The sequence below is a fragment of the Centruroides vittatus genome, unplaced genomic scaffold (assembly GCF_030686945.1).
Source record: "Centruroides vittatus isolate TY-2023 unplaced genomic scaffold, ASM3068694v2 contig_2311, whole genome shotgun sequence".
Taxonomy (NCBI): domain Eukaryota; kingdom Metazoa; phylum Arthropoda; class Arachnida; order Scorpiones; family Buthidae; genus Centruroides; species Centruroides vittatus.
Genome location: NW_027121447.1, coordinates 178,672 through 280,319, shown reverse-complemented (window position 1 = coordinate 280,319; position 101,648 = coordinate 178,672). Strand labels below are relative to the sequence as shown.

Here is a 101,648-nt window from a genome sequence, read left to right as displayed (position 1 = left end):
TAGGCCTTTATAAATATTCTTATTACGCGGCAAGTTAAATAATTAAATAATTTTTAAAAATAGATATAATCCAATTTATTAACAACAACGCGATATTTATTTTTACCTCTACTCATCTGGATGCGAAATTCCTATAATGACGTCAACAACGTATTTTCAAATTCGTCGCACGTGACCGGAAGATTATACATAGCTTATTATTTCCCAATTTTCGAAGATTTAATAAATCGCTAAACTGGCAAAACCGACTGACAACTAAATATTTAATCTAAAATTTATATAAAAATTTTCCAGATTAGTTCTGATAGTAATCTCTAAACTTAAATGGCATTGGACATCCGCCAAACTCGGTTTATTTCCATTTTATATTCTTACTTCGTAGTGAAAAATTTCCTTTATCCTTCGTGTTAGATTTTTAAAAGATAAATCACGTACGTGTATAAATATTGGTTTTTTTTAAATATTTTTCTTTTCGGAATTTTCGTCTCGAGCGAGGAGAAGAAGAAGAAAAAGGAAAAAAAAAAAAAAAAAAAACAAGGGCCGAGTTCTTCGCGAGATCATTGACATTAACCAAAAACTCATTTGGTATTCTAAAACAGAAATGTTAAAGCACTAAAATATTGTTAAACTATCAATTCATAATTCACGTAACTCTTACGTATCGTACTGTACATTAATTTAACCGTCTTACGAGCTCTGACGTTAATGTACACGTCACTAGGTAAATTTATACATTACAATTATCATAATTACGACCAAGCGAATAATTAATCTTCGTTTGCGATGGATAAAAAAAGTTTAAGTGATTATAATGCTAGAACATAAACTACTTATACCTACGTAACTAATTACTAGAAATATTTTTAGTATATTGCTATTTTAGTCTATATTTTTCGATAATAATGGCTGGCTTTTATTTAAATTTAGTAAAATATTTTATTGTTGCTATTTTTTAATATATGTATATTTTTAGTGACGTAGGAAAGTCAATAATTTTTGCATTGTTAGATATGTTACGTCTATTTAATACGCGACACCATTGGTCACTTCGCATTACGTCATCCGTCTTTTAGCATTATAAAATTTTAATTAACTTAATCATAGACATCAAATTTATATTGAAAAGTATTTTAAACATTTTTACTTTAAAATGATGCGTTATTAATGATGGCATTTCCAAATTAATAATAATAATAATAAAAATACATTAGTTTTCTAATGAAAAGATTTATCGTTAACATTTATTATAAAAGTTTAGACTGAATTTGATTTTAAATAATACATCTGGAGAATGTTTACACAGATGACATTGCATTCTACAAAATGCTCGCGTATCCTATATACAATGTTATAATTTATCAATAAATTAAAAAAAAAAGAGAGAGAGAAATAAAGCGTAGATGTTTATAATATCGCGATATTTATTAAACAATATAACGAGTGTATCTGGTTCGGATCATAACTTTAAAAAGTGTTTAGAATGGCGGAGATATAACGTTACTTAGTTGTGAGGAAAAGAGGATCCGGTATATGTAGAGTGAAGCATCGTCTTTCATTTCCGTTTTTAAAAATTTCCATATCACATTTTTGTATATATTTAATTTATGGTCGAACAGGGAGGTGTTATAAAACGTGATATGGAAATTATATGTAGATATAATATACGGATATATTCATTTTATAATATATACACCAACTTGTACCGTTCACATAGAAATTGATAATTAATATCATTAACAATTACTCAACTGCAATGTAAACGAGTCAGTCTAATATCCATTAAAAAAAAAAAATTATTAAATTACAGAAATGGCGGAAAGTAAGCTTTACACTTGTTTAACTAAAAATATATTTTTTATTATTTAATACGATACTAACAGAATCTAAAATGTTGATAGAAATGATTTCCATTTACGTGTTACGCATCGAAGATCCCAGGAAAAAATTCTAAAACTTTTTTCTGCTATAAATAACTTTCACAATAAATTTTGATATTTTACCATTGCGAAACATAAATAATTATAATTTAATGGAAAAAATATACATATATATTATGTAGGCCCGAGTGCTACATATGTATATGTATACAGTAGATTTTAACTGTTATTAAAGCACGTCTACTCTCGGGCAATGTTTTATATTGTGCTAATTGAATAGACGTTATTGGGAAGAATAGAAGTGTTTATAGGCAAATTATCGATAGTCTTCGATTAAATCAACGTCGAACTTTTAAACTAGATCTTCGAAACAATAGTTATAAATTCGAAGAAAGAAAATAAATTTGTCAGAATTGTCGCCAGTGTTTTTGTACACGTCGAGAAAAAGCCCGTGGCGAGATAGGCGATGCATGCATATGGAAAAACTCAACAGTGAGACTTCTCCAGTCTTCTCTGAATTGGATATATAATATTTCAATCGTCATATTATTCTATGAATAAATCCAAAGTTTCTTCGAATGATTATTCATTTTATATTCAATAATTGAAAAGTTTGTAGGCGTATCGATTATTTTTGTGTAAAACATTTCTTGTTTTTTAAATTTGAGAGATGTGACAGATCAAAGACTAAATAAACAATGTTTTTTTTTTTTAAATTATACTAATTACTATAAATGAAATATTTTTACATACAGAAAAACAGCCTATATTGTTAAGCTCGAGTTGATTTTTAATGAAGTAGTTCTATAATAACGAAGACATTAATAAGAATTTATTTATTAAAGCATTTAATAGTTAAACTACCAAAGGACGAACGCTTTAACAGTGGTTCGTATATTCGCTTTGGGTTCGATTCCCGCTAAGGTTTTCATACTTCATGCTTCTCACGTTTATCGATGCGACTTAAAAATTTCAGGAAGCGGAAAACGGGTCAACGAGCAATATTTTCCATCGATTTTCTTAATAGATTAGAGAAGAACCATTTAAAATTGTAGAACACAAAAGAATCTTTTCTGAAGGAATTAGATAAATACACAGTACTTCAGTCTTATAACGGATGTTTAATTTAGCTTAACTACGAATTAGACTGGGTCTAATCACGATAAGACTCGATTTTTTGGGAATTCGATAAGTTAAAATTAACGAACTCGCCATCCATTTGTAACATTTAGGCTCAAATTTTGAATTATAAATTAAAACGGATGTTATTTCAAGGCGATATAATTAGGATATCCTCAAAAGTGTCCTAAATCAAACCCGACACTCATGTTTTAAACATTCTTATACAATAGACAAGTTATGCTTTCAATCATTTGTATTATTTTTCCAATTAAAACAAAGGAATAACAGGTGGAGAATTAGATCCTCTATAGACCGGCAATTGGAATTATTTCTTATAGAATAAATTCGAAAATTTAAACTGTATATAACCAAACAATTTTGTTATATATCCTACTCTCTCGTTCCTAGTAAAATGATCCCATCAGACGACGAGATTAGATGCGGTTTCGTGCTCGTGAACGGTACATAAATCTATGTTCATCTACTCCAGTACACTACATTCGTCAAATCAGGGTATCGTGAACTATGTTTTAAGCCTGCAGCAAATGTCGAAACTGGTAAATTAATGGTAACGACAATAATATAATTCTCTCGGAGTCAGATGTAATCACTCGTATACTCGATTTAAACTTTCCTTTAGCAGGACTAATACAAGATCTAACAGCAATGGTGTGTTATAATTAAAAATAACTTTAATATCCACCCACTTATATGGTTTGCAATTTTCGGTGAAGTTTATACAGCGGTTACTTCGCGTTTCTTCATATCGAGATATAAAAACAATCATTCATTTACACTGTTCAAAGGTTCTCTCTCTCCTACGTGTCTGGAAAACGTAATCCTTTAGTTTCCTGTGATTATGACGTCATTAACGATTACCACTATACACGGAAATGGACAGTGACGTCATTTCACGAAAAAACTCGACGTGCAGCGTTTCTTCGCCGTTTTTGAAATACAATAGAACTAATAAACGATCTCATAAATTATGTTAAAATGCCAAACTTTTCCAAGTTTTAACTGAACAAAATTACAAATTTCTTTCATCGTAACTACTTTTCCAGTTTCGAATAATTAGTATACAGTCAAGTAAAGAGCAATTAATTACAGTTTAGAAAATTAGCAGTTAGTAAACCTTAATTGATTACACTAGAACCGTATCTAATTCGGTTACGTATAGATTTAAGATAATTTTATTAAGAATTATTTAAAATCGTATTAATGGAGAAGGGTTTAACTTTCTATTAACGGGCCAATTACAGGAAGTAGCGTCTCGTTTGTCAAGTGCATCGACCTTTCGCCATGTTTAATGAAGACTTTGTTCATCTCGGACAGAAATAGGCCATTGCCATTAGCCATCGTTATAATCACGATAAAAGATTATTCTTAAACTCTAAATGACTTCAAATGACATGTATGCGCCTCACTTATTACGTCTGTGTTTATATGCATTATATAAATTTACTGCAAATTTCCAAAGGCAGACATAATTCATAATTCTATAATAATAGTTCTAACAGGTAACACCTTCTTTTAGCCATCACGATCTAGAAGAAAACCGTACCAGTTCTGTACCAGTCTTCCACATAAACAATTTTTTCCCCCTTCAATACTGGTTGTATATATGCCATCCAATCGTGTAGTGTGTACGGCAGATGTAAATATTGAAACAATCGATGTAATGAACTCCGTTTAAAAATAAACATTTGCAATATGGCAATAGTGACATTGTTCGGATTAATGTCAAAGAGCGTGTAAAATTTATTCTCAAACGAAGAAATATCACAAGCTTTTACACTATGTCACTTCAACTGCATTAATTATTGATACTTTTCAAATTTAGTTTTGAATTCACGTATTTTACCATATTTAGAGTTCAGGTTTGTTCCAAGTTTTAAAAGTAATCACCGTTTCAATTAAAAGTTTAAAATCAAAATAAACAATCAAGTTATAAAAATTACAAAATTTAAGTTTTTTCTCTGACATTGTTTTAATATTTAATAATATTCAACTAAATATCTGCTACTTTAATTTTGTTATTCACATTTCTCTTAATGTGAATTAATTACTTCTCTGTCATGTGCTGTTATTTACAACTAAGTGGGACATTTATGGTGAAGACTGGTAGTGGTGATGTGCACCACTGACCATCCATTTGGCATGTCAATATACTTGGATTATTTCCAATTACATTATATAAACTGTTGATGAATAAACTAGATTAAAATGATAATAAAAATCATGGCAAATTGTTTAATAGTTTTGATTTCTTGTTCTTACTTGTTATAAAATTTTTAAATTGTATATTAATTGATTGATATAAAATAAGCAAAAATAAATATTTATCAAATAAAATTATTTTATTTAGTTTTCTAATTATTTTATTCAAAATTTATCAAAAGGGACAATTTCTCTTAAAATTTTAATGTCAAACAATTATATCCTTCAAACAAAAACAACATTAAAAACAAAAAGACATGACAAATTAATTTTTTTTTAAAAACTGGGATATAATCATTTAAGTAAAGTTTTTCCTTAAAAAAAAAAAAAAAAACACTAATCACCGTGGATATTCGAATCAATTATATTACAAGCCAATATACAATTACATAAAATCTTCCATTAAACCCATATTAGTGAAATTCCCTTACTAAAACAGTGGATTAAAAAAAGTAGTGTTGTGTTTTCTACGTTTCTTCTTCACAATTCCTTCTGTTTCCAGTATATTTTCATCATTTCCTAAAGTGCTTTTTGATTCACTTTCTTCAGTTGGAGACAATCTGTTAAATAGAAAATAAAATTTAGTGTTTGTATTATTAAAATTCATTATCATATTTGTACGTACTGGAATGGTTGAACAAAAGTATCCTTTGTAGATTTGGAATTTTTATCTTGTGCTGCATTTCGTTCACCCGACGAATTAACATTGAATGTTGTATTTAGCATTGTTTCTCCCCCACTTTCCTATTATTAAAAAAATATTACCATTAATTGAATGCATTTTAAAATAACTGCCATGAGTTTTTGTTATTTGTATATAATATTACAGGCAATAAAGATTCATTGGTTTGAAATTTGAGAAACATAACTGATTACCTGAGATACTGGGGAAGAGGATTCGCTGCGATTTGTGCAGTTCTCTTTATTGCATTTACAATTTCGAGTACAAATTTGATTACTTCGTCTACAGCCGCATACTTTGCTTCGACATTTACCATTGCAATTACATTTTCTTTTCTTTAAAAAAAATATAGAAAGTACATGAATACTAATCATCTTTGTATTTAACTTAATAAAAGTTAAAGATAACAATAATCACTGTAATCAACCAAATATGGAAAATTGAAAAATAACTGATGCTTTAAACATGAAAGGGTACAAATTAAATTCAACTAAATTATTTTTGTAAATATTTTTATTGATTAACAAACATATATTCTCTCTCTCTGTGTGCCATATCAGAAATCCTGATGTCGGTGAGCACCTGGCACAGGTTAATAAGTAGTTACTAAGGCGCCGAGGTGTATCCTGGGGGAAGTTACAACCAGAGTGGTTCTCTGTTGCCTTCTCTAGTGCGCAATGTTACGTGAGGGAAAATGCCTTCCGAGAGGTTTTGTAAGGGAAAATGGCCCATATTCAGGTGTTACAAACGTGGAGAAAACCCAGAAAACTCCATGTGGCCGGCCCGTCCGAGCGCGGTGTGAACCCGTGACCGAACTCCCAGTGTTAGCGACAGAACCGTCCGGCCACTGGAGGGAAAACATATATTAAACAGGTTAAAATATATAAGTAAATATCATGGGGGAAATTAATACTTCAGAATTCAATCTTTATTAATCTTAATGATGGCATGCAAGAATAAGATCTTGAATTAAGAAATAAATTGTTGATTACAATTATTTACTTATCATCTTCTGAACTTTGCAAAAATAATAATGATTAAATTTCTATAAATTAAATTCTTTTGTAAATTATAATTTATTAATTAAATTAAAATTACTTTTTTGAAACAGATAATACATGAATTATAATTATCTTTTTGTTTGTTATATTTAGATTTTTTTTAAAGCATAAATGTTCATTAGTTATTTCATCATAATAGAAAATTATTTTGGCAATCTGAAAGTAAAATAATTCTTCTTATGTTTATATTACAATTTATAATGGAAATGTCAAATAACATGGTTCATTAGTTACTTTATCTGTAAACTGTTCAAAAAGAACAGCTTTCGTATTAAATTGTTATACTATTGTTAAATGTAACAGTTGAAATCGTTCAAGACAAATAAATTGATATGAAAACAGAATTTTTACATATTGTGTTTACATATCAATTTACTTGTCTTCAACAATTAGTGATTTCCGTGTTATCATTTGTAACACAAAAGTAAAATGATATTCTACCAGTTAATGTATCTGTTTTAAATGATCAAAATGTTGACAATTTATTATTTTGTATTTAATATTTTAAAACTCTTGAATACAATGTAGAACTATTGGGTAATAACAAATATTTAAATTACTGTAGTTGATCTAAATTCATATCTTAAGTTTTTCTGCAATTTATGTTTGTGTTCAATTCTTACCCGTTATATTGTTGTATATGTATAAGTATAGACTAAGTGATTAATATGGGCATTATTCACAATGCCTGGAATATTTATCAAGCTGCATGGCCATTTTAGTCATTATTCATAATAGCTGGGCAATATAAATAATGCCCTATTAATCACTTGGCCCATAACATAATAGTCTTGTATGGCAGTGGTTCTGAATCTGTGGCCTGTGGAACATGGGTGCTCCGTGAAGCCACTTCAAATGTTCCACAAAAAAATCAAATATACAATTAAAAATTGTTGCAAAAGAAAAATCAATACGTCAAATAATTTTTGTATGGGAATGTAATTAGCAAACACCAATGTCGTCATCTACTAGACTGAATGCGCTTGATTTCAAAAAGGTTCGCCACCCCTGCTTTAAAGCTGATTAATTGTAAGGTGTTCCGTGGAAAACAATGTGAAAGTTTAGTGTTCCCCGACTTCAAAAAGATTGAGAACCACTGTTGTAAGGAATTAAGTATATATTATATTATTAATAACAATAGATAGAATAATGCAGGTTTAGAATTTAATCATCTAAAAGTTATTACACATACCATTACAGTATTGAAAGGTCTGTCCTACATGTTGGAAAAAGCTTATTATACAACATTTATACAATATTTGTATCATTTTCAATTGAGATAATTCTACATCCAAAAGTAAAGAAAATTTGTACTCTTTCTAACAAAATTGGTAATATGTAGAAGCAGCCATATTGTTGAAGTGATGAATAATTGAGTCAAAACACAGTGTTCTTAGTGCTGACACTGAAAGCAACTAATTGTTTTTCTGACTGCTGTGCACCAAAATCAGTTCTTTTAGCAAATAATCTGCACATGCATTAATGTACTTAGTTCATTTACTTTATTGAACTCATCTATATAAGAAACTGCAAAATAATGAATGATTTAATGCTCCATTAAGATTATTATTTATATTGGGTTGTTCGGAAAGTCCATAGTAACTTTCCAAAGTCAACAGTTGGAACAATAGATGAAGCAAAAGTTATTAGAATTGTAATTTTGTAATATTCGTTGACTCACAACGAATATTACAAAAATGATGTCTGTTACATTAAAAGTCCATTACAAAAAAATCCATTAAGATTATTTAAAAAATCTTAACAATTTTTTAAAAATGGACGTTTAATGTCTTGTGAAAAAGCAAGTTGCATTTTTGACATTTGTTTCTTTTATTGAAAAGGCAAAAATACCATACAAACAGCAAAAGAAATATGTGATGTTTATGGTGACAGTGCTGTAACAGTCAGCTGTTTCAAAATGTTTGCTAAATTTAAGGCAGGTAATTTCAACCTTGAAGATGCTCCATGCTCCAGAAGACCAGCTGTTATTGAAGAGGACCAGATCAAAACATTATTGGATGACAACCTTCATTACACAGCTTGAGAGATAGTAGAGTGAAATCATTGAACAGTACTGTATTTCAACACCTGAAGCAGCTCAGATATGTGAATTATTACAACATTTGGGTACCTCATGACTTAACAGAAAAGAATTTACTGAATTGCATCTCCATTTGTGATTCTCTTCAAAAACAAAATGAAAATGAAGCTTTTCTGAAACATTTAGTGACAGATGATGAAAAGTGGTGTAAGGAACCAAGTCCAAGCGTTATTTTTATTTTACTTTTATTTTGCTTATTATTCTATTTTTGTTTGGGGCTTATGTTTTGTTAGGACGAAGGTTTCCTCACCATTCACCTTCAGTAATTAAAAAGAGAAGAAATAAAACCCAACTCACCGACGAAAGAAAAGCGCCATAGGACTCACGCACATTTTCGCTCCCCGAGCGGCAAAGAATAGGTCCGCACCGAGAAGAGGGGGGGGGGAGAACCCACAAGCACGAAATAAAACTCGCTAAACCTTAAGTAATAACGTCCCGGAAAGAATTGTAAAAACAAATAATGTAAAAGGTTAGTGAGTAAACTGTCGGAAAAAGGGCTGCCAGACGATGAAAAACGTTATTGTTAGCATTTAAGTATGTAAATGAGGGGAGTGACCGCATTCAGAATTGTGACGTCACCTCACACTATAAATCCCGAGTCTCAAGTGAAGACGGAGAGGTGACTTCTGATAGCAACGAGCTTGGTGAGCTTCGCAGCAGTAATAGAGAGGTGTCCGATAGGATCTCGAATAGTTCCAAGGTGATTTGAAGTGATTCGAATTTGGATCGACAGTCTGAGAAAGTCTTGAGAGTTTGAGGAAATAGGTTCCGAGTATATTGAGGTGACGATTAGGATCTCTAGTTTATAAGAATTATTGTTATAAGTTAAGCTTTTTGGTTTTGTCGGATTCCCAAGGGGAATAGTTAAGTTAGATATAGATTTGGATTGAGAATTGTCGGGTTGACTTTGTTGAATTTCTTAGAATAAATTATTGTTTGATTTTTACTAAATCTTGTACATAGTTATTGCTAAACGACTAATTAAATCTTTGGTTTTTTTCTATTGACAAATATTGTCTTTATTTAATTCGGTGCACGCTTAAAGTCCAGGCCTGGCACGCTAACGCGAATCCGAGTAAAGTACCCGGTAGGTTAACGGTTGTTTCCGACACGGTAGAGTCGATAATCGTTGTAAACTAAAATAGTACTTTACAGTGGATCATTTATAACAGCATCAGCCAAAAATGATTGTGGGGCAAGAAAAATGAACCACCATTAAAATCTCCAAAGCCAGACTTCATCTGAAGAAGGTCTTGCTCACTGTCTGATGGGATTGGAAAAAAATTCTGTACTATGAGCTACTTCCACAGACTCAAACAATCGATTCTGGTAAGTTTTGTTCCAACTAGATTAACTGAAGATGACAATTGAAGGAAAACATCCAGAATTGGCCAACAGAATAGGGATTGTATTTCATCAGGATAATGCTAGACTGCACATTGCACATTTCTTTACAAACACACAAAAAATATTGGAACTAGATTGGAATGTTTTATCCCAATCCCCATACTCACCTGACCTTGCCCTGTCAGACTAGCATTTGTTCTGGGCTTTGCAGAATTCCCTTTGTGATGAAAACTTTGAAAGCTTGCAAAACCCACATGGGAACAACTTTTCGCAGGAGAGTTCCACGAAGAGAGTATTATGAAGCTTCTCCATAGATGGCAACATGCCATTAAAAAACAACCCTGAATACATAACTGACCAATATAGAAAATGCTTTTGTCAAACAAAGCTCTTTTAGAAAGTTTGTTATATTTAGATTTCATAAAATCAAATGAAAAAGAACTTCAATTTTTACGATCAGTAGATGAAAATAATTTACAAAAACAAATTAAACAAGAGTATTAATATTTTTAAATTTAAGATATAAAATATATTTATTTTGAGTATATTTTCCTATATCTTTTTCTTGTACTTTACTAGATACTTTGTGATTACTGTTTTCTGCTTAAAATTTAGTTAATGTCAAGAAAAAGTTATAATCTGTTTTAAGAATTTTATTATATTTTTTATTTTAAATGAGAATTTTTTAAAACTTATATACATTTACAGAACATGTATTTTACCTTTTGAATTCTTTTTAAGTATGGAGTACGTATCCAATCAGGATCATCATCATTTTCATCATGTTCACTTTCAGGTTCGGAGGATTCTATTATTACATTCTCTACTTTTTTCTAAAGTAAGTAAAATCAAAATTATTAAAAATATGTTCTGACAAATAAATTTACTTATAAAATTTTTCATGAATCAATATTTTTATTTAATTTGAATCTTAGGAATTATCTAATGAATTCACTTATTGTTAAATGATTAAGAAAGAATATATATTTTAATAATAAAATAATATATTATTAATGCATTTCATTGTATTCAATCACTCACACACACAAAGTTAGCAATTTCATTTTGCCAAAGTATTAAAAAATAGTTATACAAGTTTTCTTTAAAAGCTTAGTTTCAATATTAGTTAAAAGCTTAGTTAACTATATTTTCAGAGTTGTTTTTTAGACTTAGTAAAACCAAATCAGAATTATTAACAAAATCAATCTTATTAAATTTTAACATAGAACAAAACAATTAAGTTTTCAGCTACAATTTTCTGTTTATGATGATATTCATCTCTGTCAAAAAACTGATTTCATAATATAAATATAAAATTTGTCCATTTTTCTGAATTGGGCAAAAACACCAGTAGACATTAAAGATGAACTTTGCCATTTCAATATGATACTGAGACAGGAATCAGAACAAAGCAAGCAATGGATGGAAGAAAGCTGAACACAACTAGAAAGCTCAAATGTAAAAAAAAAAAAAAAATTGTTTCTTCAACATGCATCATGTGCACAAGGAATTTGTTCCAGGTAATCAAATAGCCAATGAGTTTTGTCTCATGTATTGGACTTTTCAAAAAGCATATGTCCATTGTCTTCGCTGTGAATTGGTAAAGAGTGATTAGATTCTCCATCACAATAACATGCCTGATCATTCTTTGTTCATCAAATGTAAATGTTTGTCACAAAAACAAATTTCAGTGATTCAATATTCACTGTACAATGCTAATTCTGACTATGCAACTTTTCCTGATTCCCAAAGATTCATTCTGAGTTAGCAAAAGACTGACAGAGACTTCTGCAATATTTCCATGGCCAGCATGAATCATAAAGAAAGATCATAAATTTTTTATGTTGAGAAGAAACTATATTAATGTGTCGGTACATAATTTTGTGTACATTTAACTAATAAAGCATTTATAATAAAATTTTTATTTTTTTTGCAAACATTATAAACACGTTTTCACTTAAATATTACAATTAGGATATAAAGTCGGAAAGAATTACTGTTTATTTAAGCATTAATTTAAAAATATCAAATTTATATTTTATTTTCAAACATTCTAGCACTGATTTAACTGTAAGAGATTTGAATTTATAAAAGTTTTAAATATTTAACATTTAATAAATTATTCCATTTGTTTATAATGATGATAAAACTTCATCTGACTACAATATAAATATTGATTATTGACATTATATACATGATGCTGAATGTGTGAAACAGAGCTGAAAATTGTATTAAACAGCAACTTAATAAAAAGGGAAAGATTATTTTGCAATAAAACAGTTTAAATAATTAATTAATATGATGTAAAATAATGAATTAAATAATTGGTAAGAAATAGAAGTGAATTACAGATTAGCATTGCATTCATCAAAAGATAGTATTCAAAGCAATTATTGTTATTAATACTAATAAAGAAAGCAACTCTCATGACAGAGGATCATAATTGAAGCAGGAGAAATATCAGTTAATAAATAATAAACTTATAAAACATTTATTATTACTTCAAAAATTTTGAAGTAATAAATGAGAATGATCAAGACTAAGATATTACTGATCTACAATTTCAAAACTGCATTAAAGAATTCTGTAATGATTATTAATGAAAATAAAATTAATGATTATTTTTCATTTAATTTCTTTTATGGTAATTGTATGGTGCTTGTAGTAGTTTTATCATTATCTTCATATATGGATTTTTTCGTCCATTTGATTTTTATTTCTATTAATTAAGATTTTTGAGATCAAATTTAAACATACACTGTATATATGTTAAGGACAAAGTGATTAATATGGGTATTATGAATAATGACCAACAAAATTGGGCATTGTAATAAATTTCAATAATTTATCAAATTGACTGGTCATTATGAATACTATTATCATCTAGTCGGGCAAAGTGATAATAATACGCTGAGGAGCAATCATCCAACATACACTAGCCAATCAGCACTTGCATATTAGTTGTGTGTGCGTATTGTGTTTAGTACCGAATTTGGCAGCGGTCACGACTATTTGTGCTCTTGACGGATTCCTCCCTGAGGGGAGCCACTGATTGTTTAATGTCACTAGTTATTTATTCATGGTAGTTCTTGAACACACATATCGATAACTAGTATGTATCAATATCTAGTGATGTTAAATAATCGGCAGCCTGCTGGCAGCTCCCCTCTGGGAGGAATCCATCAGGAGCACAAACAGTTAAGACCACCGACATGATTAGTGTTGCCACCAGTCTGCTTTTTAATTCGTTGTCCGGGTTAACAATTTTGTCTGGGATTTCATAGAAATTGTGAAATTATGATGAAACAAAGTATTGGTAAATATTTTTATAAATTTACTTTATTTTAACAGTAAAAGACTTCACACTCTCACCAAAAGTTCATTCGCCATCTTATGACCTTACACTGACGTACGTCGCAACCTGTCTACCTTCTTCCCCCTTGCTTCTCAGCTCTTTAAAGTTAAGTTATTTTATTTCTTAATTTAAGTTGCTCCTACACAAGTCCCTAACCGGTTTAGAACTGGCATGCATGTTATTCTTCACATGGTAAAATAACATTGTGCATGCAACAGGGACTTCTGTTCAAACAAACCTGACCTGCTGTCCGGGTCAGCAATTTTGAAAAGGTGGCAACACTAGCCATGATGGTGCACATAGATAAAATTTTACCATTTAATTAATATAGTTAATAGTACTTAGTTTTAAAAGATTACATGTTCTTTTTAAAATACTTTGAAATAATTCACAAAAAATAAATATTTTTAAATGAAATAAGTGGAGTTTTTTAATCAAATTAAAATGTCACACAATTCGCAATACGCACTCAACACGATACAATCGGCAACTCAGAGTTCCAATTGGCTAGCATATATTGGATGATCACTCCTCAACGTATTATTATCACTTTGCCCGACTAGGTGATAGCAGTATTCGTAATGACTGGTCAATTTGATAAATTAATCAATATTTATCACACTGTGTGCCCTTTTTGGTCATTATGAATAATGTCTGATTAATCACTTTGTCCATGACTTTGTCCATTGATTTTATATATATATATAAATAAAATCAATATATCTATAATCAAGATGGGTTGATGATAATAATAATAATAATATAATAATAAGCGCAGAGTCCAAATGGTTAAAAGTTGAACGTTGAAATTTGTTACACAGTTAGGATATGCCACGAGAATGCACACTAAGAAGAGATTTTAGGAAATTCCCCCCACAGGGGAGGGGGAAAGAATTAAGGCTTATCTTAAAGAACTCAGCTTCTACTGTACTATTTTAGATGCAATTTTTTGTTTTTAACTGTATTTTAGAAGGGTACCATGTGAGGATGATTCCTTAACAATGAAGTGTTAAGAGAAAGCGGCATGCAAGATTTACAGGTGCAGATGCAGTTTTTTGTGTTTTTGCGGGAAATCAAACATATTTTTAGACCCATCTAAAAATTCTCTAATCAGTCTGGAAACAGGGGGACCTAATTCTTGCATTCTGTGAAAACAGGTAACATTGGCTATAATGTAATAATCTTAATCTTCACTATCATTACTTTTTGCCCTAGCAACACCGGGCTTATCCGCTAGTATGAATATATTCATCATGATATATTGTTCATATCAATATTTTTAGATTCTAGGCTTATTACAAATCAAAGTAATGAGAAAGAAACAAAATCATAACTATAAGAAACCAAAATCATAAATGTATATTTTTATAACTTGCAAACAAGTAAAAAATAAAATAAATTATTTCTAACCTTTGCAGCACCTGATTCTTTAGGAAAAACTTCTGGCAAAAGTGAAGTTCTAGATCCTTTGTATTTTGACACTAATAATTTCTATATAATAAACAGTTTCTGTTTATAAATTGTTATTAAATTTTAATCACAACTTATATATAGCAAACATACCTTTTTCAATGCTTCACATTCATTTGATTTCTGTTGAAGTTCATCATATAGATAACTCAACCTAGTAATTTCATTTTCCTATTTGAAATAATTCATTTTTATTTTATTAAAAAGGAAGAAAATATTTCTAAGTTTTAATAAAAAAAATTCTTTGATAACTTACTTGAAATTTAATTCTTTCAATAAGTGAAGACTCAACATCAGAATGACTAGTGGTTAGGTTTGAATTAGATGAATGTTGCATTTGTTTTAACAAATATAATGTCTAAAAACAAATTATTTTAATAAAGTTAAATCATCAAGTAATTTACAATAAAAAAAGCATTACCTTATCTTCATGTTCTCTTGCTTGAGAAACTAATTCTTCTTGATGTTTCTTTTTCATTTTTTCAATTTCTTCTTTCTGTTCTTCATTAATTTTTGTTATATCCTCTAAAGTATTTTGAAATTCTCTACATTTCCTTTCTGATAAAAACATGTCAATTTTAGCAGTAACTGCCTAATAATAGAATAGAATTTAACTGTAAAAATTATAATTTTCACACTTAAATAAATTATATAAATATAACAAAATTAATTCAATTAAATTATTATTAGGATTTGTCTTACATTTTCAAATAACCATTTTAATGCACATTTAGTTTCTACCATGGAATTCATATTCTCCCATCTATGTTTTGCTTTTTCATCTAAATTTTAATCAAAATTTTTTTATTGAATTAAAAAGCATATTTTGCAAAACAAAAAATTTAAGTACAAAGTCAATTACTATATTACCTTGATCAACATCCAGTATTCTCTGTTGCAAATCAGCAATCTGAGCATTACGTAAATCCAAGTCTTGCTGCAATTGATTTATTTGTTGTTGTTGATTTATCACATCAGGATCATCATTTGTTTTCTGCTATAATAAAATTTTAATAATTTTCAATACAGAAATTCAATATCAATAAATATAGGCCTGTGACACAGTAATCCCACATGCCTATGTTAAGGACAATAGGCATAATCATCCACTCTTTAGAGAAATGAGGAGGGAACTCATCAATTATATAATAATAAATTTGTAACATTATGAAATATTTAAAACATTTACATTAGAATTTTGTTCATCTGGCACCCTCTGAAAAGTAGCTGATAATCTGGAATTGCCTGGTAATTTGCAAATTAGAATTTGAACATGTGGTGGCTAAAGATTTCAGAAATAACATGGTCATTAGTGTTTTTGTTTTAGCTTTTTCAATCAATCTTAATACAGTATAGTCATGCTCTTTAATCAGTCTGAAGATGTATGCCTATGCCTCTTCAAACTGATTAGAGCATCTGTAAACAAATCAGAAGCCTATAAGAAGTATAAAATGTATGACAATGTTCAGATCATATATAGACTATTGAATTTTGCAGAATATAAAACATCCAGTAATTAATGTTTTCAATAATCTAGCACCATTCCGGTCCCAAAGAAACCCTATCAACAAACTTCTACAATATTGCACAAAATCATTTGAGCATATTTAAACACATCATCATTAAACTAACAAGACTCAAACAGAATTTCAAGCACCAAATTCAAACAGAATCTTTGGTATACTGTATTGAGCTTAGGGTTTCTCCTGGCTCATTTTTACCCGGGAAATCCCGCAAATTTCTTAAAAATTCACTTTTTTCTCTTATTTTGTGTTAAGGTTGAGGAAATTTTGCAAATAGAAAAATAGAAAGTATAATTAACTCAAACTGTCAGAATACATTTCTATTTATTAATTTTAAGCCTGCTTATTAGCCGTAATACTTTTTAAATTTTTGCTTATTATGGCGTGTCACAGTTTGTCAATTATCAATATGTAGACTATTTGTGACAGGACTCTGAAAATTCTTTGTCAGAACCTGGAATAATTGTGTTTATGCTGTCTTAATTTTTAACCATGCCCAGTAGCTTCAATAACTATTATGCCAGGTTGTGCAAATTGGACAAAGATACAAACAAGTACGAAGTTTTTCTTCATAAACCTGATTATTAAAGCCAAATGAACTGCCTGTAAGCTTGAGTTGTAAAGCCAAACAAGGCTGTAAGCTTGATGCTGCTATTAAAGCAGCTGAGGTAGATAAATCAAGAATACTAGATGGCAAGAGAAGTACTTTAATGCATCTTGAAATGAAACTAGAAATCTTCCAGGCTACAGGTGAAAAAATACATAACACCTGTCTTCTCTTAAATGCATTAAAAGATGATTCCATCCACATCAATTGAATTGGAAAGGGCATTCTCATCAGCAGGAATTTTCATTACTAAAATAAGAACCAGATTGAGTGATTGGAATATTGACCATTTTTGCTTTTTAAAATCTTATTATAAAAATTTACAATACCTTCTAAGTTAGAAGTTTGATCTGTGTTAATTTTTTTTCTTTAAATTTTCAACTCAAAGGCTTTTTTTTGTAAAGTTTTCAATAAACTTTAGTAAATTTTTCTATTTGTGAAAATTTCTACATAATTCAAAAGTAATTTTTTATACAAATTTTACACAGCATTATTATTATTATTATTATTATTTTGGAGGTTGCAGAACATAATAAGTTACTTAAAAATGAAATTATATCATTTGATTTTAAGATTTATTTTATACCTTAAAAATAATTAATTATGTCCTGGGAAACAGTTCACTTTTTCCCAGAACCATGGGACAAGCAAAAGACCAGGAAATGAGAAACCCTAACTGATTCTATTTACAGACTGAATTTTTACTCCATTGTTATGATTTCATGGTGATTTCCTGTTTGTTTTCTAAGTTTAAAGTGCATTTAAAAGAGCATAGATTTTCAACAACTAATAGTTATTCAGAATGTAAAACATGATAATTAAACAATTCCAAAAGTACTATATCAAAAATACTTCGTGATGCCACAATCAGTATATGCAGTATTTTGAAGTGTATTTTGTAGAAAATTCATTTTAATAAATAATGGCTCTCATCATTTCTACATATTAAGTGTAGTGTTTTAAAGGAAATCAGACAGAATTGCCATTTTTTACTTAACACCAAACTAAATTTAGTTTCAAATCAAATACAGTTGAACACTGTTTACATATCTCTCAAAGGACTGGACAAAAAAGAATCAAAATACACTATAAGATGGCAAAACTAATAGTTTGTCATAAAAACTCATAGTATTAGAACTTTTAGCAAATGTTTTAATACTGATCATTTATTTTACATTTTTATTGCACATCTTTTTTTAAAGTTCTAGTGTTCATCATATATCTGATGAACAGCAATACATTTAAACATGATTTTCATCTATTTAAAACTTAAATAACACTAGTAGCAGATGGTATATGGTCCTCTACAAATATATATTTTTGAATGTCCATTGAATTGAAAACCATTAGGAGTTTTATGTTAGAATCACTAAGAAAATTATATATCGAAATAAACTTGTTTTATTAAAGGTATTTTTCATTAACAAATTATTTTTCTGTTATAGGACACCATAAAAGTAGATTTCTACTCTGATATGAATTCTGTAATTTTAATGAATAACAACAATTTTGAAGTAAATTCATTTCTTGTGTTTGGACAAAATTAATTGTTTAAACAAATCTCATTTTATCAAAATCAACAATTTAGTATAACAAATATTTCATTGCCATGCTTTTGTATTGTAGACAGATGAAGTTAAGATATTTCAGCAAAATTTCTCTCTCATTGAATTCAACCTGTTTAGATATAGTTTCACTATTCCTGTCTAAACTATTTTATACTTTTTCTGCCACCTATATTTTTATTATTATTGTAATTTATTAAAAGCTGATTAATATTGTTTTATGTTACTGTTAAAATAAAAAAACTGAAATGATATCAATTTGTATTAAAAGAAAAATGAACAAACACATACACTGTCCACTTAAACATCATGTTTCCATATTCGTTGATGTCTAAATAGTGACTGATATCTGAACATCCTAAATACAACAGTGAATGAATGAATAAATGATTTGCCATTGGTGCAACTACAGCAAGTTTAGTAGGGTTTATACAAAAACCAACTTTTTAAAAAACCAGTTTTGAAATCTCAATTTTTCTACGAAACTGGTTTTTACCCCAAAAATGGAGATAAGGGATATTTACAGTTTATTTTAAAACTTTTGAACTTATTTAATATTTATAACATTTCAAAAATATAACAAAATAAAATCGACCAAAACAGTGTCTACACAAAACAACAAAAAAAATGCTAGAATATCATATTAAACTATAAAATTTACTCCATCGAAAACCATAAAGAAAAAAGAATAACAATGAATGCCTACAAAATATTATTTTATTTCTTATTTTTCCTAAGAAAATATGATTTTAGAAAGCAAAGAACGTCTATAGATCTGTTGCTTAACAGTGTCCTTATTTTGCACATAAAATCTCCAGAAATAGAAAAAACTCTCTCACTTTCTACTGAGCTGGGTTTGCCGTATTTTACGGACTATAAGACGCACCTTAATTTTTAAGCAATTTTTTAAAAAAATACCTATAAGATGCTACGAACTATAAGACGCACCTGAATTTTGGAGACAATTTTTCGAAGAAAAAAGTGCGTCTTATAGTCCTAAAATACGGTAATCGTCTTTAAAGCGTTAAATAATAAATCTAAATTTTTCATTCTTCTGTTTGTACCCTCTAATACTAAAAACTCCTTCTTTAGTGTCTTAGGGCTGGACGAAGTCACTTTTTCAAGTTCTTAAAGATATTTATGTAATTGATCTCATGTGACCTGATTTTGGGGGCTCTAACTTGTAGAGGTATGGTTCCTTTGACTTTTTTGCTCTTATGGATATGCTCTACAGCTCTGATAAGGTCCCAACTGTTCATTCAGAGCGTGAATTGAGCCAAATTGGATGCTTTTTAGGCGTAAAGGGATTTTTTTGTTTTGTAATTAGTTTTAGGAAACTTAGTATTTAACAATATTTCTGTTTTATGTCAAAATGATTTTGTGTCAAACAAAATCATCTCTGACACACATTTTTAATCAAATAATTAATTAATTTTTATGTTTTAAGTGTAGGCTCAAAAACTGGTTTTTTACTTGGAAAAATTCGGTTTTCAAATTATACAAATTTCTTCAAAAAACCAGTTTTTCAAAACTGACAAACCCTAAAGTTTAGTACCAGTATGATGGCATGCAACCTTATTCCCAAACAGATGTGTTTCAGTGATTCAGAGTGGTTTGGCAACTGCTGGATAGGAAAACAGCACTTTTTTTTGCTGTGGGGCTGCCTAAAAGCATTGGTATATCTTGCATACCAAGCAGTGCTGCAAGATGTGGTGAACTGGAGATGCATACAACAGGCACATGAAATGGTTACACCAGAAATGCTACGCACAATTCATACCACCACAGTTGACTATCTGCATTTTTATATTGCCACCACATCTTTTTCATTTTGAACATGTTCTCTAGCAAAATAAAAGATTACTTTTTATATAAATTTGTGCAATGATGACTTTTTTCCTTTACAGTCAGATTATTTGTATGTTATGCTGAAAGTGATTCCTTTCAGTTAATTTAGCATTGTTTCAGTGCTAAATTAATTGAAGGGATAAATTAACTTAATGAATGTGTGCATGTGGTTGCATGCACACATTCATCTAACGCTGAAAAGATCTTTACCTCTGGATAAGTGCTTAAGTGTACAGTTAATCTACATTATAGAAAGTATTGAAAAATAAATTTACAGAACATTATATAGCTAGATACCTGTTTCATTTGTTGAACTTGATTTTTTAAATTATTTAGCTGTTCTGAGATTGATTTTCTATCTTCAAGAATATTTTGTAAATGATGATCTGCTTCTTTACTACTAACAACCAAATCTAATTCTTGTTGTAACCATTGCTATTTGATAAAGTTAGTATATTAAAATTTCTTAAAACCTATGAAAAAAATTTCAACCCTATTCATTAATTTTCTTACCCGAATGCGATTACCCATTCCTTGTAATGTTTGATCTTTTTCTCTCTCTCTACGTTCCGAAATTGCACGTTGTTGCTGCATTGCCATTTGTAGTTTTTTATTAGCAGCTACAGCTTCTTCCATTTTTCTTTTCAACACATTTTTTTGTTTGGTGTAAATCTTTTCCATTTTTACTAATTCATATTGTCTTTTTCTGTCTTGTTGTCTTAAACGTGCTAATTCTCTGTCTTTTTCTAATTTCCATTGTCTGTATTTTTCTGCTTCTTCTTTCATCTGTTTCAATAATCTAACACGAGCTTGTTTCATTTCTTGAATTTCTTGTTGAAGAACTTTTACTTTTCTATCCGCTTCTTCTTTCATTTTCAGCATACGAGCTTTTTCTGTCATTTCTTTCTTTAATTGACTGATCTGAACTTCTAGTTCTTGCAATCTTTTGCGACGCTGTTCACTAATTCTAAAATCAAAATTTAATTTAGAATTTTACATAATTTAAATAATATTAATATTTTTATAATTACCTAAATAATTAATAATGAATAACTAAATTTTAATTATTATTTACTGTAAAATGTAAAATTTTTCACCATCATAATTTGTTGTTAATTTATAATTTTAACCTGAATTAAAGATGATATAAGTTGTAGCTGAGAATTTAACATAATTATTATGAACATTTATAGTTAAGATCATTTCCAATAAAAAGTTTTAATTACATATGGTAAATTGTTACACCTGGTACTTCTTTTTTTCACATATGCAACAAAACCAGAATATTTGCCTAGCATAGCAGGAGCACCATCAGTATAAACTGATCCAATCATATTATTTGGTATCTCATGTTAAAAAAAATATTTGACATGATTAAATATATCAACTAACTCCTTTTGTAGTTACATTCAATGGTTCACAAAATAAAAAATTGTTCACTGCTCAGTTTCATGTTGTGTTTATGGGTTATTAACTTTGAAATGATCTTGAGTGTAGTTAGGGGACTTAGCCCCTAACTACACTCAAGATCATTTCAAAGTTGACATAAACTCAAAAGTTCAAAAAACAGGCTATCATCATCTTATCAATATTTAAAAATTAAATTAAACTTAATTTTACTGTTAAGACTTAAGTTTTTATTAAATCCATCATAAAATTTTGAAGAAAATATTATATATGTTTTACAAATTGTAAATTTGTGTTGTATGGCAAAACCATTTCAAAGTTGACACAAAATAAAACATTCAGAAAGAGTCAAATCAGAAGTTTGTTGGACCACCTTTGGCCTGAATTACATGAAGAAGTCGACTTTGCATACTGTTAATTAATTTATGAATGATATCCTGCCAAATTTCTGACCAAATCTTAAATAATTCTTCTTTGTACAATGATAAAGATTTTCTATGGCTAAGAGGAATACAGCGGTTTATAGCAATTTGTCCCACAGATGTTTTATTAAATTCAAGTCTGGTGACTGCAGTGGTCATTCAAGAACTTTGATATCATTTTCATTGAAATATTTTCTGAGAAGCGATGCTGTATGTTTGGAATCATTGTCTTGTTGAAAGACAAATTTATTTATTTTCAATCCCCATTTTCCTTGCTGATGCCATTAAATCATCTTTAAGTATCTGTTTGTAATCTACTGCTTTCATGCGATCGTGAATTTGAACAATATTGCCCATTTCAAACCCCGAAAAACACCACAAAACCATTATGTAAGGTGAGTGTTTTATTTTTCCCACAGCTTTATTTTTATCAAATGCTTGATTTTTCTTTCTCCAAACAAATTTCCATCTTTTAGCATGCAACTCTTGTTTTAACTCATCACTCCAAATAACACGCTTCCAAAACTCTAGGGGCTTGTCCACAAATTTTTTGGCAAAAGTTAATCTTTTCTTCTGATTCACTGCTGAAATTATTGGTTTTCTACAAGCCACTTTTTCATGAAAGCTTTTTTATTTATTCTTCTCTTAATAGTTGAAACACTGGCTTCAAGCTTAAGCTCTTCTTTTATTTCTTTAGCTGTTATAAAAGAGTTTTTGGTGGTCTCACAGAAAATCATGGCATTTTCTCTTAATGTTGTGGCCTTAGGGTAGTGTCCCGTGGTAAATTTCTCACTGTATTGATATTTAAATATTTGTCCACTATTTTTCTGACTCCTCATGATATTTGATGCTTTTTTGCAATAATAGGAGAATTGCCATTTTTTTCTGCTCATGTACTACATCTGCACTCTTTCTTTAAGACTCAATTCTCTCTTCTTTAACATACTCTCTTATTGATACTAAAAAACTATTTAATTGACAACTCTGGAAATTAAATTTTGTGTTATAACCAATTTGAAATTAATTTCTTTCTGTATTTCTGTATGTTTCCTTTGTTGTTAACTTTCGATTGATACAACAATATATTACTTATCGCTCTTCAATTGTTTATTGGTGAAACAAACTAATCAGTTATCTATTGTTTTATGTCAATTAACAAGGCTATAGCAATATGCAGAGTAGTTAACAGATCAGAAATGGATTCTTTTCCTTAAAATGTTAAAGAAAAACAATTTTTTCAGTTTTCAACTTTGAAATGATCTTGACTGCATATTGGTAAGTTTTCTGTGGTGGACCTCACTTCCAGCCATCCTCCTGTTAACTTAACCCCAAGTAATTTTTTTTTTGCAGTTTCATTATTGCAAATACTTAGGTCAAGAAATGTACATTTTAGTTGCTAAGATGCATTCTTTTTATCATCTTCTCCCAACCTAACCTCACCAATCTCCCATTCCTGAAAAGCCTGAGTAATGCTGGGCACATGCAACTGGGTTGATATATATATATATATATATATATGAAAGTAGTCCCAAAAGTAAGGTCTCCTATTTTTTAGAAATACAAAGAAATGTTTATTTTCAATATATTTACATCATTTTAAAGCTTGAACATTTATCTATTTTTCTACATAATCGGCCATTTCGGTTAATGCATTTTTGTAGGGACTGTGGCAGTTTTTGTATGCCCATGTCATACCAGCTCGCCGTCACGTTGTGTTAATCTGATTGAAATTCATCACCAATTGATGGAAGTGTATGGCGAGTTGTGCTTGGGTGTCAAAAACGTCTGCAAGTGGTGTAGAGAGTTTGCAGCTGATCAGACTGAAATTCATGACAAAGAAAGAAGTGGGAGACTGTCAATTTCCAACAAGACAGTCACAAAGGTTGAGCAAACCAGGTGTGAAAATTGGAGGATCATTCTGGATGATCTCTGCATTTTGGTTCCTAGGGTTTCCGGAAACATTATTCACAGGAGTTTAACAGAAAAGTTGCAATATTGAAAGGTGTGCGCAAGATAGGTCCTGTGACATGGTGGCAAGTTGGTATGACATGGAATGGACATACAAAAACTGCCACAGCACCTACAAAAATGCATCAATCAAAATGGCAATTACGTAGGAAAATAGATAAATGTTTAAGCTTTAAAATGATGTAAACATTATTGAAAATAAACATTTCTTTGTATTTCTAAAAAAAAAATAGGAGACCTTACTTTTGAGATTACCCTCGTATAAATATCTCTTAAACCCAATAGTTATATTAAACCAAACAATGGCTAGATTAAATAGGGCTATATTACAAATACTATCATACTGGCAATGCATTTGCTAAGTTTGATATAATTTTGAATTATGAACGAAACAATTGTTTCCTACATTAGGTCATATTGAATATCAATAGATTTTATCACACAAATCTGACAGATAATCATTTCCACTCATCATATCTTTTTTTCTACTATTACTACTATACTTAGGAATCCCTATTTTATTTTAACTTCATATATAGTTTATAATGATATGTTTATTTTCATAAAAAATAAATTTTCAAAAGAGGATTTCCTTAATTAATTTCCAGTTTTTAAACATTAAAGTTTAATATTTAAAATCTGAAAAAATTAATTATTTTTTATTTAAGTAATTAGTCACTTAACTCTAATTTCAACTTACTTGCTTGTATTATTATTTGTGTGGACAACTTTCAATTGATTAGAGAGTAGTTCTTTTTCTTTTTGCAATTTACTGACTTCTTCCTCCAATTCTTTCAAACAGGTCTAATATTTACAATATAATATATCAGTTTAAAGTAGTTTTAAAATAAAAAACAAATTAAAAATCATAATACTAAATATTTTTAAAAAAATACTTTTTCATTTTATTACAGCAGATGCTGCTTATTAAAATCATATCTGTTGTTATCAGCTTGTTGTTGCAATCACTTTTCAAAGTCCCAAGACATTTGTGTATTTTCTATGCAAAACTTGTTTAGAGTGATCAATTTCCCTAACTGATAGATACATTGAAATACTTACTTCGTACTGCAGTCTCATTACAGCCATTTGTGAATCATTTTCTTTCATGCGGAAAGCAAGATCTTCTTTTAAAGCAAGGGCATGTTCTAATTCTTGAAGCTCTCTATTCATAGCTGCTTGTCTTAAGGTTGATTGCAACTGATATTCATTTTCCTCTGCATTATCATCATTTTGCTCTTGTTCAACTTTATCATCATCATCACCATCACCATCATTTCCTGTATCCATATCCTAAGGAAAAATATCATATACAAGTTATACTGCATTTACATGCAACATTTATACTAAACATTATAATTAAAAAAGTACATACTTGTTTCTCTTTATTTGTGGGAGAGAAAAGTGAAAAGTCACATTTTGTTGTTTGTTCAATCTAAAATATAAATAAATAAATATATATATATTATATTAATTTTAAATATAAATTTAAAATTTAAATTTCTACTAAGATACATAAATTAAATGCTACTAAAATATCTAAAATATTTCATAAACATGACAACTTTTAAACAACAAAAAATTATTTAGTTCTCATAAAAATTGTTGATTAAATATATGTCAGTTATTTTAAATTTAAATAATATTACATAAAAAACACCGGTAATTATTCTTTAATTTGTTCAAAACAAACTACATGAAAACACATACAACAGACCTAATAATTATTTTAAATATCAAACAGTTGGATTCTTTTCAGGATCTTTAGGGCTATTAAGTAATTTGGCTAGAGATAAATGCAAATTGCATGAACGCAATAATTTTCATTAATTTCATTTCTTGTTGAATTTATTTGGGCATCATATTTTGACATAAAAAATAAACTATTTATGAAACAAGAAATTAAATATTCTATTTAAAAGATATATAGCATAGTATACGAAAAAAAAAAAAAAAAAAAAACTGGCAAGGGCTACTGCTTGATTTTCCTGGCATTTGAACAAGAGGATAAGGAAACCAGAAAGTCAATTTTTATTTTCAATTATATTACAATGTAAAATTCAAAATAACAACAAAAACTTAGGAGGGGTAATTTTGTTAAATTATGAGACATTTTTATTTATAAACAATATTTGTTTAGAAAACACAAATACATTAAAACAAAATTAAGAAATTATATGTGGCGCCATCTATCATAAGATTTTTTAATTAAAATTTATTATATTGTTATTAATTATTTTAAAAAGACAAAAGGGTAGAAGGAGTTTTAAAAACATTATACTAAAACATTTAAAGGAATATTCATGAACTATTTTGCTATTGTTACATCAATGATTAATATAAATTACTGAAAATATATTCAATTATAATTGAAGTACTGAATTTTATAAATATTAGAGCATCTAAAATAAAGACTTATACATAAAACTTTTCTACAATACTTATATAATATGAATATGCAATTTCTTACAAAAAACTGGTAGCAACAAAATCTAACATTTAAGAATACTGATTATTCAATAAAAAATTAATTATTAACTACTTAATGCCCATTGACGACTATAGCCATCAAGCGTGATGTAATTAACACACAAAATACTTACTTGAAGATTGACAATTCTGTCTTGAAGTTCTTTAATAAGTTCTAATTTTTCTTGTAATTCTGGATTATTTTCAAAAGCTTCATTGAGTGAATTAATTATCATTCTACAAACAATTTTTGAAAAGTGTATAAGCATTGTCAAATATAATTGCATTTGTTTAATAACATCTTACAATAGTTATAGACTACTATTAAACTATATTAACTTTTACTCTAAATTTTATTTTCAAATTTAAAAAATTAATGAAATAATTCCAGCAAGCAGTAATTTTTAAATTCAAAAGGATAATGTCAAAGAATAACATTCATTCAACAAAACAATTCAAATTACAGACTACTAATTAATCGTCATTTATCACAGTCAAACCCCATTATATCTTTTTAAAGGAAACTGGGAAAAGTATTATACAAGTGAAACTACTTTCAACTTTCTTTCAGTAATATACATACTCATCTTAAAATTATGGTGGAGCACAAATTAACACTATACAACTGAACTTTTATGTGTAATTCTTAACAAAGAAAATTCAATTTATTATGTATAATACATTTGAACAATGTCTAAAAGAAAAAGTAAAACAGTAAAATTAAGTCATGTACTTTTAAAAGTTGATCAAGTTTTGTTTGTGTCTTGTTTTTTTTTTGATAGACTTGTGGTCACCTATTGGTACAGTATGTAATGTCAGTTGTCTCCTGCCAAAATTCCAGTCACATGAAACAATGAAGAGTGATTCTAAAGGCTAGCTCACACTGACAGTGAACAGTGAAAACAATGAGAAACCAGACAGAGTGATTTTTATTTGCTTAGCAAAATTTGTTCACACTAAAAAACATGGAAAGCAAAACTTTCAATTTTGGACTGGTGGAACAATTTGCTAAATGAAAAAATTCATCAGCAACATGTTACAGGTTATTCACTCTATTTTTTTGCAATTGCTATTAATGTGGACACATGAAGTGGATATATATATTCACTGATCCACATCATAATAAAATATAAACATCTAAAATAATTTAAATACTATTAGTTTGTAATAAACTTATTTTAAGATTGAGTTTCACCTGAAAACAAATGCATTATTTGCTTTTTTCTAGTTAATTTAATTCTTTTATTTAACTAATTCTTATATTATCTGAATAACTGTTGTAAAGTTTTTTATATAATGTGAAAATGAGCTTTAGTTAAAAAATTACAATTTTGTTTCAAACTCATCTGACATATTTATTAATGAGAAAAAAAATGTATTAGTTTAATTAATGCATTTTAAAAATGAATTATTCAATTAATGCATCTATTATCTTAAATCTATCTTATAAAACAGAATTTCCCAAACAAGAGTCAACAGACCAATTGCAGTGTGTCTGAAATATTTAGAAGATAGCTAGTAATGTGTGTTTATTTTCCTAAAAGTATAAATGTGACTGAAACCAGAGGTGAGAGTTGCACTGCCACAAGATATGTCAACTTTTAAGATAATTAGTGTCATTGAGGGAAATGATCTAATCTCAGTCAAACAGAAAGGAAGTTCCTTTTCTCTGGTTAACTAAACTTGAAAGTAGAGTAGAATTTAATGATTGCTTTGAACAAACAAATTCTCAACATCTTTTAATATTATAATTAAAACAAAATTAAATAAACCTCCTTTAAATTGGATAAAACATGTCAGATGGCTTCCAAGTTCTCAAACTAGCAAGCTAATATACAGGGTTATTCATAAACTACATAACAGATATCATATTTTTGACAAGACATAGTCTTGTCAAAAATATGATATCTGCTGTCAACCACTGCACACCTTAGAGGTATGAAGGAGTACATGTCAGGAGTTGCAATTTGGCACAGAGTATTTGATGCACAAATTATGCACACATAAAATAAACCAGTCTTGTAGTCAGGGTACCGAGAACTGAGTCAAAATAAAATACGAAAAGCCGAGACTGTTTCTACAAACAGGTGTGAGTGCGAGATTTGTGCATGCGTTGCTCACACTCTCCGAGACATAGTCTTGTCCCAAAAACAGCTTTGCCATTTTACTTGTTTAACTTTAAAAATAAAAGTAAATCCTCAAAGTGTCTTCAGAAATAGTACATGTGCATAGTTGCTGTGATTTGTCACTAGGAGACAATAGTAACAAATATGGCACTAAGCATAATCAGTCATTTTGTGTGTTGGAATATGCAAGTACAGTACCTTGTCCATTGTGACTGTACAGTGATAATTTTGAGCATTCCATGAATTCCAGAAGAAGCCACCTGTATACAACAACAACCTGAAATAGTATGTAAAATTCCAGGATAAAGGCTGTAAGTGCAATGCTCCTCATCCCAGATGTCCAGGACCAAGTGAACTCATGTGACTACGAAGATTTGTTAAGAACACTGTCTTTATGCCCTTATTACTTCCTAAACTCCAAGAACTATGTGACCATATTAATGTAGCTGCAGCATTGGTTGATCACAATATGACGACATGGTGTTTAGAAAAAAATAGCTTATTAACTAGCTTATTAATCTGCTGTATCAGCAAAAGAGAACACATTGAAAATTTGTGACTCAAAAAACTTGAAGAGTTTATCTTTATTTCAATGTAAAAAAATATAGTATCTGTTGTGTAGTTTATGAATAATAAATTTTAAAAATATTTAATGAACTTATGAATAACCTTGTATATATTAGTATAATTATATAATGTATATTTTTGTATAAATAATGCATAATAAGTAAATAGAAAATTTCACATTTCAGCATTTCATAATTAGCATTGTAACTTCTTTATAACAGAAGTTACAATGCTAATTATATACAGTAGTATTTTTTGTGTCAGTAATTATAAAATAAAAAAAATTACTATCAATACCTTATTTTATCTTTTATTTCTTCTAATCTTTGAAGTAGTTTATCTTTAGTCATTTCAGCCTAAAACAAAAGAAAAATATGTTATATACAATGTTGTTAAACTTCAATTTAATCCTTAAAAATAATCTTTCATACCAATAAAGCTTTTTCACAAAGTTTGGTAGTTTGATCTAATGCACTTTGTAATTCTTTTGCTAATCGTCTATTTTCTTCTTCCAACTTCTTATTTTGATCTAACAGAATTTTGAAGTTACTCCTTTTAGAAGACTCTTCTAAACAATCTATTCCACTGGTTGTATTGGCTTGTAATAATTGTAACTGGAGCTGTTGAACCTATTAAATACATTTTAAAGCATTTAAATGCAACTATATTATTAAATAAAATGTGAATTCTATTCATATAAATTAAAATACTATAATATTTTCATAATTTTATGAATGTTAATTCACAATAAATTTGATATAGTAAAAGTATCATCATTAACATAATATACATAAAATGTCTTCATTAAAAAAAATCCAGCAAAAAATTGCATAATGTTACTGGTAAACTCATTTAAAATTGTGTTGGCACCATCTGTTATGATATTTTATTAAAAAACTTATATTATTAATTGTTGTTATAAAATGGCAAAATTCTTAATTTTGAGGGTAGAGATGAATTTTATAAAAAATTGCAAATGCTAATAATGAATAAAATTTTCATTAAGTCCAACCCCACTTGAGATATGGCACATGATACCCCCTTTATCTCCTCACTTGTTGATCTTTAACCACCAAATTTTAATAGCATCAATCTCCCTAATATACAAACTTCCCTGCAAAATTTCAGAAATTTTCAACAAAAGACATGCGAATTATTATGCTTCAAAGTGGATGAACAAAATTGTGCCATATGCCCATACATACAGAAAAAACCATATTTTTTCCTACATTTCTCATTTTTTCTAGATACCTCAAATTCAAAAATGTAAAAACCTGGGGAGGTCATACTTTCCCTCTGTTATTTTAAAAGACAAACAAGGGAAAGTAAAAACAAAAAAACAATTATTCATAATCATATGAATAAATATATTAGGATAATTTTTATTTTATTCAGTTAAAACACATTTTTATATTCTTACTGTGAGATATTGAGAAAATGTGTTTAGAAACATATTGTCTAAGACATGAGTGAGATGTTTCATGAATTCCAGAGTCAATGCTCACTATAAATACCATGTTTAATAAATGTATAATTGCTATCCATATAACTTATAATAATAATAGTAAACCTTTCTGCATTATACCCATAGATTGAATAAGAAAATAAGTATAAAAGTGATTAAAATTATTTATTTATTATATTATTGCTTTTCTAATTCCCAGGTTTTGGTGACATTGCTCAGTTTTTGGAATTTTTAGAGACCCATGTTTCGAAAGATTACATAAAAATTTAACTTGTAATGAAGCTTCAAATTTAATTTCAATAATTATATTACACAATATATCAAACTTATAAGATATTAAATATTTCTTAATTTAAAGAATATATATATATATCCTCATACAATCATCAAAAACATTTAAACAGAAAAAATATCCCAGAACATTAACAAGAACATTTAAAATTATTATGCATATTTAAAATATACATAATGAAGTCACTGTACATGTATGTACATATGCATGCACACATATACTCCATTTAATTCAGACAGATGTGTAACAAAATAAGAAATTAAAAAAAGTAATAAAAAACGTTTGTTTTAGTATTTATAATATACAACATGTATTGATAGCTTACCTAATATTAAGTTGATGCCAAAGAGAGTAAAGACTGTACTACATTCAAAAAGAGAAACTAAATATTAAATTACTAAATTCTCTATTTTTGGTAATTTTTTTTTATTTGTTCAAATACAGTCAAACCTGTTTTTATGCAGTGGATAGGGACCGCATTAAAAAAAAAACGCATAAAAAAAAAATCGCACGAAACTTCACGAATGGCTGTAAAAAATAGTTTTCGCAACACAATTAAAAAAATATTTTTTTTTATGCGGTCAACAGGGACCGCATAAAAAAAGTCTCACATAGAAAATAACTCAAAACTGTACGAAATAGAATTTATTGACAACAGATGTCAGCACTTAACTGCATCGTCTGGTCTATCGTCTGTTTTACATATTTTTGTCCAGGTGGTGTTTTGTTGACTTAAATAGTAAATTATTTCATTTTTCGCATATTCATGCAATAATATTACTATAATAAGTGCATTTATGCTATAATAAGTTTATTTAGCTATAATAAGTCAACGTGAGACATGACGAATCGCACGAGACTAGTCGCCAACTATACCGCACAAATAAAAAATCGCACAAATTAAAAATTTGCATAAAAAAAATCGCACATAAAAACAGGTTTGACTGTACTAAATTGCAACACAATGGTTGTAGAAATAAATCTCAATTTAAATTTTTTAAAATAAGTTGTTATAAAGTGAAAATTAAAACTGTATTAATTTTTTATAACATGTTCATTCTTTTTGTGAGACAAATAAAAAAGATAAATTCAACCTTATTTCTTTCATACTTTTTTTTTATACATCTGTCTGAATATTCAATGGAGTATATACAGTAGAGCATCGATTATCTGAATACCAATCAACTGAAACCATTCCAATTGGCAAATTCAAATTTCTGCTAGTGCTATGGCATTGCAGCACTCCCTCCCTGCCAACCTAAACTGTAGGTCTACTTTAATGTACTACTTTATATACGGTATTTGTAATTCGTGTGATACAAAATATATACAGTACTGTTTTGTGTTTAATATATTTTTCGTAAATGATCAGTTATCCGAACAACCCCAGTCCTGAATTGTTTCGGATAATTGATGCTCTACTTTATACATATACACAACATTTAAATTACTTTTAACAAATTTAAATTCTATATTATAACAAATTTTTGATTAAAAAAATTAAATAATTTTGGATTTAAAAAAAAAACCATTTAACAGAATTAAGGTTTAGATTATCTTTCTATCTAATAATTGTTCATAAAATGCAATTATTATTGTCATTTCCATGGGGTTATCATATTTTAAACAAAAATTCAAATGTAAATAATTACTATATGATAAAAATATTTACAGTGTTTATAACTTAATTAAAACAAAGTCCAGTTTATTGAGAACAAAAATTATGAATACCATAATAACCAATGGTCTCAAATGGTCTTTCTTCAATGTATATACTGTACAAGAAATTTTTTAAAATTTTGGTAGAGATGAATTACTGTTCTAAGACAATACTTTAAAAAATATTCTGCATCAATATTAAGAAAACTGATAAAATTTCTGAAAGCTGATTGTATACGAACTTTTGACACAAAACTGAATGTAAATTACTGTAATATGATATTTTGTCTTATATAACAAAATATCATAATACAGTAATTCACTTTCACTTACCATTTATGGTCAATAGTTTAAATCTCACTTATATGTGAGAGTTAAATTATTGACCATTAATGGCATCAATGTCTTGATTGTCTAGAAAGGAAAGTTATATGTTCCTCAAAGATTTTAATAAAATTATATGAATAAGTCTTGATATGAACCTATACTGAGCAAAGGGAAAAACCCCACTTCTCAAACATTTTCAAAAAAATACCAAGAGACAAAAGTTTTGTGGAACCTTTCTCTGAAAACCACATGACTTGCAATACATGCCTAATTTATATTTGAGATTGCTGGCTTCATGTCACAATTAGTGAATTTCTTTTTCAAATCAATGTGATTTTTACTTAAAAGTATAAATCACATGGATTTATTCATTTTGTCTATTTTCTATTAAAAACATGCACTTTCTTTCTTGAAAATACATTTTCAGTTAAAAATAAGTTTAAAGATTCTTACATTTGTGGATTAAGATTATTATGAATAATTTGACTTTTTAAGCACATACAACTAGCTTCGTATCACATTGATTGTTATAACTAATAACTTTTTAATTGCTTACAAACTTATAAGATGCTCAAGATTTTTTCAACTTCAAATTTTCTTGAAAACAATTCAGATGCATACTTTTCCCTCTGCTAATATAGGTTTATACTAAGGCTTAGTCACATGTACAGTTTTATTGACATTTCTGAAAATCATATCATAATAATCTTAAAAAATGAGGTTAATCTTACCAATTGTTTTAGATGAGCTATTTCGGCACCATGAGAGTCTATATTAATAATTGGTTTATTTTTTATTTTTCGTGCTCGATCAGCATATCTCAATGTATTAACTGTTTCATCTAAATTGAAATCAGCTGGACTTACACATGCTATCATGATAGTATGGCTATTACCACCAAGTGAATCTGTTTATAAAAAAATAAATTTATAAAAGTAATATATATTTGTTAATCATCACTTGTTTTAATGATAAATTAATCTGATAATAGAAATGAATAAAATAATATTAATAAACAATACTAAATGCTATATTTTATGTATATATATATATATATAACAATAAAAAATTTTAATATAATGAATAAATTTATTTAAAATCACTCTTTCAATTATATTATTTTATAATAAAATTTTAATTATTAATTCAATAAATGCTTAAAATAAATCAGAATGTTTCTGAGTATTGTGTTTAAAAATTTTAACTCATTTCTACAAATGCTTAAAGTATCACTACTTTGTCACTATTAATAATTGTCTTGAGGACTAGATAAATTTCATTAAAATAAAATTGTTTATCAAAAAATATCAATCTATTGATTCTCTGTTGGACTTCAACTAAAAAAATACATTTTTACTTTCAAGTTTGCAATCTATTACAGTGGAGTATCAACTACTTGAAAGATTGACTTCTGAAATTAAGAGCCGCCGCAAACTAGCACTTTGCAAGAGCAAAATGCTAGCAAACGTGCCCTAGCACAACCGATGACGTCAAAGGCTCCGCCCCTCTCTTCTTGCTCACGTGGTTTTTCCTTTGCTAGAGCAGCGATACGAGAGTACTCTCGCTGTTCACAGAATTCAACAACGAGAGCATTACGCTAGCAAGAGAGAGCAGCGGAAAATGGATGACTACATAAACATGCCACACGTCGAAAAAGAAATAATAGAATTTTATTGATGTATGTAAATTACATGATTAATACATTCAGTATTGAAAAGAAAATTGTATAAACGTTGTATATTAAAATAGTTATTTATAAATAGGCTTAAGCCTAGTTAGGCTTAACTAATAGGCATATTTTTCCCATTCTGTTTCAAAGTTCGGAACGAAAACTGACAGATAGGTTCCGTTATAATAACTGACGGAACGAAAACTGACAGATAGGTTCCGTTATAATAACTGACGGAACGAAAACTGACAAGTATAGGTTATAATAAAATCTTTGTTCTATAGCCAATCCACATCTGGATTCCACGTCATGTGGACTAGTTACGCGAGCAAACGTTGTGTAGTTTGCGGCTGCTTCGTGCTCGAGTAGCTTCCCTAGCAAAAATGGCCCATGGCATCATGGGAAAACGGCGGGGCGTGGGAGCGCGACCGAGCCTACGCTAGCTCTCGCTTCCTGTAGTTTGCGGCGGCTCTAATACACTCTGAAGAGTTTATGTAGCAATAATTGTTGGCAATATTCTGTTGACTCTGTATTGAGCTATCTTGTTAACAACATTAATGTAAAACAAAACAAGATAAATAAGTTCTTTTAAAACTAAAATAATTTTAAAGAACTTTAAGAATTTAATATTAAGTTTACTGTTATGTATTTTGCACTTTTAATTCAAAATTCAATCAGTTATAGATTAAAATGAAAACCCAATGTTTGTTTTTAATAATTAGTTGTTTGTTATTTTTTATCATTTGTATGTATTAATTTCTATATCTTAACTATATTTTACTATTAGAATAAAAATTACAGTAATATTTTTATTTTAAGGTATTTGTCTTTTTATTCTTTCCCTACCAAGTGTGATCAGTTATCTGAAATTGTTCTACACCAATTATTTTAGATAATCAATAATCTACTGTATTTAACTATACATTGATATTTCTTTCACAACGAATAAAATTTAGGATGACGATTTCATTCACTAATGAATTTTCCAAATTATAATTTACTCACGTATAAGACTATCTCACATATAGGATGAGGTGTGATTTTAAAGATCAAAATAAAAAAAAATTAGATTTACTAATACAATTCTAATTTTATTTCATTTAATCACAAATAAAATATCAAATGCACATAAATACACACATTGTCCAGCAAAAATTACAGGCATTTAAACTTTAAGGAAAAATCTTGTAAAATCGAAAACATAATTTATTCATGCCTAGTCTTAACAGTCGAATCCACTCTTCGTTGATTACACCTATGAGCTTCTTCAAATTCTGATTTCTGAATAATCATCTGTTTTCACGTGGGAATAGATTAAAACTTATATTGGGCACCTGTGTGATTTTGCAATTTGAAATTGGAATTCAATTCAAAAGCTTTACTTTTCTTATTGCTATTTATCTTTACTCTTGACAATACACAAGAACGATTCAAACGACCCAGATAAAATACTTTTGTTTTTAAAAACAAGAGGATGAGCATCTGGTAAAAAATGCAAATACACGGTTCACAAAAATTATTGAAAAAACACAAAGAATCCTTTGCTTGCACATATAGGACAACCTAGGTTTTTGAAGCAGTGAAAAATGAATAAAAACCTAGTCTTATATGCGAGTAAATACAGTATGTTGAATTTATCATTGTAAACTAACTTCAATCCATCATCTCACTATTTGTTAATACTGATTGATAGAATGAGAAATTTTTCAATCAGAAAGTTTTCCAGGAATTTTACAGATTGAATTCAATTGAAATAATCTATTCTAGAAATTGAAACTGGAAAAAATATTTTAAAGTTACAATTATTATTTGTAATTTCAACTTTTAATTAATAAAGAGAATTTAAGTTAAATGCCCTAATTCTAAAATAATCAAATTATTTACTACTTGATAGAATCTCATTTAAAACTTTTCTTATCCATATCTAACATATGAATTATAAAAGATCTCAAACAGCCTGGATTTTAGAATGTTGCTGTATGTTATTTTCAATAAATTAAAAATTTTTAATCTAATTATGAAACTTAATTTAAACATACATTTTAATAAATGAGGATTCATATTATCATCATTGAATGTGATATGAAATATTTTAAACACTAATATTTTGTTTATCATAATGATACAAAAAATAATAGTGTCTTTAAACTTGTAAAGTTAATACTATAACACTCAGCTGGCCATCGCTCAACCCCAGCATGGTACATATATATATAAACAAACATCACAAAACCTGATATATTTATAAAGCCAAACAACCAGCAGATTCTATCGAGCTACTTTTCCTCAATTAATCACGGAAAAGGAGAGCTATGTAATCTGGTGGTTATTTGCTTTTATTACTATAAACACTTTGTATATTACATTATTGAAAAATATTTTCACATTCTTGTTGTTAATAAGTAAATTTCAATTTAATTAGTAATTGCTTATATGTTATCATTACACTCATATTTAGAAAAATGAACAAAATCATTCGTTAGATGTGATCAGCAATTGGTCACTCAAAGCTTATAGATGTAGTCATAGCACTTCATTTTGTTGACAAAACACTATTGAGATATTAACTTCATCAAAGCAGTATATATTATGCATTAAGAGGTACAAATGGTTTAGAGATAAAGTAGCTCAGAGATCTCTGTTAAATGAAATAAATGTAATTTTATACATTAATAAGTGAAAGATTTTTGGCATATTTATTAGTTCTCATTTGAAAATTCTGAAAATTAATGAAATCAGGAACAATTCTATTAGCATAATACATATATAAATTTTCTGTCATTACAGATAAACACATTTTCCTAACATGCTAATTTTATAGTAATAAGTCAGCAAGTCCTAAAATTCAGCTGACAAGTAAAATACTGATTTTTTCTGATCGAAAAATTAAACATGAAAATTTTCAAGCTCTTATAATTAGAATTAAATGAATACTGTAATTATAGTTTCATATGTTGTTAAAATTTTATTACAATTTTCACTCATTTTAAAATTTAAATAAGATTCTTTGAAAATGAATTATGCTTACCTTGCAATAACCTTGTTAACTTTGAATCTCTATAAGGGACATGAGAGCTTTCATTGCAAAGAGAGCTGATAACATTTCCAAGAGCTAATAAGCCTCTATTAATATTGATTCCTAATTGATATTATAAAATAGGTAATTTAATATAAAACACTTATTGGAAAGCAAATAAATATCTATTACCTTCTTTTAGTCTCTCTCCTTGAGCACCTGTCTTCTTGGCTCTCTCAGAACCAGCCAGATCAACAAAATGAAATTTAGCATAAATAATATCATCTGTATCATTATTACACTGTTCTAAAGTTATTGTAAATATAGCATGGGACCTAGATGAATTAAAATTCATAGCAGTAGCTGCTGTAGTTCTAGTTAAGGTTCCTGTTTCTAATAATTGCATTGTTTCTTCCAATGAAGATGCTATTGTTTCAGTTAAACCTACAATCTAAAATTTACATTATAAAAAATTTATTTTTAATTTCAATTAATTAAAAAAACTTTTGTTATAATTTTCATACAAATTAAAATTTGCATGTAAGATACTAATTCTCATTAAAACATCAAGATTAGTATGTGTCTTACTCAGAACTAACTAATATTTCTGTACCTTGTTTTTCAATTATTTGATTTTCAAATAGTTTTTTTTTTATTTAGTATATATATTTATAATAAATATAACATTTCTTCAAAATATTCAATTACATATTTAAATTTCAACATCCACTTATATGTTACAAAAATCAATGTTTTATTTCTAGATTAAAAATTTTTTCAAGTTCTTAGTCCATTGAAAAAAAAATAAATAAATAAAAACAAAATATAAAAATAAAAACATCAATTTTACTCATAACTGAATCCTAAAACATTACAATCTTGAATTCTGCAATTTTAGTGGACAAAGTTTCTATCTTATATCAAATAACTATATAAAAGCTTTTATAAATCAAATGAATTCATCATAAAGCATACCATAAATTTTTCAAAATAGATATTTATACAAAATAATTAATCAAAACTAATTATTAAAGTGATTAATTATCAAAATGTAATAGAATACTTAATATATTTTAAACTTACTCTTATGCTACCATCGAAATTCTCCCTAATAGTTATACTATCTTTATCTTTGTTATTATTTAACAGATCAAAAATTTCTTCTTTGTAAATCTGAAATAAAATAAATTGATATTTCAGTTAAAATAAGAAGTTATAGAATACAATTTAAAAAAGTTAAGTTTTTAACATTTTAATAAAGTTTCTTAAATTCTATTCATTCTGTAGAATATACTTTTATAGGTTCCAGCCCATTTCATCATTTGCACAAATTTAGACAAAGATTGTCAACAAATATACAAAAGCATCTAAATTTAAGGTGATTTTTTTTACTTTTCAGAGCATCTTATTTTATAAACATTTAAATATCACTTTATATTAAATTATATTTCTAAATAGATAAACTTCTTAAGTCATATTATTTTGGTGAAAATATTGGATGAATATAAATAAAAATTATCAATCAAGAAATATTTAAAAATGAACATGGAAATAATATATTCACAAATACATATATATAACCTATGTGAAAATACAATTAAAATGTATTTACTGTAATTTCCTGTGTAGCCAACAAAAATTGCTATAACATAGCCAGATCTACTTTCAAATTGATTTTAAAACAGTATGTAACCCATGGGTTACACACAAGAATTACAGTAATTTCTACCAGAGTAATAATTTTTTTATGGAAACAGAATACGTTAAAAAACTTATAAGAGCATTTTTGAATCAAATAATCAAAAAGTGACCATAATTTTATTAATCTTCTAAAAAGATATGGTCATATTAATTATCAAATTTATAATTGTCTGTTCCAAATGTGGATAATTTAATATTGGTCAGCCAATATTAGTTAAAGAAATCTTTAAATATTTTTGTTTTTAATAAGAGGATAACAATAAAACAATCATTCTTAATGAAATGATTAAAAAAATAATAAATATTGTATTATTTTTCATTTTTTACATAAAGTAATTGTGATCTATGTTTTGGGCTAGCACACTTTTCCCAAAGACGGACTTATCACATAACAGAATGACTCTGAGAAAACAATTTGCAGAAAATTCTTTGTATTTATTTTACAATATATCATTACACACAACAAAACTTCCCCAAACAGGAACATTTTAACCAGGACAAACTTGAATGAAAGTTTGTACAATTCAATGTAACCTTCTTGTGAGGTTTTTATTATGTATGTATGTATGTATATATATATGCCTACAAATCCTAAAAATGGATCTGATTAAATGGATATTAAGATTGAAGAGGAATCTGTTATGTCCAAAAGATATATTGTAAAATAAATACATAGAATTTTCTATAAATTATGTCTCTCAAGGTTATTTTGTTCCATATTTAATCCAGTGTGATAAGTCCAACTTTGGGAAAAATCTGCTAGTGCAGAACATACGAAACAAGACAACAGATAAAAAGTGATCAGGAAAAGTAATTGGGAGTTAAATTTAAATCAAATTCAGTAATAATATCTCATAATTATACAATAACCATAATTAAAAGTTGTATTAATCCTAATTTTAATAAATTACAAAACTGGAAATTTATTGTTTTGTCTGTATTGATTAATATTGCTAAAGAAATTTTAACAACACATTCAGTAACCCAATATACTTATAATGCCAAATTTTTTTTTATGGTTATTAGTCAGTCTTTATACAACCCAATAAAAATCCAGTAGATCATTTGAAATTTTCATATTATTTAATTTGTTTTGAATATAATTTTAAAAATCTCACCTCTAAAAATGAAATTTTTACACTGCATTTAGCATCAGTGATTTCATTGATGGTATTAAAAATATCTTTAACAGCACGTGGAATAATTCCTACATTTTCTTCACTTTCCAATGCAGAACTTGTACCCATTGTATAAGTTTTTCCTGAACCAGTTTGCCCATAAGCCAGAACAGTAACATTATAACCTAAAATAACAATTTTTAATCACTTATTTTAATTAGATAAATTACACCTAAATTATTTTATTTAAAAAAAAATAATACCTTTAAATAATTTATCTATTAATACTGATACAGATTTATCATATACATGTTGCTGTGAGACTTCTGGCGAAAAAACATAATCATAAGTAAAAGCTTTATCAACTCCAATGACAACTTGGGGTTCATTTGGAATAAATCGAATACACGACTGACATCCTTCAAGAATTTCTTTATTAATAAGAGGTCGGCAACGAAGGGCCACTCTTACTGGAATGACTTTATCTTCTTCAGGCATTACTGAAAAAACATTAAACATTAATAAATATTGCAATTGTTAAGACCAACAGAAAACTTACAATTCTTACAATAACAACTACTAGGGATTGCATTACTGGTAAACAGTTCACCAGCAATCAGGTTTAAAAAAAAAATGCATTGGTAAATATACTGGTAATTTGATCATTTCTGCCTGTAAATTTGGTAAAAAAAATAGGTAGACATGTAATAATTTTTTGAAGCCAAATATTTGTTTACAGATTCATATAGCCTATTAATATATTTATATTTTTTTACACATGTATATTAAAGATAGAAGAATCAAACATTTTTATTTAAACCATAAAAGTAGCTTATATGTAAAGTGTAAAGTAATAATCTAATAATATGTAAAGTAATAATCAATTGTAAAGTATCATATTACAGCATTATCTGGACAGTTTGGAAATCTGCTTCTTAATCTGTAACACCTAGAGTGCAATAGCAATTTTAGTTGACAAAATTGGATACATTTATTTGAATGTGAAAGTTTGCACTTATTGCTTTTTAAACATGGTAACTAAAAATTTGCAACACACTATTTTTCAGGCAATGAAACTTTTGCATTTCAAAATAAGAAAATGGGAATTCAATAGGTCAGAGCATTAAACAATTACTAGTGTATTCATTTTTTCCACTTGGAGTCAAAATTTAAAAATTACTGGTAATGTTTTGAAAATTTATCACTTTACCAGTAATAAAAGTCAATAAATTTGAATCCTAACAACAATAATTCTCTTGTTAGTCACTAACTTGTTGAAGTGAGAGTTTGTTATATAGTTCCAATGAACCATAGAGCAAAAGGAGCATAAGTTTACAGGCTTATGCTCATGCTGGCATTGCTCTATAAGTCAGTAAGGTCACCTATTCCTGTAAGATCTATGAGGAGAAATAACATAACCCACAAACAATGATTCAGAATGGATACCTGCTGAACTGTGTTTGTTCCCTATGTTAGAGACAACTGATTTATAAACATCTGGCTTTAGATATGTAAGCATATCCACCTTTATAGATAGAAAAAAAATGAAACATTTTGACATTTCTTAGAATAATACTTGCCCAGGTTGCCTAATCTGTAAACCTGCATTCATGGGTTAGGCAGAGACTCACATTCAAAAAATCTGCCACAATCTCACTTGGCAACCAGTGGCAAACAGCACTGGTTGCCAAGTGAGACTGTGGCTATTGCATTACAAGCATAAAGATATTCACCAACTCACATACACACAACATGGATAACATGCACCGACCTTGCCAAAGTGCTTCAGCAGTAATCCAGTCACTGACTACAAAAGCTGGGAAACTATATGATTGGATAAAGAGGACTCAAGTGATGAATGAATTCATTCATCATACCATCTATACCATCATAAAACTAGAAAGATATATGACAACAAATAAATAAACATTATATGACAAATTCATATAAAAATATCCACATTTCACTGTCACAGAGCAGAGAAGAAAAGAACAATTATACACAACCACCTTACTCCACCAACAATGTTTGAACATATCAAACAAGTTGCAAAACAGTAATCAACACACTAAAACACTAGATCATAAGAAACTCCATGCAATACCTCACACTCATGATAATGTATACAGCATAAAATGCACAAATGAAAACAAATACAACAATTATAACAAATAACATTACAGTAGACCCTCCTATAACACGGTAGATATGTTCCATGTTATATGAATCCGTGTTGCACGAGTCACTTAGATTTTACAAAAACATGAGCCGTTCACAGCCCAAAGCAATTAACTTACTTGTTATATTTATAATAACTTTCTTTAGTAATCAGGCTTAAGGCACTACATGACAACAATTTTTATGCTGTTGAATAATAAATGATTTTTTTCCCCCCCACAAGAAAACTCAACTTTCCCTATATATGTGTGCTGCTGGACAGTGGTCATCCAATCAGCATCCCCGCAATGCTGGTAGCTCTCAAGTAGGTCCACTGCTCATCCACTATTGGTCCAGATTCGACTAATCCTGTCAAGATACGAGTCGGCCATGACAATTTGTCTCATTCTTTTACCGTGTTATATGAGCCTCTCTTAGAGTGTTATACAAACACGATCACAATTTTTCCACTGTGTTATACGAATCTGTCTTATATGAACCCATGTTATAGGGGGGTCTACTGTATACATACAGTTAATAACTACAATACTAAATATACAAAATTAAACCTCTCAGACCACAAATATCTAAAATACACACATCACACACAACCTTACATTATCTATATCTGTTGTATAACATGGTACTTAAGTTCCAAAAAAGTGCCAAGCTACAAAACAAAGGACTAGTACAAAATGTAGGGTTAAGTTACAAAAATTAGCAAAACTATACTATTCTTTCTTGTAAATAAGAGAAATATGTTTATTAAAGCAATTGATAATTAACTAACAATTATAATCAAGAGTGCATGTTAATATCATTTTTTTCTTCACTGCTAACACCATTGAATGAGGATGTTTTCTTTTCAGCAAAATATCATCATCATCTGAGCTTTCCTGTTGACCTTAATCTGAAGTATCAGCAACATATTGATTTTTCTCTACATTCTTTCATAAAATGTGATATTTTCATTGATTTGCATTTGGCTAAGAGATCTTTAAAAATTTAATCTTTTTATGTATAGTGTTTGGGAAGACTCAGTCTTTTAGGACTTGATGAGACTGTGCTGGGTCCTCTACTTTTAAAAACAAAATTTTCATTGTAAAATACTTTAGAGAACAACAATAAAGCATTCTGTGTAATAGAAAAAAGTTTAATATATTCAAAATATATTAAACTTTTCTAAAGTATTTTACAATGAAAATAATTTTTTGCAGCATCATTCCTACACCTTTAACTGAAATCAGTCTTGTTTCAACTGTTCCAATATAGTTTAGAGGTTTTCAAGTTTTTCACATCTTTCTGAAAATGCTACTTTTGCATTTGCAACATTATTTGATGTGAGCCTTCAATTTCAAAGTGTAGCAAGTAAAACAAAATGTTAGATTTGTTAAGAGGTATGCTAAGGATATTTGATAAATTCATGTTGTTTTAAAACACACACTGCAGATGGAATAAAATATATATTTTTTACAGCTGAATTATTTAATGCATCTTTAACAGTGAGTGAAATTAAAAGAATTCTAACATTTTCAGCCAGTCAACAGGCCATCCTCAGTTGTAGACAAAAGTAAAATATGAAGTGAAAGTGTTTACTTGGTCAAAAACACAAGTATTCTTTTAACTTCATTCACACTTAAAGGTACATTAATTAATTCAGCTGGATAACTAGTTCACCATCATTTTTTTATATGTAAATACTTCAATAATGCTATTTTGAGCACTATTTAACTACAAGCTGATTGTTGTATTAGTTATTATATGAATTCAGGCAATGGAACTTATTTTTTCATTTGCCTAGTACATGTCAAAATTGTCAGTTACTGATATATCATAGTGAATTTTGCAATTCTTGTGCAATTGAAATGTGTTGAAATACATAAGTCAAAATGTAGGAATATCTTTTTTTTTTTTTTTAACAACTGAAATTCATATATCAATATTGAGGGAATTTAAACATTAAAAACACTATTAATTTTATCATGTATCAGCTTGTTAGCTGCATGAACATTAACTTTTAGTATCAAAATTTATTTACATTATCTGTTTTGTTCATATTTATTCACATACATATTAAAAAGATTGTTTTATTTAAATTCTAATATATTGTATATAGTAGTAACTGACACTTAATTTTGCTCAGTGTATCTCATTACATTGACTTTCTTCTTAAGTATCAGCTACTATGTCTAAACAACAGCATACAGTTTATGTTAGGATGTGCTAGAACAAGGAATAACAGATGGAATAAAATAAGATGGAAACAATCATGACTAGTGCCATTGCATATATCTAAAAAAATGCTAAATCTCATATTATTCAGCATTTTGACACACACAATAATGCATTTGATGAGTATCCAACATTGGTATCCATAAAGTTTATCACTGTACTAGACATTCCATTTTCACTATCAGATCCATCAAAATTATAAAAAAATATGTGATAAAGTATATTAATCAAAAAAGAGGTGAATTTTAGTAAATAAACCATTATGACATTGCATTATAATGCTACATTATATTATAAAGCTCTATAAAACTTCAAAAAAAGACTATTACATTGTTTATTTTATTTTATTTATAGTTGAAGATGAGATCAAGATCTCAAATATATAAAATGTTTTGACTGTCGTAAAGAGAATATTTTTGTACTTCACTTTGGCCAATTTGAGGCTAATTTTGTTGACCAGGATTGCAAGCAGGATTGTGACTGAAGCAACTACACAATCTAAAGACAATCTACTTTAGTAGGCTACCCCAAAAACAGCAAAATAATAGCCATTATAAAATGATTATTATTTTACTCCCTTTTATTCATTACTCACTTATATGGCTCAAATAATCAAGCCCTACAAGTGAGTAATGATATTGCATTGAGATCAACAGAAGGTAAAGAGTTGTTCAATCAGCTTTTAATGATATTTAAAGTACTATTATAGATGGAGAAATAAATATAAAGCAAGAACTCTTCAAATAAAGCAAATAAAAAGCAGAACTCTTCAATAATCTACAATAGCAACAACATGGAATACAACAAAACAAGACAACAACAAATTAAGATCAATACAAGGCACATATGAATTTACTTCTATGGTACGACAATATCTTATAATAATAAGGAAATTTTTACTGTTGGCATTAAACAAGTTTTTAATATAAAATTACGAACAATAAGCACAAGCACTTTTGACAAATTCAAAATTGTCTTCTTCGGGCAACAACAGAATATATATATATACGTTACAATGTTCTAATAGATTAAGAGCTACAATGTATTAACCATTTTTTAAATTTACAATGTGTCAACATTTTCGAACAAAGTGTAAAATACATTTCAGAAGCGTGTAAATCAAACTATTAAGGAAATGTAAAAACACACATTATATAGATTGTCGATAGGATGCTGTAATATCGGATAATAAACAATAAGACATACACATATTAATATCATAGATAAATAAACAGAACTAAAGGTTAAAGTCTACCTAGGTAGTCCCAATGGCTGCACTGCCGACCGTTCAGACTCCTCCCGGAGGGGAACCACCAGCAGGCACCGAGTGCTTAACATCACTAGTTATTGATTCACAGTAGTTCTCGAACAAAAGAAAAAAAAGGAAATGTCTACTAAAATTAGTTATCTAACCTAACCTAACCTAAGTGCCACCATTGGGACTACCTAGGTAGAAAAATATATAATATATTAAAAAAACTATTACATTAAAGCTTCTTATAAACTGATACAACATGCTCTCAATTGATGCATATGTAAAATTATAAAAATTAATCATATCAAAGAATACAGATAAGAAAGGAACAAATGTAAGCAAAAGATGGACAAGGCAAATTGCAAAATTAGAAGATAACAGGTTGATTTCCAAGAGTTACAAAATGCTATACAAGACATATCAAGTGAAAAATCAAGCAGACCATTATTAAGATAGGAGATCCATTGGTCAAAGTATTGAATAAAATCTGGAAAAGAAAGGATCAGAAGAAAGAAGACTGGAAAATTTGAAGCCTGCATCATTGGAGAATCTGATGAAAACATAGATCTATCTTGGAAGAAAAATAATTTAGATACACACAACAGATGGCAATGCTTAAGCTTCTCCTCGACTTTGCTAAAGCCCGCATTCAATTCATTTATGATCATTTAGTTAATTGGTGTATAATTAGCTATACAGAATGTGTTTTAGATTGTACAGAGCAAACCATTTCATAAAATGCTTTGCTCTGTACAATCAACAACACCACTTTCAATGTTAGACACTATCTGTTAAAATGTTTTACCTAAGTATTAAAAATCCGTAATTTAAACTTAGAACATGAAAATTAATAATGTTTCATTAATGTAATTATGAAATTAGTCATCTTCAACCAAAAAAGAAAAAAAACTTACTTATAAATCGAATTGTTCACAACCAATTTTAAACACAACCGCACTTTTATAAACTCGTTCTTCATTGGACGATAAAAAAAATTCTTAGTGCGCAAGTGCAATTATACACATAACGCCATCTGTTGCAAGATTTAAAATTTTCGTGTTTTATTTTTTAATTTTAAAATTCCCGTTCGTTAACACGTGATGATTCGTCCTTCACCGGCCACCCCGTTGTGGGCCTGGTCGAACCCATAATGGTCTTGCTAAAAAAAAAGGGCCCTTTAGTGTCCAAAGGGCAGAAAGAATTAAAAAAGCACATGATGACTTTTTTTAATCCGTATCATTCTAAATTATTGATTTACTATTTCGTTATCAGTTGGGATATTCTGTATAACATATTAATGCAATAAAATAATAAATCAGTGTTAATACAATTTTACCACTTGTTTTTATCTAGTACTGAAATACTGACGGCCGGATGGCCGGGCGATTAAGGTGGTAGCCTGTGCTCTGGGAGACTCGAGATCGAATCCGGATGGGTCGAAAAACCCCCAGGAATTTTTTGGGGGTGGTCCGTCCGGATATGTCAAGCCACGTCCCTCACCATCCGGCTGCCTCATTGTAGGCCTGGCCGAATCCATAATGGGCTTGCAAAAAGGTGCCCATAGGGCGGAAAGAGTATGAAAAAACTCTGAAATACTATAATGGGTAAAAATTCACCCAATCAAAAATTTAAAACTGTCATTAGATTGAAATTCGTTTGAGGGAGTCGAAATTTTAGCTATTCCTGTATTTTTTCCTGTAACTTATTTTTGTAGTTGCCGATGGGCTGTTAACAGGAAAAAAATGTTTGTGTATACTTTATTTTATTTATTTATTTATTTTTAGTTTATATAAGAATGGGGTGAATTTCACCCATGATAGTAATAATGCAATTTTTCTGCATATTAAGATTTTTAATTATCATTACAATTAGCTTTGAAACATAAGGAACTAATATGTTTCAACTATCAGTAGATGTGTTTACTATTTAATAGACTAGTTATATGATCGTTGTCGCATTTATTAAAACAAAAACCGATAAAAAGTAAATAAAAAATATTTTTCATATTGATAACAATTTTTTTTTTTTTTTTGAATTTTCAGTCATTTCAAAGTTTTGTTTTTTACTTATTGTGTTTTTAAAATACAAATAAATGTGTATAAAATACACATATAAAGTAATTAACATTGTATTTAAAAACCATAAAGTAATAAAATTACACATAACGAGGTGAAAGAAAGAATGAAACAAAAAAGGCTGTACTAGATGTTTAAATACAGGTATACCTCGCCTTACGTCGGTAATTGGTTCCAGGAGAGGCGACGTAAGTCGAATTTACTTGCGTAGTTACGACGTAAGTCGAAACTACGGTGGAAAACGCCAATAATGAGCACTTAAAACCGCTAAATAAGACGACAACACAGAAACACAGATGTTTTTATGTTTCGTTCTCTATGATTTATGATGATTATATTAACATTTACTGTAAATGTACGTACATATTTTAATATGATGTTATGTGCTTTTAACGCTTTTCTAGTGATATTACGACTCAATATTTGTGGAGGACGGATGTAAAGTCGAATAAAATGGCTTAAACTTGATTTTTATTTTTCCATATACTTTTTTGACAAACGACGTATAATCGAGAACGACGTAACTCGAGGTATACCTGTATTTCGTATTTTCGAGTTATACAATCTTATTGGACAAATTTCGTGACGTCATCATATCCTGGTGGTCGAAAATCTAAGATTAAGATTTCTAATCTCAACAATATATCCAGAATAGATTTCTCTTAAAAATTTCTCTGGTTTCTCTCGTAGATTCGATTCTGGGACCCTTAGAGTGATAGGCTGTTTAAACGGCTGACAATATATATGTTTTACTTCATCCTGTAGGCAGTAAGAGGTTTTTTAGCAAGTCCTTAATAAAGCAAAAAGGGAAATTACCTGGGGCCCCAAACCGATCTTTTATAAACTCATTACTGTACTAAGAATATCGAAATTTAAATTTGGGGTCATATCTGGTACCCTAAATTGCCGGTTTGGCGCAGGTACAGCGCAGAACATTTTATAGTTTTTTCTTTGTTGTATTAAATGACTGTAGCATATAAGTACTGTACATATTATTCTAATTCTTGTTTAATTACTCTAGTTTATTATTTGGTGCAATAAAAGTGCATACTAATTCAATTAAGTATATAAATTTTTCTTGGGTATTGCATTTAATTGTTCATAAATATGTAATTTTGTTTCGTTTTTTAATGAAATTTTATCGAAACTTGTTCTAGTTTTTTTGGCATGGGCAGTGTTAAATTCAAGAGGATGCGGGGGGATTCCCCAAAAAATTACTCCAAAGAAAAATGTTTGAAGTCAACACAATACATGGGACGCTATAATTCAAATTTTCCCCGGTCTCATAAAGCTATAAGGCGCCACTGCGACCAGGCCCACAATGAGGCGACTAGTTGGCAAGACACGGACTCGACACATTTACTTTACGATTATAACAATTGTTAAAGCAGAATCAAGCATGCAAATGCTTACAGTAGAATCAAGGTAAAAAATTATATATTAAAAATTAACATGTTTGTGTTTTCTTCATAGTAATTGATATATCGATATTCTGGCAATGTGCCGTAGCAATTTGATATTCAAATAAGGTGCCGCTGTTAACTAGAATGCCGCAATGATGCTTTGGGGTGCCACGAAATATGGCAATAAGCAGCACCATAAGGCTTTTTACATGTATTATTAATAGCTAGTATATATTCATATCTAATTAAAATTATAAATTATTTCTTTTCTTTTCTTTCGAAGACACAATGTAGTGACGTACTGGGCGAATTTTTCATCAAAAATTCGCCCAGTGTTTAAGTTTACGTCACTACATTGTGTCTTCGAAAGAAAAGAAAAGAAAAGAAAATACAAAACACGGTTTCCTCAAGATAGATATAAATTATTTAATACTTTCGTGATTATTTTATTGAAAATACTATATACAATTTAAACAAAGCTTACATGTTTTTATATTACGTATTAAAGCATATAAAGAAGTAAGAGTGTCGCAAGAAAAATTACCAAGTTGAGGTTGCAACTATTAAAAAAGATTTTTAATCTTTTTCTAATAGTTACAACCTCAACCTCAACCTCAACATACCTGCAACCTCAACTATCATAGCAGAAAAAACTTCAACATGAAAATTATACTCGTACTACAGTCATAGGCTAATGCTGCTTACTTGGCAAACGATAATAGAGACAATAAAAATGTCGATCTTCTAATTGAAGGATGCATGCTCCATTTATATTGGATCTTCAGAAATTTTTGGCGCAGAACTTCTTCGGTAGAGCAGTTTTCACGGATAGAACACGTGGACCACTTTATTGCAGTCTGAATGACATTTGTCGATGGGAATCGTTGACCTCGTAAGAGTCCTTTAGTTTTTAAACTTTTAACAAATGACAATCACAGAGAGTCATATCGAGCGAATAGAGCGGATACTCAAAGATCTCCCAAACTAATTTCTGTAGCAGTGTTGTTACTATACAAGCTTGTTGCTTGTGTAGTAACAACAAGCATTATCATGTAACAAAAAACTACTGTTCTTACACAAATGAAGTGCAGGTCGTAAGTGATGTTCAAGGAATTTCTTGAACAAGGTCGTTTTCCATCTATAGATGCCATTCTAGCTGCATTATAATGATACATACTGCACTCGTGAAAACGTTACTGCGAACTGAGTACGACATTTGGTCGGAGACTATGTAAAGAGTCTGCAAAAACTAAAAGTGAAACCCACTTCATACTTCTTTATTTATTAATGACAGTAAATTTATACTAATGATCGGTAATGTCAATAATTATGACACGACTCTTATATATTTTTATATACTTTCCGGTGATAATTTTGTGCATATGAATTAATCATGCGGTTCTATTCGATAGAAAAATTAATTTTTTAAAAACGTTCAAAGACTAATGTTTAAAAAAAGCGTGTTTTCATATGATTAATTAGTTCTATAATGACAAAGTACATATATTTACAGTAGAGTTTTCCTTGTATTTGTAAGTAACCATCAGAGCGAGAGTTTTTTTATCCTTTCTGCTGACAAACTTTCGTCGGAGCTGTCATTGCAAAATTTATATTACAATGAAGCACAAGTTGACACATCACATTTTATAACTTATTGTTAGTACTTTTTCATTTTTTACTCTTTTTTAAAATTGAATATAATTTGATATTGAAAATTTTAAAATAAAGATTAAATTTTTTGCTTGATAAATACGTTAGTAGTTTATATAATTTCAAATAAATTAATGCTATAATAATTCTCAAAGATAATTTTAACTAAATAATAGAAACTTATTCATACTTCCTCAGACTATACAAATTTAAAACTTCAAATTCCACCCTTTTAAAAATCTTGTTAAATATCTAAACTTAATAGTCGATCCGATGAATCAAAAATAGAATTATAAATTCATTGAATTGAAATTTCGTTTTATTATTGATTGATTGGACAAAAATGTTTTAAGTGAAAATAGTTTTAATCATTTAAAAACAGTAACTTCCAAAAATTTTCCAAATAAATAAATTATAGTTTTTGATACACAGTTGAATAATTAGTATCATGTCTAGTTGGTACGAATTCGTGAACATTTGGAAGGTTTTCGACTACACCAACATCTAAAGCTGCTCTGGATAATTGCATGGGTTGGACTTGAATCCATTGTTCGGAATCCGGATCGTAACATTCCACAACAGAAGTGGTAAAAATTTCATTAAATCCACCAATAATAAATATTAAGTTTTCTAACACCTAAATAAATGTTTTTACAAATATGTATAATAGTAAACGGTATAAAAGCTACGAATAACTAATTTCTACAAGTTAATTATTTACTTACTGCAACTGCTGAATTACTTTTGCTGAGAATCATATCTGGCAGACAGTGCCACTTATTAGTGGCTGGATTATATTTTTCTCCATTAGCTAACCGAACGATTCCATTGAAACCTCCTAAGACGTAAAGAAATCCATTATGATTGATGCAGCAACACCCGCTTCGATGATTCCTCATAGGTTCAATTACAGTCCACTGGTTTATCTCTGGATTATAATGTTCTACCGAATTTAAAAATTCAGTTCCATTGAAACCTCCGACGATATAAATACATTCGTGCAATGTAGTTGCAGAAGCATCGCTTCTTCCCACGTTCATGGAATGAATATTCTCCCACTAAAGTAATTATTTGAAAAGAAAAATATTCAACATATTTAACACTGCAGAACGTAGTTTGCTATTAACATTAACCTGATTTGTTTCACAGTTATATTTTTCAGCTGATTTTTGTCTTTCAATTCCATTGTATCCTCCAAGAGCATATATGATTTTATTCAATACTGCAACACTAAGATAGCATCTGCGTAAGAAAAACAACTAATAAATATAAATAACAATATTATATTATTAATACTACACCATAATATTTAGCTTAGTGTATTAAATACCAATAACTTTGAATTAAATATTTGTTAATAACCGAAATGATAACTTTTATTGAAAACAAAATATTATATAGATATGATACCTGCGTGAATACATAGGAGCAATTTCGGACCATATTAAAGTTCGAGTATCTAAGCAATAGCAAGTATTAAAGAATTCTGTTCCATCGTATCCACCGATAACATAAATTTTATGATCTACCACAGCACATTTGTGATGAGCTCTGGGCCCAATAGAATTTTTTAATTTAACCTGTAAGAATTAAAGAAAAATAAGTATTTGAAATCAAATATGAGGACATTTACAGCATAAAATTACCTCAGTCCAAGAATCAGTTTTGATGTCATAAGCTTCAACGAAATCAGAAGCGATATCCCCGAGCCATCCTCCAATAGCAAAAAGTATTTGATGCGGTAATCTTGGACGTTGAAAGTAATATTTGATGTCACACGATGTTTTGATATTCAGATCGAAGAGAAACTTTATAGTTTCAATGATTATTGGACGACACTTTTCATTTTTGCAAACATATTTATTATCTTTAACTTTTTCAATAAAATATTCGGGTTCCATAAGTCCAAATCGGACATAAGGTATTAAGTCCGTAATATGAGTTGTCCGATTATCGGGATCATGATCAATCCAACGAAGAACTGCTTCCCACGCTATTTCTTCATTTCTAATATTTAAATTATCATTATTTAGAATTTTTGCGACTTCACTTACCGGTAAACTTATATATTCAGCTTCTTTGATGATGCTAACGAAATTGACCAACAAATATCTATTATGAATAAATGAAATAATCAAGCATCGTGTCATTTCTATAATTAAAAATAATAAATATATCGTATTTACTTTTCGGCCTCTTCTTCTAAATATCTACAATTGTATAATTTTGCATATCTTTTTATTGTAATGCAATTTTTATTATTCATATTTTTAATGAGAAATTCGCAACACATATTTGTCATTTTGGAGATGATGAATTGGTCAGCCGTCTTCAGGAGCTGATAAACATTATTGAAGTGAATTTCGATACTCCGAGTGTAAGCGTATTCAATGACAATGCTTAGTATTTCTGCTGATATGTCAGGAATAGTTATTTCTTTTCTAAAAATTTCATTGACAGGTCTTGCAAAAAGAGCTTCAAAGTAGGGACTGCAAGTTACCATCACTGACCGATGTACTTGAAATTCCCTTCCATCTTTGTTTGTCAATATGGCATCACAGAGTAGTCCTTGTTTTTTAAATGTATATAATACATCCAAAGACATTAATTTTACATTATTCTGATGTTTCGCTTTATATGCTAGTTCGGATTTTGCCATATGATTGGCGATGGGCGATGGGATAAACAGATTTGTTAACCTGGTTAATTTTAACAAAAAGATATTCGATATAATAAATGATTTAGTTTATTATTTAAATATTACTATTGTTTAAATGTTACTTATTGGTTTCTTTTGTTCTTATTGTTATTTATAACTAATGATATTTCTGTTGTTCATTATCTCAATTATAAAATGTATTTGAATTATTTTGTTTTTTGTACATTCATTTTGAGACTCTTGAATAATAATAATACAATAGTCGAAATCAGTTTAAGATTCCACCATTGTAATTTTTTGGTATTAAAATATATTAATTAGATGAATTAATTCATATAATCAAATAAAACATTTAATTCATTCAACGTTTACTGAAAGGAGGTTAGCTTAGTTCTATGAAGAAATCCGATCAGAATTTCGTGATTTTTCATGGCAGTTCGAGAGGGCTTAACACTCTTCCGTACTGACCGGGTAAGACCATAAAATAGGAAAAATTGGAGCCAGCTGTTTAGAATAAAGAAGCTGATTAATGATCGCAGCAGTATATCAAATATATATATTTTTATTTAATAGAAAGTTGATGTAATAAAATATTTTATTTTAAGTGTTTGCATTTTTACAAACTTAATAATTATAGGTATTATGAATTTTTATTTTTATATTAATAACATTTATAAATACAGATATAACATTTACATTTTATTTAAATTGATTCTCGTCAATATCAAATCGCAAAAATTTATTACCATAAACCAGATAATATAATTCATTCTCAATAATAATAATAACATTTAAATACATTAAAATAAGCAATTATTCATAACAACAATATAAAATAGATTGCTCTAAAATAGAATTAATTTGTTGACAATATATGGAATATTATGCAATAGATAACTTTCATTACTGTGAGATCTAAAATACATTAGTTATAATAATTATCACAGACAGTAGGCCTATATCATAATTAATTATATACTCATTAAATAAAAACATTAAAATATTCAGAAAAATTTTATAATTTGTATTGAACATTAAACAAATGAAAAAATAAACAAAAAATACACAAGTAAAAGTTTACATATTAACATATATTTATCTACAATGAAAAGATAACAATACCGTACCGTATTTAACATTCGCAATCCAATAATGTTTAAAAACTAATTAAATTTTTAGTATACGAATGACTAAAATACCTAAATTAAACTATTTTACTAACTGATACTATATTTAAACTGTTAATCTTAACCATTTTTAAATGCCATTGATCTCTTTGTAAACAAATATATCAAGATATATTAAATTTAAAAAAAAATACAAAATTTTATGTTTTAAAAAAATAATTTGTATCATTAAACATTTATAAAAACTCTCATAAGTGCAAATTCGGATAAAGTTTTCTTCTATTGATATTTCTATTACATTCAACAATCAATTTTATAGCATTAATATCTAATATAGAATTTAAATTCATCCAATGACCTTAAGATTTTTATAAATTTATTAATTAAAATGTAAACATAAGCAGGCTTTACAAATAAAAATTGCAAATTATTTAATTGATTTTGCATTCTTCATTAAATTATTTTCATATTAATATATAAGATATGTCTGATAGCCTGTTTAATCATATTAATTGGTATAATTACAACGTGTTTCAAAATGAATTTATCAAAAATGATTTTAAATAACTTATTATAATCTAAAGATATACAAAGATGTATTTATAACAATTAACTTTTTTGTTATTTCTTTTTATTTTTAAGAATACAAACAATAAACTGAATATCATCCATCATTCATTATGAACAAACTAATAGAATTTTTCATGAAAAGTGTTTTTAATACATTAGATTAAATGATACTACTTTAAAATATGGTGCCTAAAATCTTAAGTATGAAATTTAATTCCTTGATATATAAATATACTTATACGAATAATGCTTATACATTATTAAAAATCTATTTGTTACGTAGAGTATATATATATATAAAAAAACAAATTATTGACAATTATTTTTGGTAAATTGATTTTGGAATAATTTATTTAATAATTCAATAGTTAATATTAAAATTTATAATTTTATTGTTGCTATTTATTGTAAAAATATCAACCAAAACTTCATTTAATTAAGTTGCAAGTTGTGAAAAAACCGTATTAATTTAGTAAATAAAAACCTGCCTAATAAGTATCAAAATACAGTGTCTTTATCAGCTGTTGTAACTGTACTAAAAAATATGGAAAAGAATTCAAATTATATTTGTAATTTGATCTTTCAATAATGGTATCTTGTTAGAAAATCTGACAATTTTAATTAAGTTGTTGTAAGGTATGCGGATGAGTACAAGCTATTTCAATTATATTTTAACATGATCTCATTTATTAATAATAATCTGTATTAGTTGACCTCATTATTTCTGCTATTTAAATTCTCTTAAATAATTTTAGAAAATTATTTAAAAGATTATTTGTTAAATATTCTCAAATCTGTTTACTTAAAAAGAACTGCTGAAACTATGTTATTGTACTTGGAACTAAATTGTTTTTTTTTCTTTTTTCTGTACCTAAATTGGCCAAATATCTGAAAATAATAGTGACGTTTATATTATTATAATAAGTACTATTTAAAAGTATTGATAATAAAGAAATGTTCAATTGATGAATGTTTCTAAAATACTTTGAATTCGGTTTTATTCAAACTTTGATTACATATTATTTTTGACTAAGTTAATTATAAATAATTACATATTATTATATGATAAATTAGAGACAATTTTGTGTAAGTATGAACCTTTATGACATGTAGAATTACTTTTATAAAAAAATAACAACACGCAATTCGAAAAAACTGAATGAATTTAAATGTTAAAAGAGAAATGTAATCGGCATCAGAAAAACGAGAGAGAAAGAGGGAAGAAACTGAACTGGTTTTTAACACGAAAATCCTGAGAAAGTGTATGGAAATAGGACAGTTTAAGAAGTAAGGATATTTTTACAATGAGAAAGAAAATGAAAATGGAAAAAGAAAACTTACAAAACAAACAAACAAAAAAAAGTCTTTAAACTCGAAATCATTAAATTCTATGGAAAGAAAGCACAGGGAAAATGTTTTAAAAAACAGATTTTAAAATAAGAAAAAAATTTCTAATTTAAATTTATAATATAGGCTATATACTGTATGTAGTTACTGAAGCAATTTTAATACTTTTGCAAGTAATTTTTAGGCAAATAGAATGAATTAATCTATAAATGCGTGAGAACTACGGAAAAAATTGTAATAAGAAAGGATAGTAGATCAAACTACTAAATTTTCAAAATTTTATTTCGAAATATCCTACAGTTGTATCAAGTATTAAAAGAATACTTGATCTACTGATTATATAAAAAGAATTAATAAAAACAAGTTTACAAACAGGAAATAGTTAACTGTGTTGTGTAACATTAAAGGTTTCCTTAAACAAATCATTAAACGTTAATTTGAGGACAATGGAATTCATGGATTAATTTTGGTGCTCTTGCACATATTATTTGTTTCAACAACCTGAAACCAATGGGAAAATACCTCACGCTATACTTTTATGAAAGCTTTGATTAAAAAAAAAAAAAATCTACTGAAATATGGAATGGTTTAACAAATAGATACAATTAAAGAAATTAATTTAATTTACATATATTTAAAATAACACCATATTCAATTAATGAGCGCAAATCGATATTTCTAAATCGAGAATGATAATTGATTAACTTATATGTATATATACCCTTTAGTTTGAAACGAAACACAGTAAACCATAAAAATATTTTATTTTCAAATTTAACCTGCGGTAAAATTTGAATACTTTTCAGGCAATATTTAAAAGTGCATTGTAATATTTATACACGTTCAGAGAATATTTGTTTAATAAAATGCCAGTTATATTACTTATTCGTTGATATTTCTATATTTACTAAAAAAATATCTTCTGATAGGAATAAATAATGCCAATTATTTGATAAATAAAGAAAAAAATCGTCATCGTAATGTTTTTCTGCGATACTTTACAATTTATTTATACAGCGAAATGGCTCGCTAATCTTAATCGCAATACTGTATAATAAAATATCAGGCTAATAAGGCATAAAGGCATCTCCATTTCCATGTATTACCTTTATCTTACCGTTACATTCGTGATAGAGATCGAAAATATTTTTATCCACGCTGTTATTCCATCCAGTATCTAATTGTCTATTCCATGTACAGTCTAAAACGTAGTATAATTCTGGATATTCCATTCCCGTTAAGGTATAGAAATCTTGATGACCTAAATATCCTTCAAAATAATATTTTTTGCACAGATATTCTATAGCAGTATGGTTGAGTAACGAATTATATAATTCGGATTGACGCATTTTCTGTAGATGAAAAAGAACAACTCCGGTATTGAAACCTTGTTTACCCGGTCTTGGAGCACCAACCGACGTTTGAGGATTTAATTTTCTATAAAATTTGAAATCTACACGATACTGGGGTTGCAAGTCGTTAGCTAATCCTATCACATTTGTAGGAGAAAACTTGTGAAAATGACGATGAAGATCGCCAATGTCAGCATTGAAAATCAAATCTAGATCGATCATAATAACTTTATCGATAGACAAGATGTGATGAATCAGTTCTGAGATGAAAAATATGTCATCATTATAACGACCGACATCTTTGGTGAAGAAGAACTTCCTCATTATTTTGATAAAATCTTGTGACTTTTCTATAATGTTATTAATATCGTAAAAACTTATCTGCAATATAAAAAATAAATTTATTAAAATTAGTAAAATGTTAAATCATAAAAAAATAGAAACATTAAAATAATTCTAAGAATATATTATAAATAATTTATGACAAAAGATTATACTTTTTCATAAAAACTGAAAAATATTTTATTTAAAATTTAAATTATGAAAGGTTACTTTAAAAATTATTTTATAATTTAATTATTTTACTTTTTAAAATTTAACTCTTTATTTATTTTTTTAAAATCAATTTTCCGTCTAGTTATTTTTTTGAGCTTTATTTTAAAATTTAAAAGCGAATCCTCAGTTTTGTTACATTTAAAAGAATGATATATAAATAAATACTTTAAAATTTAATTTCTCTATAGAAGTTATCATTTTATGATATCATATTTGAACTTAAATATTAGGATTTTTCAATTAATTCTTTCGATATAATAATCTTCGTTTATTTTGATTATTATAATTAAAAATAAAAAAAAGTTTTACATTAAAATTTACCATTAAAATGATTTGTTGCTAATTTTGTATGAACTCGTGTACACAAATGACCTTTCAAGAGTTCTAACAGGCATTCAGCATATTGACACAATATTTAATTTACGCGAAAAGTTCGGTTGAATTTATTAAAGATTTCGTCATGTGTAATTTATTTCATTTGTATTTAATTTATAGTTTATGTATTACAAAACTTTACGTATAACAAAAGCCTGTTATTAATCGTCAATAAAATTAAATTACGGAATTAACTACTTAATACAATTATGAAAATTACTATTTGTTGCGTCGTGATAATATAAGTTTTAAATGCATTTTTCCCGGAGAAAATAAATTATTTTTACATCGTAAACGTATTTCTTCTTCTACTTAACGATTAAAAAAAAGTTATAATTAGAAGCAACTTACCGAAAATGTGCGACCAGTTTCTTTGATTATTTTTTTGAGAGTCCTTTTTACTCTCATTTTGCTCGGTTTGTCGAGAAAAATATGAAAATGCAGGTTACGAGAGGTATATCTAATAATGCTTTTAACGCAGCGTAATAAATTTCTCAAGATTTTCATGTTGCGGTAAGCATATTTGCACATGAACGATAGGTGCACAGTTTCGGTACGAGGAAACGTCCATTCTCTAATGGCATTCACTTTCTCAGGTGTCTGACTGTTGATCATCAAACTGGATACGAACCAATACATAGAAGCCACATTATATAATAACAGAGAAAACAAACACGAGAACAACACTATGTATGTTAAATAACGAAACTGATGATGATGGCGACAAATAAAGTCCATTCTAAAATATTACAATGAGCACCTTTTTACAGAGACACCCGACAGCCGACATAGTTATAATTAAGCCTATACAGAAGGTAACGTGGCAGGTTTTTATGCTAGATGACATAGTTTTAAGATCCGTGAGTTATCACCCAAGTTTTGAAAGCCTTGACCCTGTTTTTTCAATTTCCGGATTCACTAATATCCGGAATATATTTCGACAATTCGAAATTTTATATTGCTCTTTACATTTTTAAAAAAAATTAATTTTGATAATTTTATTTAAATAAAATCCAACAATTATAATAATATATTCCAGCGACCTCCTTCACTCTGACCTGAATATTTTACTTTTGTATAATAAACTAAATTATTTGATTTACCGTTTTTGTGAATTAAATAAAACCCCAAAAAACGAGAAATAATCAAGAAATTCCCCTACAAAATTTGACCTATATATTATTATTATTATTATTATTCAACGAATTAAATTTCGTAACTAGTTTAATGCTTAAATTTACGTATAAAAAAATTCAATTTAAAAATATCTCCATAGCACGATAAATTTATTACCCATATATTATATTATATTAAGAATAATAAATGAATTATTAATGAGAACAAATAGATAAATATATTTATTGAAATAAATGAATAAATTATGATAATATTTCTTGAAAATCCTCTATTTCATTATTCATAAAGTTATATTTTATTAATATAACAGCAATATTTTAAAAAATAATATTAACATATAAAATATATTTTTTATTCACACAGAAATTTATTAATGTATTTCATCCCCATAATACATACAGACATTATTTATTTTAAAATAAAAATATTATGATGCAGATTGTGTACTTGAACTGATTAACAAAACTCGTATTTCCAGTTGATTTCACATACGAAATATTTAGACTACCGGAAATTAACTCGTCTCGATGAATCTTATTCGTAAATGTACAATAACCTCTCCACCTCATTCGAAGATGTTTTATGATGATTAAAAAAAATCTACTTAAAACTTTCAAATGTTGCCCTTTATTTTTATTGTGTATTCAAATACACAAATATACTTTAATATTATATGAATTCTACAAAATAGATATAATATCCCCCCCTTTAGACCAAAATATTCGTTTTTATAGTCCTTTTACTCCAGAGCTGTTTCGTTGTTTTGTCCCTATGGTTGCTTCTCCTCTAACACGCTCCAGCCACTTGTCAATGCTAATGGCATTCTCCGCCATTGCTCATGTTAGTAAATGGAGCCATTTGTTTTTTCTTTGTTCAAATTAGTTACGTGTGATCGAAAAAGTGAAAAAAAAATTCAAACTAAAACGCTAATGATACTTATATCTCTATAAATTAATATTTGGCAGATATTTAACAGTGGTGGTGATATTTCTATATAAAATGTAACAGAGAGGAAAGGTATCTTTTATGTATAAGAATAACTGGAACACACAAAAGGAATAAGGAAATATTTAAGATTCCATAGTTTTTATTTTTAGTATTAAATTTATAAAAGTCATACTTATTTTTTTTATATTTATTGAGGAAAAAAAAAAAACAGGAATTAGTTCAAAATAAACGTATAACAGCGATTAGAATATTTAAATCACAGAGGAGAAATGAGATAATGCTAACGGATTTTGTAAAAATATAAATTGCAAATTATAGAAATGTTCAATTACGTTTAAAAATATTTATTGCCGATTTTACTTGATAAGTTTGAATATCCCTTTCATTCTTAATCAATATTAACGATTACTGATACGGTTTGTTGATAAATTGATATACACTTCTGTATTAAATTATTCATTATAATATAAATTCTCTTCTAATATCTGTCTTCATTTATATAAATAACAAATTCATCAGTTCAAAAATATAAATTAATATCTAAAAGAATTCATTTTAAAAATAGTTTTATTCTCTATTAATAAAAAATTAATACTCTATTGTAATTTGTATTGTAAATTAATACTTCTAATTGTAATTTGAAATTAAGACACGTTTATTAATATTATAAATGTTTAAATAAATATATATATAATAAATGTTATATAAAATTTTGAAAAATAGAAATCAAAGTCTAAATGGACAAATAAAATACAATAGAGGAATCAAAAGTGATTCAATCAAGGAGGGAATAAAGGAATCTGAAAAAGAGTGCTAGCTGTCAATTATATGCTTTCTGCTAGTCTTGTTTTAAAGAAAGTTATCGTAGATAGTAAAAAGCAAACAAACTAATCGGAAACACATCAAATCTATCAACAAAATGAATCAGACGAAGAAAGAAACAAATAAATACGCTTTCAATTCAATTATATATAAAACGAAAAAAATAAAAGTTTTTTTTAGTTTACACAATTAAAAAATAAAGAAATGAATAAGAAGTTATATCCAAAATTAAAAACATCTATTATATTTTGCTATAACTTTTTATGAATTGAAGAGATATATTTGAAAGACGTCTTACAAATTTCTCTCTTGTAATTGTACATAAAAAAAACTAATAATATATTTTTTAAATCTTGCATCTTGCATTACTAAAATCTTGCACAAGTATAAAAAAATTTATTTTATTATTATTATTTTGTATTATAAGCATGAAGCGATTTCATTTTTTCTATAATGTCGGTGTTGGAAATTTTAATATTTTCTATAATTATTGATTAATCTATATTTTCTACTCTATGAAATCGATTTATTGGGTAAGCGGTAGCAAATATTTAGAATATGTATTAGAGATGAAACGAAATGAAAAAGAATGAGAAATTCTTTAAAGTCATTTCTTGTCATGAATATAAAATTATATGCTGTAAATTTATTCACAAATACTTATTTAGCACTAATTCGTGCTACAACGAAACAAAGCATAAGTAAAATATAATTCGAATAAATCAAGACAGGGCTTATATGTTAAATGCATTGTTTTTTATATGATGATATCACCAAAATTATTTAATATTAATTTAATTACGCAAGGCAATGTAGAATGAGAACTGCTCCAATAATTTTAGTAAATCCATGAGAAATTCTCTATAAAATTACGCAGATTTCTTTATATTGATGATGAAATTAAACATTTTGTTTTTCTCTGTGAATAAATTATTATTGAGAAAATACGATTAAGCAATGCAAGATGCAAACCATACATTTGTAATTAATTATAATTTATTTATTAGTGCTATAAGTTTTGAGATAATTGGAGAAGATAGTTAATTTACTATTTGTCTATTATTTCGGAAAAAAATCGATATGCATCGTATTAATCCATTAGAAAAACAAAAACCAATACTAAATTAGCATACTTATAACAGAGAGTCTTTTAAGTATTACAAAATAAAAATCACAAAACCGATTTTGTATAGACTTAGCTGCTAATGTTCATTACAATATAAATTTGATTTTAGACCATGTTTATTTGAAAAATTCTAGTCAATTAAACTAGTCAATTCTAATCTAGTAAACTTTATTCGGTATATATAATTTCCATTAGTTTTTCTTGAAGAAAAAGTAATTCGATTAAATTAATTGGCAAAATTTAATATCTTAAGAAATAAATTGCAGGATATAAAATAAATCTAATACTGTTCTACATTTATAAGATATACGAATATTTAAATAGATAAAATTAATTATCTTAAAAATTATTTATTTGAATATATTTGTAATCAGTAGCGGAGAAATTCGTATTTTTAGGAAGAGACTCAAAAGTACCTTTTGTTAGACAAGGTAAAACACATGTTTTGATTTTTTTGTTACTAATTTAATATATATTTTAAAAATATCTCTAATACAAAGGTGTCTGGCACTCGAGTTGAAAACTCTATTGTTCTAGGATAATTACACTACATTATTCTAGAGAAATGGGAGACTATTTTTTTTTCTGATTTTTCTCCATATTCTAAGAAATTGTCATTATTATTTCCGATTAACTTGGCTGGAGAGAATGACGTACTGATAACCAGTTTTTAAGTAAACATAAATTTTCCAAGCTGTGTTTTCATTTCTTAAATTAGGGCTCAAGCCCGGAAAGTAGTCCCAACTTTTGTGCGCTTGTTTGTAATAACAATAGAATAATGACAGAAATCAATAATAATTTTTATTTTCATATAGCATATATTTACAAAGGAAAATCCTTGTTCAAACTGACTCAATAGCGATCGAGTTCGAAATCGGGATCGTTTAATGATTTTCGGTTTATGAAAGTTTCTTTAAAACAATTTTGGCACTTAACGAAACTGTTTACATCAAATAAACAATATAAGGGTAGGCCTATTATATTAATTATTGTGCATTGGTAACTTCTGCTCTGCAGAAAGACTAATTTTGTGCAGAATATATCTATTTGTACTTTTCTATTAGTTCTAGATTTGTTTTCTTCGTTTTATAAATCTACGTAGCGAGTACAAAAATCTCATGATCCGTAATTTTTCGCAGAAGGAATGAATAATTTTTGTGGAAAGAAATTTTTAAAAGCAAACTTCAACATTCATAAAGCTATAATAGAAAGTTAATTCTTCATTTCCCTGAATTATGAGTTACAGAGTAAGAAAGATGAATCTTTCTTCAATTGAATATCCTATTTATTCCATAATTCAAATGAATAAATTATTATTTTATTAAAAATTGTTGATGATATGGAATGAATTGAAATTAATGGCTGATTTAATCGTGGAGAAATTTCGATACAAATATCTTAGTCCCTAATAAATTATTATCGTTAGATGTTTCCTCGTTTCGCATTTATATTAAAACAAGTATCTAAAGCAGCGCTAGCAAATTCGGGAGAATTTTAAACTGAGTACCTAGAATGAACATAGAATGAATTTTTATATAGAAAATATCTAGCAACAGTCGTTGTACTTTTCTACCAGTAGTTACAAGGTCGGCTCGTATTTGCATTAACATTATTTTCTGGAAGTGTAGAGCAGAATTCGTCCTGTTTGAACTGGATTCTTCGTCAGAGGTAGAAAACTAGATTGTTAGAGTCTACTTCTGCATTTTTGGCACAAGAAGGATGGTCACTTATAAGTATATTTGTCGATGTTAGTGAAACAATATCCACTCTGATCTGATATTTTTGGTGACCATTTGCTCTGATCAGCAATAACTTCTGTGCCAAGATACGAGAAAAACTGTGTTTCACCTAATTAAATCTATAACCAACCCATTGTCATATCTTTGTTCACTGGTTCGATACCATATAGAGTCGATATCAAGCCTAAAGAGCGCTCTTTAGACTTTCCGTTAGCATTCACTAAAGGTTCCAACGAAGAACTTTGATTCAACGATGTTACTTCCGACGCGGGCATTCCAGAATTTTTGATAATGTCCGATTCTGCTTTGGATGATTCTAATCTTCCAGTATCTGGAAATGAGGAACATGAAACAGGTGTTCGTGGTGGAGATGAACATGGAGCATTTTCAACTGGACTGGGCATCTCTGGCGCTAAAGAATTTCTCGGCGAATATTCGATTGTTGGCAATCGTTTCGTTTCGGGAATCACCGAGTTGAAAGATGTTGATGTAGTTCTATTAGTTCTTTGCTGAGCATTAAAACTGTTTTGAGGAGGATGGAGAGATGCCGATGGCGCACTAACTGTTCTTCTAGCTTTAGATTTTTTACTAATTAATTTTGATGGCGGCGGTTCCAACGTGTTATCGTTCTTTTCGTGAAGCACCACTTTGAATTTAGTTGGATGAAATGTAAGCATTCCTAGTTTCCTAGTAATTCGCGACCATTTTAAGGCTGGAGTTTCTGTATTAGTTGCTTGGTCGACTCTTTTCGGCGACTCTTCTTCGCTCGTTTCTTCTCCTAACGAACCAACACCACTCAAACTTGAATCACTAGGAGAAGTTTCTCCTTTAGTACTGGCTTGTTCTGAGCTAATTTGACTGCTGATTGAATCCATACTTCTACTTCTGTTGAAAGCGTCTCGAACTTGTTTCGTTGCATCAACAAGATTTGCCCATTTTTCCTTTTTGGCTTTCCTTTTCCCACTTGCCAATCTAGCAATTTTTGCAAATCGGCTAATGGGAGATTTTCGAACATTTTCGGCTAATTCCACAGGAATATTAGATTCAGTCGCAGTCTGCACAGATCCTTCTACTAATCCGATATTAAATCCTTTCATCAATCGTCTTTCTTTTTGCCGATTTTTCTTTCCCCCAGTTCCTGTAAAGCAGTAAACATAAATGAAACAGAAATTCTCATTTATACATTTTATGTTTCACAAATTTAACAAATAAATTTCACTTTTCTCATCTTTTATTTATAAAGAATTTGAAAAACACTTTTATATAATTTACCTTGAGAAGGATCGCTGGCCGAAGAAGTGTTAAATCCGCTGTTTTTTAGTATTTCAATTAATTCGTATCGAAAAGAAGAAATATCTTGTTTGATTTCATTAACATCATCTTCTGTAACTCCTTGGTTGTCAGCTTTCCTTTGCTCTTTGGTGATGTATCGTCTAACTAGGTTTCTCATTATTGTCTGCCAGATATCGATAGATTGTGACAAATACAGTATTGTAACAGCAATTTAATACTATCATTAATATAGATCTAATATTATTATTAAATATTCGCTAAGCGATAACTTTTTCTTAATTTATTTTAAGATTAAAATATATTTAACTACAAACAAAATTACAAAATAATGGATAATTACTTGATATCTTTGATCTCTAGCGCTTGCTTGTTTGGCTTTTCTCTGAAAAAATAAAATAAAAAGTCTATCTTTTGCATTGATCCTATTTACTTACATAAATAAATGATATCACTCTAAAATATAATAAATGCATTTTTGACAATTAATATATAGTTTGTTTCTTAATGTATTAATTGTATTCGGCATCTCCACAATAGAAATGTGGAATCCACATTAATATTGCATGACGCAACATAAACTTAAAAGCGAGTATTTCTCTTTATTATGATTAATATTATCTGGGATTTTATTTTTCACAGGGTATAATAAATATCTAGTAATAACATAATCTTATTAAAAATAAGAAATCATAACCAAGAATATTTAAAAAAAAGACTGAACATGGAACAAAACAATATATGAATTAAGTGTTCCCCAATCTGGAGTCTAAACAATTTCTATGATTTTGAAAAAATCCAAAATATATTCATTCGAAAAACGTTTCAATTAGAATACAATACGCCAGGTAGTGCACTGCGCTTGGAACTTAAGAGATTCAAACTTAATACTATTCTGGTAAAAAGATATATTAATTGGCTTCAAAAAATAATTAATGCAGAAGATTTGTCATCTAAACTAATGTACTTATTATACAATAGATCTAGAAATATAAACATTCAACGGAATTGGATAACTCAATTATCGAAGATTTTCAATGCTTACGGATTTTCGATAGAACTAGTATTTGAGTATCTCAAAAATAATGACCAACGAATCAGTCAATTACTATATAAAGCCATGGAACATTCAATAAGCCAGGATAATGAAGATATAAGAAAAAGAAGAAATAACTCACACTATAATATAATCCTTAACTACCCTTATATCAACAACTATATGCTTTCAAATCTCCCATTTAATGTTAAAAAGTTTTTCATTCAGTTAAGACTTAATCAAAAAGGTCTAGTTATTATAAATAAATACATAGAATATAATCAATGTACAGTACCTGCTCCAAGTGTGGGAAAAAATTATCAAAACTACACTTAATCTACGGATGTAACGAGAAGGAAGAACAAGATTTAAATATTATCAAGGATCAAAGTTATAACCAAAAGACGGAAATTGATATGTATAGAAAACTGGATAAAGTCAATAATAATGACATTTATGGGTTGTATAATGTTGTCAATAGGTTCTTAAGGCAATGTGTTAATAGTTAATTAAGAATTATGGCTAATTAATAAATTGAAAAGGTATACAATGTTAAAGGATATCGAAAATTGTAGATTATGTTATCCTAAATAATGTATATTTAACCCCCTTTGTAACGGGCTGATGCCTATTACGCTAATAAACTTGATTGATTGATTGATTGAATTAAGGGTTCCCGCAATTACCAAATATATATAATCATTTATTTCCTTTCATATTCGACTTAATATGAAAACAGTATGATTTAAGTAAGATTGAATCGTTATAGAATCGCAAGAAATATGTATGAAAAATTTAAATCATATAGTATATGTCGATCCGCGATTTTATAAATAAAATTGATAAATTAAACAGGTATATTCTATTACAATATACTGTAGTAGAATATACCTGTTTAATTAGAATATACCTGTGTTTTTCACGAGATCAGACTGTGACGTAAAAAAGATTGTGTTACTGTCTAATGTCATTTTTATTTTGCATAAATTTTTTGCCTAAAGCTTGTAATTATTTAATTAATTATATAAAATTTTTGTGAAGATTATTTATTACATTGTGCTAAACGATACAGAATTATATTTCATTATTTACAAATTAGTAATGAAAATGAAATAATTATTGCATTCTCAATCAGGGAAATTTTTAAAATTAAAATAAATAATTCAATAATAATTTATTATATATCTACTTTGTTTAATTCTGTATTTTATTCGCCATTTAAATATTAATTATTTCGTATCGCTGAGACAAAACAGTTATTAAAAATATAAAAATGTTAATTAAATTTATATATATATATATATAAACTCATATAAACTTGTATATTTTATTTATACAATTAACATATAATTATATAACTGTAGATCTGCATGTTAATACTCATTACATTTCTTTTTACGTTTATAATCTTTGTTTATTAAAACAAAATTGAAAAGTTCGAATTTTTAACAATTCTTAAATTGAATATTTATAATTTTTCTTGAATGAAACGCTCTTAAAGCGTTAAAAATTATAAATTTTGGCTTGTTTACAGATTTATACATTATTAACGAGCAATTATTTATTGTGACATCGTCACAATGCCTGGCTGCAATTTTTAATTATATTTTAAGTTTGTCTAACACTGTATATGCTCTGGAATTTAACCAAATTTTTTCTGTTAACAACAGTCATGCCAGCTATCTATCAAACTCCGTTCTGGAAATAATTTTTGAATTGAAATAACATGACTTCCGTTCTAAACCTAAAGTTCGTACAAAGTTGATCGGTGTCACCAGCCCCTAATCTTTCCATATCTTGTCTTAACTTTCACCTATTTAACTTCATTCTCGAAATTAAGGAAGGACAGACAGAAGGCTGTGGGAATTTATGTCTAAAATTTGAAAATTGCAGCCCAATTATGATCAATTATGACATTCATTACATTTTAATAATAAATGAAAACAGAATGCGAAAATTTATAAATTATACAGTAAACAAAGTGTTTAATTATACTAATATTTTGTTCAAAATATACAACTATCATATATTTTGGTTCTTCGTTTAATAACGAAGAGTCGTTTTATTTCTCTTTTCGACATTTTTCGACAGAAGCTCAAATATACAAGGAGGAACATAATTATTTGAAATAAATAAAAGTGTGTTATTTATGTAAAAATTTGAATTATAAAATGAAAGTATTACTATCTGAACTTTTTATATACTGTATACATTATTTATTTAAGCATCTTACAAAGTCTATTTTTTAACCAATAAAAGAAAGCTTTTACTATTATCAGTAATTTAAACATTTATCGCATCTATAATTATACATAAACATTAAAAATAAAGCAATTTTTGTTAACGTTACCTATGGTTCCAAAATGGCGGCTCGTCTCTGATTCCAGCAAATAGAAGAAAGGAAACAGTGGGGACGCACGTTCTAACCTAACCTATTCTAATAATTTTGTTGATAATAATAACGGTAATTTATTAGAATAGGTTAGGTTAGGTTAGAACGTGCGTCCCCACTGTTTCCTTTCCTCTATTTGCTGAAATCAGAAACGAGCCGCCATTTTGGAACCATAAGTAACATTAACCCAATTTTTATAATATACTTGTCTTTTTTATTCACTAGCGAATAAATATTATTAATTAGAGAAAAGAATTTTTACGTGAAATTTATATAAGCATTATTTTATCAATAAGAGAACATGGTAATAAGGATCCATACAAACCCTAATAGTTTTCAAGTGTTCTTTTTTAGCAGTTCTAGACTGTCCGCATAGTTTCTTACTGATCCACCTCATTAGATAATAACAGCTTTTTACAGTTGGAATGATATTGAAAGGTGGAGGAACAGTTCCCCCGTCTTCAAAATAACTCATCCATAACTTACTTCTGGCAAACTTCCACTCGATATCAGTTTGTTCCTTAAAGAATAGGAAAAAAAATTAAAAAAATAAAAATAAAACAAAAATTATTTTTGCAGAATAACCTGAATTATTTATGACGAAAGGTTATTTTTAAGAAAGTTAAAAGTTAAATTCCCATTGGGATTAGAAATGTCTAACAGCAAAACTTTTAATAGTCCAAATTAATACTAATGAAGACATATAACATTTATGAAAGCCAAGTTCATTAGACCTTAAAATGTCAAGAGTCTTTCAATTAAAAGTACGTATTGATCGCCATGTCCTTTTACTACTCACGCTTAATTGCTAGATTAACGCGTTGGGTTTCATAAAAATTTCAATTGTTTACGATTAAAATACTAGAATAAGAAGAATATATACTTACAGAGATCATTTGATAAGAGTGATTCATCATAGCAATCAGCAGATTGAGCAGCACCACAACATTAATCACACAATACGATCCAAACATTAACATTCCCCAGAATCTAGTATAACTTTGGATACCAGAAAGTTCAAAATTATCCAGATCTATCAAACCAAAGCTGGCCCAAAATAAGGTTTGTGAAGATTCGAACAGGCTAGAAAGAAATAATTTAATTTTATAAAGAAATAAAAAACCTTTTAGCTTTTATAAAATCTTATTTAATATGATTTTAAACAAGTTATTTATTTGGTTTTAAAATATGTAGATAAGTTTATAACGCAACGTAAAAGTGTAAATTAAATTTAAAAAAAACAGTAATTCGTAAATAAACGATAAATTAAATAAATAAAAGAATACAAAAGCGCCAAAATCAAATTCTAAAATTGATTGAGTCATAGAATTTTTTTGTAGGCCGATTTTAGATTTCTGCATTTTAGTTTAATGACTTAAGTTAGATTCGAAATTACATATGAAACAGAGTTTGACGTTTTTATATTTCTTGGCCATCTCGAAAAAGTTCAAGAGTAACAATTTTCAAAACAAAAATGGGAACGATACAATTTGTTGGAATTTTGATCATTCATACTTTTTTTTAGTTCAGTTCCTTTAGCGATTTCTTTTACAATTTAGAAAATAGCCTCTAGCTACTTAAAATAACATCAGTTGGAAAAAATATACGAATTCGAAAATTTTAAAACTGCGTGCATTTTTATTTTAGAAATAACGTTGCACTGATATCAAAATAATTATTCATTTCATTGTATAAGCCGTTTAAAATGAAGGAAATTAAAATTTTCTAATAATATCGTTCGCATTATAGAAAAAAATATATATATAATACTGATTGACTTAAAAATCAGAGAGACTAAAACTAGCTTTTAACCATACGTAATTAACGAATCGAAAATTGATGACACTATAAATGAATGTAACATTAACTGAAAAAGAATGAATGAACAATTAGTGCAGTGATTATATTTTAAATCAAATATCTGATAGCAGGAAATTGCAAATATATCTTTTTTACATAATTTACAATTAAAGCATAATTAATTACCAGTTAGAATATTTAGTGGCAGAATATCATGTAATAAATTTATTGTATCTTGTTCGGAGACAGATAAAAATACTGAATAAGTAAAGAATTTATCGTCTGTATTTACTTAGCAAATCTTCTCCACGTAAGACAAGCACCGGGCTCGGTTTTAGTATCGTTGAGATTTCTCCCCGAAATGCAGACCTTCTTCTCCATCTCGGCATAATACCAGAGCAGTTGATTCATGCCACAAGCGAAGGCAAACAAGACTAAGGTGTAGACGAAGAAAAACTTGACTATATCGATCACCATGCGACCAAGTGATATTTGTAATGGTCCCAAATGGGGATTGACAGAAAAAATGTAGACCAGCTTTAGGGAACTGGAAAAAATTCTCCATATTTATTTAATACTGTTATACAATTTTTAAATAAGCAAATTAAACGAACAATTTTTCTATTATCAAATTTTATTATACCTGAAAATATTTGCAGCCGCAAACAGACCTTCTGCAATCAACATGGGATCCCAAGCATCCCACTTTTCTCTTGGCAGATAAGCTGTCCCTCTATTTTGATAAATTTCTTTTTGAACCTAAAATCGAATATAAGTAAATAACCTATAAGAATATAACCTAAAGTTAAATCTTAAGGTAATATAATCATATATTTTATCACAATAAATATGTAAGAACTTCTGTTTAGTTTTAATTAACCAGACAAAAACCTTTTTTATTTTTAATATTTGCATTATAAACATTCGAAATATTATTCTTACTTTGTTAAATAATCATAATTTTCATAGTTAATTTAAAATATAGAAAATACAAGTATATTTCGATGAGCGGAAGTTATTTAAAAATTAAATAGGTCTAATTATCGAGCAAAATTTTAATTTACACTATCAATTAAAAGGAGAAGTTAATTCATTTAATTCTTGAAAAATTTTATTAACACTCATTGAAATAAATCAAGCTTAGATAAGATATAACATTATTCACAGATGATAACAGCTGTTTCTCAGCATGAATTTCAATTGATAGGAATGATAGATATTCCTAATTTTAAAATGGGAAAATAATTATTCAGAGACTATCATAGACAGAAAATTCAATAAGGTTTATGACCTTTATCTTTCGATTTTTCTGATTTTATTATATATATATATATATATCTTCTTTTATAAAAAAAGAATAAGTTCAAAACATGGTATAATTACATTTTTTAAATTAAAATATGAGAATTTTGAATGAAATGAATACTATAAATTTTTTTAAAAATAATAAAAATACACACGATTTAATTTATTAAATTTTAAAAGTAAACATTAAATATTTATAAACATTTTTATTAAAAATTCAGCAGGTCCGATTTGTTCAAAATTATTATCCAACAAAATACAGAGATTCAACATTACCATAATTTTAACTTTATCCAGTGGGATTACGATACATTCTATATCTATAAAGTTAAAGGCATGGGATTACGACATATAATTCCACATAATAGAGTCCTGTGTCCTCACCAGAGACGTGACAAACTGCAAGTATTAAATAAAGGGCGATAAAATTCGTTCTATTCTGCATAATCTCTTTCTGATCAAATCCGTGCATTCAGAATAAATATTCCGAAATATATGGGAAAGTACAAAATGTAAAAATCTAAACAAAAATACAACGCTTACTTACAAACACACACACACAGTACACACACAGAAAATCACATTAAAAATATTAAAACATTTCGGTTTCCTTGGGTGAATTAATTATATTACATCATACCAACTAAAAATAAAATTTATTTACAAAATAAATATAAAAAATATACAGTATATTCTAAATAAAACAATCTTTTTTCTAATCTAAATAACATAATCTTTTTTCTAAAAGTAGCTAATTAAGTCGAATGCAAACAAATGATAACTTAGCAAATGTGTTTTTATACCGTCAACGTAGAAAATAAAATTAAAGAAATTCGATTAGATAACTGACAAATCTAATTTTTATGCCATTTTATTTTAGAAATCTCATTTCATGAAGTTAAATCCAAATTAACGGGATAATTAATTTTCGACTAGTAAAACATAGATATAAATATATTAAATAAATATCTAAGTTAATTCAACATGTATTTATTAAATTATCGTACCAAAACATGAACTTCGCATAAGAGCGCTTTTAATGTATTTTTTCCCCTTTAATCAGACCGTGAAATTACTGCAATACACTACATAGATTATATATGAACGGTAAATGGAGTTGGAATGAAAATTTAAGAATTGATGGCATTTTGAAGCCTAAACGATGCAGATATTATACATGTAAATGATTATTATGTACGAGAATTGATAGTTTTATTAATTTTATAGTGGATATGCTTGTTGAAGATACAATTATTACCTCATCATACTTAAGAAACGATTTTATTATAACGTTTTACACAAAATTGCCTTTAAAAAAAGGCAATTTTTTAAGAAATAAATTGTGATACTTCATTTCTTCTAGATGTTCTCGCAAATATTTATTAAATTTTTTAAAAAACCAAATTTTTACCGATTTCGTATTAAAACATAGAGGAAAACATATAAAAATGAATTAAAATGTTAAATATATCGCATAATCGATTGTCTTAAAGTTTTCTATAATTAAGTGCAAAAGAAAATATATCTAATTTATTTTAAATATTATAAAATCAAATAACATTTTCATAGATATTTAATTGATTTTTATAGTTTTTTTTTTAGTTTAAGGAAATATTATCTGTCTCTTTTCAGAAAAAATTACTAGTCAAACGAAACGTTTATTTGTTATACGATACTTATTTATAAATAAATATAAAAGATCAGATTAATAAAAATCGAATTCATTTTTATATTTTTATATAGCCTATATCTTACTAAAAAATTTTATACAGGAGAATTATATTTTTTAAAAATTCAAAAATATCGTGATCATTATAAATAATTTCAAAAATACATATTCGTATAATTACATAAAAAGTACGTATATATATGTTAATAAAACGACTGAATTATTTATATTTTATTCATATTTATCCAAATAAAAAAGTCGATTAATCATTAGATTAAAGTTTACATCAAAGTTGCAATGACTAATTTAAACATATGAAGGCCGACACTCGTGATCGAATCCGGGCGAGGAACCTTAGGAATTTTTTGTGGGCATTCCTCCTGGATATGTCGGTTTCCCTTCCTCACTAATTGCTGTCCCATTTTGGGCCTACCGAACAAATAATGGGTATGAAAAAAAGCCCTCTTACGTTAGTGCCCATAGGTGAAAAAAGTCAAAAATGAAAAAAAGATAATTTGATAAGAAGTACAGTAAACTAAAATATGCAATAAATATATTCCATAGTCTTGGATTAAATTATTTATTAACTTCTGTAACAATTGCCGGTTTAATACTAAAATTATTTTATCTTTTACATTCCTTAATTTTAACATTTAATAAAACAGTTTCTTTTTCTATATCAAGATTCGATCACAGAAAATAAAATATTCGCTTCTCTATTGGATAGTTTGTACGTAACTACAAACGACAAATCTTTTTTCCTTGAAGGGAATTCGAATATGGAAGTGGATGTTTCCTTCTTACTTACATTGAAATTGTATTTTGTCAACATCAAATTCTTCTATAGAAAAAATTATCTTGTTCACCCATTTACGACAAATTGTATAAAATATTTAGAAAACTACCAAGAAGCTAAAATCGTATTAAATTTCAGAATTGATTCTTTATTAATTTGGTAATGCCAAGTCGTTAAATTCAACTTTCATTCTGACAGTAATCCGGATTGTGACAGAATCTGAACTTGATAACTAACATTAAAGAATTATAAAAATAGTAACCAGAAAAATAATTATACATTTTATTATTCTTTTTCAAAATTTAATTTATGTAATTTTTATTTTAATTATCGATCACTTTTTTAATAAGAAAAATAATTAACCGACTTTAAATTCGATTGTTTCAGAAATTCGATTTAGCACAATTCAATTTTCTCCAACTTAATAACTAATATAATTTAATTTAAGTTAAATTTTCCTGTGCGATTGCTCTTTTAAAACTTCTTTATTTGAGGACGTTTCATTACTAATTTTACAACAACTCATAACAATAATTTTACTGATAAGAAATAAAAATGTCGATTAAAGTTATTTATTCTCTTTTTAAAATTAATTTTTAATCCCTTTTTTAAATATGATTTATATAAAAGATGCATCTTTCAACGTTTTGTCTATCAATCTTCTTTAATGAACTGAAGGACTATTGAGAAATATCGTTTTCAATCAACTAATTGAAGAATATAATATTAAATCCAGAAGAAATTCTGATTAGAGAGAGAGAGAAAAGAGAAAAGAGAAAGAGGGAGAGAAAGATGACTAATATTGAGTTATAAAATAATTATATACATACATATTTTCCCTTACTTGGCCATCATAAGCATTCTCATTCTATGTAAAAAGGAAATATACTTTGTATGTAGGGGACATGTAAATAATAGTTTGCAGTTAACTCATATATAGAAATCTTTCCTGTAGAAAAGATACCTGATATCATCATCTTTCCCTTGGGAAAATGCTTACATTGGTCTAATTATTGATATTAAATATAAATCTGTGCATAAAAACAAGAATTATTTATAATTATTTTCTATGCGTTAATTTTTAATTATTTTTTTTAAATTTTCAACAAATTTTAGTGTTAAAATTTTAAAAATAAAAATCATAACGCGATTTAAAAGCTTTTAAAATGTTTAAACTTAATTTTAGTATAAAAATTAAATATATCTTAAATAATAATTTACAAATTTATTTTTCTTATTAACAAATTTTCTTTTATTAGCATCATCTAAAGCAGTGATGAGCAACCTTTTTTGCGTGAGTGTCGGAAGGGAACTTCGTAGGTTTCCGGCGGGCCGTTAACATTTTTTGTTTTTTTGAGTTGCAAGCTTTAAGCCTGCCGAGTAACAATATATTCCACAACCGCCAGTACACTGGATACTAAAATAATACATGCTAATGATACGCAAACTAATAATATAGAGTTTTATTCTCTTCTTTTGACTGGTCGAATTTAGTTTGAATGTTCGTCGTCACGAATATCGGCTTAATTGGAGTTGTATAATGGCACGAAGCAGAAAACGAAAAAATAAAACTACGCTGCCAAAGCCCTGGGGCCATATATAAAGAAAGGGCATCGCGGGCCGCAAGCGGCCTGAGGGCCGAGGGTTGCTCATGACTGATTTAAAGCATAATTAATCCGAAATACGTACAATTAATGATGTAAATGTTCTCTTGATTATATTAGTCTTTAGAATAAAACGATTATTTGATGCGAAATTTGACTGTGAAGGAATGTTTATATTTTAATAAATTTTTATGCAGAGATTATCATTAATGAAATTTGTTGTCTAAAACTTACTTGAAAATAAGCCACTATTCTCAAGGCCACTGTTGCCACATAGAGAGAGTTAGTGATGAAGTCGATGATATTCCACATGTCATTCACATATTCTGTTAGGCCGAGTTCCCAAAGCTGTTTTATTTCACTCCATATAAGACCTATATTTTTCAAAATGTGTGCAAATAACTTCTCAATTAGGAACTTACTTAATTTACTAAATTCACAAAAAATTCTATCTAATTTCAATTTAAAATACGAACCAAAGCGTTCTTACGAACATATATTACATTCTAAATGTTAAACATACACTGACATACCCATTACCCATGCTAGAATCATCAGTTCCACGATGCTAGGAGTTGCTCCTCTTTTGGTGGTGACGTCTCCTTTGACTCGTGCCTTCATCTCTTCCGTTCCGAACCATTCCACCACTACCGTTTCGATTCTTTGCGATGCCAAAATCAGCAACACTACAATAATTTATCCGTCTTAATTTCAAATTCATTTTACATTTATATTTTACAAATATTTTTATTTAATTATTAACATATTTCGGCTAATATTCACATTTATTCAACATGTGAACTGTGAAAAATTATATATTAATCTAACTTGAAATTCAAGCAGTTAACGCTTCCTATAGTTATATAATTCAAATAAATATAAATTAATAAAAAAGTAACTATCAGAAAAATTTCTGAAATTCTTCAATAATTTAACTTACGAATTATTCGTCCAATTTAAATTAATATTTCACTAGTTATAATTTGCTTATAAAATAATTTTCAATGAATTGTATTCTTTTGGAATAAAGTATGGAATGTTCGTCCGAGTTGAAGTGTGATTGAATAAAAAGGTTTATGTTACCTTAGGTGCCAAGATGGCGGTTCGTCTCTGATTCCAGCAAGTAAACAGTGGGACGCACGTTCTAACCTAACCTATTCTAATAATTTGGTTGCTAATAATTATGGTAGTTTATTAGAATAGGTTAGGTTAGGTTAGAACGTGCGTCCCACTGTTTCCTTGCTGGAATCAGAGACGAGCCGTCATCTTGGCACCTAAGGTAACATTAACCAAAAAAATTAAAAGATTGCAAGACTCAATATAAATGTCTTGCACTAAGAATTTAATGCTACCGATTTTACTCTACATTAAAATACTTTAAAAATTATTTTTTTCTTATTTTTAATAAATAATATCTGTTATGTATTACGCGAAACTAGACGTTGCACGAACTCTTGATATTTACAACACCCTGCATGTCAAGAAATCACAGCCAACACAGTTGTTGCATCATCTCATCTCAGATGTTTGACACATTTCAAGCTATCTTTTTTCCGGTTTACGTTCAATTTAATGTCCTAAGAGAATCTGGAAATTCCAGAATGAAAACATGAAAATGAATTCTAGAGAACATGATCGGGGCAATAGATAAATTCACTGGAGATAATCCTATCGTGAATAAAATACTTTTTTGATCTGCTGATCAATGCGTGATGTTTTCCGTCTTATATAGAAAGATATTTTAATAAAGTCCTCTTATAATAGTTTAGAAAGCCACGAGTGCTGATACACCGTGTTAACATGCCATTGAAGTCAAAAGAATTATCACCTTACTATGAAAATAGATTCTAAAATGAATCAGACATGACCAATAGCAGGAAAGTTATATGAAAGTAAAACGTTAAGAATATAAAAGTATAATCAAATTTTATTTAAAGGCAATTATAATTACGAACAAGGTTTAATTAACTTTTCTTTCAATTAAATAAAAACTGCATCAAGTGCTCATTTTTCTAAATAAATATTGATATATGCCAATGAATTTTGTTTACTCGAAGTAAAAATGCAGAGAAGTATAATAGTACAGAATAGCAGAGAAATTTTTGTATTCGGGGATTTGATTTTTTATTATCTCGGTACTCAGAAAATTCGGTTAAATACACTTGAATTTTCGAATGTTCGAAATATTTTAAATTAACTTTAATAAGGTGGACTATTAGTATTAAAAAGTCATAGTATATAATTTCTTAAGAAAATTAGTAATGGAATTTTTATATATATCTTTTTTTATTTTAATGTTTTTCGGAAATTCTCCTATTTCACAAACTAATGCGCCCACAATGGCCGAATGGATAAAACCACATGAGCTTCACTAACGAGCTGGTCACGTGCAGTTTTTCGGGATTTCTTCACGTGCCTAACACCTAAATAAGGAGTTCGTTCTAAAATCACTTTTTAGAAAAAGGCAATTTTACATTTAACAATACGATTTTTAACTTTTATGTATAAGTTTAATTGTTGTAAAAACGTTAAAATGTTATCTTCAATAAGTTAAAATTTTTTGTGTATAATATTTAGACATTCTTTTAATACCGTGATATTATCTATTAACCGTCCATTAATACTCCTTAAAAAAATCCAGCAACGAGTTGTGTAACATTCCCTAAAAAGGTTAAAATTGTCTGTGGCGCCATCTGTTATGAGATTTTATTATTAATTATTATAAAAGGTAGTTATCTTAGAGTGTCTGTGTTTTATCTGATTGCCTTACTTTCCCTGCGTTAAATGTACATAACAGCCACGAAAGTAAAATCCCAATTCTTCTATTGTATTCCTATTATACGGTCCAAATCCATAGATTTGTTTACTGTATATTTACTGCCCCAATGAAATTACGATTTTGCTACTGTATTTATTGAATATTTTGGGTGAATGTTCTAGTATCTACATATAATTACAGTAAGTTATAAGGCCCAGATTTATGTTACAAAAATCTATGAAATATGTACGTAAATATGTTATAAAAACCCTAAAATATGTAAAAAAAAGCACGATAAATAAATCAAAAAGTTTTTTAAATTTGCAGTCGGCAAGAATTCGGATATTCGGAATAGGGTCCCGTATTTCACTTCTCATCTTGATGTTCCATAGCACATCTTTACACATAAATACTTCAAAAATAGTTTAATTTGTTCGTATGGCAAAAAGAATAAACATAATTATATTCAAATCATCAAGTTACCAAGTAAAACTACCAGAACACTGTTTTATAGTACAGAAATAATGACAACAGTTATATTTAAATTGATTAAATACTAAGCCTTCCATATCTGGTTCCGACTTTCATCTATCCAACTTCGTTCTCGAGATTAAGGAAGGACAGACAGACGAACGACAGTGGGAAGTTATAGATCTATAATTTTTTTTCAAATTGCAGCCCGATAAAAATTTTGAATAAACCAAGGCTGAGTAAACAGCTGCACAATAGTCGTTGAACTGTTAAAAATTCAAGAGTGAAGGAATACTTAAACTCAAACTCCGATTGGTTATTTAACTTTTTTTAAAAATCTGTTTAACAGTAATTGTTGAAATTACAGCTGTACTAAAGTAATACGTTTGCTACCTTAGGTACAGTACATAGAGGTGCGATCAACACTTCACGTAGACTCACTCCGGATGTGCAATACCAATACTACTCATTGCACTTATAAAACAATAACTTCTTCCCTAAGCGTTCGGGATTTCATTTAAAGTATTGTAAAATTACTTATATATATATATATATATATATATATATATATAACTTTTAGCTTTTACTCGTTCGAATAAAGACCTCCCTATTGGTAAGACATTATTTTCGTTGGTCTCTGTTAACCTTATACGCAGCAACTACCAATAGTTGCCCTAATGCTATTGACATACCAGAAAAAGCTAGAGGTATGACGAATATCACAAAATATGGAGAAATATGTAGTAACCACTAAAATATGGAAAAATATGCTACATAAAATCAGCATAATAGAAATCGAAGGAAATCTCAAATATGTAGGTTTGACATCCCATCATATCAAAAGAAAAAAAAATGTTTTAGCATATAAATTCGGGGTTTACTAATTTAATTATTATCCTAATATTGGAGAAAAATCCGGATTAAATACATAACTTATTTATTCGAATGTATGGCGAACAATTTACAACAACTAAAGAAAACATAACATTGAATCATCTTCGAGAGCCAAAAATTTCGAAATGGGTTTCAGCATTAACTTTGAATTAATACGCATTTCTGGAATGACCATATTAATAATATTGAAATAACTTGAATAATTGCAAAATGTTTAAATGGCAATAAATTGGCTATAAATAAGAATATATATAAATCAACATCATTTCACTCAATTCTAATTGAATTGGATTTTACTGTAATCTATTTTATTTGACAAAATTAAATTATTCACATTATCTAATAAATTTACATAACTTCGTAAATTAAGTATATAAATAAAAATTTAAGAGTTCAAAATTTAAATGAATATAAAAAATATCTAAAACGGTTTTCATTTTAAACAAAAATTCTCTATCATTTTTTATATTATAAAATTAAGATATTTTCTAAACATTTGAAGCCTTAGAGCTAATTTCTGAGGCCTGAAAATAGCAGAATGAAGTAATGAATGCGGATCCCTTCCGAAAATCATAAAAGCATGCAAATAAAATCAGACTTTTGTTATTTATTAAAAGAATAATTAAACAATAGAAGAATAAAATAAAGAGTCCCTTCTGCTTCTGGGTCCCTAGTCCACTTTATCTGGATTTGCTTCAATAATCAAATGAATTTATAAAAAGACAAAAGGCTCGGCTAGACACGAAAAAATGCAAAGAGAATAATTTTAAATGATTTAACAAACTTAATATATTCATGAATTAGAAATTTTATATATTCGACAATTTAATTGTAATATTTTTAATTTCTGTCAAATATTATTCATTTGAAAGTAGTAAATTTACCTGCTATTTGTAATTTCTATTTAATTATTTAGTAATCCACTATTATTAAAATATTGTTTTAAAATCAGTTTATTTATTAAAATTAAAGCGATTATTGTATATAATTATTTAATTAAAAATCTATTATATATATATATATTAATATTGCGAATAGTTTTTAGTTGTTATATTCAACTGCTTTTCTATACCATGTTAATTAAGCGATTAAAATGCTTTCATACTACTTTTTATGCCAAAGAACAGTAAAAAGAATTAGAATTAAGACTTACTAATATAACATTCTAGTATTAAACGAAAAGACATTCGCTAACATTCGTGCTGGTTTTAACTTATGTATTAAATTATGCATGTTAAAACATAATTATATTTTCTCACCATACAAAATTATTCGTTTAATAAATATTAATAATTAAATAAAATAAAAATAGCCACAGAACTACAGTTTCTTATTAATTAATTTTTATTTTAATAATATGAATAGAATTTAGAATAAAAACTGCATTTATTAGTGTGCATTTTTGAATTATCATTCATTTTTATTGAATTCGATTAGAATTTTAAATAGGATGCTCTAGAAATGTCAAAAAATAAAGAAATGTACCATGTTTCTGGTGTGAAAATTAAGCATAAAAAGGATCAAATTTTGTTTAATTCTAAAAAAATTTTAGTTTTGTGTACATATTAAACTGAATAATCGAGTTTATTAGAGTTCATATGGAAGATAATAACCGATCTAAGTTTGCTTTTAATTGATATATTTTAATTAATTGATATCAACGTAATTTGAATTATTGATAACGTTAGGAAATTGTACTGACTGATTAAGCAACTTGTTGAATGCACACTTAATTATAACTAAAGATTTTCTTCAATTAAATTGATTGAAAATGTAGTAATATAAAATTAAATTATTTAGTTTTTTTACTAAACAAGTTTTACGATCTCTCAGGCAGAAAAGTATAACTTACAAGCAATTATTTACTGTGACATCGTCACAATACACAATACTGGACTGCAATTTTTAATCATATTTTTAATTTATTTAAAATATATGTTTTCTTATCTCAAATTATTAGTGGCTTGCCCCTGTACGTCATACTTTTCTTTTACCAATAAAGTCGTGTCGGTCATCTATTAACTGCTTTCAGGGGAAGTTTTGAATTGAAATAACGTGATTTCCGGTTTGCATCAGAAGTTTTTATATAGTTAATCAAGGTCTCCCGCCCATAAGGTTCCATATCTGGTCTCATCTTTCATCTATCCAACTCTATTCTCGAGATTAAGGAAAGACAAACAGACACGGACGACAGCGAGAATTATCATTTTTTGATAAAAATAATTATTGTTTAGTACTGGAAAATTTTAAAATAACTTATTTAAAATGACTACACTTTAATTACATAACTCGAAAGACTCACTGCTATTTTATATATAGAAATCTGCACAAATGGAACAATAATTTCTAAAATTCTATTTAATTGAAGGAGAGAAGTACGACTAAATTGCAACGACATTTTAACTTCTATAAATGAATTTACCTTTTACACTGACAACTGAATGAAAAGTCACACACCTTAATATTTATTTTCAGTGTTATTTGAACATAATTTAAATCAAAATAACAAAAAATTCCTTAGTAAATATGACATCAGTAAAATTAGTATAAAAGTATCATCATTAAATAATTCGTATATATTAAACATTCCATTACTTCAACTTATAATTTTAATTGTAAAGTAATTATTTTAAAACTTCAACAAGATAATAAATATTGTTATTTTATTTATTGCTATTATTATTTCTAGACGATACAATTTCAAATGCACAGTTTCAAATGTATAATTTTTCGTTACAAGGCCGGAAAATCTAGTGAAGAGTTAAATAGTCTTTATGGGATTTGAAGCGCAATAGCTTTCAAGGGTTAAAAGTATACCAAAAAGGTTTCAATAGCTTTAAATAGTTTCATGATAATATTGCCAAATGAAAGTGCAATAGAATTTTCAAAATCATTGGAACCGACTTTATTGATTGCTGTACTGAGTCCATTTGATTGATGAAGAGCTAAAGACTGTTTAGAAAGACATTCTACAGTTTCATTGGGACTACTTATATTGGAGTATTTACTGTTAAGAATTTCGTCCTGATTGATTATAAATTTTAACTTATCAAGTAAAAAAACAACCTTATTTTAAATTTAATTAAGTATAAATAATTTTAATCTTATACATAAAAATTTTCAGATTATATATCCATTATACGGTTCCATTTCATTTACGATCTGATGCAGTTTTTAAATAATAGAATATAAAGTAGATTATATAAACTTTTCTGTATATTGAATACTTTAAATAATACTTTTTAGCTTCTCTAAGATTTCTAAATTTCCATTAGAATATGAAGAAATCAAAAATAGAGCGCTGAATTCGAGTTTTTCATTCATATTAAATCATTTAAATGACAAATCAAATAATATGGAAAAAGTTACAATTACAGTATTCGATGTGTTATTATTCTGTATGTGAAATTTGAGCTAACATTTATCATATTAAACGGCATTCTCAGGTTTTGGAGACGTGCCCAGACTCATAAAATCAACTGATGCATTCTGTATGTTTCTATACGTCTATTTTATGTGAAAAATAACAGTTTAAGTTCGAACAGATAAGAGTTACTGCATTCGAAGCATTTGTTTGATATGTTCAAATACCAAATATTATTTATTGATATTATAACTTTATTTAAATTAGAAATATAGATATATTATACTTACATAAAAATGTGACGTAAGAGGCCGAGTGACAGATAAATTTGATAAAAGGCTTCCTCATGGTTCTTCCTAAAGACGAATGAGGTGCTACGATGTAACATGTTGAATAGACGGGAAACAAAATGCCTATTCTACAAATCTCTAGAGTCTGAAACACGACATTTTTCCTTCGAAAACCAGGAAGCCCTTCATACCAAATAGAGGCGAGGAGCTGCTGCACGTTTGGATGGGCACAAAACTAAAACAGAAGAAGAAGTAGGAAAAAATAGAATGTAAGCATGCAGGATATGTCCTTTACACTTTTTTTATATTTAAATTGATATATTGTACGGTAAAATTATTAGAATAAAACGAGTTCGGTTCCTTTTTAAGTAATATATTTCATAAAAATGCAATTTTCTTAAAAATACTGAAATATAGCATATAGATGATGTTTTAGAAGCGTTATCAAATTTGGTTTTGTCGCCGTAAACCGAATCCACGAATGGAAAAGATCTTTTCTATTTCTTAAATTTAATGCAGTATTACAAATGGATGGTAAAAAGTCGAATATTTAGCTTTGGTCATGATAATGGAAAACTGATCAAATTTATAAAATAAGTCTATCCAATAAGTCTCAAGAAAAGAAAAGCGATTCAGTTCTATCACTTCTATCTTATCTAAGTTTTAAATTACCTTAGTTTATTTAGTAACGCAATATCCTTTATTATTATTGATCAGTAAAGTTAAAGCGCTTTAGATAATATATTAGCGAATAATTCGACAACTAAATAAAAAAAAATATTGTTGACGTTAAGGAAAATCTAAGGGAGAATTTTTTGTTAAAACAATATCCCTTCGAGATTCTCTATTTAATATTTTACATTTGGGCTTCGCTACGTTTGAAAAAATATAATTTTCTGTTTGTGTGATAAATAATAAATTTTAAAGATAAAAATCGTTATAGGGAGCGGCACATTTGATAAAACTAATAACGAGATTTATGCAAATCTATATAAAATGACATTTATTCATAGTCGATATATTATTAGACTTAGATACTTCTGATCTTATTTAGAAGTTTCTAAAATTGTTTTTAGTTAGTTCATCTAGAATATTTATTTAATGGGCTATATATTATATTACAAAAGCCAATAATAAGCCGACATGATAAAAATAAAATTCTGAAGTATGTAATATAATTCGATATTATCTTTTGTAGACGAGAGATATTCCTGAAGTAATTTCATAACTTCTTCTAATAACATTTTTTATTTATGATATTCTACAAAACCGAATTTTTTAAAGATAAATTTTATCCAGTTTTTCTGATTGAGGAATTAAATACTTAGAGATAAGCAAATAACAGCCGGAGATAAAAATGTGATATGATTAACTAATTCTTCTCGATAAATCGTATCCAATTATTATCTTAGCATACGAATTGCAAAATCGTATAATGTAGTATATATTCGGTGTGTTGCTTTGAAAAATTTATATCCAAAATCAAATAAAGATTACATGCTAACTTGTAAAGACCAATTACCATTAAATCAACATAATGCAGCGCAATTCATGGCATTAAAAATACAGTACCTTGTTTTTTATGTTATTTAATGGGAATATCTTGACTTAAGAATGTTTGTAGAAATAATATAAAAGTAATTGTGAATTGCACTTTACTGCTATGTTCTGCGCTGCGTCATGCTGTCTTAAAGAGAATAGGCTTTAATATTATCTCACAAATTGCAGCAATTTAGGTGATGTTTGCTAGAGTTCATTTCCCGTTTGGTTCCTTTCAGAGAAAAAAAATGCCTTTTCTTACATAAAATCTTCGATTCAGCTTATACAAATTATAAAAATATTATTTCAAGTTTTACAATTTATCTAATGTTATTTCATTTTTTATCAACCAGTTATAAATTAATCATATAAACAAAACAAAATTCTGTCGTGCTTTAGTTATCCGACTATGTTTAATGTTACATAATTTATACATAATGCATTAAATATGTTTCAAAGCATACTTTGCTAGAGGCGTAGTTCCACGAAGTGCTTTTATTAAATAAATAAAAAATAAATAATAAATTGAGAATATATTAAATATTTATAAATTATTCCTTTACACAGTAGGAAAACCGAAATAAACGGCAAATTTTTATTTATTCATTTTTAATTTTTGAATGATATCAGCGCATAGCCTACTTCAAGCAGCTTTTATCCTAAGGAATCTGTGGAATTTTCGTACCATTTTAATTACATCATTAAACTCTCCTTATTAAAAGATTTTGAATGGGACTCTCTGATTGCAAAGTAAATTCTTCGAAAACGATCGCATTTCAATTTATTGAATTTCGATTAACTAAATACCAATCTCTGTTTATGTTTACCTTTTTCTGCTTATATTTAATTGCCAGTTTAAGACGATTCAAGTGCATACGATCACCATGTTCGAAAGCAGGGCCGGTTGTATCGTGATTCAATAACACTTCCAGCTCATAAGAACTCCTCGTATGATCCAGTAAAGCCGTGGCAAAGTTCTGACAACGTCTTCTCAGTTCCTACAATAGAAAAACGCATTAATTTAAATTAAAATATAAAAATAAAAATAAAAAATTTTTGATTTTTTTCTTACTTGATATTCGTTCTTAAATTCATGTTCCATAAAACTAAGACGCCTCAATTCCCAACTTAATTCGAAGGCCGTAAAAATGGGATCCTTGCTGGACAAGGCTATCAAGGACGGAGATGCCAGTGCTCTGAAGGAGTTAATCCTAGATCTGGAGTGTCGTAGACTATCTTCAGATCTAGAACGCACACATTCGTTACAACCACACCGGACTTCATGAGGGAGCGGTATATCCCATCCTCTATCCAGTAAGATCTTTAAGATCTCGTAATTATCACGATGAGCAGCCAGTATCAGTGGAGTTACATCGGGTGTAAAAGTTGCAGTATCTTGATCGATAGCTTCCCAACTCTGAAATAGTTTGAAATTTAATATTAATTAATATATTACTGATATATAAACTTAATAAATCGTTAAACTTTAAGCTTTTAATTAGTCTTTAAATTCTATTGTTAATTACAATGTCTAACGTTTGTCATTACTGCATATAAGGAAATTTTCCATCAATTATTAAATGGGAATTCTTTTAGTTTTGCTGCCTACTGCGGAAAATTGCAGGCAATGCGCGTAAATTAGATAAATATAAATAAGAAGTTTAGTAAATTATAAATACATAAAACTTATTTATTATTAAACTATTTTATCATTTCCTATCGTAAAATATATACAAATTTGCCGTAAAAAGTTTCAGTGCGTTAAAGAACAGTGGACTATGCATTCTGTTTGGGGACACTACGCTCTTTGGCTTGATACTAGCCAGCCTCAATCACGCGTTTTGTATCTCAGTGTGCACTGTATCTCGCGTTTCTTGCAACTTTAATAATTATACTGTTATCTAAATACTGTGCCTGTATTGCATTACATCATACTATAAATGTAGTGTATTGCCTATTTCTCTCTCTGTGTGTGTTAGCTTACATTGCTGGTACTATAATTAATTTTAAATTTATAAAACATACTGTTACAGTACATTGTATCATTTTATTTTTGTGTTAAATATAATCAACAATATTAACAGTTAAGTTTTCCACTTTTTCGAGGATCCTGCGCCCCTAACTTCAAATGTGAAAAACCAGACCAGATGTACTGTACAGTACCTTGCCAGATTATTAGACCCATTGACTAAAATCATACTTTTTGTACTATTTTCTTCTTTTTTCATAATATTTTTTAAAGAATAAGTATTTTTTCATGATATTCTTACTCTCTATTATATCCGAAATACTTTTAATAAGTTTTTTTTTATATTGCAACACTATAAATGTAAAAGAAAGTAACAAAAAGGGAAGTGACGAAGGTTCTTAGAAAGGTATGGCAGCACAGCCCCATTTATGAGAACAAAAATTTAAAAAATGTATAGAGTATTCCTTATGATATAGAAAGCTGTTAAAGATGATTATTCAAGATACTAATTTTTATTTTATTTTTTTTAAGTTCTATGAAATTCAAATTTTTATATGCAGAAGCTTACTTACATAGACGAATAAAACATTAATATTTTAAATAATCCTATCAACAATTGCATTTTTATTGAATTATTACATCAAAAACTAATAAATCATCAAGTTTTTTTGCATGGATCTAATAATTTGGTACTGTATTGTACCAAATTATTAAATACACGCAAGGTACTGTAGATTAGTAATATTTCCTTAGTTAATCGATTAAACTCACGAATTTTCTATAAAATTCTAGAAAATGAGAGGAATAAAAAGTCTTAAATTTATTCATTCATCTAATTGTATATGATTGTTTTCACGAAATTATACTATGTAAACAGTATAATTATTTAACGCACTTGAACGAAATTTGATAATAGTGTATTTTACGACATATAAGAAGCAATTTTTGTCCAAAAACAGGCTAAAAATTCGACCTGCATCTTTTTTTAATTAATGTTACCATTTTTCCAACTTTCACTCTACCCCATCCCATCTCAAAAAAGTGAAATTGAATGATTTTTTAGTCAATCACTAAACATTCTGTTTAAAATTTTTAGATCTTGTTTTAAAAATTAGTTTTCCTGCTAGCAATAAAATATTTACAAAGTTTAATTTAATTTAAAATTTAAAATATTTAATGGTAAACCTCAGCTGTCTATGGGGAGGATATGAACTGATACATAAGAATAGCCTGTGAGGAAATTCATCGTTGCTATTACTAAAGGTAGGGCGTTTAAGAAGTAAAAATCATATAACTTATATGATTTTTGTGTCTAGATATCCTAGTCTTTGCCATTACGAAGAATGAAAAGCAGCTTTTTCATGTATTCATGTTGAATATTTTAATGGTAAATTAAAATTTTGGGAGTCGAATGTCAAAGGCGCGGAATTGTTTTTAAATACACTAAATACTTTTCCCTAAATATTCTGCCCTGAAATGGGGTTGCGTCTTATATGCCGTAAAATACTGTATTTAATATTTTATTACAATTACAATTATCAAAGACATATTTACATGTGGTTCCCCTGGCGAGTGATGAGCTTCTTCATGTTCCAGCAATACTTCGACTGCTTCGACATATTCTTCACTAATGGCATGAAGTAATGCATCTTTTGTTTCTACACCATATTTTATTAATAATTCTACCATTTCCAAATTTTCATTATCAATGGCCATCAACAGAGCGGATCTTGCTAGGGGATCCACGCAATTGATATTGATTTGGCCTTTTTCTTTGGCAGATTCTAGATATCTGAGAAGAAAACAATGAATATAAATAATAAAAAAAAACAGAAAATTTGATTAGAAGTTTACGTATTTAAAAATAACTGTAAAAGCCTTTCTGAATTCAAGATATTTACACATATATGAGAAAAGAACAAAAATCAATTCGTCAGATTTATTCGTCAAATATATGAATTTTAAAATCGAATAAAAAGAATTTTTTATTTTTCTCTGCGATATTTAAATCGGCTTATAACTAAGATTGTTTTTGGCAGCAACATCTCATCGAAAATAGATTAGTGGTTCATTGGAATATGCAGTTAAAACAATTAATCGCCTTATAATGAGATCGCATTTCCTAGTAGAAAATATAAGCATCTCTCGACAGTAAAGATTGCAGTTTTTATCTGAGAAAAATTAATAGTCTGAAGAATACCAAAAAACAAATCATCGTTAAAAAGTCGTTGTTAGATATTTAAAAAAAAAACAGATAAGTAATTTCCATAAATTATGGTAATTCGATGGTAAAATAAGTTAGAATAATAATAGGATAATTCCATGAAAAATGAAAAATTTCTTTACGATCTTACTATTATATTTAATTATTTTTTTCGAAATATTTTGAGACCAAATTCTATTAATTAGCAATTATTAAATATATAAAATCGTCTTAAAAATCTCTATATCTCAACTCTTTACTGTGATCGACTAACTTAACCAGGTCGATCCGTCTATTTATTTTCTAAAGAAGAAATGCTTATATTTAAAATCACGAGCTTAACGAAAGATTCTATCAACGCTCTCCGGAAGCACTTGAAATATCGATATACACAAGAAGAACAAAAGAAAGATAAAATTTATTTGAAACAAGGTAATTATACTTTTATACGCATTTATGTTATCAATTTATTTTTTTTTAAATCACAACAAAATATCATTCAGCAAAATAGATTTATGGCCTGTTACTTACTCGTTTATATATATACAAATCTTTCTAATAAATAAAGTTATTGTGAAATTTTATGGGAGAAAAGTAGCTTTTTACGTTATTTAGATATAATCCATTAGATCGATACAATCTCGATGGGTAAATCTTGAAGGATTCAGAAAATAAATAGGATGCATAGTACGTTGCATTTCAATCAAGACGGAATTACTTAGTAATAAGATATGAAATAAAGTTGGTGTGAGAGACAGAATCAAGTTCACTACCATAAAATCGTTTCTCCCTTCACCTGTCACCAAAGCACATTTGATAATAACCAATTCGTAACAATCCAATTTCAGATTCTACAGTTTGCTCTCTTCCATTATATTCTTTCTTTTGCTACCACTCGTTAATTTATAATAACGAACGAGATGGAAAGTCTATTTTCACTTTAAAAAAAAGCACTAAAGTCAAGATTTTAAATAATTTTTTTTTTACTAATTTAAAATCGTTATTTTAGCCATTTGAACTTAATAAATAGCTTAGGTCTTAAAAAAAGAAACAGTTAAATCGGGAAAAACATATAAAAATAAAACAAATAGAAATCTTAATGAACTTAAACGACAATAATTTTTTATATTCTTTTTTTACATTTGTTGTTTTAACAGACGTTTTTATGTTGAAACTGCTGCTTTTTAGGATGTTTCGCAGTCGTTAATTGAATGCTGTATCTTGCTAGGAGTCACAATAATCTAACTGTAAGCATTATGTTCTTTATTCGGAGAGAACAATTTCAGTATAAAATTTAATTAATCATTAATTACTGAGATGTAAGAAAAATGCTTTTATCAAGAGTAGAAATATCGTTAACAAGTTTGGAATTTGAATAATAATCTCTTTTTCTTGAAATTTTATATTGTCTGGATAAACTTTAATTTTTCTTAAATAAAAAAATACTATTTTGCATGCATTATTTATTCAATTATATATAAAAATCTGAAATAAATAGATAATATCAATATTTTTCAAAAATTATTTTTAAATTTTGCTTATAAATTAATTAGTTTTTTTTAAATTCTTAAGTAACTAATAAATAAATTCATAAATAATTATACATGATTGATAACTCTAATACTGTTTTTGTTTATGTCTAATATGTTTACATTCATTGTAACATAAAACTACACGATCTTCTCCTGTATTTCGATTAGACTGTTAAATATAAGATTAAAAAAATAACTATTAAATATTAATTAAAATATGTCTATTGATATATCGACAATCTTTTGTAATTCATTACACTTGTTAGACAAATTAGGAGTCAATGATATAAGATTCATCCCTTTAAAGTATCTTTTATCATTCTCTAAGTTAACTTTTGACCTACAAAACTGAAAATCTATCGTAAGTTGTAATCACAATCTGACAAAATAGCGGCAGAATTCACATATAGCTAATAAATAAATCAATGGGGAATATCTCACCTTCTGACAGAAGCCAAATCACCTCTTTCTAACAGACAGAAGAAACTTTTTTTCTTCCAACAGCAACTGGCCTTCCTTCCTTTCTGTCTTTTCTTGTTTTGGAGGTGGATGAGGTGCATGATTGACATGACATTTTACCTCCTCCGAATCACACTCACCCGCCTCTTCGTCCATTATTTCAACAATGATACAGTTTCATTTTAGATGCAAAATTACTTCGAAACCTGTGAATAAATGAAATTAAGAATCAGAAAAATAGATCGTTATATAATCCAATTCAGTTATTTCTAAGTCCAGACTGAGATGCAGTGGAAACAAGCAGCAAGGAACTGCAGGCAGATGTATCGATTGACCTCCCTTATTTGCCAGAAAACGAACAAAACATTCTTACAAAATGTACAAAATAAGCAAATTTTATTCTATTAATCAAATATCACAAAAATTAATCTTAAAAATATCATTAATAACAACTTTTCTCTATAGTAAAAGCAATCGCATTTTGCTATAACGTGCATCTTCTATAATTTGCAAATGTTTCTGTGATTTGATTTGTACCATAAGAAAAATAAATAAACGATTTAATAAATTGAAAATCGTTATAGTTCAGTTATTAAGAAAGATATATAAATTTATTCGATAGTTTTTAATAAAACAATAACAGAAGAAAACTATTCAATCGACAAGTCCCCACTTTAAATAATTCGATGAAATGAAATGAAAAGCAATAGAATTAACAGAGCTGAAAAATTTGATTTTTATCAAGTGCAAATCGTTAAAAAATGCAAAATAAATCGGGTATTTCTTTAAAAATTTGAAAGGAACCGAAATTTCACAATAAAGAATTTTGCAACAACATCAGCACCTACATGTACGCTCTATCTAAAGGGCAACGTCCTGACTTGTCAGTACTTGGATATTGATATTTCTCGGCGCTGTATTGAGATTTTCAGCATCAACTGCTCTACCTAGTACTGTCTGATTAACGTAATAACCGGCCGTAAACAATAACAATTAAGCTCTAAACGTCCAACAGGAATTTTTATTATCATACATAATATTTTTTATTTATTTATTTCTACGCTTAGGCATTCTCCAACTTACAAAACGAATATATCATAATATAATGAACTACTTTGAATTTCTCAAGAGAAGACAATAGAATTTTGACGGAATTTCATTATAATTTAATAATATTTTATGTATAAAATTATTTAAGGGTGATTAAGTTAGATAATCTTTAAGCTTCATAATGGGTAATAGTTCATAAAGTCACTTAAAAGAGATTAAAAATACCCAACACTTGCTACAACTGACCAACATTATAATGCAATTATTCAATTTCTCTAGTAAACAATTGTTAAACATCCGTCTTAATTATGACTGGAGAATAGATACATTCTATTCATTATACACCAGGAAATTATACAAGATCTCGGTACAAGACAAGAATCGATAAAACACGCGCTTAGTATTAACATATGTATAACAATATTTATACACCAAACGGATCTTTTGCTCGACTAATGTAAATAAACGTGCACTCAGTTAACTTTATCGGGAAATTAGTTTTTAAATCGCATCAAGCATGAGAAAATTCTCTCCTTACACGAAAATTTACGGCTTTTTCTATGATGCAGACTTGTGTAATTTTATTTAAAGAAGACGAGTTACTTTTTGAGAAATCGACGAAAAAGTTGCTTCAATCCTTAAATGATACCAATTTAAATAGTGAAACGAGTCTTTCAAAAAATAGAATTATTACAATAGTGGATATCTGCAACTGCACTTCATTTTGAATATCCAAATGACTCTCTCTGACATGCATATTTGAAATAACTTTCAATACAATGGCTTAATCTTAGTTAAGAGAAAAATATATGAGCTTTAGTTTTATTTTAATAATTCCTTAAAATAATGTTTTCATTATTTGATGAAGAGAGGAACTATTTATTTATTTATTTTCGTTCGGGTGTTAGAACTTCATAATTAAACGAATTGCCTTAAATTACTGAAGGAAAATGATAAAACTGTTAATAATCAAATAACACATCCTTTTGTATATTAATCACGTATTAACTGAGTCAGAGAAATATATTTTAACTCTCGATAAGTTCCGAATTCGTGTTCTTCGGTACGAACACGGTCGAGATTTATACTGTATGAGTAACTTCGAATGTCTTAATGTAACGTTTGCCCAATGTAAACCAGAAACAAAGGAGTAATTTATTTAACTTCAATTGATTTACATGTTTGGCTGGTTAGACTTCGGGCATGTTAATCGAAGGACTGATTAAATCACTTATAATAAAAAAAAAAAAATCATTTGAGTAAGAACATTTTGAATTTGGCAACTCTCAAACTATTAAAAATTATGGAAACTGTCAATACTGTTAAGATTCAAGACGAAAATCGGTTAATGTTACCTATGGTTCCAAGATGGTGGCTCATCTGATTCCAGCAAGGAAACAGTGGGGACGCACGTTCTAACCTAACCTAACTTAACCTATTCTAATAATTTTGTTGGTAATAATTATGGTAATTTATTAGAATAGGTTAGGTTAGGTTAGAACGTGCGTCCCCACTGTTTCCTTGCTGGAATCAGATGAGCCACCATCTTGAAACCATAGGTAACATTAACCCAAAAATCTATTCGATATTTTACTTAAACAAAAAAATTTTATATTTACCCCCTATTAAATTTATAATATCCATTAATATAATTCGATATAATATTTTTATAAAATAAGGAATCATTATTTAGAATAAAATTTATTAAAGATAAAGCTAAAACTTATATTAAAATATGCGATAAAATCCGAGTACACTACAAATATTTTACTCTTCTTAAGACAAATCTTAATCTCGGAAGATGTTTTTAAACACTTTTACTTGATTTATTATAAAACATATGGACAATTTATTAATCAATAAATGTGAATTTATGAAGTGTCACTTTTTTGATTAAGTTATTCCATATAAATTTAAACATTGTCACCATTTTGGGTCCATTCCAACACTTACACAAGATGACAGTTTTCATTATTAATATTCGGCCCTTGATAGTGACACGGATAAAGTTGCATTATCAACAGAACGAGGCCAAGTACCATATAATTTATACAAAGGAAACAAGAGACGAGGATTAAACCTATAGTAGACTAAATCGCGAATTAATTTTCATCAATAAAGGAAAATTAAAGCGCTGTTTAACTTATAGAAATTGATTAAAGTCTGTATATTATTTAATTTAATATCGCTTCTAGGTAATTCAACTCGAATATATAACTAGAGGAGCATGTTTGCGTACGTAATTTTACATGCAAGTACTGTACAGTACACTCACGTCTAGCTCTAGTTAATCTTTCAGATTTGCATGATCCTATTGCAACTAAAGACTATTTTATCAGTCCCGAATGGTTCATTATTGAAACTTCTTCTTAATTAAAGATTTTCGTTACCGCGTAGGCTATTTTAATAACAATCGAAAGCGAATTTTTTCATTTTTTTTCTCCTGCCATTCTATTAAATGACATAACCTTTACTGACAAAACAGGTTACTTGTATAGAGGAACGTTGATTAAAATTTTGTCGAGATCATTTACACGAACAAAAACGATAATTAATCTGAAAGTATAATTGCTTAAGAAAAATTAGTTCGTACGAGAGTTGCATTGCGTTAAAAAAAATGAATAATTATTATTCCGCTGCTTTGCATTCCTCACGTAAAGTATACAATATTAATGTATAGCGTAAAACAGAAAAAGTTATAAATTAAATTATAACTTCTACAGTACAGACAATAAAAAACAACCGAAAGAGATATAAAACAAAGTCTTACATCTACTCCACGGATTTACAGCAGGAAAAAGGTGGATTTTTATAGTTGAAAGATGTTTTTTTTTTGTTTTTCAGATGCAGCAAAGAGCTCGACTCAATTAATTTCTGTCCGCAAAAGTTTTATTGTAACCAGTAATAAATTATCGATGTTTTTATCTCTTGCGTAATATTAACTAAAATTCGGCATTAAAATTCAAATATAATTAAGTTTCGTTGTAAAAATGCAGTAAATACTTATTTGTTTTGGGTGCGATTAATGTTAAAAATATTTATTAATCGGTAAAGGAATATATATATTTTATCAAAAGTTACTCGTGTTGTTTTATGAGCTATTATCGTTAAATAAAATGCGATTATTGTGGTTGCAGGAGCGCATCCACTAACTACTCTGGGGTGGAAAGATCGGCTTTTCCATCACGATATACAGATACACGACGTTCCGCATGTTTCTTGCCAGATAACGAAATTGATATGTGGAGATATTTGTTCTATGAGTAAGAGAATTAGCAAAAGATTCGAGTTCAAACTGCCACATGCCCAACGTTTAATCAATAAAATTTGTACAGAAAGCGAAGCAACTGTTTATCCGGGCGCTTAAAATAGAGTGACCTCTGTTGAATTTGAACAGTCCAAAATGACGAACGGCTTCGGAATGTTGATGAAATTCACTGTTTATTTTAAATCTTTTTGGTAATTGTGCATCTAAAAAGTGTACGGATATACATTAAAAGATAAATTAATCATAAAAAGGCTTATCCTACTCGGTGATTAAAAAGTTATCTGCACCTTATAAAAATCCGAAAATATCGATTTTAAATTTAGCGAGTTATAATCGTTCTTTAAGAAATTATTAACGAATGAATAACTTAAAGAAAAACCGACAATTTTTGCCTATGTTAAGAAAAAACGTTTCACCTTCGTCTCGCAATAAAAAATAGTCATAAAATTAGCTTGGTATAAAACTTTTCTTTCAGTCAATATCAGATTCTCTTTGAGAGGAAAGTCATGTCAAGATAACTCTTTTAAGTCCAACTCTCTATAAAACTTAAATTTAACAACCTAACAAGATTCGAACTTGACTTCTATTTGTTTGGATTGCAGATTTGTTGTAAAAAACTTCCAGGAACATGTCCAATTTTATGTGTTCTATTTGTATATTTTATATTTAATATTTTTTCGAATAAAGAATAGTTTAAGCTTTACCATTAAAACTGCAACAAAAATAGATTAATATTAAACATTTGTAATAGCTTTTCCACTTTGGAAGCACTCTTATAACTTATCAATCCACCAGGAATAGGTTGTAACCCATTTTATCTTTTTTGTATACGATGGATTTATCCCACAGTTTTATCTGCTTCCAATTTTATTGTTACATAATCAACACTCAAGTCTTTGGCATTCCTCAATTTGCCAGAAGGATTGGCAAATCTGAATGATAAGAAACAATATGTGATTCATGGAAGATAAGATGGTAAAGTATTTTCTAAAGGACTAAACGCTATTTCCTTTCATAATCACGTCTTGGAGGATTATAGGAAAGTTTGCTTCACTTATAAACGAGTTCTATGTTAGAAGAATCAATGAAACAATTCAAGATGGTTTTAGCAGTAGGATTTATGAACTGGAAGTCAATAATTTTCGATTACTTTTATTAGTGACAAAATGATTTACTTCCCTTTTTTAATCTATTTACTTCGACTGCCTTAAAAACTAGAAAAATAAAAGTTTAAGTTATTAATTATAAATTGAACTTTTATTTCTCTAGTAGAAGATTTAATAAACAGATTCTTGGATTAATTCCTACAATTAATTTAAAATATTTGAAACGTTTTAAAAATAGATGCTTTTCTGTCGATTGAAACTTTTATACAATTAAATTCGATAAGTAGAAATAGTAAATAAATAGATTTCATTTTTATACAGTAGTTAATTTAAAAATATATGAGAAACGAATAAGAAAGTAACAGTATTTACTAATTAAAATTTTCATTATTGGTGGAAGCAAACAAAATGAGAATCATTAACCGCTCTTTCTTTTATCTATTGATCTACTTATCTCAATGTGTCGAGTTTCAATTGATGGTCATGGATTTTTCGCATCATTTTCGCACGTAGCAAGGAAGCATTCAAGAAAGAAAACAGATTATGATATTTATTGATGCTATAACAATAACGACATAAAAATACATCAGACAACAACATTAAGTGAATTCTATAATATATCACAGAATGATTTTATTCTATCCATTACTTCTAAATGCTTAATATCTATAATTGAATTCTTTTATAAATCTTAAATTTGATTTTTTGTATTTTTAGATTTTTATAAGCTTTAAAATAATTTATAATCTTTATTTTATTGTCTTAAAAAGAATTCAAAAATTAAAGTCTACAATTAATTTCTATAAAGAAATCTCTAATGTTTCCAATTAAATACTATGTATTACTTACATATCCACAATGATACTTAGTTTAATTTAATTTTTGATCTTCATTCTCTTTAAATCAATAAACACCAATCTTATAGACTAAATTATTTTTAAAAACAGTTGAATTTTCTTAACTATTTAAAGAAAACCACACTGCTGAGTAGTAATAACTACAGATATATCCTTTCACACAGGATTTGTTGAATATTTAGAAAATTTAAAATAAATTATGGGCCTTATTTGGCCATTGAGTAAAGTAAAAAGTCTAACTTAATACAGAAGACTCCCGCTTTTACGACCTAATTTGTTTCTGGAGAAACGTCGTTAAGCGGGCCATCATATTTCCTATAGACTGTGTCATAAATTGACATTACGTTCCAGGAAATAGAGTTTTTACTGTGTGACGGATGACAGAAATGTACGATATTTGAATATGGCGTGGTAGAAAAGTTATATCAGTCGTAAAAGCCAGCGTTGAATAGATAAGGTATAATTAAGTGAAATAAGAAATTCGTGGATTGAATTATTTATAAATAAATAAAAATACAAATAATTCCTGTAATCATTTAATAAAAAGTATTAAATAAAATAATTAAAAAATATTAATTGGTTATTAATAACTTTACAAAAGTATATTAAATAAAAGCAAAATATAAGGACAATGAAAGAAGATAAATTTGTAATTTTCAACTAGGTTAAATTTATTATCTACGTTATGCAGCATTCTTAAATGGAATGATAAAAATTGATACCTTCCTTGTATTCTACGTAGATTTATAAGTTTAACGACGATAAAACACGATATGTAAAAAAATAAAATAAAAATTTATACTCTTATTCAATATTTCATGTACAGTACAGGCAAAGTTTGTTTCAGTATGTATAACTCAATAATTCTAAGATCAGAGTTATAAGTGAAGAGAAAACGCCCGAGGTACTATCTTATCAAAATTTTTATGGTAGTTTAAAAAAATCGATGAACAAAAACTTGCATTTTAATACTAAATAACTTAATCTACTCTATTCATTCCGTGTTACATAAGTTTTTATCTTTATAATTAAATATAGACTTATAAAAATAACAGCCATCTTCTGAGAAGTTTTCAACAGTAAACAACTTAAGACATATAAATTGAAGAGAGAAATGGATAAGATCAAAATAATTTTTTTACATAAAATTCAATTAAACATAACAGAAATAAGCTGGATATTTCATGATTTATAAAATGAAAATATTCTCATTACTTCAACGTGGATAGTTTATCGTCCCAACGCTTTTTGCCATATTTTATCAACTATAAATAAATAATGCTACTTCCTGAACGTAAAATACAACGACAAACTTCTTAGGAAAATATTATGAATTTAAACATTCCAAGGTCACGAATCAGATTTACCTTTGGCCTTTGAATACTTCTTACGCTTTCTTTAAGATGAATCTATTGATTCGAATCCAATAATTCCTGTTGAATATAAGAAAAATTCTTTATAAATTTAATCGAAAAAACGAATACGAAAAAAAATCCATAAAATTAATTTTCACATATTTCTCGAATTCATTGTCGATGAAGTCGTTCATCAAAGAAGATTCACGGGCGATAACAATCGGTGGGCTGTATTAATGCAAACCAAATGAGACGTTAAATATGCTTTTAGATAAAAATGGAAGAATATTTAATATCAACAGAAACTGATTTCATATTCATAGAACATGCCCATCGAAAAAATATGATAATCTTAAAGAGAGTTGTGAAGAATGGAAATGATGTAACCCGGTCAGAAGAGGATATGAAAGATCAATGTCAAGATGATAAAGATCTGTCTGTGCTATGTCACCGATGTTATCGAATTATTCCAGAAAAGCCAAAATCGAAAAATGATGAATCTTCAGACACCCCTCCAGTCTCTACGCTTCATAACAATACATCATTTATTGAAATTTTCTTATGATTTAGCCACGTCTAATATTATTAACCCGTATAATTATAATGTAAACACCGATACGTAAATGTTAAATTAATAATAAAAGAGAAAACATAAACTGAAATTGTCATTCGGAAAAAATATGTGTAGTTCGGAAATCACAACATGTATTCGCGTGTCTGGAGTTTCCGTTATATTATTGTAGTAGCGTGTGGAAGCATTAATTACATATTTAAAGACCTTACACTTTATCATCTGCTTTCAAATTCGATCTTCGTCGTTAATACAGATTGATGAAATGCTGCTAGCTGAAATGTATTTATGAAGAGTGATTCATATTAATAATAACCGAGTTTAAAGCGGAAGATCAGCGTTCAATTCTTACGTGAATATCGTAAATAAAAACTTAGATGCCTAACTGCAGTAATATTGCAGACGCATTATATAAAAGTGTATACAAAAAATGGCACGTCCCAAAGAAATATCATCATTTATTCAATTTCGAAGAGGAAAAAAAAATGAAAATTAATAATTCCTTTCCCGATATTCTTGCATTATTCCATTTTTCTCTTTTAGTTCATACAATATGA

At 27.9% G+C, this 101,648-nt stretch overlaps 4 protein-coding genes across 4 annotated transcripts; all 4 read right to left on the bottom strand.

The window, feature by feature from the left end:
- Nucleotides 1-5,577: 5,577 nt before the first annotated feature.
- Nucleotides 5,578-47,651, bottom strand: Klp3A (kinesin-like protein 3A). Its single transcript, XM_067265557.1, has 25 exons — nt 47,543-47,651; nt 41,248-41,484; nt 40,985-41,169; nt 39,249-39,338; nt 38,358-38,616; nt 38,178-38,288; nt 34,212-34,387; nt 30,169-30,366; nt 30,035-30,093; nt 27,179-27,281; nt 25,951-26,010; nt 25,638-25,868; nt 25,276-25,379; nt 21,292-21,745; nt 21,076-21,213; nt 16,106-16,232; nt 15,938-16,017; nt 15,657-15,827; nt 15,492-15,593; nt 15,329-15,406; nt 15,176-15,256; nt 11,133-11,243; nt 6,096-6,236; nt 5,845-5,963; nt 5,578-5,779 (listed from the first exon to the last, which is right to left on the bottom strand). Exons 2-25 carry the CDS (start codon nt 41,480-41,482, stop codon nt 5,650-5,652), a joined length of 3,543 nt encoding a protein of 1,180 aa, XP_067121658.1. The 5' UTR covers nt 41,483-41,484; nt 47,543-47,651; the 3' UTR covers nt 5,578-5,649.
- A 4,464-nt stretch (nt 47,652-52,115) lies between these two features.
- On the bottom strand, nt 52,116-54,533 carry LOC136971097 (kelch-like protein 10). The gene is made up of 6 exons (XM_067265577.1): nt 53,943-54,533; nt 53,403-53,868; nt 53,167-53,336; nt 52,890-52,998; nt 52,482-52,814; nt 52,116-52,393 (listed from the first exon to the last, which is right to left on the bottom strand). Exons 1-6 carry the CDS (start codon nt 54,413-54,415, stop codon nt 52,169-52,171), a joined length of 1,776 nt encoding a protein of 591 aa, XP_067121678.1. The 5' UTR covers nt 54,416-54,533; the 3' UTR covers nt 52,116-52,168.
- Nucleotides 54,534-58,526: 3,993 nt separating this feature from the next.
- Nucleotides 58,527-60,380, bottom strand: LOC136971084 (xyloside xylosyltransferase 1-like). Its single transcript, XM_067265556.1, has 2 exons — nt 60,093-60,380; nt 58,527-59,192 (listed from the first exon to the last, which is right to left on the bottom strand). The coding sequence occupies exons 1-2, from the start codon at nt 60,378-60,380 to the stop codon at nt 58,527-58,529; spliced, it is 954 nt and encodes a 317-aa protein (XP_067121657.1).
- Nucleotides 60,381-64,377: 3,997 nt separating this feature from the next.
- On the bottom strand, nt 64,378-93,084 carry LOC136971087 (transient receptor potential-gamma protein-like). Its single transcript, XM_067265561.1, is given in 16 exon segments — nt 64,378-66,651; nt 66,786-66,969; nt 67,147-67,188; nt 70,557-70,751; nt 71,119-71,314; nt 72,324-72,578; nt 72,675-72,790; nt 77,491-77,562; nt 77,640-77,779; nt 77,939-78,091; nt 85,183-85,417; nt 87,549-87,719; nt 87,794-88,138; nt 90,245-90,482; nt 92,867-92,901; nt 92,903-93,084. Coding segments are annotated over 16 exon segments (3,534 nt in total). The 5' UTR covers nt 93,041-93,084; the 3' UTR covers nt 64,378-65,632.
- Nucleotides 93,085-101,648: the final 8,564 nt, after the last annotated feature.

What these genes read in the sequence shown, in the direction of transcription:
- LOC136971097 (XM_067265577.1), bottom strand. Translation starts at nt 54,415, where the DNA reads ATGGCAAAATCCGAACTAGCATATAAAGCGAAACATCAGAATAATGTA. An exon ending in AAACTGATTCTTGGACTGAG is followed by an intron (nt 53,337 to 53,402) that starts GTAATTTTATGC and finishes TAATTCTTACAG; the next exon opens with GTTAAATTAAAAAATTCTAT. An exon ending in AAAGTAATTCAGCAGTTGCA is followed by an intron (nt 52,394 to 52,481) that starts GTAAGTAAATAA and finishes ACATTTATTTAG; the next exon opens with GTGTTAGAAAACTTAATATT.
- Klp3A (XM_067265557.1), bottom strand. Translation starts at nt 41,482, where the DNA reads ATGCCTGAAGAAGATAAAGTCATTCCAGTAAGAGTGGCCCTTCGTTGC. An exon ending in TAAAAATTTCATTTTTAGAG is followed by an intron (nt 39,339 to 40,984) that starts GTGAGATTTTTA and finishes ATTTTATTTCAG; the next exon opens with ATTTACAAAGAAGAAATTTT. An exon ending in ACAGAATTGTCAATCTTCAA is followed by an intron (nt 26,011 to 27,178) that starts GTAAGTATTTTG and finishes TTTATATTTTAG; the next exon opens with ATTGAACAAACAACAAAATG.
- LOC136971084 (XM_067265556.1), bottom strand. Translation starts at nt 60,380, where the DNA reads ATGTATTGGTTCGTATCCAGTTTGATGATCAACAGTCAGACACCTGAG. An exon ending in AAACTGGTCGCACATTTTCG is followed by an intron (nt 59,193 to 60,092) that starts GTAAGTTGCTTC and finishes TTTATATTGCAG; the next exon opens with ATAAGTTTTTACGATATTAA.